This window comes from Natrix helvetica (genome assembly GCF_964273705.1).
Source record: "Natrix helvetica genome assembly, chromosome: 2".
In the NCBI taxonomy this organism is placed as follows: domain Eukaryota; kingdom Metazoa; phylum Chordata; class Lepidosauria; order Squamata; family Natricidae; genus Natrix; species Natrix helvetica.
In genome coordinates, this window is record NC_138552.1 from 241,977,738 (window position 1) to 242,121,916 (window position 144,179).

A 144,179-nucleotide genomic window follows, 5' to 3' on the forward strand; every position below is an offset into this window, starting at 1 on the left:
AGAATTAAGTCCAGTATGGCTGATCCCCTTGTTTCCTTCTCTACTTTTTGGAAAACAAAGTTGTCTGCTAGGTTTGTTAGGAACCTGTTGGATCTTCCACTTGGTGCAGAGTTTGTTTCCCAGTTGATGTCAGGGTAGTTAAAATCTCCCATTACTATTGTGGTGTGCTTCCTACATACCTTAGTTAGCTGACTAGCAAAAAGTTCATCTTCTTCCTCTGCTTGGTTGGGTGGCCTGTAGTATAGACCTATGGCAATGTCATTTCCCCCACAACCTTTAATATTGACCCAAATGCATTCAAGATAGTTCTCATTATTGTTGTGCTGTATTTCTGTAGAGACATAGTTATTTCTTATATATAGTGCAACTCCACCTCCTCTTTTATTTGGTCTATTTCTTTTAAATAATTTAAATCCTTCTAGCTGTATGTTCCATTTGTCAGTTTCATCCCACCAAGTTTCTGTAATGGCAATAATATCATATCTGCCCTCTTTTACTTGAATTTCTAATTCTCCCTGTTTATTCCTCATACTCTGTGCATTGGTATATAGACATTTGAGTCCATTTTGATTGACCTTGTGTTTACTGTCTACATAACCTGTATTATGCCTGACTGCCCCTATTTTCTTGCCACTTGTGTGATTCATGCACATGGTATGACAATCACTATTACATGCTTGGTTTTGCTTGACAGCAGGAGTGATAATCTTACCCACACACACATCTATGTTACATGCATTTATAACCCTATGAATTTTAGTTTGCTGGGGACAGAGATGTTCTGTATCTATTAATTCTCTGTCCCCGCTCTTCAGTTTAAATGTTTATCAAGAAAATCTGTGAATTTAATGCCAAGTAACTCAGTTCCTTTCTTGGATGGGTGCAACCCATCTCTTTTGTACAGTTTTTCATTGGACCAGCTACAGGCTTCATGACTAATAAAACCAAAGCCTTCCCTTTTACACCACTCCTTTAGCCAAACATTAAACTCTGCTACACGCTGGCTCTTCCCTTTTTGTTCCTTATATACAGGTAAAACCTCTGAAAAGATAAGCCTACAACCTATACTATTAAGTTCATACCCCAAGTTCTGGAAATCATTCTGCACAGAAAGTACATCTTTCTGGGATAGATCATTAGTGCCAAGATGTATAATAGCATCAACGTCACAGTCCTTACTTGCATTCTTGACTATCTTAAGAATACGCCTCTTGTCTCTGCTGGCAGTAGCACCTGGCAGACACCTGACCTCTTTTAAAACCTCCTTATCCTCTCCTAAATTAACATCTCTTACGATTGAATCACCAACCAGAAGGTGACTTCTCTTTTTACATACCTTGATCTTCTTCTGCGACTGATGTGTGATACCTGGTTCCCCTTTTCGCCTTTCCGAAGAAAGTTCTTCGTTTTGGACCATGATCCCCTGCTTATTTGAGTCATCATTATCACAACTGCCTTGACCTATCTCTTTAGTGTCCCCATTAAGGTCAGCAAGGGCACTATATCTGTTTTGCTGGGTCACAGCAAAAGCTTTGGGTTTTGCACCTAAAGGCAAGGCAAGAAACCACAGATGGAAACTAATCAAAGAGAGTTTGATTAGTTGAACCTACTACTAATAAAAAATATGCTGAAATGAGAACAATGAACTAGAGGAGCAGTTTGCCTTCAAATGTTGAGGGTATTCCATCACTGGAGGTTTTAAAGAAGAGATTGGACAGCCACCTGTCTGAAATGGTATAGGGTCTCCTGCTTGAGCAGGGCGTTGGACTAGAAAACCTCCAAGGTCCCTTCAACTCTGATATTCTATGTTCTATTCAGCAGTCTTCTATTAGTTAAAGAGATGTTTTTGTGCTTGTACCTGGCTGGAGAGAGTCATTTTAGTGAAACTGCCCATAATTTTATAAATGTTTCCATGTATCTTGCAGGAAAGGCAGAATACAAAAGAATTAAGTTGGTATGCATTCTTCTTATGTAGATGATACTTTCACCATAATAAAAAAGGACCAACCCTTGTTGCTGTTTATTTAAATGATTCAAACAGCTGTATTACTTATGTTTAAACTCATATGCTAGAGAGATTTTAATCAGAAGCATCAGATGTTTACTTTAGAAAGTAATAACCACCACTCTCTATGGAACATTTCCATCTGAAATAACTAAAAAAAAGGAGGCATTTTTGAGGTTGGACCTTGTAACTTCAAAAAGCTTTGCAATTTAATTGTATACATTTGAAGATTGTTTGCAACACTTTTCTGAGCTGCATGGCACAGTCACTGATTTTACTGATTAAATAACTGCTGCCTCACATTATGTAAACAGATCATAACTAGTTTTATGACTGGGGGAGATTCCATCCAAGGAAGAGCATCTTCGCTCAAACTCAGATTATTTAAAAGAGATTTTTAAAACATATCTGTATTCTTTTTTTATTGATAAAGATTTTATGATATTTGCCATTGCTAAGTATATGGAATTTTACTTTTTATACTACAATGTCACTGTTGAAAATTGAGTAAGATATATAATAAATAACAATTACTGTAATCAATAAAAGACATCTAAGAAAACATCTAGGATATTATTTGTTAGGAGTAGCTCTAAAGGTGTCAAAAGAGCTCCCTGTGTATGGAGGTGGCAGCCTTTTAATAAGAAAGAGAACTATGATTTATTTCAGAGTAACAGAATAGCAGAGTTGGAAGATACCTTGGAGGTCTTTTAGTTCAACCCCCTGGAAACCCTATAATATTTCAGACAATTGGTTGTTTAATCTCTTCTTTAAAACCTCCAGTGTTGGAGCACTCACAACTTCTGGAGGCAAGTTGTTCCACTGATTATTTTATCAGGAAATTTCTCTTTTTTTCTTGGTTGGTTCTCTCCTTGATTAGTTTCCATCCATTGCTTCTTGTCCTGCTTTCGGGTGCTTTGGAGAATAGGTTTACCCCCCTCTTCTTTGTGGCAGTCCCTTAGATATTGAATACTGCTATTATACCATCTTTAATTCTTCTTTTCATTAAACTAGACATACCCAATTTCTGTAACCATTCTTCATGTTTTAGCCTCCAGTCCCCTAAAATCATCTTTGTTATTCTTTTCTGCACTCTATTTCTTTTATTCCTGGTCCTTGGTTATAATTAAGTATGATGGTGGTGGAATTTGTTTGCAGATGTTTTAGGGTATGCTTATAAATATGGATCTAGAAGTATGTTACAGTGAACTCAATAGTCCTTGAAAACACATATGGCATACAGATCTGATCTTGGGACATCCTGTGGAATAAGGTCTTGCAGCTGAAACATATACCCAAGGTTTTGACATTCTTGAGTCTATTATTTTCCCTATTTTGTAACACCTTGCCTGATTAAATGTTGAAGGAATTTCAAATGGTCCATATAAACCTTTAAGTTTTATGGCTTATTCCCAATGAAGGTGTTGCTCAGTTATAAATTTAAAGATAAATAATGTACAGAAAGAAAACTATCTGCCAATTAGAAGAGACTGTTGTTAGACAACAAGTAGTTTAATGTAAGGGAGTTTCAATTTGCTTGGTGCGTTCTCCTTATCAGAATTATCTGTGCTATGAAAACCTATTTTGTACCAAAACATATATTATGTTATTTGTTGTTTTAAAATGTCTGGCCTCTATCACTGATGATATTACCTAGTTAGGATGATGAAAACAATCAAGCACAGAGAGCCCCAAGGACCCCTCACTTCAACTGAGCTACAAATATTTTCCTTTGCCTGGTATTTCAATGGGGAAAAATGGAAATAAGGACCTAATCTTAAATGTGTTCCCAATCTTAATTGGGTCCATGTACTAATTTTCATCAAAATCCCTTTGCTACCATCCTGAAGCAGATCCCCAAGAAAATTAGGGAAAAAGGGAAAAATTATTCGCAATTGGCGAATAAATTATACCAGAAGGGGGTGTGGTTTAGATGGTTGATGCCTGAAGGTATGCTGATATTCTGGGAGGAGACAAGAATTAGAATTAATACACCCATAGAGGCACAGGCCTTTATGGAAAAAAATAAAACAAACCTAGAAAAAAACAGAAGATTCTACAACGGATATGCAGGACATGGGAGGGGCCGGAGCTCTGCCAGCGGGGGGAGAAGGGGCAATACCAAGAAAGCTCAGATCACAAAATTGAATAAGAAAATCACATTGTTATAAACAGACCGAAAGTAGTAATGGAATTATATGTAGATCATATACTACAATGTATAAACTGATTGAAAATATTATTAGAATTAATATGCTGATTATATATGATTATGTATTAATGTTTTATACTCAGATGTATTCTATGAGTTTGGAGGGAGGGGGTGCCTGCCACACTTTGCAACTGCCAAAATTTGTATACCTTTCCATTTACCTTTTCCCCTATAAATGTTAAAAAAACCAATAAAATTCTTTATTTAAAAAAAAATCCCTTTGCTAGACTCCCTTGAAAGTTCTCTTTACTATTAATAGCAGTGTGAGACAGAAATAGCTAGATGGCAATTTTAACCCCAAATCACTGTATTCCTGCTCCCCACTTCCAAATAAAATATACACCAAAATCGTGCTTCCTCCTATATTTTGTAATGTTTATTTTCATTTAATTAACATGCTTGATACATACTAAAGCAGAATAAATTAAAATAAGACTAATTAACCTTTTTTTATACAAGGAACATCTAAAAATGTATGACAGCTGATGTTCATGTGGATGCTTATGATTTCTTTTAATAAAAAAAGCAAAAACAGAACAATACAGATAAAATGCCTGATCTTTAAGATCAATTGTGAAGCTGGTGGATTGAGAAAGACAATTAATTCGTTAACTGATTCCATGTAAGATTATTTGCAATGATTTGAATCCATCAAATATCATTACAAATACCCTTCTTTCTGAATGTGAATTCTAATTAAATCAATTCCATTCAGACTAGATTTAATCAGGGGTAGGATTAAGCCAATTTAGGCTACGTCCGGATATTTTGTTTAGGAATAAGATTCAGCTGAACAAAGCTTAAATGACTGTCTAATGGTGAGATTTATGGGAGTTAAAGCCACCAGTTTGGGGGGAAACTAATTTAAATAAATTAAATATCATTCATGTAACAATTATTTGTATCCAATGTAGATAGGATTTCAAACAATATTACTTTGGTAGCATTAAGTTACAATATTCAAGAAAAGTAACTAGGGACTGTTTACCTTAGTGTAAAAATCAATATACCTGATACCTTGTGTTCCTTTTCCAGTCTTAATAGTTCTGGGGAAAAACAAACCATTAATCACAAAAAGGTAATATTGCTTGACTGAATCAGTATAAAACATTATTTTCTTCACCATACTATGACTTCCAGAATGCTCAAATCCAACAGTGGGGAGCATATGTTGAGAAACAACTTTTTTCATTGTATATCTGTATATATAAATAAGCAGTGCACGTACAGCTTTAAAAGTTTGGTCCGGCTTAGAAAGATCACTCGTAAGCTTTAATAAATCCCTATATGCACAAATCCTGGGTTTGTTGAGAAGAAAGATAAGACTGCTTCCTGTCTGTCCCACTGCACCAAGAAGCTGCTACCATTTTCTTAGTGTCTACTATGTTGGAATAGAGACAGTGTATTGGCCCTTCCTTTCTTTAATTTGGAATTTAACTGACCTTATTACAGTACCCTTTTAAGTAATTAATGAAGGAGTGTGGTGGTTCACGAGGTTAGGACCTTGGGCTGACAGTCGGAAGGCTCGTGTTCAAAACCCAGTTGCTGCTGCTGCAGGAAAAGGTGAGTTCCTGTCACACGCTCCAGCCAACCCAGCAATTCACAAATGGGCAACTGCAAGTAGATAAATAGGTATGACTTGGGTAGGCAACTTAATGGGAAAATGAAAGGAATCCTCAACTGGGTGTCGCCCAGCAACAGTGATGTCACTGTTCAACCCAGAAGTGCTTTGGTGCTTCCAACACGACAGTAGTAGTAGTAGAAGTAGTAATTATTAATGGATTTTTTTAAAAAATAGGGGCAAGTGTCAAAAATACTTCTGTATTCAATCTGCTGTTCCCCAAAAAAGGGGTGAAATTGCACATGCAACCAGCTTTTACAGATTTCTCTGGTGATGCAGAGGCCCTTCACAATTGCCAAGTTCACTTTTGCCTTTTGATCTGGAAGATCTTGCCTTTGGACTAACTGCCTGCGAGGAGAACAAGGCAATCAGGGGCAGACTCCAATCTCATCCCATCACCCATCTTCAGAAGTGTGTGTGTGTGTGTGTGTGGAGTTTAAAATTTTAAGATGTTTGAAGATACATACATTTTATACAAAGCAATATTTAAATCTATCTCTCTGTCTAAATACAGACTGAAAGGGGGGGAAAGAGTAGCTTGCATCATAGAGATGAAAAACAACATACAAAACGCATGTATAGCAAATATTATAAAACATGTATTTGTAGTGCAAGTTAAAAGTACAGGGGACTCTACTTATACTGGCCAGCTCGAGGGACGCACATGATTCCGAGTAATCAACAAGAGCCCCCAAATTCAAATTCTTCAGAGTTGACAGTATTAACAGAATACAAAAATATGGTGAAAATTTACACATTACACATAAAGTACTTATTTTTTTTAATAGTTTACAATAGAGATCTACAGATATGTTTCCAATTTAGCTGGCTTCTTACTATCCACCCTATTTTAATATCATAGGTGTGGTTACATATATCAAAAAACAATCTCAAAGCATAGCTATACAGCAACATATTAGGGTCTGAAGATGAGACCAGTACATGTTAAATATTTCACTGGCTTACTAAATTGACAGTTTATTCATTTACAATTGTTGTTTTAATCTTAATAGATTTGTCTTTGAGACGAAAACAAAATGTCCTTTATTAATAACCTGCTCAGTATTACAACAATGGTATAAGGCTTTACATAGAAGCCCGCTTAGGCGTTCTGCAAGAAAACAAAGGTGTGTGTGTGTGCGTGTGTCTTTTCTTTTATAGTAGGCTTTCTTAATGATGTAATAATAGAGTTCTGTTTTAATTGGGTTAAACTAATTATTGTTTTTCAGGCTATTTCTGAGTTCATGATCCCCATGTATTAAACACGTTAAGTTGTTTGTTTGGTTTGGTCTGAACATTTGTGTCTTTCTACTCTGTCCCCCAAACCTCTAGGGCAATACATATTCTTGTTTGTTCGCATTACACAAAAATAAATAATGCACTGTTAATTCTAAAAACTACAAGGAACAGATAGGGCATCTATGGCATAACAATATAAAAATCAAGTAAGCCACGGGATAGATACAGCAACTCCACTTAATGGGTTTTTCCTGTTTTTTTCCTTTCACATAAGAACTCTTTAACAAATTCTTCCAGTGTTTGTTTATTTTTTTTAAAAAAAAGGTTTTCTTTCTTTTCTTTCTTTCTTGTTAGTATTTCTGCTTTTCTAAAAATGCTTCATGTCTATCTCACTAACCAAGTAGATGAAATGTAGGATAAGGCTTCACGGTGTTGCATCAGGTGACTTGTTTAAAAACAAGACACGAAACAATGAAACCAAGTTTCAATCCATTCAGACTAGTACCGTTTCGTTTTTCTTCTTCTTTTTAAAAATCATGGATGATGGGGTGTTTTTTTTGTTTCCTTCTTTTTGAATGTTTCTTTTTCTTCCTTTCTTTCCAGAGGGGGAGGGAGGAAATGCATATTCCAAAACGCTCCAATACATCCCTTAGCTGCATTTGCAAGACTTTACAATCATGTTTGAAAGCTGTTCAATTTTGGGTGTTTTGCCAATGTAATACAAGATAGTGAGAGGTTCCAGATCCTGGGATACACAACACGGAGAAGCAGAGGCTTCTGGGTTGATTGAGTTGTACAAGCTAAGCACCTAGGAGGAAAAAGACAAAAAGAAGATACTCCTTCACATTTTGCAGTTATTACAGTAGCAAATAACTTTGGGTAACAAGGAGCCTAGGGCTCTGATGGCATCATTGACATGGTGAGAATTTATTCATTTAAAGTAATTATACTCAAATTCTTTTTCCTCTGTATAAGCCTAGACAGCTGGAATCAATAAAAACACAGATATGTAAAACATCCAAACAGTAGAGAATTTTCACAGCAGTGAATTACTTTTTTTAATGTAACAGCTGTTGATTTAAAAAAAAGAGACACCAGTGAATAACTTCAAAAATGTTCTCTCAAGATTCTAGGCTTCACAAGAAAGGATAGAGTTGAAAATTACATATTATTCTTTGGCTTATTTTGAGGGAGCAGTTGATAAAATTATGTAAAATAACTGTTAAAAACAGCAAGGGAGAGAAATAAAATGCCCCATTAACATTTTGCTTTTTGCCATCTCCCTCCCCCCGTCTCTCTCACACACACCAGAGGTGGTATTCAGCAGGTTCTGACCGGTTCTGGAGAACTGGTAGTGGAAATTTTGACTAGTTCGGAGAACCGGTAAATACTACCTCTGACTGGCCCTGCCTCCATCTATTCTCTTTCTCCCGAGTCCCAGTTGATTGGGTGGAAATGGGGATTTTGCAGTAACCTTCCACTGGAGTGGGGAGGGAATGGAGATTTTACAGTATCCTTCCCCTGCCACACCCACCAAGCCATACCACGCCCACCAAGCCACGCCCACAGAACCAGTAGTAACAAAATTTTGAATCCCACCACTGACACTCACCCTCCCGAGTGTCAGGGTAGGCCTCACCTGACCTATTGCTGATAGTTTCTTAGTTCCACATATTTTAACTTGCTCCTAAGAACAAACGAAATCCTGTGGGATGGGACCTATTCAGTCCAAAATCATTTGTTTGGTCATTCCAGAATGACCAAACAAATGCTTACAGGAAACCCATAATCAGAACATTGCAACTCTAGCCCTTTCTCACTACCGGTAGTCTTTGACTTACAGTAATTCATTTAGTGACTGTTCAAAGTTACAATGGCACGGAAAAAAGTAACTTATGACTTGTCGCAGTTATGACCTTTGCAGCATCCCAATGCTCATGTGATCAAATTTCAGATGCTTGGCAACTGCTTTATACTCATGACAGTGGAAGGGTTACCTTTTGCAACCTTCTGACAAGCAAAGTCAATGGGGAAATCAGATTCACTTAACAACCAGGTTACTAACTTATCAACTGCAGTGATTCACTTAACAACTGTGGCAGGAAATGTTGCAAAATGGAGAAAAACTCACTGAACAAATGTCTCACTTAACAACAGAAATGTTGTGGCTCAATTGTGGCTGAGGACTACCTGTGTTGCTTTAGCACCACTGATCTCTAAAAGCATATCTTCTCCAGATAAATGGGTTGTTTCTATTTATTTATGATCAAGGATGTAAGGTTTAAAATTGTTTAGAAAACAAATAAACTAAACTAAAAATGAATGTTCCATCTAGTCCCCACCTTTATAAACAATGCAAGTTATAATCCTTTCAGTTATAATCTGAACATATATTTCTACTGTCAGGCATCAGCACCATTCCTACTCAATGAAGGTGTTTGAGTTATCAACTTCTGTGCTTACCATTGATTTATATTTCTTTACACTGTTTTGGCAGCAGGATGTTGCATGGAGTTGATTGGCTTTTTTAAAGCACCAGATAAGAAAGCTGTGCTGTGGGTTCTAGCCAGACTTACTGTCAGTTCGCTCATTCGTGCGCTGCACGTGCAAATTGTTCTGTGCATGCACAGAACTCCCAAAAAAGATGGTGGCAGTGATGGCAGCAACCAGGGAACTGGTGCGTAGCCAGCTTGGGTCGCTGCCAGTTCTGTGACCCAGGCTGGCATACCACTACGGGTTCAGCAAAACTGGTCCAAACCGGTAGGAGCCCACCTCTGCTTTGTACCAAAGGAATGGAGCATGTACCCAATTTTGAGTTTTTTTGTGGATTTTCTTTAAATTTGAGAGCCAGAGTCAGCTTTGTCATTAGGATATGCATCATGTGTTAGAATGGAAAGGACATGGTTTATGGCAGTGTTGGCAAACCTTTTCGACACAGAGTGCCAAAACAGGAGAGCGCTTGTGGGTGCTTGCCGGAAACAGAAAGAGCATGTGGATGGCACACATGCATGTGCCAGAAACCAGAAGATCATCTTCCCAGCACATGCATGTGCCCTGGGTGGCGACTCTTCCAGTTTCCATTTCTCCCACACACGTGAAGACCAGCTGGTCAGTGCGCCAGAACCACAAGAACAACGGGCAATGGGTTGCGTGCCGGGAGAGATGGCGCTGCATGCCATTTCTAGCACACGTGCCATAGGTTCACCATCACGGGTTTATAGTTTTAAACCATGGTTGCCATATTTATACATCCTTCACCATTGAACCCATAATTGTGATTTTTGTACTGACAGATGATTGTTCTTTTTGTAAGCCACACTGGAATGAATCAGAACTGCTAAAAGACCAAGTATTCATTCAAATGATGCAACAACAAGAAACAGCACATTGCAACAGGCTGTGCAGATTCTTTATCAATGTAAAAGGTAACCAGTGGTGGGTTGCAGGCGGTAGACCCTGGTACGGGTGTACTGGAGCCTGCCCGGAGCACCGGGTACCGTTCCAGTACGGTGCTCCGGAGGGCCCACCTGCCCGCCCGAGTTTCTTACCATGTTTTAAAGCTTTCGGTGCTACCGCGCACGGCGCATACAACACCTGCACGATGCTCCGCTGAGCAGCTGGAGCATTGCGGAAGCATCTTTTGCAGCTACAACACATGTGCAGGCTGCGCGCGTGCACACCATGCACATCCATGTGGGCAACGCTGGGCCAGTTCCAACCGTACCACTTGGAATGGGATCCGGACCCCTCCACTGAAGGTAACCTACATGCCAGGGTCTTTTAAAAGCAGGACTTGATGAACTTTTTGTTTTGAAGAATAAAAGATAGGAATGGGAGGGTAAGTGGATGCATTGGAAGTGCCTTGAAAGAAGAATGTAGGGCGAATAGAGACTGACGTTACAAATATAGGATATTCCATAGAAAAGGAATAAAAGAAAATGAAATCACAAGAAATCACAGAGTGGACAAAACTGGTCTAGATGACTTAATAGGCTCATTCAGTCAGTGGCAACTTCAGATATACATATTAAAAATACTTTTCCCACAGTGAAAGGATAAGTGCTTATTGTACCAAGATAATACTGCAAATAAGGTGGGGAAAAAAGAAGAAATGTCTCTGCTACTACAGTACAGTAACCAGAGGCTAAGATCAAGAGTAAGCCTTTTGCTATTCAATAGGATAGTCTGAAGGAAGAAAAACTAAACATGAAGCTGAACAGAGTGACAATCTCCCATCTGTTCTGAAATACTGTTCACACTGAATTCTGCACATTCAGCAGGAAGATTTATCAGTATTTTTCAACAAAGTTGGTAGCTCACATGATCACTGAGGCATAACTGGTAGGCATAGCATAGCTTTTCCTTCAATACATCCTGAGAAAATATGATGGTAATGCTGAACAAGAGTGTGACCCCAACATCATTGAGCATGAAAAATTAAAGTGGAAATTAAAATACAATGTTCCAATGTTTCCGTCAATACAAGGATTTCTTTTGCTGCATCATCCTTTGATTTCTCTTGTAGTTCTCGATATGAAATATGGTTCTTCTGCTTTTAAAATGCTCTTTTCCTTTCTTTCAATTTCTGTCAATGGTGTATGCCATAATAATCAGATTTTTAAAAAATAAAAGTTGGGGTAAATGAAGTGTTACCATGATATGATCTATCAATTAAATTAATTAAAAACACATTTTAAACTAACAAAATAGATCTTGTTCTGCTTTATAGCCCTAATACTAGTTTTCTAAAATACTTACTCTACTGTGCTGAGTATCTGAGCTCCATAAATAAGGGCAAGCTCCTGCACAGAAATTTGCATTATATCCTTTAGGTTCATGTATCCATTTCCATCCAAGATGTTTCTTGAAATCAATATAAAATTGACGTAGACAGCAGTTATCTTGCACGTTCCTGTAAATGCAATTATAGACATGATATTTAATAAGCTTCTATGCAGTGCAGATTCCGTAATGCAATAAATCATTCAGAAATACAACGAACAGCCTCTTCTGTGGGTGAATTTTATGAAATCCACAGTTTACTGATATTTTTAGAGCACGCTTTCAAAACTCTCTTATTAATAAGATCTGGTTTCCAACTTGTCAGAAATAAACCTGAGCCTAGGCATAGGACTGCCTCTTAAGAATTTTCCATCATAAAACTGGATGGACAGAAGAATAGTAGTACAAATTTCAGCTTTAATGAATGGAGTGAGTGGATGGTCAAGGCCAAGGCACAGGAAAAAAAACAATTCTTTAATCAGGCTCCCCCACCTCCAGAATGGCCACTTTATTAAAAAAAAAAAGGCACATTAAAGTACTCTTTTGCTTTAGTTCTCAGTGTGTCATAGATTGTAGAAGAGAGAAATCCTTAAGTTTACATACAGAAACACAAATACACACATTGTAAAGTTTAATACTATATTTTTATACTTTGTGCCACTCTGGTTTCACAATATACAAATATTCATGCATAAAAAGGAATTAATAAATGAAATGTTAAGCAATATATCGTAATTACATAATTATGTAATTAAATTCTGGTTTGTTTTTTTTAAAGGATGCATTAAAATAGCATATGAGTGACACTTCATGGGCAAATATATTTAGGAAACATTATTTCTTCACTTCTCATGTGTATCTGTTTATGTTTTACTTTGTTTTGTTTTTATTGTTTGGGAATCAGATAGCCTAAAAATATAATATAATATGAAATAATGAAAACAATAACATAAAATAAAATTTTAAAACTGTAATCTGCTTCTTTCTAGCTAGGACTTTGGAAGGAAAAGGAGACTGATAGCTGTTGTTTCACTTCAACTAATAAAGGCTTTGTGTATTTCATTGTCAGGATTTCTTGCTGACATTTCAAGTTTCTGTTTATATCTTATAATTTTGTATATGTCATCAGTCATGACTAGACATTATTCTCACATTCATCTCTTATACTAGCTACAGATTTTTATTTGTATCCTTAAGTTAATTATATTTTAGCTTTCTCTGTATCCATTTAGCAGAATGGATATCAAATATGTATTGTCCAAAGCCAGAGGAAAACAGAAAAAATTGATCCTGGTGACTACTAGGGTCTTTGAAGAGATGGATCTTGTTCTGGTTAGTGTAATTGGAAGAATACTTGCAACCTATCTTCAGGTACAAAATTGAGAAGCTGCCCTAGACAATCATGGGAAAAAATATGGGTCTTCTGTTGTCAGGCAATCAGGACATATTTCTGTTTTTCAAGGAACAATTTCTTTGGAGAATGGGCTACACCAGATCTAGCTGAAAGTGAAGCAATTATAGGAGCAGGGACTTTGAAACTGTTCCTTAGCAATCAGCAACAAATGGCAGATTGAGCAAATGTACAACTTGTACTAATATGTGTCATTTGTTTGACTTCTGTAGTTACCCAGCTGAACAAGCATATAGAACAACATTAAAACAATACTCTTTCTGTCTGTTTGTCTCTATAGTCATTGAATAAAACTACTGTCATTGATGATAATATAGTCAAGAAAAGGGATCCTTAACACACTGGAGAGGGGAGGGGGGTAAGGTACATTATCAGGTCTTCATGGCCTTAACAAAATGCCAACAGGCTTGGGGTCATCCTAATCTCTGAGGAGAAAATGTTCCAGAGAGTATCGGCTACCATAGAGAAGCCACATCTCCTGGTCCTGCCCAGTCAACATTTCTTGACAGATGGCACCCAAAATGTGCACAATTTGCTAGACCCAATATATATTATCATTTGAGATGAGTGTGATTTTTGCATGAACATATCCATGCAATTTTCTTGGGAACCGAAGACGTTTATCATACCATACCATAGCTTCCCAATCTGACCTATTGTCCTGGTATTCTCCAGAAGGCTCTATTCAGAAAGGAGCCTATTCCAAACCCAGACAAGATCAGCCTAATGCTGTCACCTGTTAAATTTTATTTTTACAACTGCATCCATACAAATGAATTAGCAAATGCAAAATTTATCTCTAGACGGGTGCTCTTAATTATGCTATGTGCGTAGGTGAGGAGGGATAGGGGAATCTTTCTTTAACCCATAACAAAAGACTGTTGAGCAGTTTACAGTCGTCTTATTTGATTGCCATGAGGGTGGGGCTTCATTTGGGGCTTTAATTTTCTAAGCTGCCTAGAGTTATCATGAATGAGTCAGACAGTCATATATATTTTCTTAATGATTAGGAAATTCTTTCTTAAATTTATAATGTAAGTAATAGGATCAAAACAAAATACAGCCATAAAATATAATCACTTGCTTCCTGCCAAAGAAATAAGTGATGACCCAAAAACATATCCACGACAAGAATAAAATAATGCAACCCCAACAAACCTGAAGGGCTTGTCAAAAAGCCAATTTTTCTTGATTTTAAAAGAGCCCAAAGAATTGGGGCAAACTTCATCTCAGGGGGAATGGTGTTCCATAGAAGGGGGGCAAAGGGGGCAACGATCCAGAAAGGGCAACTCGATGGTTCCTCCAAGTGCTACTTCCTATGGATAGGGATCTAGAGCAGAGTTCCCTAACCTTTTCAGCTTTGTGGACTATCAGGGGGATGGTTCCACGCCAGTGGTGGGTTTCAAAAGTTTTTAGAAACACTTCTGTAGGTGTGGCCTGATTTGTGGGAGTGGCTTGCTGGCCATGTGACTGAGTGGGAGTGGCTTGCCAGCCATGTGACTGGGTGGGAGTGGCCAACTTGTAAAATGTGGTAAAACTCACTTAACTTGGTTGCTCTTGCTTAGCAACCAAAATGTTGGCTCAGGAACTCTGGCATTTGAAGCACGCAAGTCTTAAGGCTGTCAAGTTACAAGACCCTTGCGCCCTAACCTTTTAGAAAAAAAAACCAGGGGTGTTCAAACTTGACAGCTTTAAGACTTGCGGACTTCAAACTCCCAGAATTCCTTCTTTTTCTTCATCTTGATGATGTGCAGATGGACGGGGGCAGGGAGCTGGAACCGGTTCTAAACGGCACTGTAGATTTGTGGAACCTCTTCTATAGAAGAGGTTAGAACTGGCAGGAACCCACCCCTGTTCCATGCACATGCCTGTCGCAAATGGAGCGTGCGCACATGAACTTGCCCGCTGCTTGTGCAAGTGGGGAGGCACATAGGTGCATGCTCGCTCACCATGGCCCAGTTTGGAACAGCTCAAGGTCCAGGGGTCAGGGACCCCGGATTTAGAAGAAGTCTTCCCTTCTAATACAGGCAGCAGCTACCCAAATTGTTCTGGTCCTCCAGATATCTAGGACTGAGTCACATATGCCTTTAAAGAAGAAGAATAGTACCATAAATTATAGCTGGAAGCCAATTGGTAGCCTTGAAGTACTTAAGATATGGGGGCAAATTAACTGGTTTCCACGAGCCTCTGTTGCTAGGTCTTCAAATATTCCAATGCAATAATCAAAATGAGCGGCCACCAAAGCATAAGTGGTAGTCAGTAGCACTTCCTGAACCAGGAAATGTCACAATTAATGCCCACAATGGGGTGATAGAAAGCCTTCCTAGCCACTGTTGCCACATATTCTTTTCCTGGAGTTGTGAGTCCAGGAGAATCTCCCTATTACAAGCCAGTTTTGCACAGGAACTGCAAACCATTCCAGTATCCAAAATGGAATATCCTGCTATCAGAAAGCTTTGAAAAGCCACTGTGTCTCTTGCAACTGAGCCTCAATTCCTCCCTATTCAGACCTTAACTGGTTCCAAGCCACATTTTATGATTTCTGGCACCAGATTAGCAGCTGCTCAATTACTACATGATTCTGAGCATATGCTCTTGTTTTATACATTTGAGACATATTGCTAGAGCATAACAATTCTATTTGTTTAATTTTTTCAGATTGGAGATAGCCAACCTTTTAAACAGCCAAAATGTCACAGGGATTTTAACAAAGGTGCAAATAAAAGCAAGTGTTATTCTTCAGTAAAATGCAGTTAACACAGATTGCCAGAAAAATCAACAAATGAGATTTAGGTTTGAATATACTGTACAATCTGATGTGCATCAAGTTCCTCCTCCCCCCTCCCCCAATTCTTGATCTGCTTGTTGAAGTTATGAAGCAGCTGCTCAATGGCCCCTTTGCCAACTATCCTGAAGAAAGTGTCTTCTTCAAAGCAGCCACCCAAGTCCTTCAGCAGCTGTAGCCCTTCAAGACTTTGAGGAACAAATCCAGAGAAATACAAACTTTTTATCCAAAGTTATGTGGGCGGGGTAGGAGTGAGAAGTGACAGATATCCCTTTCAACAGCATGATGTCAAAAATTACAAATAAAAAGCAGATTTCTTTTTTTTTAAAAAATGGACTGCATTAATATCTTTACACATAAAGGCATAAAAGTCTATAAAATCTTATAATGCAATTACCTAAAACAATAGGCAGCATCTAAAGCACGCTTCTTCCGCCGACTGGATTGCTGAGACTCAAGTCTGTAGGAGGGTAATAGCATTAGCAGAAGATGTGGGCTCTTCCCACTGTATTTTTTCCTACTGGACTTTAAAGCTTTCTCACCACTGGAATAAGGGTGGTCATCAATACCTTTAAAAAATACATTTTGGTAATAAATATTGTGTTGCTTTTTTTGGAACAAATTACATAAAGTATCTCTTAACAAGAAATTTAAATCATAGAATAATAATCAGGTGTGCTGGCATCAGCTGGGCTGATTTAAGACATGCTGATGCATGCATGAACGTGGGAAGCAGGGACCTGCATTGAATTAAATATCCTGCATTCTTATTACCTCTGCATCATTTCAGATCAGGAACACTTGCTTCGTTCATATCAATTATTAAGTCATATGATCTGTTACATGTTTCCTTATCCCACAATTATTATAAATATCCACATAGTATTTATTTAACACCAAGCAAATATTAATCCTTTTCAATGCAGGGCCATAGACAATAGTGTGTCACTTTGGATCCATGGAAATGAAGATAAAAGAAGCAGCTAGAGAATCAACCCCAGTGAAGCAGGGACCATAACACAAGTAGCTAACACAGATAACATGTGAATCTAGTGACCTGCATTGCCATATAGACTCTATTAACATTGGCTGTACCTTTTGGATACATCTAAGGTTAGATAATGGCAAGGATTGAAATTAATCATTTACATTCTGAACATATGTTTCTCTGAGCACCAGTGCGGATATCTATTGGCACATAAAGAGCTTATGGCTGAATGCTCAAAATCAAGAATCTCTAAGCAAATTGGAAGATGAGCACACAAAGATCACACAGGCAGAAACATTTGCATGAGTACTAATGAAGCTAGCAAGAAAATTATGCTAAGAAGTAACTTATTAAACATGTTCTAATCCATTATCAAATAACTACTTTAAACAAAGATACGTTCAGCAGTTTTTACAGAATGCTATACCAGATTTTGAAAACAATTGTTTAAGGATTTTTTCTCCCACACCGTTGACACTCCATATTTTCCTTCACTAGTTGAGTTTAGCAATACTGGACATAGTATAAGATCTGCTGAAACATTTCACGTTCATTACAGAATTATTTTATTTTTAAATTTTTAGTTATTACCTGCAAATCTTGCCTCTAATTCTTCACTTTTATTTGGAATAATATAATTATTTGAAGGCACAAATGTACAGCATGGGCAATGTAAACTGATCTTAAGTCCCAAATTCCTGTCTGCAAAATGTAAGAGAAAGAAAATTTGCTTTATATCAGGTCAGGCAAGACTTCAATCTGTTCAAATTTAATACAGGTTAACACCAAAGCAATTAATTATTATCACCTTTGTGATGGAGCCATTCATGTACAGCCTCGGTTACATCAAAAGATAACCATTCCCCCTCAGCTCTTGTTTTCACAACCTTGCTATCAATATAGCGTTGTGTAGGGGATGTGGGATCTTTATTTTTGATCATCTGCAAAACAAGAGCATTTATATTCAGTGATATGGAGTCCTTACAATTTAATTTGAAAATATAGCTAAGGGGGACTCAAAACAGAATACAAAAAATAACTACAAACCTCAAGAGGTTGTGCCATCAGTTGATCTACCTATCTATCAATGTCATGAAAACATGTTTGACCAACTCTTACACAACACAATTACAAGAAAAAAAATATGGAAATAATTTGTAGAGATCAGCTCAACTGCACAAGTGAGATTCTTTTCTTCAAATGGAGATTGGTACACAAACCTCCATTGCTTTACCATAACTTGAAATACATATAAGCAAATTTCCTGATGTCATTCTTTTTTTCACCTAATTGTTTATAATTCAGCTCTTTTTCTTTATGTCAAAGTAACCTTAACTATTGCAGGATAGATAGAAATCAATTTCAAGACTTTTATTCCTGAGTATACCTTTTGTATACAAATGCAATGTTTTTGTAGTGCTTCTTTACTAAAGAAAAATGGATACATCTGTTCCTCAGATTTTTTTTTACATTCCTACAGTTTTGCATATTTGAAACATGGATCATTTCAATATCAGACAATTTCTAGTATTCATGACTGCACTAGGAAGACAACACTTCTTAAAGTCTGAAATATAGAGATCACGGAGAAAAATGGCTTTCAAGATGATAATGTGATACAAATGAACGCGATAATTCAGGTGCAGATTTTAATATATTACTGCTTAATCTACTGACAATGAAAATATAATAAACAAAATGTGAAAGATGCAGCTATGAAAATCTTGCAAGAAATCTTAACTGCATGAGTGAGTGAAATCCAGTATTATGGGTACTTAAAGAGTTTGGTCCAGACTTCAGTAGGCATTGTTTCATATTCATAGCATTATGGGAGAGCAAATTGTGTCCAAATAAACATTTAAAAACTGAGTTTAACATAGATTTAACCCACCCTATATCTACTTTAAAATGCTCTGGGACCAAGATCTTTCCTCCCTTAGAAAATAAAAATAGTTGCTAGGAGTCATAAACAACTTGATGGCACATAATCAATTGGAAATCCAACACTGATGGGACAGGACAAATATCCCATTCCATATATTGCCAGAATGGATTAAGGCAGACATACTCCTAGAGGCGCTAAGCAAGTTTTCCCTGCACTAAGTGTACTCCAGACAATACACATAAATTGCAACTGAGATACTAACAATACCAAGAACTCCGTTCACCTATCAAGCATAAGTCTTTAACTTTTCATGAAACTTCTTTCACAATAAACATCCAAGTATTTTGTTTTCATCAAAGTATAATTATGGCTTCCTACATTTAGGCTGTTTCTAGGCATATACTTTACCCAAATCCTTTTTGTGTATCTTGGCTGGATGCCTTTCTTTGTACATCATCTCAAATGCCTACCCAATGAAAGTTAAATTGTGGCTTGTGAACACACGATCTGCTTTTTTACCACTGAGAATTACCATTTCTCCATTTGTCTCAGAAGATAATGATAGACAATACTTCTCCTTACTCTCTCTCTTCCTCCTTCTGTCAATTCACTGTCTTTCTCATTCTTAATCCTTCTGGGATAGCTTTCAAGCCTTTGCTAATGGACCTTTCATAATTTGATACGTCTGTTTCTTTTCTCTTGGTATACTTTTTTTTTCAATTAAGTCTTTTAAATCTCATTTTTTCTCTTCTTTCTTGAAAACCTTATAGAGAAATTCCATTATCTAGATGAGAGGCTAGTCCTCAGTACAATTCCAATGTCTAGATAACTGATTATTTATTAATTCTTGTATATCAGTCGATTTGTAGATTTCTGAACTACTGGGCAATGGCATCTTCAGAAAAAAAAATGCCACAGATCATATAGGGAAGCAATTTTGTAGTGCCAGATGGATTCCACAAATATTCAGTTTCCCTAAAAGATGCATTTTTACAACATAGATACAGATTTGAACATACCCTAAATAGATCAGTTGATCCGTTATCACATTTCAAGCAGTGAGTGGTCTTGAAGCCTGCTCTCCAAATAAGATCTTAAAGAAAACCACAGTCATATAGGATGAGGGAGTTCTTTTGTATACCTGGCTCTAGTCCATTGAGAGCTTTAAAGTTCAAAATAGTTTTATGTACGGGCTCCAAAGCAGCTTGTTCTCTGGGAACATTGCTCATGCCATAAATGCTTAGGGCCGTGTCTTCCCAGGCAAAGCAAAAGAATTAAATTAAAATCCAGATGCTAAAAGAGGGATGTCGCTACAGTCAAGTGAGTTAGAGATTCACACTCTGTAATATGTTAGAAAAAAAAAACTGAAATCTCTCTCAAACACAAGCTACTTCCAGGACAGCATCTACTGCAATCTGCTTTCTCCAAACTTTCCTAGAATATTTTATCTTTGAAACATATATGGATTTATCTCTTCTCACCCAGTAAAATTTATTTATTTAAAAGTTTTATATGGCCACTCATCTTGAGCAAATCTGGATGGCTTACAACAATCATAAAACAAATCAAGCCAATAAAAAATGAACAAAAATGGTCCATTGGGATGCTCAGTTACCCTCCTTCCATGTAGACATAGAAAAGTCATGCTATTAAGGTCCTGCTAGATGACCATATTTCAAGGACGACTTGGAAAATGCCCAACCCATCTGATCTAGGATGGGCAGATATTCTTGGGAAAGATGGTACCACAAATAGTCTGATTCCTTACCGTGTGGGGTTTTAAATGTGATAACTAGTACTTTGAATGGCATCTGAAACAAAACTGAAGCCAGTGCAGCTCTGTCAATAAAGATGTTACATGGGCAGCTGTTGTCTTCCAGACCAATTGTAACTTTCAAATAATCTTCAAGGCAGTCCCATGTAAAGCATATTGGAATACTCCAGGTGGGATGTCTATGGAGATTCATCCAGGTCACAGTTGTACCAAAGGTGCTTTTCCAAGAGGCAACTAGATTTTCTGGTTTTTCTTTGGGAAGTGAAACATCTTCAAAGAAAAACCAGGAGGTCCAATTTCCTCTTGAAAAAGCACCTTTGGGACCTTTCAGGTAACTAAAGTGTGAGTGACTGAGCAAGATCTCCAGGTCCAGGAAAGAGTGTAAATGGTTTACAACCCAAATCTATACAGATTCCCACCCTTAGATATGGCTGCCACTTGCTCATCAAGCCATGCATCCAGGAGGACTCTCAAATTGTGCACCCACTCAGTATGGAGACGTGCAACCCCATCCAGAATCATGATGATAAATCACCAGGCCCCGCTGACCCAAACAGTATGACTTGCTTGGCCCAGAGTAGAAAATAATAATTGCATATCATCAACATACTGATGATACTGTACTCCACGTTGTTGGATAATCTCGTCCAGCAATCGTGTAGTTATTAAAGAGGAGAGGTGAAAGACTCAAGTCCTGAGGAACCGCACATTGCAAGGCCCAAGGTTTGAACTTTCCTCCCTTATCAACATCAACTGGAACTGGCATAGAGAAAGAAGTAGAACCAGTGCAAAATATTGCCTCCCACTCCCAACCTCTGGAGCCAGTTCAGAAGGATAACATGGTATCAAAGTATCAAAAGTCACTGAGAGTTAAAAAGCTCCTGAGAGATCCAGGAGAGCCAGGACAGTTGTACCATCCCCATTGGGAGCCCTCCAAAGGTCATCAGCCAGCATTACCAATGCCATCTCAGAGCTAAACGCTGGCCTGAAAAGAATCCAGGAAATATGAGTCAGCCATTTCATTATTCAAGATTTAGTTTGATCATACTCAAAATGTTATTTCAACACATTCAAAATCTTTGGGTTTACAGGATTTTTCTTATCCCCATCTCATATCACACATCTTATTTTAGTTGTTAGTTGTGAAGTCGCAACCCCATGGACAACATTCCCCAAGGCCTCCCTGTCCTCTAACATCTTCTGGAGTCCATTTAAGCTGACTGCTTCAGTGGCTCCATCCAGCCACCTCATTCTCTGTCATCCCCTTCTTCTTTTGCCCTCAATCTTTCCCAGCATTCAGCTCTTCTCCAGTGACTCCTTCCTTCTCATTAGTTGGCCAAAGTATTTGAGTTTCATCTTCAGAATCTGACCTTCTAAAGAGCAGTCTGGGTTAATCTCCTCTAGATCTGACCGGTTTGATCGCCTTACAGTCCAAGGGACTCGCAGGAGTCTTCTTCAGCACCATTGTTCAAAGGCCACAATTCTTTGGCACTCAGCCTTTCTTATGGTTCAACTTTCACAGACATACATTTCAACTGGGAAAACCATAACCTTCACTATACACACTTTTGTTGGCAGGGTGATGTCTCTGCTTTTTAGTATGCTGTCTAGATTTGTCATAGCTTTCCTCCCCTAGAGCAAGCATCTTTTAATTTCTTGCCTGCAGTCCACATCTGCGGTGATCATGGAGCCCAGGAAAATAAAACCTGTCACTACTTCAATTCTTCCCCATCTATTTGCCAGGAATTGAGAGGGACGAATGCCATGATCTTAGTTTTCTTAATGTTGAGTTTCAAGCCAACTTTTGCACTCTTCTTCTTAACTTCTTATTTCTTTCCAGCTATCTCTCTGTGTCTCTTGAAATCAATTATGAAAAACAAAATCTTGGAAATACTTTTTTAAAAAAAATCATTATGGTGAAGTCAGTGTGAAAAAATGGGAGTGTCACCATCCTCTGGGAAGATAAAATAAAGAAGAGTGCCATACAGGGTTTCTTTAACTTCCCAGAGGGAAGACGACATGACAGTTTAATAAACCTACTAAATATTACCACAGTAGTTATATAACATAGTAAATATAATAAACAGACCATTCTGCCTCTTACTATGCTTGAATTTTAAGCAGTGGCCTTAGCACAGATGCCTGCGCTTGCTTGAAAGTGATTAATGTTGTTGGCTGTTTGCTGAAAAGTGTTTCCAGGATATTTCCCATGAATAACTTTTGACAGCAGGATTTTGGCAACCTCAGCCACCTGCTAAATTCTGCAGGTCATGTTATTCCGTCAGCTGGACTTCCTTAAAGCTATGTAGCTGCAAAGGGAAATAGTTCTGCCGAAGCGGAAGGCAGTCGGGGTCTCTCTTTTGGCTTCCATCAGCTTTCTATCTGGCAGGCACTGAGAACAGAGTGCGGACCTTAACAAGCTATTGTACGAGGTACAGCACACTTGCCAAAATACAAAAGGTACATATGACTTGCCAAATGTTTTAAAGCCGATCGTTCTGTGATCCGCTTCCTGTGATCTTGCCAAGCACGTTCATCATGCAAGATTGCAAATAACAAGGACATGTGGCACACTACATAAACCCCGCTTATAGCTTGTATGGGGGGTAACACCACTATAGTGGATATTGATTGTTTGTAGTATCATAACAGTCTCTTAATAGCGGCTTCAATTTCCTGTTTGTACTTAGCATGGTAAAAACTACCATAGTTTAAAAATGGAAAAAACTCTAGCCTTCGTGTCTGTGAGGAAAAAAAAAACATATGTTAGGGCTCTAAGGAAAAGCTACCATGGGTCCTGCACCTCTATCATTTCTCTGATGCTTTCATCTTTATTTCAATGCCAGTTCTTTATCTTGGCTGCTATAAGCACCACACCTCAGTGCCTGTAATCTCTACAGCTTACATAAGGATAAAACAGTGCTCTAAGTTTGTCTTTCTTCCTGGGCCAAATATATTTTATCAAAAAGTCATCCTTGCCAAGATTTTTTTTCCCCGCTAGAGGTTAAAATGTATTAAGCTGTGAAAATACTGAAAATGTAATTTATTTTTGTCTTGTTTGAGAAATGATTACTGTGAATTCTGTGTATTTCGATGTGCCCATCCACAGTCATGCAAAGAACTGAAGACAAGTTTACAGTTAAGTGTGCAATGAGGCTTTTATTAGGGAAAAAATGGGATGAGCTAAAATACAATAGCTGTCACTATTTGCATAAGCCGGTTTTGTTCTTTGACAGAAGCATTGATACTTCCCACAATAAAGCTGCCATATTACACCAGACTTCCTCCAGTGTACCCACTTGCACTAGCATATTCCCCTAGCGGAGATCAATTGATAGTTGTTTTTTTCATCATCATATTCTAAAATAATTTATGGGTATCAAATGAGTTGAAGAAACTGAAACTGGGACAGAAGAATTTCATTATTAAAGTATCATTCTCCATCTTACCAGTTAGCCAAAACATATATTCAGATCTAGATGATCTTTTAATATGTTACATCATTAATGATTTGTACACTATATATTGAGGGCTGTCCAAAGAATGCACAAATAGCATGGTCACAACTCAGAAAAAGGCTGGGACAACATGAATAGTTTAGCATTGTTCAGAAATAACAATACAATACAATACAATAGCAGAGTTGGAAGGGACCTTGGAGGTCTTCTAGTCCAACCCCCTGCCTAGGCAGGAAACCCTATACCATTTCAGACAAATGGCTATCCAACATCTTCTTAAAGACTTCCAGTGTTGGGGCATTCACAACTTCTGGAAGCAAACTGTTCCACTGATTAATTGCTCTAACTGTCAGGAAATTTCTCCTCAGTTCTAAGTTGCTTCTTTCCTTGATTACTTTCCACCCATTGCTTCTTGTTCTACCCTCAGGTGCCTTGGAAAATAGTTTGACTCCCTCCTCTTTGTGGCAACCCCTGAGATATATTGGAACACTGCTATCATGTCTCCCCTAGTCCTTCTTTCTATTAAACTAGACATACCCAGTTCCTGCAACCGTTCTTCATGTTTTAGTCTCCAGTCCCCTAATCATCTTTGTTGCTCTTCTCTGCACTCTTTCTAGAGTCTCCACATCTTTTCTACATCGTGGTGACCAAAACTGAATGCAGTTTTCCAAGTGTGGCCTTACCAAGGCCTTATAAAGTGGTATTAACACTTCACGTGATCTTGATTCTATCCCTCTGTTGATGCAGCCTAGAACTGTTTGGCAGCTGCTGCACACTGCTGGCTCATATTTAAATGGTTGTCCACTAGGACTCCAAGATCCCTTTCACAGTTACTACTGTTGAGCAAGGTACCACCTATACTGTACCTGTGCATTTCGTTTTTGTTGCCTAAATGTAGAACCTTACTCTTTTCACCATTGAATTTCATTTTATTAGATAGTGCCCAATGTTCAAGTTTGTCAAGATCCTTCTGTATCTTAAGCCTATCTTCTGGAGTGTTGGCTATTCCTGCCAGCTTGGTGTCATCTGCAAATTTGATGAGTTCCCCAGTTATTCCCTCATCCAAATCATTGATGAAGATGTTGAAGAGTACTGGGCCCAAAACAGAGCCTTGGGGTACTCCACTGCATACCTCCCTCCATTTAGATGCAGTTCCATTGAGAACTACATGTTGTTTTTATTTATTAAGAATTATTTTAATTATTAAGAATAAATTATTAAGAATAAATTTTAATTTCTGATTAATTAAAACTCTTCTTGGCTACCACTGGCTAGACTAAAAATCAGAACCATGAAACTAGATCAAGATACTACCATGGATGCTGATTTATGCCATCTTTCAGTTCATAAATTTTAAAAAAGTGACTTTTGGATTCTTCAAAATCCTATATAGGTGGTCTGCAATTCATTACTGCAATTTAGCCGGCAATTATGGCCATAGGTTGTGGTAGTCATTAAACAGGTCATCACATAACCCCATCTGATTTTACAAACACTGTGGTTGTTAAGTGGACTTATTGTTCACTGTAGGGCATTTTTTATTGGAAACTGGAAGTAAACACCGGTTTCTGACAAAAAATCTTACAAATCACTTACATGACTGTGGGGCATTGCAAATGTCTGTAAATACCAGCTGGCTGTTGAGTGCTCAAAATGTGGTCACGTGACTGTGTGAGGGATGACTTGGACATTGTAGTTTCTAATTTGGGTTGTAAATATTTCTTTTGGCGGGGGGGGGGGGGTCTGTTGCAACTTCAAATGATAAATAAGTGACCGGCTGTAAGTTGTGGACTACCAGTAGTCTTCCTTGAAGTCACATATATTGTCTACTATCATTCAGAGTGAATTGCAGTTTTGGGGAGATTCTGGGTTTGGCCTATTTCCATCTTCAGTTTTGGATGGGGTTGCACTCCCCCATTCCAGAGTGGGGATTATCTTAAACTCACGGCTCCTAGTCAATGAGCAGATGGCAGCGGCGACCAAGAAGGCCCTCACACAACTTTGCCTAGTGGGCCAGTTGTGTCTATTCCTGAATAAGATGGCCATCTAGACTATCATTCATGCTTTAGCCATCCAAGGGTTGGATTGTATATAGTGCTGTTCTTGTTCTATATGGAAGCTGCAGTTGATACAGAAGGTAACAGCACAAGCAATGGTTGCAATGCCATAATACGTTTATATAAGACTATCGTCTCTCGAGTTGCACTATTTGCCATTAGGCTTCCAGGTGCAATTCAAGGTGTTGACCATCATCTGTAAAGCTTTTCATGGCATTGGATTAGGTTTTTCTCCTATCTCCCATGGTTTCTACCCATCTGGTAAGATCATGCAGAATCAGTATGCCTCTGTCCCCTTCAATTACTTAACAATAGCATCTATTGGGATCCAATAGACTGTTGCAGCACCTGCCATCTAGGATGTTTTCCTTCTCCTTTCCTGTGTGGTATATAGTACATTCCATTCCTTCCAGAAGCTTATCAAATATCTAGGTATGCTAAAGCTTCTGATAAGAACAGCAGTAAAACCCAGAATTTTGGCTCTATTTTTCATGATGCTTGATGTGCTATCAAAACATGACATTGTTTCCATGGGAAATCACTTGAATCCCTGCTTGTTTTATAGTCTGTATAGACTACAGCATAAGTCTACTATTTATAGTAGCCAACGTACCATAAAAACAAAGCTGGTACAACCATTCAAAATAAGGGAGAGGATGTTCCACCCTACTTCCGCTCTTTGCTTGCCTTCCATGCCACAATGTCTATTTCTTTTTCAAATGCCTATTTGTAAACTAGAAATGTGTCAAGGTTTGTTTCCCTATTTTTCTTTCTAGGCAAGAAGTTTCTTAATAAAGTAAAGATGTCATGAAATCAACAAAAATGCTACTGAGGATGTGTGTTCAAAGACATTCCCATAACATTCAACCTTTTATCTGATTAAATTCCAGTAAATCCTGGATTTGGCAACCATTTTTATAAGCAAAGGAAGAGACGCTGGATGCTTAAGATTGTTTAATCGTTTTATTTCTTCCCCTCCCCAGATTTTAAAGTAGTTTTATGTGTTAATTGGATTTGCTGGCGACCTGGAGAAAAAAGCTGACAAGTTATGGACTAACAGGCAGAGAAACAAAAGCAAAACTTCATTGGTAATTTAGGCAAAGAATGTGCTGAGCCAGAAATTATTTAAAATACTCTTTTTAAAATATAGGTAGTTCTCAACTTATAAGTTTGTTTAGTGACCATTCAAAGTTACAACGGCACTGAAAATGTGACTTATGACCATTTTTCACACTTATGATCCCTGTAGAATCCCCATGATCATGTGATTTCCATTTGGATGCTTGAAAGCTGGCTCACATTTATGGGAGTTGCAACATCCTGGGGTCATATGGTCACCTATCTCAACTTTCTGACAAGCAAAATCAGAATCTGGTTAAATCAAACCATATTTATAATAACAACCATATTGATAATTTAACAATTGCAGTGATTCACTTAACAAATTTCTCACTTAGTAAAATGTGGCAAAACTCCGTTAACAAATTTCTCACTTAGAAACATAAATTTTGGGCTCAATTGTGGTTGTAAGTTGAGGACTTCCTGTAATAACTCAAGACAGCTAACATACCTAGTATTCCTCCTCCTCCTTCCTCCACAATAACCCTCTGAGGTGAATTGGGCTGAGGGAGAATGACTGATCCAAAGTCACTCAGCTGACTTTTGTGCCTAAGACTTGACCAGAACTCAGCCTCCTGGTTTGTAATCTGCACCAGTGACGTGCGGTGAGGTTTATGACTGGTGAGGCACTGACACAGTGCTGAGTTTCAAATATTTTTAGACTTGTGGACTTCAACTCCCAGAATTCCACAGCCAGGCATGCTCAGTTCCAATTTAAAGCGACAGCATTTGTTTTTCTCCTTTGCTCCTTCTTTCTTTTTCTTTTTCTTCTCCTTCCCCTCCTTCCTCCCTCTCTCCCTTCCTCCCCCTCTCTCAAACACACACACACACACACAGAAGTTGGATTGGACTATCTCTCCTACCCCTTCCCTCTCTCACTCACTCTCAAACAAACCCCCACACACACAAAAGTTGGATTGGATATCTTTTCCAGTGGCTTGAAAGCAGCTCCTCTGCCACCCCCGCCACCCCATTCCCCTGCTGCCTTTCCCAAACACCTCCACCATTGCAAATGCAGCCTGCTGTCTGGGTGGGAAATGCCTGGAACACAATAAAGCCCACCCACCACCTCCTGCTGGCAGGCTGGGGTGAGAGGAGAGGCAGAGAAGCCGGAGGGGAGCCGATCCGAGCCTTCCAAAAGAAAGAGGCTGGGGGGAAGTGTGTGTACTACAGCATGGCTCTTTGTCTGGCTTCCTGCCTCCTCCTATGGTCTCCTCAGTGCTCGCTTGTGCTCTCCCTCCCCAAGTGTAGTTTGATTGCAAGTGGAACCACGTTGCCTTTTCAAACTTGTAATCAGTGAAGCTGGGCTAGATTTTTATATAGTTTTATCCAGCTGTGTGTGTGAGAGAGAGAAATGAATGGGGGCCTGGAGAGGAAGTCACTACACTTGGGGAGGGAGAGCAGAGTCACCCACGGTGAGGCAGCAACTAGCTCAGCTTTTTCCTTTTACTTTTTTTTTTCATGATGAGAGTGGGGAGGCTGTGCCTCACTTGCCTCACCTGACTGCACGTCACTGATCTGCACATATATCTATCTCACTTGCCATCTTCAAGCTTGGGCTTAAAATGAGAACGGAGCTGCCGTCTTTCGTTGAAAATCTACGAATATATATATATATATATATATATATATATATATATATATATATATATGTGTGTGTGTGTGTGTGTGTGTGTGTGTGTGTGTGTGTGTGTGTGTGTGTGTGTGTGTGTGTGTGTGTGTGTGTGTGTGTGTGTGTGTGTGTGTGTTGTATTTGTACTGATAAATAAATAAAGGGAGACTAGTATAGATCTATTTCGAGCTAATTAGCTCTCATCAGCTAGCCATACCCTTACTGGGATTTGAACCTGGGCTGTATTATATATTAGGCAGGAGTCTTAGCCACTAAGCCACAGGCTCTCCACCTTATGTATGTGTGTGTGTGTGTGTGTGTGTGTACACACACAAACAAACAAACAAACAAACAAACAAACAAACAAACAAACTGGAGTCCAAAGTGGAGTCCAAACTGGAACAGCAAATTACTAAACTGGGGAAACAAATTAAACAGAAGAGATCCATCAAAAGTATGAAAGGAAATTGGGACAACCATAACAGGAAATTGCAGAGACAATCCAAGCTATGACATTGGGAAATGCCCTTGTTCTTGATGGTTTTCCAACTGAGTGGTGCAGTACAAAAGTTTTATAGTCTTATTAGTATCTAAGCATAGTTTATCAGTGTAGTTTCTCATTGTATTTTAATGCTGTTTTAACTTTGCAACCCTCGCCTATATTAGTGTTTGGATTCTGCAATCTATAAATCTAACTCAGTAGCAAAAATAAGTTAAGAGTGAACACCTATTCAGGCTGGATCTTAATGTTAAGAATTCATCTCAAGGCCTAACTTTACCAGATGACTTTTAAAAAAAAAGAATAAGAGGTGTTTTTTTTAAAACCTAGATGACTTGAAAATGCAAAGATGTATATCAGATTGGTGGCCCTGGCTTCAGTGGAACTAATCGGCCTTAAATCGGAGCAAGTTGATTTAACTGGATTACATATGAAGTTGCAAGTGAATTAAAAAGAGCATAAAAAGACTTGCTGGCACTGAACAGTTAGAAACAAAATAAAACAAGCTCCTGGCTTTAACTCCATGGAACACAAAACATCATCAATTGAACTAAGACAAAATGAGGTCAGGTGGGGTCACTGAGGATGACAAGGACTCCACCCAGGACTCTGTTCTATTTTTTTTTTTTTTTTTGCAAAGTAAAGCTTCAATCTTGGGCTTGATTTATTTGAGAATAAATTGCACTGTGCTGAACTGGATTTGCTTCTAAGAAAGCATGCAGAGGACAAAGCTGGAACACTGTAATGATAAACATGTTTATATATGTTAGAATCAGTATGACACACTGAGTAAAGTGTATCTAGCCAGCACTTGTGAATGTCAATAAATGTCATATTCCATGTTTATTTATTACTTTTTTTTAGCCCTAAATCTCATTGTGGCAACAGGAGCAACAGAAAAAGGAGCATATATTGCTTGGATCATTCCAGAAAGTTACAAATTATGTTCTCCTCACGCTGGTAAAATAAGCAAACTGACAGTTTGTCTGTTGTAGCTTCAGGATTTTGATTTCTCCCCTTAGCAGAACCACAATTTAATTTAAACAGGAACCACTAGTTATTAAAGTCTGAGGTATTACTCCCAGAGAGTTGCAAAAGGTATACACACTAGTCACAGATTAGTAATTTTTAATATAGCAAAAGAGAATGATCAAACAGATGTATTAATCAGGTTATCTATGTGTAATTTTAATTAAATGCAAATGAAATGAAATCGGTTTTATTTTTTATCCTTGTCTCATTTATGTTTTCTTGGAATGAGGTCTGCAACATGGCTTTTGGCCTGGAAAATTTACTTTTCCCTGACTCACATAGCAAATCTAAAAAAGAGAGACCAGAAGCAAGAGATGCAATTACAGTAATTCAGTACAGTAAACTTTTATTTGTATATATAGTTTAAAGTGGTTTTCAATCAGCTGCTAATAAATATATAAAACTACCGTAAATTCATACATGCCTTTAAAAAGCAAACATTTAAATATATTTAAGTATAATGTACATTTTTAAGTTAACTTTATATTGTTTTCTTTCTTTCTGCAATCCTGATAAATGGTAAATTTAAAGAATGAGATTTCTCTGCTACAGTGCGTGAGATTTCTTTTCATAAACTGCATTTCCCAAAGTATCCAAAGAAAAGAGAATGAATATTACTATCTATTTAATTCTATAGTGTCTAAATGTGTTACAGAAAAATGTTCCACATTAAAAAAACATATAAGGACAGCAACAATTAAAGCTTTACCTGATATAGTTCTATCCGTTGTTCTGATACACGAGCTTTCGGATTCTGTAAGCGGAACACTCTAAATTCTGCTTTCACTAGGTTGGAAGCATTTTTTTCCATCGCTGAGACGTCAAACCTCACTCTTCTAAAGTATGGGTTTTGATTGCTTGTTGAGATGAAATCTGCAAGAAATTAAAATTATAAAGACATTACTTTTTTTTTTACAGGCTGCTACATAAGACAGATCCCAGAAACAGTGACGGAAATGTCTGTAGGATGATAAAACTTCCAGCAATCAATTTTTATATCATTACTGTTTAAGCGGATAAACAAACATATGTGTTTGGTTACAGAAACAGCAGATTAATAGTGATCAGAAAAAAACATGCCCAAGTTTATTTCAGGGCATGCATTTAACCCTATTCTTTGAAAGTGACCGAGTATTATAAATTGGGACCTACTTATGATAATTATATTTTTAGAAATTATCCAAATAGTTCCATAGGTAAAGGTAAAGGTTCCCCGTGCATATATGTGCTAGTTCTTCCCGACTCTAGGGGGCAGTGCTAATCTCTGTTTCAAAGCCGAAGAGCCAGCGCTGTCCGAAGACATCTCTGTGGTGATGTAGCCAGCATGACTAAATGCCGAAGGTACATGGAATGACCATTGGCTTATCTGAAGGGTAGTTTTCAGTACGCTGCGAGGAGAGTCCAAGCAATGGGTTAAACTCAGCCAATCTGCCAGGACTGAATTGAAACTTTAGCCTCTGGTGTTGCCTTGACTTGTCAAATTTTCATGAAGGCGTGAAACTGTACGCGTTGATAAGAAGTCCAAACTAGTCCAAAAAAACCAACAGGTCCAATAAACTGTGATAGCAGATAAAGACCCCAGGGTGGGGTTGGACTCTCCTCGCAGCATACTGAAAACGACCCTTCAGGTAAGCCAATGCTCATTTTCCAGTATGCTGCTTGGAGAGTTCAAGCAATGGGACATACCCAAGCTAAATGTCACTGGGGCAAGCAGCAGAAGAGTCCAGGGTCTCTCCGCTGATATGGATCCCCTGTAGGACTCGCCTCCCAAAAGTCCCCTCCGCAGAAGCAAATCGGTCCAATTTATAGTTCTGAACGAACGGAGACAAGGAAGTCCAAGTAGCAGCCCTGCAAATCTCTTCTATTGGCGCCTGGGAGGCCCAGGCTGTGGTGGTGGCTGCGCTGTGTGTAGAATGTGTGGTGATATGGCATGGCACCAGTCTTGATTGCAAGACATACACGAGTAAAATGCATTCCCGCAGCCATCAACCAATGGTGGATGAAGAGATTTTACGACCTTGGGAAGCAGGTTGAAAAGAGATGAAAAGTGACTCAGAATGCTGAAAAGCAGCCGTGCACTTGATGTACTTGTGTAGAGTGCTGCGTACATCAAGCATGTGCCCCCTCTTCTCCCTTGGGTGTCTGGGATGTGGACAGAAGTCCAGGAGAATAAGCTCCTGTGCACGGTGAAACCAGGAGTTGACCTTGGGGATAAAGGAAGGATCCAGATGGAGCATTACTCTGTCAGGGCGAATCATGCACAAGTCCTCCCTAACCCACAGAGCGGCCAACTCTGAGATCTGTCATGCAGATGTGATGGCAATTAAGAAGGCAGTCTTAAAGGTCAGATGTTTCAAGCTGGCAGAACGCAAAGGTTTGAAGGGCGCAGAGACAAGAGACCGTAGCACCACCTCGAGTTCCCATGATGGGAACCTATGGACAACCGGTGGTCATAGGTTTGTGGCACCCCAAAGGAAGCTGCGTATGAAGGAGTGCTGTCCAAGTGATGAATGACTGTCAGGCGCTAGAATAGTCTACAAGGCAGCCACCTGGTGTCTGAGGGTATTTGGTGCCAGGCCCTGGTCAAGACCTTCCTGCAAAAAGTCTAGCACCTGGGGAACTGTCGCTGTGGTAGGCGTTAACTCATGCGCGGTGCATCATCTTTCAAAGGACCTCCAGGTGGAGTCGTAAATTCTAGTTGTAGCAGGTCTTCTGGATGCCTGTATGGTGTGTATAGCTTTGATGGAGAGACTGCCTCTGCTTAGGAGATCCCTCTCAAGTGCCATGTGGCTAGTTGTAGCTACTGGGGCTCTGGGTGTTGTAGAGCACCCTGGCTGAGAGAGATCTCCTGTGGGGGAATTTGCCAAGGTGGATTGACGGACAGACTCACCAGATTGGTGAACCAGGTCCTCCTGGGCCAGAAGGGAGCCATGAAGAGAACTTCTACTCTCTCCCCCAGGATCTTTCAGACCACTCTGGGCAGGAGGAGCAGTGGAGGGAAGGCATATAGGAGTCCCGGTGGCTAGGGGCAATGTAAGGAGTTGACACTCTCCGCCTGAGGGTTGTAAAACCTTGTGAAGAACCTGGGTAGGTGCGAGTTCTCCGGGGAGGCGAACATATTGACTACTGGTTGGCCGAACCTCTGTGACAGCTGATGGAACTCTGAATGGTTGATCGTGGCCCTGCTTAACCAATCCGCCTGGATGTTGTTCACTCTGGAGATGTGTTCTGCCTGAAGTGAGCCCAGGTAATTTTCTGTCTACCTTCCCAGGGATTCGGCTTCCGCCATCAAAGATCTGGATCAGGTGCGCCCCTGGCGATTTATCTGTGCCTTGGTCACCACATTGTCTGTGAGGATTATCACGTGATGACCCTGGATGCTGCTCTGAAAATGGCGCAGAGCCAACCTTGCTGCCCTCAGCTCCAGCCAGTTGATGCTGTGTGTCAGCTCGGTCGTGGACCACCTGCCTTGAGCTATCTGGTTGTGGAAGTGAGCCCCCAGCCAAACAGTCTGGTGTCCATCGTGAGATGGTCTGGCTCCCTGAAGAAGGAGCCCCTCGCTAGGGCAGAAGTCATTCACCAAACGAAGGATCGATGTACCTGAAGGGGGACTGGAATCGGTGCTGGTGAGTTGCTCCGTTTGGCCCTCTGGTGCAGCAGGAGATGCTACTGCAGGCGATGAGAGTGAAGCCTGGCCCAAGGTACTATTGACAGACAGGAGATCATTTTGCCCAACAGTTGGGACAGCTGTACAATCAGGACATCATGTGACTGATGAACTTGTTGTACGAGAGATCTGAGGGTCGTCATTCGGTCAGGAGACAGGGAGACCTGACATGCAACTGTGTCTATGATGGCGCGGAGATGCTGTAACCTGGTGGTTGGTATCAGATGACTCTTTTCTAGGTTGACAGAGAACCCATGGTCTTGAAGGACTGCCATCGTGTATTGCAGATCTAATGCCACTTGGTGGCGGGACGCTGACTGGATGAGAATGTCATCCAGGTAGCATTGGAGATGCACTGGACACGATCTGAGGAAGGCGGCTACTGCTACAAGGATCTTCGTGAACGTTCTTGGGGCTGATGACAGGCCGAATGGCAGGGCTCTATATTGGAAGTATTGGCCTGTGTAAAAGAACCTTAGTAACCTGTGGTGTGCCTTGTGGATGGGAACGTGTAGGTAGGCCTCCTTCAGGTCTATTGATATTAACAGGTCCCCTGGTCTGATGCAGCCCAGGATGGATTGGAGGGACTGCATCTTGGATCTTTTATACTCTATATGGCGGTTCAGTATTTTTAGATCCAATATGCCCCTCCAACTCCCTCCCTGGAATTATTTGGGACAAGGAATAGAATGGAATAAAACCCTGTCCCCTCGTGACCTGGTGGAACTGGTTCTATGGCCCTGATCTCCCTGAGGTGGAGGATCTCCTGTTCCATGAGAGTGGAGTCTGATGAGGAGTCCCTGGAAGGAGACCGATTAGAGGCTTGGGCCTGCTGTTGGGCCCTATGGAATTGTTTCTCCAAGGCCTTTTGGCGCCGAAGGGCATCCTTATATAGGCCTGGCCCCAGCTGCCTATCATGCCTGACTGATGGCCTTTAGAGCCTCCTTGACTGCCTTGCTAGCCTGCCTGGGGGACACCCTGCTGGTAGAGGGGTTAGTCTGGCTACTTTCCCCAGGGCCCTTTTCCACCATTCCAGCTATCTGGGTGACTGTAAGGGGCTAAGAGATCTTGACTCACCACCCTAGTGACCCTGGAACCAAGTCCTAGCGCTCTCAAGGTGAAGACACTGAAGGTGGCAGCCAGACAAATGTGATGGTTGTTGGAGTAAGACTGTGCGAGTCACTCATTCCCAGCACCACCACAGATCCAAAGACCATGAGTCTGACCACTGAGGCCAAGGAAGAACTCGAGCCACAGGGAAGCTACCCCAAACAAAGAGTCAGCCGGGGTTCCAGATAAGTAGTCTGATGCGGCGATCTGCTGACAGCAAGGCAGACAGAATGGCACCGGCAGGCAAAAAAACCATGGGGAAAAATGTGAAAACAAAATGGCGGCCGTGCCAAAAAAGGCACTCCAAAATGGCCACTGGAAGCAAATAAACAGCCTGCTAAGGCTCCATGCTAGCAGCCAGCTTCTACCAGCAAGCACAGACAGCAGCAGCAAAAACCCCTGCTGGGAAACGATCATGCAGGTGGAAAAAAACAGCACGATTGTGTGGGCATCGGAACTCCGAGCCCCTGCTAAAACCAGCAGTTGCCGCGACCTCCACAATGCTCGAACAAGCCCAGGACACTGTGGGAGTTGAGAATGGTGAGATAGGAGGGAAAAAATCAAGAAAGAGTACCTCTCCTCGCTCCTGCTCTTCCAGAGGAATAGATAACTGCAAAAAATGGAATTGGAGAGTCCAAGCAATCTGCCAAGAACTGAAGAGAAACTAAAACACGTCCACTGGGCTTTGACTGAATTGAAAATCTGGCAAGTCAAGGCAACACCAGAGGTGTGGCTAAAGTTTCAATTCAGTCTTGGGCAGATTGGCTGAGTTTAACCCATTGCTTGGACTCTCCAAGCAGCGTACTGGAAAACATTGTTATCTTCCCATCAAAGGTAGATCCTATTTTTCTGCTTGCATTTTTACCTGCTTTCGAACTGCTAGGTTGGCAGAAGCTGGGACAAGTAACGGGAGCTCACTCCATTATGCGGCACTAGGGATTTGAACTGCCGAACTACCTGATTGACAACCTCAGCATCTTTGCCACTGAGTCACCGCATCCCAAGATAGTTCTATAGTGGAGCTACAAACCAGTAGCTATTAGTTTGCAATGGCAATTTCAAACAGAAAAACTCAACCTGCCTCAGTTAGGCATCCCGGAAATGTACTGGGATTACAAATATCAGAATTTCCAGCCAAACTCAGTATGAATGATTTCATTTGCATTCGAACTAACCATAAAGAACCTATGTACGGTATCCCCCTAGAGAGCTGTTTGTTTCCTAACCTACAATAGTTGCACAAATCTTTTCAGAACCTGCTTTTGTTCCCAAGCCTGCGGTTAGGGGAATTGTCAAGCCTCTGTAAGTTTCTTTTCTAACTATTGATCTGTTTTTCCAGAGAGAATTTTTCTTCATTTTGTTTCTTATTTTTTGTGATGTAAGCTATCCAGTGTTGTTTGGAAGTTGAGTAGCTCTAAATCTAATGCAATAAATGCATCCGCAAACAAAGAAGTAAAAAAATATATATGATTGTCTGTACTTCACCAAGGGTAGTTGTGTGGCAACTGAGAGCAAGCGATTTGGTCGGGGTGAGTGAAGCAACAGAAGTACACAATCATATCCAGTTTATTTTTGTAATTAGCCATAAATATATGGTATTCACTACGGGTTGGAGAAATACTAATCATTCCCCTTTTTTTGCTTTGCTTTTAAAAATTTATCCCATGTGCCTCTCATACAAGTAAGGAGAGCAGGAGTTGCAAGGATAGTTTTAATACAATACAATAGCAGAGTTGGAAGGGACCTTGGAGGTCTTCTAGTCCAACCCCCTGCTTAGGCAGGAAACCCTATACCGTTTCAGACAAATTGCTATTCAACATCTTCTTAAAGACTTCCAGTGTTGGGGCATTCACAGCTTCTGGAGGCAAGCTGTTCCACTGATTAATTGTTCCAACTGTCAGGACATTTCTCCTCAGTTCTAAGTTGCTTCTCTCCTTGATTACTTTCCACCCATTGCTTCTTGTTCTACCCTCAGGTTCCTTGGAGAATAGTTTGACTCCCTCTTCTTTGTGGCAGTCCTTGAGATATATTGGAACACTGCTATCATGTGTCTCATAGTCCTTCTTTTCATTAAACTAGACATTCCCAGTTCCTGCAACCGTTCTTCATATGTTTTAGTCTCCAGTCCCCTAATCATCTTTGTTGCTCTTCTCTGTACGCTTTCTAGAGTCTCCACATCTTTTCTACATTGTGGCGACCAAAACTGAATGCAGTATTCCAAGCGTCGCCTTACCAAGGCATTATGAGGTGGTATTAACACTTTACATGATCTTGATTCTATCCCTCTGTTTATGTAGCCTAGAACTGTGTTGGCTTTTTTGGCAGCTGCTGCACACTGCTGGCTCATATTTAAATGGTTGTCCACTAGGATTCCAAGATCCCTCTCACAGTTATTACTATTGAGCAAAGTACCTATACTGTACCTGTGCATTTTGTTTTTCTTGCCTAAAGGTAGAACCTTACTCTTTTAACCATTGAATTTCATTTTATTAGATAGTGCCCAATGTTCAAGTTGTCAAGATCCTTCTGTATCTTTAGCCTATCTTCTGGAGTGTTGGCTATTCCTGCCAGCTTGGTGTCATCTGCAAATTTGATGAGTTCCCCATTTATTCCCTCATCCAAATCATTGATGAAGATGTTGAAGAGTACTGGGCCTAAAACAGAGCCTTGGGGTACTCCACTGCATACTTCCCTCCATGTAGATGCAGTTCCATTGAGGACTACAAGTTGAGTGCGGTTGGTCGGCCAGTTACGAATCCATCTGGTGGTGATGCTGTCTAACCCACATTCTTCTACTTTATCTAGTAGTAGGTTCTGTTTTTTTCCCCTTTTTTTGAAGATGGGAACCACATCAGCTCTTTTCCAGTCCTCTGGCAGTACCCTGGTGCTCCAAGATCTCTGAAGGATATAGTTCAGTGGTTCTGAGATCTCATCTGCCAGTTCCTTCAGAACCCTGGTATTTAATCCATCCGGTCCTGGTAATTTGATCTCATCTAGGGTAGACAGGTGCTCACTTATCATTTTCTTCCATATTTCAACTTGTGTTCCTAATCTGATTTTTGTGGTGCTGTTTTTGATAGGTTGGACTGTTTTACCCTTTTGTGTAAAGACAGATGCAAAAAATGAGTTAAATAGTTCTGCTTTCTCTCTGTTGCTTTTCACCTTCTTGCCACTTTCTCCCAGCAATGCATCAATTATCTCCTTAACTTTTTTTCTTGTATCTAACATGTTGGAAGAAGCTTTTTTATTATTTTTTACTTTTGTGGCAAGACTTTCTTCATTGTGATTTCCTCACTTCATCTTTGCAGGCTCGGGATATTTGTTAATATTCTCCCTCTCTTTCCACTTTTTATACTTATTTTTTTGTCTTTCAAATTGTCAGAGAGTTCTTTATGCAGCCATGCTGGTTTCTTTTGGGAGCTGTTATTTTTCTTCTTCATTGGTATTGTGCTAGACTGGGCTTTTGTAATCTCATTTTTCAAAATTTCCCAAGCTTCTTGAGTTTTACTTTTTGACTACCCTATTTCCTCTTTGTGCAGCCCCTTGAAATACTAACCAAAGCATTGGGGTAATATGCCACAACAGCTGATGAGTTGTAAGCTCATAAAAAACCCTGGCCACACATTTGGCAATTAACTGTCCACAGAATAACTATTTCTAAACCATGAATGCATGTTCATGCACAGCCTAGCTCAGCAAACCCTGCTGTGGTTATTGTGTAGTGAGAAAGTGCCAACTGAGGCAACAATGTAGACTTCAAAATCTTCATAGCTTACACTGACCACAGCTTTCACCACTTGGAAAGTGGTGAACCATCCCTGAATAACTCTTTCAGCTTTGAAAACACTCAAGAAAAGGAAGCATTTCAGCCACAGTCATACATTAGAAATCCTGGGGCTTAAACAGAGCAATGCCACTTTTCAACATCACATTCTTTGATGCTGTTTGTAGCATTTATTTGCACATCTTATTTTATACCTCTGTTTACTATATAACAAATTTAGGGTTATCCAATAAAGTATTCCTTAACAGAACATCACAAAGTTCCCACATTTGAGGTTGAACTTTCAAGATAAACTCAGAAGTTACCAGCAATGAGTATTTAACAGTACATATACTTGGGGTTTGCAATCAGTAAAATAAAAAACCTCTGCCACGTAAATAATATATTGATACAAATACTGAAAAGTATAAATTATTATGAACCACATAATTAGCAGTATTATCACTGCATGTCAGTTTATAATGATACATGAAATTTCATTGGACTGACAAATTTCCGTGGTTGAAATGCAAAATCTTAGATTGAATATCAGAAAATTGCATCCCCATGTATTTTCAATTACTGTTTAAGGGCAGAAAATATAAATCATTTAAAGAAAAGACATTTATTGAAATCAATCAATCACTTTATCCATAGCCAGGTACTATTCAAGTTATTTCTGTACTGCTTTTGATTGATGAGCTTAGTCATTAAAGTGTCAAAAAGATATTTGTAAAGTAAAGAACCTTACTGTTAAGAATCTATTAAAAAGATTAAACTCTGCTTGTTCTGAGAGATCTCTTAGGCAATACTGGCTGGGGACAATGGCAATTTAATTTCATATGTCTGGAGAGCTATTGAGTGGGGAATCTGATAAAACAACCCTTTTATCTTTATTAAATGTGAACTCATAATACTTACAGAAATGGATTTCTAAGGTATATTTCACCATTTTCTAAAAATTTCCAAAAACTGAGGATTAGTATTATTAGATTAGTATACACCAGGAGTGAAATCCTCCCGGTTCGGCCAAACCAGCAGGGACGATTGTCCCTGGTTCTGCAAACTGGTAGTAAAAAAAAGCTTCCAAGGATCGCGCGGCTCAGCTGTTAGCCACGTGATCATCGGAAGCTCCCTCACTGCTTTTTTTCCTGCCTATTCGTGTGAACCAGCAGGAAAAAAATGCTTTAAAAAGTGAACTTGGCCACGCCCACAGAATTGGTGGGGAAAACAATAGATTTCACCACTGGTATACACCAGTGCTTTTCACTCATTAACGTTTTTTTTCCCCTGACAGTACGGACTTCCAGAATTCTCCATACTGGCTGGGGGATTTTGTCATCTGAAATCCACACACTTTAAAGTTGCCAAAGTAGGGATGATTATATTGGTTGAGTTTTCAAATTCCATTGAGAATTTGAGTTTTTCCTTTTACCTACTCAGGCATTCTTTAATAGGTCATTACTGAATTGATTACCATCAGTTGGTGATGTCACCCAGGATGTCATCATTATCCAAAGAAAACAGAAATCCTATTGGATTTTCTTAGACCTTGTCAAGGTCAAACTGAAATGCCAAGTGGTTAGTACCACATCCACAAGATCAACAAGCGATTAACCAAAAGCTCAGCTAATCATTTCAACTCATTGAGACAAAGCTGAAAAACAGATTTCTATAAAATAAATTGTGCAACTGAAGAGAGAATTCTCAGGTAAACATCCAATCCCAGATTATATTTCTGGGTACTTCATTGAAATTATACTTAAATCATAGAAAGCTGTTTTTTAGCTTTGTTTCAATGAGTTGAAATGATTAGCTGAGTTTTTGGATAAAGTTCTCCTTCCCAATGTAAATTATCCTCTCTGAACTATAATAGTTCAGATCAGAAAGGCCCAAGAGTCAGCCAAACTATTGAAGCAAGGGGCAGGATTGAAGATTGAGGACCAGGGACTGTGGGCCACCTGGGCAGTGATAGTCTATCAGCAGCCTGCTTGCTGATGGAGTAGCATGCTTATAATGGCTCCTGCACTCCTTGGCCTGCTGACCCCTTGGAGTCAAAGGGGGGGGTTCTTTTCAAACTAAGTTTGCCGATCCTCATTCTATATCCCAGAAGTAGATTTATCTGTCACTTCCTTTTCATTTGCAATACTCTGTAAAGTGTTATGTTCACAGAAGTTTGGAAAACCTTTAGAAATTTGCCCATTTCACAGGAATAACTGTAGTTGAAAATCTGCTTCATTTCAATTTTAAATGCAGTTTCCCCCCTTTCTTCTCTAGAGACCCAGACGCATCAAACTTTCTCTGATATGCTGTCCTAAATGAGTGGAACTAATTCAATATGTTTCCCGTTGCAGGGAGACATAAACAACTTTTCTTTGGAAGAAAAGACAGACTATTCAGGACTGCCTTTATTGATTTGCTCAGTCTCTCTCATTCGCATGTGCTAACAGGAACCAAGAGCAATCAAATCATTCCCATTAAGGTGGGTAATAAACTTCCTTCCTTCCTTCCTTCCTTCCTTCCTTCCTTCCTTCCTTCCTTCCTTCCTTCCTTCCTCTTTGCAGAACCTTATTTACAACAGCCACAGGCTGGGCTTTGATGCTCTGTGTGAAAATGTGTGACTGAAAATATTTATAGGAGTCACTTGATTGTGATTACAAGTTTTTGTAATGCTCTGGCTCCCTTCCCTAAACCTCTGTCTACCAGGTCTGTGTTAAGTTATTTAAGTTTCATCTGATAACATAAATTAATTAAAGCAAATGAGCACAAGTCAGTCCCTTCTGCTGAGGGAAAAGTCATTCTTCCTGGCCTGTTTACAGTTCCCTCCCTGAACCACATACGGGCTTCTGTCCAGAAGTGTCTCCTCCCTGTTATGAAATGTGGTAACTGACAGATTTGCATGGAAAGCAAATCCAAACAAAGCAGTTATTAGTTGGCCACTGAATGACTTTCTGGCATGATCCCATGGTCCCTTGCTGCCCAGGGAGAAAATATGTCAGGCTTCCTCTAAAAACGAAACAAAACAAAACAGAACAAAACAAAACAAAACAAAAACATGGCCTCCAATTGGAATCCCAATCCATGCCGAAGTACTGCCTTCCCTCACTCCTATCCCTTTTGATATTCTGATGCACATGTATCATAGAAGGGCAGTTGTTTAAGTCTATGGCAGTGTCTCTCAATATGGGCAACTTTACTTCAGGCTTCCGGTCTTTGTCTCCGTGCTACCTGGATATCTCTCTTGTTGATTGTTTGCCTTTGAACTCCTTGGAGTGAAAAACTTTTGCTCATCTGCCAGGGTGATTAGAAAATTCCCCTCTGCCTGGACTCTCTGTCTCCTGGACTCTCTTGGCTGTTCTACTCTTCTGACTGATCCTTCTTTATACTGACTGGACTCTTTATTTCATAAACAATGGCATCTAAAAGACCACCTCCTGGAAAGTCAGGATTTGCTGCCTCTGCCCCAACATCTGCAACCTCCAGTCCTAGCACACAATCAACGTTAACAGCCTTCAAGCAACCTAAATCTACGGACTTGGAGTTTCATCAAATGTTTCAACAAATTCTACAGGGACAAGAGGAAATAAAGAGACAACTGAAGGAGATGAAAGAAGAAATTAAAGAGAACCAGGATAAAATTAATAAGAACTCACAGAGACTGGATCTTTTGGAGGCTGAGATGAGGGGGGGGGGATAGAGGGTGTGCAGAAGGGAAACAAAGAACTTGACACCCAACAAATGAAAATAGAGTTTGAGAGAATGTCTTTTTATTTTAGATTCCAAAACGTGATGGAGACAGATGATGAAAACATAAGGGACATCATGACAACCATTTTGGCTGAGTATATTCAGAAGGAAAAACAACAGATGGGGTGGGAAATAGACCTGGCCTATAGAGTGAACTCAGCGTATGCTAGAACACACAATGTCCCCAGGGAGGTACACATTAAATTTCTTAGGAAAAGTACAAGAGATGAAATCCTGAATGCACAAAGGGGGCAAGCCTTGACATATAAAGATAAGGAGATAACCATCCTGAAATAGATCCCCAAGAAAGTGAGGGAAAAAAGAAAACAATATTCGCAATTGGCGAATAAATTATACCAGAAGGGGGTGTGGTTTAGATGGTTGATGCCTGAAGGTATGTTAATATTCTGGGAGGAGACAAGAGTTAGGATTAATACACCCATAGAGGCGCAGGCCTTTATGGAGAAAAATAAACTGCTCCTAGAAAAACCAGATGATTCTTCAACAGACATACAAGACACGGGAGGGGCCGGAGCTCTGCCAGCGGGGGGAGATGGGGCGACAACAAGAAAGCTCAGATCACACAAATGAGTAAGAAAAGTCATCTGATATAAACTGATCGAAATTACCAATTGAATTTACCACACTGACTACATGTTATTACTTAATATTGAATTTTATGCAAATGTATACTATGAGTTTGGAGGGGGGTGCATCTACCGTATTTCGCAGCTGCCAAAATTTGTAACTTTTCCCTTACCTTTCCCCTTTGTAAAAATTAAAAAAACCAATAAAACTTTGTTTAAAAAAAATGGGCAACTTTAAGGTGTGTGAACTCGGACTTCTGGGTGGTGACATCGGGATGAGTGTGGGGAAGAAATCAGGGCTCTGACTTCTTATCTCAATCTACATGTTTGGAGGACCCCTGCAGGGGTAGCTGATCTTAGAGAGAGACACGGAGGAGTAGGGAAACCCTAGGACTAATGAGGCGGAGGACGACCGCCTGCTAGAAGGTGGGGATACCCTTTTAATCCGGCGTGCAAGTGTCTGCCTTGTTTCAATGGCAGACTTGAAGTCTCGACAAACTATCTAAAAGGGGAAGGAAGAATTTAATCAACCTGTTCTGTCATCGAGTGGATTAGTGGATTGGCTTGCGAATGGAAACAGCGGTGAGTGTTGGCAGAAAAGGAAGATCGCAAAGAAGAACGGGCAAAGCAGTGAGTCTCTAGAGATTGGGTGAGAGCCCTATCACCAGGTGGCCACCTGTAGGAATGAGAGCGGCAGATTTTGAGAGGCAAAGACCGGCCCCAAAGAACTAATTGGCGTAAGTGAGCGAATGCAGGGGAGACAGCAAGAAAGAGCACAAACTGACTCTAAGACATACAGACTCAAGTGGTGGAAAAGAAACCGAGAAAGAAGAAAGACTTGGAGAATGGGGGGAAGGGCTGACAGATAGCAGTTAGGAAAAAGAAGAGGACAATGAAACAGAAGGGGAAGGCTGATGCAACAGCTATGCTGAAATTATCTAGAATTATTTAGAACAGAAAAGCATGGACAATTTTGCAAAGACTGAAAAGAAAAGTAATTCAACCCAGAACTTTAAAAAAAAGTAAAAGAAAAGGTGTTGAACGAATTCACTGCATTAATAGTTTAGTGAAATAAGTTACAATTATATATAATATTTATATATAATATTTATAATATCTATAAACAAGTACTCAAATCTATATTTATATTTATAAACAAGTAAGTGGAAAGCTTGTGGATTTCCTTGTATATATGTCTATGGTTATAAATATCTATTTGAATTAATTGCAGTAATTGCACTAAGGATATAATGAAATAATTGCATTCTTAAGATATAGCACTGTTGGTATAAATGAGTACTGAATACTGAGGCTTCCTCTCACTGTTCTTCTCTCTTTCTGTTTCCTTTTTCCTTCTTATTATTACTGGTTGTTATTGAACAACCATGTGTGTGTGTTGTATTTGTATGCCCAAATATGGGAGGAAGCTCACTATCCCACTTTCTGTCCTTCGGCTCATTACAGAAAACCATCCAGGCAGAAAACCATATTTTTATTTTTAATGTTGCCTTTTTATATTTGTGTTGTATTTGTGCTGATAAATAAATAAAGGGAAACTAGTATAGATCTATTTCAAGTTATTTAGCTCTCATCAGGGATTTGAACCTGGGCATGGGTATGGCTAGCTGATGAGAGCTAAATAGCTTGAAATAGATCTATACTAGTCTCCCTTTATTTATTTATCAGCACAAATACAACACAAATATAAAAAGGAAACATTAAAAATAAAAATATGGTTTTCTGCCTGGATGGTTTTCTGTAATGAGCCGAAGGACAGAAAGAGGGAGTAGTGAGCTTCCTCCCATATTTGGGCATACCAGGGGTTGTAACACAAATACACACAGACACAGACACACAGACACACACACACACACACACACACATATACATTATTTAAGTTGCTTATACTGCTTTATACTACTGTTTGTGGATTATTATAGATAGAACAAGCTAAGTTAAGGAAATATTTAAAAAAAACTTAACAGCAAAGCATATATATTATATTATCAGTAATAACTAATATAACAGTGTATAGCCTATTAGTAGCAAATTTAAGATTGTGATTAAAAGAGGGGGGGGAGAATATTGACAGGGAAAAAAAGGATAAGTTGAAATAAAAATAACAGTCAAGATATTGGATGCTAATTTGGGACAACATATTTAATATACTAAAAGAACAAGATAAAATTTTAAAAGAGATGGCGAGTATCACAGCAACATCATTGAAAGCCGGGAAAAAGACAACTGTAAATCCAGTGACAAAGGTATTGACTGCTTCTCCAGCATCCCAAAGGTCAACAGAAGTAATGGCTACAATGGAAAAACCAGATTCTGGATCGAATATCGAAAATGTGCAGGCAGCATTGCTAACCATCCAAGAAACTATGACCAAGCTTCAAGAGGTAGTAGCTGAAAACCACAGTGAATTGAAAATGGATATGAATGAAATGAAAATAGAGATGAGTGAAATGAAAAATGAAGTTAAAAATGACATACAGAAATTAGATGATAAAACGGGAATAATACAACAAACACTGCAAAAAAGTGAACAGTCAATAAAAGCGGTAGAAAAAAGAACAGAACAAATAGAGAAGAAACTAGACTTAGTTGAACAGAAGATTGAAACATCAACCAAAAACTTAGAAGACTCCCTCATCCACCTGGAAATGGATCGTGCAGCATTTTATCTCCGATTCCAGAATGTAACAGAGGCAAAAGAGGAAGATTTACAAATGACAATGTCAGAATTAATAGCAGAGATGTTACAAAGAGACAAGCATGAGATCCTAAGTGTATTGGACGATATATACAGGGTAAGCACTAATTTTGCCAGAAGACACAGATTGCCTAGAGAAGTACACATTAGATTCGTAAGAAAAAAAGTGAGATATATAATTTATAGAATAACAAGAGATGAGTCGATGGTGTACAAAGGGAAAGAGATACAACCCCTGAAACAAATCCTGCAAAGAGTGAGGAAGCAACGGAGAGACTATTGATTTCTGGTGTCACAACTGATTATACGAGATATACTATTTAGGTGGTTGGTACCTGAAGGGATGCTGGAAAAGGATTAAAGCTGACAATCTGGAGAAGGCACAAGATTTATATGAGCAACTAGTAGGCCCGGAAGAGGAACAGAGCAGTAAGGGTGAATTGAAATATAGAAGCCAGGAAGAACAACAACAGAGAACAACGGAAGGAGAACAAGGAGAAAGTAGTAGGGAGAATTAGATTTTTTTTTTATTGAATTGAACAAGATTATATTAAAATTTATATGGCAAGGGAAGAAAGCTCCACAGGATGGCAAAGGATAAAGTTGAAAGCTCCACAGGATGACAGAAGCAGAGGTGGTATGGGCTCCCTGACTGGGAGCTTTATTACAAAGCAGCAGCATTAACATGGATTAGGAATTGGATAAATTTAAAAAATAAAAAGACTACTAACATTAGAGGGCCACGGTTTGCAAACGGGATGGCAAACTTTTTCCTATTGGAAGAGGGTAAAAAGATACAAAAATACTTTCATAGACACTATATTAGAGATACACTGATACAGGTCTGGAATAAAATTAGAGAAAAATACTTCATGAAAATATCGACATGGCTTTCCACTATGGAAGCCATGACACATCCCAATACACTAGATCTATCGAAAATGGTTAGATATAGTGAAATTTTAGACATCCAAAGAAATTTGAAAACAAATCAGGAATTAAAGGAACAAAATATAAATATAGACTGGTGGCCATACCTTCAACTACAATCAAGATACAAAAAAGATGTAAAAGAATATGGAATATACACAGAATTACAACAAATAGATAACATTTTAATTGGCCGGAAAATAAATTCAAAATGAAAATTTGCAAATATTTATTAGAAGTAACATTAGAAGAAGAAAAAGTTAAAGGTTGCATGATAGCGTGGGCCAAAAACTTTGGACACAATATAGATCTAGTGGTTTGGAAAAGAATTTGGAACACAAATTATAAACTAACACGATCAGTAGCACTCCAAGAAAATATGTATAAAATGTTTTATCATTGGCATTTACCATCAACGAGATTGGCTAAAATGTACCCAAACATGAATATGACCTGCTGGAAGTGTAAAAAAATACAAGGGACTTTCTATCAGATATGGTGGAGCTGCCCAGAAACTCAAAAATATTGGTCAAAAATTTGGAAATGGGTGCAAGAAATTACAGGAGAACAAATAAAATACAAACCCAAACACTTTCTGCTGGGAATAATCAAAGGGAAATATACAAAGCCTCTGGAATGATTGAGATTAGGTATCATGGCCTCATCTGCGGAAAACTCCCGAGAGGAACAAGACAGGTCAAATGATCCCACTGAACCATCTGCACCAGATGAACAAGTCTTCAACATAATACGTGAGTTAGCATCATTCCCCATTAGTCTGATATCAGGTTAAAAATGCAGCCATGCATCCTAATTCCACTGGGTTGAATACTGGAAGTATCTCAATATACTCTTGTAAGGGAGAACATTTTGGGAATGAAGTTCTATTCAACAGATGACATAGTGCCTGGCGGTGAGCTACTGAAAAGCAAATCAATAACTAAGTAACCATATGACAGACCAGGATTAATGAATTCTATTGACTAAGACAAGGGTAACTTCAGCCTCTAGTACAGGACTGTCAAACTCGCAGCTGCAGGCTGGATGCATCATGTCCCCGCCCAGTTTAGCGAAGGGAAAAAAGTCCCAATACGTCATGTGATGCTGCCGTGATGACACAAGTTTGATACCCTTCCTGTAGTATAAAGTCTGTGAACTACAGCATCTTGTAAAGTTATTGTGGAGTTCTATATTACCTGGATGTTGACTTTCATTCTCCTCCTCATTCCTTGCAACTGACTTTTACTCTCTATACTCTTTGGTATAGCTCTCTATGAACATCCCTTTTCAGAATTAAATCTGGGATATCACAACTACAGCTTGCCATTCCTATCTGCACCTAGGAAAGGAGAATGCAGTTTATAGAGAGTGCAACCACTAGTAATTTCTGGTAATTCTGATAATTGGCAAAACTATGTGACGCAATGTAATGGAGAAGCAAAGATCTTTATTGCTGTCACAAACATTTTAAACCTTGTGCCTTTTAAAAACCCATTTCACTAGAGGAGAAAATAGAACAGAACTAATAATAATTTATGAATACAGTGGTACCCTGATACTCAACTGCTTTGAAACTCATCAAAGTTGATACTCAATGCAATTTGACATGGAAATTTGTCCCGGTTCTACTCATTTGTTTGCTACTCAGTGCACAAGCTACAACTGGTCAGTGTTGGCTATCTTGTGACTCACTACATTATTCCTTATGGGAAAAATGTGTTTAGTATTCATTGTTTTTGATACTCATTGTGTCTCCCAGAACCAATTAATGGTAAGTACTGACGTAGCACTGTAGTATAACAACCTATTAGTTTCAACAATCTTCAAATTTATTGTCATACTCTAGCTACTTCTTCAACTCCCAGAATTCCTCCTCCAGTCAGGTTGGCTCAGGAACTCTGGCATTGAAGTGTGCAAGTCTTAAAGCTGTCAAGTTACAAGAGCCTTGCACCCCTAACTCTTTAGGGAAAAAAAGTCCAGGGGTCTTCAAATCTGGCAGCTTTAAGACTTATGGACTTCAACTCCCAGAATTCGTCCTCCAGTCATGTTGCGGTGACATCATCTGCGTGGATCTGCTCCATCTTCGGTTTTTTTCACTGGGGGCAGTGTTGCCGCTGAAGATGCCGATGAGCCCCCGCCGTCACCAGAATAACTGCTGCCTCCTCCTCCTCCTCCTCCTCCTCCTCCTCCTCCTCCAACAGCATCACCACATTTGCTGCCCGGCGTTGCGGCTGAGGTGAAGCTGCCAAAGCTCCCGTTTTTTCCTGCTCCCGCCCTCTCCGCCGCCTTCCTACTGTCTCCTGGGGCCTCATGGTTCCTCAAAAGCACGGTGGAGGAGGAGGGGGCAGGGGTAACGCGGGGCCCAGCTCAGGTGCTCTGAGCGGAGGGGGAGGTGCCGCTGCCATGGGCAGGGGCGCCAGCTGGAGCTTTGGCGGCTTCACCTCAGTCGCAGCGCTGGGCAGCAAATGTGGTGGTGCTGTTGGAGGAGGAGGAGGAAGAGGCAGCAGCAGCAGTTATTCTAGTGGCGGCGGGGGCTTTGGGGGTTCACTTCAGCCGCAGCGCCAGGTGCAAGCGGCTAGGACTGGCTGCCCACAAAGGACCTCCCCAGGCTTGCTTTCTGAACACGGGGCAATTGACAATAGTTTGAGCAGGCGCGGCCAGAGCCTGTGACAGTAGAAATCACTGCGCGGCAGTTGCAAACTGCTACACGGTGTTTTCTTGCCATGTGTGCAGCTGCGCACCTTACCAAAAATCTGGACTTTTTAAAAATGCTGCGGGACGCGGGACAAATTATTAAAAATCGGGACTGTCCCGCCAAAAGCGGAACGTCTGGTCACCTTATACATTGAACATATCTATGGGTATTTTAAAGAGCGTTGTAAAAAAATAATGGAGTTGTCATGCACTATTGTAAAGTGGTGCTTTAAGTAGACATTTGAAGAACAACCAAATCATACAACAACAAGGGGTGAATTATCTGAGCAGGAACTGAAAGACACTACTGGGACTGGTAATAGTACTTAAAAATTTGAAAATTGAAGGAAAAAAGGACATAGTTTTGAAATGATGGACTGCAATTGGCTATTATATGCAGTAATGAATGAAGCTTAAATTCTTTCACATGTGTCTGCATGTGAAAGTTGTCCCAGAACTACTGATGTAATTTCCATCACATTTCAAAGTAGCTTCTCTGTCAATGGACATTAAGCAGATAATCAGTTTTTCCACAATGTTCCTAGCAATGTCTATATCAACAATCTGAAAAATACTGATTCCTAGTAAATGGCTTGAAATACAAGGACTTTACTCATTAAGAAATTGGCTGCTGTATGGGCAACATGTGTTCATTCCCCACAAGTTTCAAGTAGCTATTTTCTAGTTTATTGCTACTCCACAATCGAAACTGACTTGATCAGGGGAAAAGTGTTGCAATGAAGACACATAAGGCTGGTAGCCTTAGGAATGGACCATACGGTTGATATACATGCCAAGCTAAAATGCAATAAAACAATCTTGAGCTTCAGACATTCTCACAAGGAGGAAAGACTATTCTTCCTATTGACTTTCTACAGAGCAGAACACACCCAGGAGTGTTAAATCACTTGTTGCCTTTGTTAAAACAAGACTTGCCCAAGCATAATGGGAGCACTGTCAAAACTCACTCTGACTTTGCTTCTCATTTTGTCTGAGCAATCCCATAGCAGGTAATTGCTTGACAACAAAAAACTAAGAATCTCTCTAATTTACAGTACTTTTTGTTAAGTCCTAAAACCGCACAATAAAAATATAAACTATGATTAAAAGATGGGAAGGTAGAGAGCAGAATGCACAGGGGGGAGGTGGGATCTACTATTGGTTCATCAACCAGCTCCAGCGTGATACTCCCCTATTGGGGGCCAAGGCCAATTAAGTTAGGTCTTCAGGCCTTACAGAAGGTCAGGAAGATCTCACCGCAACGGACAATATGTTCCTAAGAGCCAGTGCCACAGCAGAGTCTCTTTTCCTGGATCCCACCACCGGAATTGCTTGACCAATGGAATCTATCAGCATGGGTAGGGCTGTTCCATAGGGATGAAACAGTTTTGCAAGTAACCAGGATCCACTGCATACAGGGTTTTAAAGGTAATAACCAACACCTTGAATTGCCCCAGAAGCAAACCAACACCCAGTGCAGCTCGTGGAAGAGAAATTAACATAGGCCAGTCTAAAGGCCTGAGCTGCTACACTCTGCACCAGTTGTAGTTTCTGAATGCTCTTCAAAATTAGCTCCACATAAAGAATATTGCAGTAGTACAGGTATGAGATGACCAGGGCTTGAATGACTGAGCATGGTGACTCCTGATCTAGGAAAGATTACAACTGGTGTATGCAACCCAATTGTGCAAAGGCTCTCCTAGCTGCAGTGGCCACCTGCTCTTCAAAAAGGAGTTGCAAGTCCAGAAGAATCCCCAAGTTGTGAATTGGGTCTGTCTGGGGTAGTGCCACCCATCCAGAACTAAAGGTGTCTAAGTCCCAGATCCTGAAGCTCCATGCACCCAAAGCCATTTGATCTCACCAGGATTCAGCTGAAGACTGCTATCTACCATCCAGGCCCTTAGCCTGCAGGCACTGCAAGAGGGCAGCAACAGCATCACCTGGGTCACCAGGGGTGGAGGATATAGACTTGAGTATCATCACCATACTGATGATATCCCAAAGGTGCTTTTTCAAGAGACAACTGGACTTTCTTGTTTTTATTTGAAGATGTTTTGCTTCTCATCCAAGAAGCTTCTTCAGCTTCAGGTGCTTCTTCAAGATAAGTGAAATGATTTTGGGACAACTATGACTTTGCGAGATTGTGCCAGGTGATCCCTGGATCAACTCATAAAAGTGGCCATATCCTGAATTCAGTTTTTATCATGGAGCTTATGATCGGATGATGAAGGAATTCCTGCTTCCCATTGCTCTCTACCCATTACCACTCCTCTCAACACAACTGACACCTGCAGGGATGGAAGATTAGTTGCATGGCCTGCCCTAAGAGGCAGGTGTTTTGTTGCAGGTACTAGCAATTTTCCCAGCAATCTGGTCATGAGCATGGTTGATCTCTGGAACCTTGAAACAATAAGTACGAAGGACATAACCTCTCTCCAGTTGTCATACCTATTAACTGTCAAATAACGAAAGCTAAAATATGAATATAATGAAAGAGGAATATAAATTCTTCAAAATTTCATTGAGAAGCAATATTTAAAATGACCTACACTTTCCCTAATAGGTACAGGAAAGAAAATCTATGACCACTTTACAAAATGTTTTCAGATAAATCAGTAATCTGAGATTCCTTGCAGCATACATGTTGCTGCAGTAACATTTGAGTACCAAAACGTTGTACTTCCAATGCATTTTGGAATGAACCTTCCTTTTACTGTCTCATTTCTTAATTGTAAAGCCAATTAGAACAATTTGCATATGTTGGCTGCAGATAATATTTGCATTACTTTAATGTAGCTTGAAAACAAAATAAACCATCTTTTATTGTCTTCGATCTGTTTTTGTACCTATGTTTGGTTATACCAAGTGCAGTGAGGGATTGGGATCCCAGCATGATTTGCTTGATGTAGAATTTAAAATGGATCATCCCTGGTAGAAAACAAGTGTTTTACTTTTTGATTAAAAGAAAGCAAGTCTGTCTCTCCCTGACCTGAAAAGTCTGCTTTTCTGGTGGCATTAAACATGGGCTTCAACTGACATATCCTGCAACCACTGGGACAAGCAGATGGGCATGTCGGATATCCAATATTACACATGTAAGACCTAAGAGGAGCTCAGTTGGGATGTCCAGAGAACCAAGTTGAGTTCATGGCAATTAAAATAGGAGAGTTTATTCCTAGCCCAAACTGTGTCCTCCATATTATCCTCTGATGTTTCAGATAAGCAACAAAAGTCCTTTGGCTTTTGCTGAAACATCTGAGAAAGCCAACGTCCCTTCCAAAGCACTATCAAAATTGCATCTTTGGCCTGAAGATAATGTCTCCTGTATCACCAGTGAAATAAAATACTCCACTAAATGTGTGTTGTTTTTGGAAAATGTTCAGGCATGCACTTCAGTATTCTGCTTACACTGAGTATTTTTTTAAAGGAAATATATCCATAACACTTTCATCTCCTTCCATGAAGAACAGCTTCTCTTCTGGCTTATATTAATGTTTGTGAATTGCAAACTTTTCTATCTTCTAGCAAACAGAAGACAGAAACTCAAGACGGACACGGTCATCCAGTTTGGCTGCATAAAGTTAACTATATTGATAAGATAATATTGGTTAAAAACTGAATTATGGATTAGAAAATCCCCAAAGCAAATCTTTCTTCCATGAATTGTTAATGGATCTTGCAGAAGTCACAGTTTTTTTGGCATCAGCAATCTGAAACACCTGAAATTTGGAAGACCAATACTTCTAATAAACTTTGCAGGACTGTTATTCCATTTCTCAAAACCATATATTGCAAAGAATCTATTACAAGGATTACAGCTAGGTCACAGGCAGGACTTTGTAAATGCTTAGAACCACTGTACAAACATTAAGTCTTAAATTAAATTCATACATTGCCTTAACTCTAAAAAGGAAACTAGAATTGCCTTACTGCTTCCTCTGACTGGCAAAGCATATCTGGGAGTTCAGAGGGAAGCCCTTCACATGTCCATCAGATCCCTAGTTATGGGATGTACCTTCCCATTCCTTCCTTAAACATTTCTTCTCAAATTAATTACAAAACTTCAAATACTAAAATGACTAGAATAGATTCAAGGTGTAAACATTAATTTAAACCATCTTTCACTGCTGATTCCAATCTTAAATATATTAATGTGTGTTTACTTAATTCCAAACACTTCTGACTATCTCTCTGTTGATAGCTTGGAATTATCTGGTGCTACCAAGCCTCTTAATAGACGATTAGAGTAGTGATCTCTGGCTACTGTCAAAGCTTCATCCAGGGCTTGGCAATAAATTTTGAAACTCAGATTCACCCCTAGGAGCTAGCGGAAGAGTCAAGGACATGGTATATCTGTTACTGCAGATATAAGAAGCCCTAATAATGAAGATGGTTGGCTACTGTGGAATCAAGCAATTCAGCCTTTTATTTGTAACCACTTCAGTATTTAAATCTTATGTCTCTCTGTCATGGACATACAAACATATTATTATTTGTTTTTTAAACCTTGGAAGAGAGCATCTGCACCAAACCTTGATAATTGTTCTCTCTCGTCTCAGGTTTTAAAAATATATACAAATTACTCTTTACCAAAAAATTAAGTAGACATATACTATTCTATAGAACATTATGTTACTCCTCATCATTATTTCCCTATTTCTGGAGGTCATCAAGATGGGGAAAAATATTTAGAAATCCAACTTGCGCGAACGTTGAATGTAAATGGGGACAGGCCAAAGCTAACTTAAGCTTTTTAAAATAATTATTTGTATGATTATTTCCTAGATGTTAAGTCATCTTCAGTTTTTGATACATTATAAATTAATTTTTGGAGGTGAACTGGAGACTTTACCCAAGATTTTTGATGGCTGTACAAACAGTACTTGTGAAGTCACAGATGTTCCACCCCTGGTTTAGATTGTCAGTCACACTCTATTACTGGTATGGCATAGGAGCTAATCACCAAGGCATAACTACAGCAGTCACATAGATTCTTCCTAGCTAAGTTATCTAGTTTTTCCTGGTCCATAGATTGGGAAGTAATCTTAGTAAATTGATTTGACTATATGAACTTTCATTTCAATACATTAACTTTATCATTTACTGTATGAACTTTTCTTTGTACGTAATTCCCACTCCAGGGGAAGGTTAGTGCAAAATCCCCAATCCCCTCCCAATCAGCTGGACTCAGGAGACAGAGAATAGATGGGGGCGGGACCAGTCAGAGGTGAAATTTACCAGTTCTCTGAACTACTCAAAATATCCGCTACAGGTTCTCCAGAACTGGTCAGAACCTGCTGAATACCATCTCTGATCCAGACCTAGGTAATTTAAAAGCAAAGTGTAGTTTTTGGAATTTATAATTGACTGTCACAAAGTTTTTGTGTGTTAAATTAAAATGCATAAGGAACTCTCTCATACAATACAAATTAGAGAACAGGCAGTGTTATGTCAATTATAACTAAAGTTTTATATAAGTATAAAGTATACATTCCTAGTGTTTAGAAAGGTCAATGCATTCAGAATATTAACTAAGAGCGGTTATGACCATTTTTTTTTTTTTTGATATCTAGTAGCAGGGTAGAGATTTATAGATTTATAGTGCAGGAAGCTGGATTAACATGAGAGGATAAATTTGGCTGTGCTAGATCAGAACAAAAGTTCATCAGGTCCAATAATCAAAAGCCTCTGAAAAAAAACTTTCTTTTTCTCCCTTCCTTAATAGGGAATTATAGGGAATATACTACTGTGCATCTAGAACTTTAAGGTAACCACCATACTGGTTTTTATTTTCTCTGTAACTTTCTCCACATCCTGCTATTTAAGCCATGTAAGTCAGCAGCCAACCTCCGGCAGTAGAATCCATAAGCTAATTATGTATTGTGTGAAGAGGCCCTTTCTTTTGTCTTAAATCTTTTGCCAAATACTATTATAGAAAGACTCCAGGTTCCAGTGGTAACAGAATGGGAACATCTCTGACTTCATACAGTGCATCATATATTCTTTGATCATCTCTTTTATGATCATGTCAGAAATTAATTTTGAAGGACAACTGCATTTAAGTTTTCAGAATCTGACCATCATAGGAACCAGATTACATAGCAAATTCCACTATTGGAAATGTAGACTGTAGCTGATTTATGATTAAGCCATTTGATGATTATAGCCCCTGCTCAGCTCTTGGTTTGCTACCCATTAACTACATCAGTAGGAGTGGTGTAGCAAATATAAATTGGTGTGCCAAGGTTAAACAAGCATTTGCTTATTTTCTTACATGCTGTGCTTTGCACAAGCCAGTTTCAAATACAATTTAAGAACGCACTACAATCTTGCTTCTAATGTGTAAATACCTGGCCGCCAAAAATGCAAAATATTCAACTCCAAGAATAATGGATTCTTGTGTTTTTGCCACCAAGCTCTCATCAAACAACCACAAAGAAATCAAAATGAATTGGATGTTCTCCCTGCCCCAAATTTGGCCTTGTTTCTCCTAGCCTCAAAACACTTCCACAATTACCCTATTACTGTCCAAGCGTTTTTCTACTATTACCGAAATAAAACTTGGATCATAATTATAGTGGTATATATCCTTCTCATAACTTGGTGCCTTCCAGATGTGCTGGGACATAACTCCTGGAATTCCTAGTCAGACTCAATATATTTGGAGGACATCATATTGGGGAAGGCTGCACTATATAATGAAGACAGAGGCTCCAGTGAATTAGGTTGGAGCAGTCATGGAAAACCTGGACTTTTGTTCCAACAGTCTAGCAATCATGGAAAGGTTCCAGCAGTCATGGAAAGCATGGAACATTTGTAATAACATGAAGATGGGTTTGGTAGGTGAGCCATCATTCCCCGTTTCCCATAGTCATACTCTGAGTACTATAACATATAGCTGAAATGGAACTACCCATGCATAACCCATATTTTCCCATATATGGAAGTGTATGAAAAAGTATAAAGTTTGTAAAAAAAAGTTTTAAAAACAGAATGAAAAAGGACCCAATTCAGCTTAGTTAGAATGCTCTGTCCTGGTGGATTTCTAACTACTGTACATAGGCGGAGCAGAATACAATAGAATGTTCAGAATAAAGAAAGTTGCATGATTGTTGCTTAAATACATAGGTGAAAGATAATATTGAAAGTCCAGGAATGATAGAGTAAAGAAGTAGGCTTTGCATTCCTTTCCCAATTTTTGAAAAATACCAATCTTATTTGCTTATATACATTAGATCATGACTTTACTTTCTATTCTTTTCTCAAAGATCATTTTCTTTTGTGTTCTAAAGATAGGAATTCATCTTAAAACTTAACTATAATATTTGAGGAGTCTGATCGAAATCTGGGACATTAGGAGTGAACATTCTAAAGTTTTTTTCTCATCTGTAAAATATATGACTTGAATGACTAAAATTATTTTTATGGCTGAAAAATTCTGCTTCTAGGGTAGATAGAAATTATTTCATTTTTAACATATTATAATATCTATGAATTAGCAAGCCTCATTGTGGTTTCCTCCCAGGCATGAAAATTTAGTAACAGACATTAGCAGTGATGCTGGACATATTAGTCTTACAGGGCTTTGTGGTATAAGTACATTTTTTCATGTTTATTCTAAAGCAAATCCCATGTTTTAAATATATTTTTAATTTATTACCTGGCATGGATTTTAGGCAGCATAAAGCTGGTTAATGGGAGATATTTAGTATTGTCACTGAAGTTACGCTGAGCTTGTTGATCAGAAAGGTCGGCAGTTCAGTGGTTCAAATCCCTAGGGCCGTGTAACGGGGTGAGCTCTTGTTACTTGTCCCAGCTTCTGCCAACCTAGCAGTTTGAAAGCATGTAAAAATGCAAGTAGAAAAATAGGGACCACCTTTAGTAGGAAGGTAACAGCGTTCCGTGCGCCTTCGGCATTTAGTCATGCCGGCCACATGACCACAGTGACGTCTTTGGACAGTGCTTGCTCTTCAGCTTTGAAATGGAGATGAGGACCACCCCCTAGAGTCAGGAACAACTAGCACATATGTGCGAGGGGAACCTTTACCTTTACCTTATATCACTAGGTTATGGATGTGTAGAAATCTGAGGAGCTGGATATATACGTTAGTTCAGATACATTGCTATGAGCAACTAAGAGTAGATTATTGGCCAACAAAGAGAGCTTAAACTTCAAAACAATTTGTTAGTAGAGAAGATATGGTAATTCGTCAACCCAAATGATCTGTAGGAATAGGAAGGGTCTGTCTGTTTCTACAAAAATCTTACTCCCAGATGATTTCCTGCATCTGAAATTGTCACTCCTGCTAATTTTAAACTACTCTAACCACTTCTAAGTCTCTGAGAGCCGGATAAGAAATTGACTGTTAGTTTATCCAGGGCAGGATCCACCTCTCCTAAATAACTCTATCTCGTATTCTTATGTATTCTCAAGACACCACATTAACCTATTTAACCAAGTATCTACATTTATGTTAACACTGTCCATGTGAAAGAGGTTCTAATTACATGTGTAGGGCCACAAACAGAATACGCTCTGAACAATCCTCTGTTCTACATCAATCTGAGAAAACCAAACTCAACCAAATCCTGAGGTTATAAGAAGAGGATAAACACTTACTATTCTTGCTGTATGATTTAGAAGGCAGTATGAAGCATGTTGTGCTAAGGGAAAGTTAAATTGAAAACATTTTGAATTATTTAGAGAGCTAAATAAACTTTCCTTAAATCCAATTTTCTCCAACAGTGTCCCATGAACCACAAAGCTGTCATCCATGACAAGTTTAGCAGTGTTGAAATCAAGAAAATGGCAGTAAAAAGACATTCTCAAGCTATTTCACAATTCCGTTTGGGCACTGTTGATGGCTAAGTTTATGTGTCTCCACCTTAGTGTTAAAAAAAAATCCAACCAAGTCTGGTTATTCCAACCTTCTGGCAGTTCCTGCTTAAAAGTTGAAGAAAATCATTGAACTGATTCTTGATTAATTTTTGGGGAGTGACAGATAACTGGAAATGAATGTGTATGAGACAGATGCATCATAAAGTTATGGTGAATAAAATTGTTGATAATACTGAAACACATCTGCAGAAAAAGATTTATGCAAGAATGGTAACACTAAGCATTGGCGTTGGTATGTATTTTAATACTAAATTCTTTTTGTGGACACTCTCTCAAAAACATCCCAGTAAGATTGAAATAAGTACGGTCTGAGCTTTTTAAACTCAGGCTTGTGGCTGGGAAACTGTGTGTGAGAGAGTTTAGCTTAAGTGATACAAGATTATTGGATTGGCTCTAACTGACTGCAATGCAAGACCGTTTGTAATACAATCCTGCCAATATACTTCAACAGTGTGTTGGAGTTCTGTTGCAGAAGAGAAAAGAAAACAAAATAATCATCCAACATGTCTATTGTAATTATTGACTCACTATTCCTTTTCCATACCTTTATTTCTAATCTCCTTTCTTTTAATCCATTAACATTTGTCTCTGTCTGACCTATTCTATTCACACCAAGGAAGAATCATTGCCCTTCCCTGAGGATATAGACCCAAATGCCTATTTTTTTCACTCTAGTCATAGTGTTGGAAATTACTTATACTGATCTTTCCTGATATCATGCTGTATTATTCAGCAAATCACGGGGAAAGGATTAAACATTTTGTAGAAATATCACACATTTCTTGGCTTCATATCAGTGGTGAAATTCATTTTTTTACTACCAATTCTATGGGCGTGGAGGGGAAAGATATTGCAAAATCTCCATTCCCACCCTACTCTGGGGCCAGCCAGAGGTGGTATTTGCCGATTCTCAGAACTACTCAAAATTTCCACTACCGGTTGTCCAGAACCTGTCAGAACCTGCTGAATTTCTCCCCTGGTTCATTTTTAATACTAAGTGATAAAATGGTTTATTGGTTTGTAAATCATCATAGCTTATGGGTTATGAAGTGGTTTATTCAACAAAAAATTATTTACAGAAATCATGACTTAGCATAGGGAACGGATCCAGGAGCTGGCTATTAAATGAGAATAAAAAAAGCAAAATGAGTCCGTTACTCTCATCTTGCCCAACCCCCTGCCAGATCCAGAATAGTAAACAGAAATCAAAGTTTTCTCTTCTGGTAGCAGAGTCCCCTATTAAGAAACAAGTGGTGCTAACATGTGATGCAAACCTCACATCATTCAGAACAGTGCTTTCTACATCTCCTGAGTATAATCCCACTGCCAATATCCTCTTGCCCTTTTTCTTAACTGGAGAGATCAGCAGCTAGTCATGAATGAAGGACCACTGATGTATAACTAAAGAAAACAGCGCTAGGTCCAAGAAAAACACTAACCACACAGAAATCAGATCTAGGCTTTTGTTCTTCTCCCATTCTTCTTTCTATTTTCAGTTGAAGCAAAAACTGATAAATATTATAGTTACAAGGAAAAAGGTTTTGGAATTTAAGACATCCAGGCTGAGACTTTTCTTGGCATCTAGCTCCATAGATGCAATTGCTTCGTGCCAAATTAAATTCAATTAGTTCTACATACATAGATACATAATTCAGGTAAAGACTTTGATCATCAATAAAAAAAGGCTCTTCCCGAGACTGAGAAATGGTTTTCACATGGTGATTTAGGCATGAACCATTCTTGGTTTGATCCTGGATTATAGGACATTTAAATCATGGTTTCAACACCTCCCCCATGAGAAACCTTCACTGCAATAGAGTTAACCTGATGGGAGATAATGAACATATAAAAAGTCCTCCAAAGGGTACTCTGCAACAGCCCCTCAAATAAGCGAGTTCTATCTAGAGTACATTGATAATCACAAATATATTTCCATATTTGTAATTTATAGCATCATCCAGGTAGGTGGATGACTGGGTCGTACTGTCAATCATTAAAATGGAAACTCTCAGTCATTAAATAAATTGCTCTTCCCATAGTGCAACCATATAGTGCCACATCCCTCTCTGACTACATCAAATAAGGTATTGGAAATACAAGAAATAGGGAAAGATACATATTCCAAAATAAACTTATGTTTATTTTAAAAAATACATGATATCCTTAAAAACTACAGTTTCTCAAGAAAAGATTTATCCAAGGAGGGGAGGGGTAGATTAAGACTAAATATTTTTTGTTGAGAATAGTCATTTATTCTAGATTTACCAGATACCCAGACATCTGGGTCCCCAGAATTACCCTTTTTCTCTCTCTGTGTATATCTGGGTTGAATCCAGGCTGGACAAGTTTAATTTAATTCCTCAGTCTGGAAATATCTAATGCTGTAGTTAACATTTATTCAGCCTGACTATATCTAGGAATCACTTAAAACATTGTGATTTGAAGCATTCTTCTTTCCAATTTATGATGGACAGTAACCCTGAATATGTGCAAAACTGGCTTTAGATAAACATTTTATTTCAGTTTAGTAAACACAGAAACCAAATTGCCATGCAGGTATTCTGGGTCTTCCTCCAGATGGGAACACATATGGTAGACTTTCAAAACCCAAACAGCTAAGACTATCCAGAAAGAAGTAGTCTGAGATGGGAGGAATACTTCCTTTTTGGATGGTTTAATAAAATAAAATATAAAATAAAAAAAATGTGTGCTGGCATAAACATTTGGTCATGAGATTTGGCAGCTGTTCAAGTCTGCTATCTGGGCACTACTCATGAGCAAGTCAAAAGACTAAGCAATTCATCCTCCTTCTTTTGCTAGTTTTCTTTAGACCAATAATGGATTGTTAGTCCTTCAGAGTGATAATTTTTGGAAAAGAGGGCTCCAGCACATCTCTCTCTCTCTCTCTCTCTCTCTCTCTCTCTCTCTCTCTCTCTTTTTTTTTTTGCAGAAATATAATGATTGTATTATCGCTGACCAGCCTTGATTCAGTAGATAGTCAGTATGCTTTGCACCACAATTTTAATCAATTTTAAGGCTTCCTAAGAAATTATTCCCACTAAAATTTTGTGGACTTTATCCCTGTTAAATATATGAATAATTGTATTGTTTGACATATAGTAAGACATTATAGCACATTAGTAGAATGTAACTAATTTTTAGAAGAAGTTTCATGTATGTAAGCACTTAGAAGTTTTAATTCATCTCTTCCCTTTTCTAAACACAGATTTTTATTCACTCTATTAAATAACCATTTGAAGGCTATTGAGAGCCCTAAATAAGAGGTTTAAATGTTACAAAAATCTGACTTCACCATGAATTAAAAAAACTCCAACTTTTGTAACTTGTGTAACGTTTAACAAACTTTGTGGGAAAGGAGTTGCATTGCTCTAGCTTAGAAAAAATGTCATCTGAGAAAGATTCTCTAATGTACTGAAACTCTAGTCACAGACCTTGTGTCACATACCTGCTACCTCCACAAACATTGGTCATGAATTTTGAAACATATGCTGGTTTAGCAATTAAAATATACCAGTATGTTACTCAAGCTGGGAGAGTTTGAACAGATAATACAAATATGAGTATGTGTTTACAGCCAGCTTTATTTTTTTTAAAGATTGTGAAATAGATTTGTTAAAGATGAAGAAGTGTGGTGATGATAACCTCTCTTCAGTTTACTCATAATCGTGCTAAATCCTAATGTGATTTGCTTAGCTTGGCTTGTCTGTCAGAAAAGCTAACCATGATTCTATATGAACCCCCCAAAGGAGTAAGTTATTTTTTTAAGGGGAAGGAGCTTGTTAGAAAAACATAAATAAGGAAAAGATTTCTAAACTTACCACTGCAACTGTCTTGTCAGTGGGTTAGAGTTGATATATTATTTTCCTGACCCATTTGGACTTTACATTTTTTTGTGTCCTAGACAGTCCAAAAACTGACCTATTTAAAATACTGTAAAACTGGAGAGGTGCCCTGGCTGGAATAAATTGGTAAGTCATAATGAAAAAGATGAAGAATTTGATATATCCTGAAACTATTTTAACCCAGTAGTATGAGGATGAAAGAAAAGCAAATACTTTCAAAGTAAAACTTCAAACTTTTAAACTAAATCTTTACAGTGTTCTCCTCCTCCTTCCTATGGCTTTTCAGAATTCATTCACAGACATAAACAGACCCAAAGGGATTGGGGTTGTCAAGTCAAGATGGCAGCTGTGACCATGTGTTTGAACCTTTGTTCCTCCAACCACACAGTTGTGCAGATTTGATTACCCTGTTCTAGCTCCCATTTCCCCTTTTTAAAAATTTCTATACTGTAGATAGAATCCTAGGTACCATCCTGTTGCTAACAAAGGCAAATGGTGCCCCCATTTGCTAATCAACACTACAGACTAATAAATAGCTGAAAAATATTCGTTCTTTTCTCAAAGCTTGCAATTCCCAGCAAAAGAGGATTCATATAAGGAAAAAAAAACCATTATTTATCCCTAATGCCCCAAAGGCAACAATTTATTTATATTTTATATTCTTCAATTATATGTTGAAATACAAATTGGGAAAGCAGTAATTTGATGTTTAATGATATCCAACAACTAACCAAAAATTAGGAAAAATCTAATAGCAAAAGAAAATCAATAATGGAACCCGTTACTAAGAAAGAATGTCAGCCCTCAGGCTGCCATCCAGGGGGACCCTGTCCATCACCATGCCCACCATGCAATGCTGCCACGTTAATGTTGCCTCTCTGATATCAATTGAGCCTGTAGCTGCATGTGGCTCTTCTACTCGGGTGCAACTGCCTCCTCTGATGTAACTCTTTGCTCGGATGCGGCTAACCAGGAAAGAGGCTATGATAACACTGAGCGGAAGTGTGGCGGGAGGTGTGGGTCATGGCGATTGGTGATGGTGGGTGGGTGTCATCTGGGTGGAGTTGTGGGTGGAGCTGGGTGGGGTAATGGTATATATATATATGGGTGATGGTGTTAACTTGGTCAGAACTGACCTTTCTGTCATTTTCCGGCGTTCACGTTGCATACAAACAGAGATTCAGTTTGTTTGGTGAAAAACTTTTATCTCTATCTAACAAACAACATGATAACCAGCATAAAATGACAATTATACAAAGGCAATCAAATCCAAGTCGTTCTAACCGAGTTAACACCATCACCCATGTGCCAAAGATGAAGCGGGATATTGAGGAATATGTTCAGGGTTGTAACGTTTGTGCAACTATGAAAAGCTGGCCAGGAAAGCCACCTGGCTTGTTACAACAAGTAGCAGAGCCCACTCGGCCCTGGGAAGACATAGCAATAGATTTCATTGTGGAGCTGCCAGAGAGTGGGGGAAATATCGTTATCTGGACAGTCGTTGATTTGTTCTCAAAACAGGCTCATTTCATTGCCTGTCCAGGGCTTCCGTCAGCTAAAAATTGGCCAAACTGTTCCTAGTACATATTTACTGTTTACATGGTGTACCTAAACGTATAATTTCAGATCATGGGGTACAGTTTACTGCTCAATTTTGGCGCAGTTTCCTGAAGAGGGTGCGGTCATCTCAGGGTTTGATTTTTGCGTTCCATCCGGCTACCAATGGCACATCAGAGAGAACTAATGCTGCAGTGGAATGGTATCTCCGTTGTTATGTGCAGTACCAGCAAACTAACTGGGTGTGTCTACTGCCATTTGCTGAGGTTGCACATAACAATGCAGTACATAGTAGTACTGGGTATACCCCCTACCGTATTGTGAATGGGTTTGATTTCATGGCTATACCTGAATGTCCACAAGCCACTGCTGATCACGGAACTATAAAGGAATGGATAGACTACATGTATCCAGTGTGGGAAAATGTCCAAAAAGCATTGCAGGTTGCAGCAGACACATACAAAAGACACGCTGACAAGAAACGCAGTCCACAACCAACGTTACGGGTCGGGTATAATGTATTTTCATTTACCAAGTATATACGCCTTAAAGTGCCCTGTCATAAGCTGGTCCCAAGTTCATAGGTCCATTCCCAATAGTCAGAGTAATTAATCCGGTCACGGTAGAATTAAAGCTGCCTCCCATGTTGGGGAAAACCCACCCGGTGTTTCACAGCAGTTTACTCAAATCAGTGACCGCCACTGGGTTGCATAATCTTCCAACACCACTGTCTCCAGTGCAGGTTGATGGTGAACACCATTATGAAATCGAACAGATAGTAGATTCCCGTCGTCGTCATGGCACTTTACAGTATTTAGTAGTTTGGAAGGGATACCTGTTGACAGACGCATCATGGGTGAGGTCATCTGAGGTGTGCGCACCATGCCTTATCGCCGAGTTTCATCGTCAATACCCTGATAAACCTATAGAGGACACTGCTAATAGCGCTTTTTGTCTTCCAGAATCCTCTCCACTGGTAGGGGGGCGGCATGTCAGCCCTCAGGCTGCCATCCAGGGGGACACTGTCCATCACCATGCCCACCATGCAATGCTGCCATGTTGATGTTGCCTCTCTGATGTCGATTGACCCTGTAGTTGCATGTGGCTGTTCTACCAGGATGCAACTGCCTCCTCTGATGTAACTCTTCTACTCGGATGCAACTGCCTACACTGATGTAACTCTTTTGCTCAGATACGGCTAACCTGGAAAGAGGCTATGATGACACTGAGTGAGGATGTGGCTGGAGGTGTGGGTCATGGTGATTGGTGATGGTGGGTGGGTGTCATCTGGGTGGAGTTGTGGGTGGAGCTGGGTGGGGTAATGGTATATATATGAGTGATGGTGTTAACTTGGTTAGAACTGACTTGGATTTGATTACCTTTGTATCATTGTCATTTAGTGCTGGTTATCACGTTGTTTGTTAGATAGAGATAAAGGTTTTTCACCAAACAAATTGAATCTCTGTTTGTATGCAACGTGAATGCCGGAACGTGACAAAGAAAGGGTGTCTCCTCTATTGAGTGCTTTCAAGCAGGTACTATACAAAATATAATTGCGATCTCAACTTTTTGCTTTACATTTCTAAGAGATACGAGCCAGTTCTATAACAACAAAGTTAATCTAATTATCAAAATCTAAAATGAACATTTCATCTTTTCTGTTTCAAACATGAAGTCCAGAACAGTTTCCAAGTGGAAACAAAACTGGATTAGTTTGTCTCTTTAATTAAAACAGTTAGCTTTGCCATCTCCGCCAACTCCATCACTTTTTCCATCCATTCTTCCATTGTGGGAATTGAAGTTTCTTTCCATTTTTGCATATACTGTAGGATTCTCACCGCTGTCAATTTATATAATAACAAAGTTCCAAATTTTATTTCAAGTTTTTTATCCAACAGCCCTAAAAAGAAAACTTCTGGTTTCAATTTTATATTTGAAGCTAGGGAGGGTCCTTTCTGCGCCTTTTTCTCTGGTCATTATACATCTGCGAGCTATGATGTCTCTTATCTGATTGTTCTTTGGGCAGCATTTCTTCACCACATCTCTCACATACCATTACAATTGAAGACAAGCACCTTGGAATTCATCTGAAAGCCAAGGAGCAATGACTGCTCCTTGTTGAACAAAGGCAAATGAAAGTACACCCATAATTCTTTTGCCCACTATATTCATTCAGATGTGTGTTCCAAATACTCTATTTGGCTCTGCCCTTGAAGACTGTGTTGTCATAGTCCAACAACAAAGAGACCAAGGCATGAATATAACTTTCTAATCCAAAGAAAGGTGTAATTATTACATAAAAAGGATTTGTCCAAAGCCACAGCCACTCAAGCTTCCATTGCCCCATGAACAAGAGTAGTGACTCCAGGACGACTTCAGTTCCAGTTGGGGAAATGCAACTCTATTACAACTAAAATAACAAAATTCCAGAAACAGGAGGCTCATCAATCCATAGCCATTCAGCCCTTCTAGAACTATGTGACGGCCAACTCAGACTGAGAAGAATATGAGATTAAGCTGTTCAGGATGCCTGGAAAAATAGCAACCTCAAAGGGAGCCCAGAAATCAGTTGCCAGAGGCTAACATGCCTGAGGAACATTACAGTTACTGGGAGGCAACAGAAGATGAGGGGCTGGATCTAGCACCCTTCTTATAGCATGTAAGAGTGGACACAGAGCAGAACAGAGATCTGCAAGGCTTCTTGCATGTTAAGGATGTTTCTGTCCTTCATGCAACTCCACTTAAGAGCCATTGCTGTCCAGACGTTTTCTGTTGGGACCAACTGCTCTGCTTGCTAAACCTTCTGTTGTTTGTCTTGTGTACCTGTTGCCTGTGGAAACTTCTTGGAACCCAAAATGACTGACAAGCCCTGTTTGAACTCTTGGACTGTGACCCGGCTATGCTTTTGTTCCCCCACTTTGGATTCTGGCTGTACAAATTCTTTGCAGGAAGCTCTCCAGGGATTTGTTGCTCTGCTGCTTTGTGCTTCTCTTTGCATATATGTCCTGCCTGCTGCTGCTTGTATCTACTAAATCCTAAGTAAAGCTCCTTGCAATTACTTCTTGGTATGCGTGTGTCTAGCCTGGGACAGGACTGGTTAAGTATGAATCTTCTCTTTCCCATTCGGATCTTAGATTCTCCAGACATTAAGATAGAATTTTGATAACAACAATTGGGTATTATATGCATACTGAAGAGATCTAACCCAGTGAAAGCAGATGATCTGCCTAGATGTTCATATAGATATTAAACAGGAGTGTTGAAATCCACCCATCTTAATGTTGCCAAGGTTGAAAAACACCAGTGCAGGCTATGTTTGACCCAGAATTGTTCTTATGCTAGTGTGGCTTAAGAATGCTTTAAGGCCTGCCTTCAGTCTTAGTCCAGCCACATTGGACTCCTACCAAATTGCTCAATAATAGGGTAGAATTCTCAGTAAGAAGTTTCCTTACCATAACTACCATGTTTCCCCGAAAATACAAACTGTCCTGAAACTATGATATAAGCCTACCCCCGAAAATAAACTCCCTGGACACACACCCCTGGCCAGGCAGAGCACCGCTCACTGACATAGCGGTATCCTGAAGGCGCCAAGCCACAGGAGCTGGGGGGGAGAAAGGCACTTACATTGCTTGGTGCCTTCGGGATACCGCTAGGTTGGGAGTGGCATCTGCCTGGCCAGAGGGGGGAGTTGCCAGGTGGCTGCTCCCTTGCCTCAACATGTCCGGGCTCAGCTCTCCCTGCAGCAGCAGCCACTGCCACCGCGCTCCGTGCATAATGTCTTCTCTGGTTCCAAACTCGGCTGCCAAGTCTTCCAGCAGCGGCCGCTCTAGGAGTGTGCTCTATGGTTGTAGGCTGGCTGCTGGAACTCTCTGTAAGAGAGTCTTCCAGACAGAGAGACTTCCAGCAGCCAGCCCACAACCACAGAGTGCACTCCTAGAGCGGCCACTGCTGGAAGACTCGGCAGCCGAGTTTGGGAGTTTGGAACCGGAGAAGACGTTATGCTCAGAGCCCCGCGGTGGCAGCGGCGGCAGGGAGAGCTGGGCCCAGACATGTTGAGGCAAGGAGGCATGCCTACTGGGGGCGGAGCAGGTGCTCGCGCAACTCCCTTCTCCAGCGGGCAGAGCTCCTTGCACTGACCTAGATGGTATCCCGAATGTGCCAAGCCGTGGGAGCTGGGGAGCGGGCAGAGCACCACGTGGCTTGGCACCTTAGGGATACCCCCTAGGTCAGTGAATGGCGCTCTGCCCAGCTGGAAAGGGGGTTTGCTGGGTGGTTGCTCATGAGTTTGGTCACCTCATGGCTGCTTCGCCCCTGAGGCTGTGCCCGGCTCTTCTGGAGCCAGTTTGCAAAGGAGCAGCCGCCCGGCAACCCCAAAACAATAAGCCCCCCCCTATAATAAGCCCAAGGCCATATTTTGTAAGTAAAAAGAAAATAAGACCCTGTCGTATTTTCGGAGAAACACGGTAACAGCAAGGTAAGCATAAAATAGTTCAGCAAGAACTCAGCAAGGCTTTCTGATTTCTGATTTAACTTTAGAAGTTAATAACCAAAAGTCATTCCTCTACCAATTAAGAAAGCTTAGAAAAAAAGAGGAATAGATTTGTGGATGAAAGGCTATCCATGCAAGCTTAGGTCTGGTGATGAAAATAAACTTATACGCAGAATAAAAATTGAGAGGTTCCTTCTTCCATCTGTTTCTGGCTGCCTGACCTATGCCACACAGTTTGAACAGGCTAGGACCATGATGGCGAACCTAGGCACACGTGCCAGAGGTGGCACACAGAGCCCTCTCTCTGGGCATGTGCACTGGCCACCTGGTCTTCTGATCTTTATGCACGCCGGAGCACCGGAAACCCGAAGACCAGCTGGCCAGTGCTCCGGCATGGGCGAAGACCAGCTGGCTGGCACACATGCATGTGCTGGAAAGCCAAAGAGCAGGTGGCCGGCACAGGAATGCATACCAACCAGATTGTCTTCAGGTTGCCGGCACTTTGGCATACACACATTCCGATTTGGGCACTCAATGCCAAAAAGGCTTCCCATCACTGGGCTAGGAGTATAAAGAACTAAAATGGTCACCTTTCAGTAAGCTAGGCTAACCTATAGAGTATAGAGTTGTTTAGCACTTAGAAAACTGAACAGTTATGCTGATTGTTGAGCATTCACAAAGGTTATTGCTCTGAAAATCTATGCAATTTTTGTTATGATGACATTCATGTTTTGCTTGAATCTTGAATACCCACAATGAAGTAAGTGTAGAAGTCTGTAGTGGTTAAAGGGATTTTTTCTGTATTAGGTATCAAATAGAGTCAGTCAAAATAGAGCTGGAAGGGATGTTGGAGTTCTTCTTTTCCAACCCGCTTCTCAAGCAGGAGACCCTATACCATTTCAGATAGGTGGCTGTGGAGTCTGTTCTTAAAAACCTCCAGTGAAGAAGTACCTACAACATCTGAAGGCAAGGTGTTCCACTATCATTAATTGTCCTCACTGTTAGGAAATTTCTCCTTAATTCCAGGTAGCTTCTTGATTAGCTTCCATCCATTATTTCTTGTCTTGCCTTCTGGTGTTTTGCAAAATAAGTTGACCCCGTCTTCTTTGTGGTAGCCCCTCAAATACCAGAATACTGCTATCATGTCACTCCTAGTCCTTTTGTTCTCTAGACTAGCCATATCCAATTCCCAGTAGTGAAATTCAATTATTTTACTACCGGTTCTGTGGGCGTGGCTTCACTTGGTGGATGTGGCAGGGGAAGAATACTGCAAAATCTCCATTCCTACCCTACTCTGGGGCCAGCCAGAGAAGGCATTTGGCGGTTCTCCAAACTACTCAAAATTTCCGCTACCGGTTCTCCAGAACCTGTCAAAACCTGCTGGGTTTCACCCCTGCCAATTCCTGCAACTGTTCTTCATATGTTTTAGTCTCCAGACCTTTAATCATCTTAGTTGCTCTTCTCTGCACTTTTTCCAAAATGCATCTTTTTCATAATGTGGTAACCAAAACTGGATGCAATATTCCAGATGTGGTCTTACTAAGGCTATATAAAGCTGTACTAATACTTCACGTGATTTTGATTCTATGCTTCTGTTTATACAACAAAGGATTGTATTTGCTTTTTGGCTGCTGCCACACACTTCTAACTCATATTTAAGTGATTTTCCACTAGGACTCCACTTAGTCCCTGTCACAGTTCCACTTAGTCCCTGTCACAGTTACTGTTTTTGAGCCAGGTTTCACCTTGTCTGTACTTATACCTTGGGTTTTCTCTGCCTGTATATAAAACCTTCTTTTCTACACATTAATACAATACAATAGCAGAGTTGGAGGGGACCTTGGGGTCTTCTAGTCCAACCCTCTGCCTAGACAGGAAACCCTATACCGTTTCAGACAAATGGCTATCCAACATCTTCTTAAAGACTTCCAGTGTTGGGGCATTCACAACTTCTGGAGGCAAGCTGTTCCACTGATTAATTGTTCTAACTATCAGGAAATTTCTCCTCCGTTCTAAGTTGCTTTTCTCCTTGATTAGTTTCTACCCATTGCTTCTTGTTCTACCCTCAGTTGCCTTGGAGAATAGTTTGACTCCCTCTTCTTTGTGGCAACCCCTGAGATATTGGAATACTGCTATCATGTTGTTGGATAGAGCCCATTGTTCAAGTCTGTCAAGATCATTTTCAATCCTGAGATTATCTTCTGGGATTTTGGCTATTCCTGTTAGTTTAGTCTCATCTGCAGATTTGATGAGTTCCCCTTCTATTGCCTCATCTAAGGCATTTATGAAAATATTGAAGAGTACTGGGCCCAAGACAGAATCTTGTGGCTTCCTTCCTTCCATGTAGATGTAGTATCATTAAGAACTACTCATTGAATAGGTTTTGTCAGCTAGTTACAAATCCATCTGATTGCAATGCTGACTATCCCACATTTTTCTAATTTACCAAGAAGTAGACAGTGGTCTACTTTGTCAAATGCCTTGCTAAAGTTAAAATAAAATAAGATTGGTCTGGCATGATCTGTTTTTAAGAAACCAGTGCTGGCTACTAGTTACGGTATAAGTTTATTTGTTTCTAGAAGTTTACATATCTATTTTTTTATTTTTTTCCCCCCAGTAATTTTCCAGTTATTAATGTTAGGCTGATTAGTCTGCAGTTTCCTGAGTCTGTCTTTTCTTTTTTTTTTGAAGATAAGAATCACATTAGCTCTTTTCTAATCCTCTGGTGGTTCCCTGATGCTCTAGGATTTTTTAATTTTTATTTCTAGTCTGCCATGTACAGTTATGCTTTTGGTAGGTTGGGTTATAGGAGGGTGTTTTTTTTTTTGCATGAAGGCTGATGCAAAGAATGAGTTAAGCAGCTCTGCTTTCTCTCTACTACCATCTTCTCTCTTTAATGCACCAACTGTTTCCTGAGTCCTGTGTTTGAGTCCTGAGTATGTATTTTATATAGTGAAGCTAGAAAAATGCCAACTAATTCAGTATATCTGCAGAGAATTAATCTCCAAACCAGGCACTCAGAGAATCAGAAAACCCAGAATTTCTAAGGAAGCAAGGGAAGACCTGATGCCCCCTCTGTGAAAAAATATCCTACCATTAAAGAAAGGTGGAGATAGGATTAACCACTATTAAATACAAGAGGGTAGAACAAAGCAGAGTAAGGTAGCAAGCTGTGTTAGCTGACTGGTCCAAATGTGATATAGAAGACAGTGGTTGTCATGCTTCATTCAATAATTTGAGAAATGAATTCCAGGATCCTGTGGAAAGACATGGTGGCAAAACATAGCCATGTTTCAAAGGTAGGACTTTATAAAGAGCTACAGAAAACCTGGGCTTGAAGAAAGGAGTTGAGGGACCTCCTGAAGCTGGAACACTTGAACTGTATAGCACCTTAGGAAATTTCTGCTAGGGAAATGTTTATCCTGGTAGTTAAAACATTCCAATGTATAAAGAAGGCAGATTCTATGAAATTGGTCAATCAAACTATGCATTTATTTTACCAGTGTGTCTGCAATATTGGTGAACATGAGCTACAGGCATGCCATTATAAGACCATAGAGAAAATTGGTCAGACATATATATTCATGAGGCCATCTCAGCTGATCCATGATACTATTGGAATTATGTGTCTTGTTTGAAAATGCAACCACTTATTTTGAGAATTCTACCTTAAGTGCTTTCTCAGAGAAAAGGCAAGCCCCCAAAGAAAAGCAATTTTGAACTGAGCATTTTCAAATATCCAATCTTCACATAAATGAGGTGGTAACTGTCTTGTGAACAGCAATACAGCTTCATCAACTGAATGTTTGGATTGATCTTCATTCCAAAAAAGAATAAGCATCACTGAATAGAATTACAATGCATCAAGGAAGAAGCACGAGATTCCAATTGCACAAATGTAAAAATATTTTTGAAACATCTCAAACTCTTATACTGAGTAATCATGGCCACAGGAGTAACTTGCATTTAAAAGAGGCAATGAACAAGGCATCATGTGTGTTTTGCATATTGCTAAAATATGCATGGTGATAGTGTAAGGATACATTTAATCAATTACAATAAGTTGGATTCATACAACACATTATGGTTTGACTATACAAACTCAGCCTTTCACTAATTTTGAAGAAGTAAAAAAAAAACCTGCAATCTTTATGACTCCCTCCTTCCCATCATACACTGCCTCACTTTCTATATATTTTACATCTCTTGCACAATATTCAGACATTCAAGAATATTCCTCATTCAAGAGGAATCTGCTTTCATCCAAGCTATTGACTTAGACAAAAGATACCTGCTTAAACAAAGAGGCAATTCTAATTCTTGAAACAATTGTAAGGTAATAACAAATAACATACAGTGATGCAATGTGATGTACCTTCATTTCAGTTCACCACCCAGTTATGTTGTTTTCTTCTATTTCCTGGCTGAGCCTACATATATTTGATGATTTCTTAAATAAGCTGCTGTAACCAGATTCATAAAACCTTAAGCTATAAATCGTATCTTATATGGGTTCATAATACATTTGCTAAAGTAAAGTCCACAAATGCTTTATGACTGACTCATGGGCCCCAATAAAGGATGGGCAAGGAAAAGAAATTATCTCATACACATGATGTTTTCATGTAGAAGTTGCAAATTATATAATTTGTACTCTGATATAAACTCCATTACTCATCTCATTCACAGTAAGATACCATGATGTACATGAGCTTAACATGGGTTCCAATAGAATCCAATGGACTCACCGCAATATGTAATCTAGTTTATACATACAGCAGATTTCTTTATGTCCCTCCTAATCTCATTTCTTCCATTAAATATCTTAAAGGAACCTTATTCCTTTAAACCTCATATATACACATGAAGATAAAAAATGCTTGCGGGGAAAAAAACTTAAGTTGCTTTCCAATGCAAATACATTTAATACTACCATAATATTTAACTGATCCTGCTTCCTCTCTACAATGAAGTTTAGGAATGGGATGTAAATGGCTTTCTTCATGCCCAATTACAATACAAGAACAAGTTTGGGAGTTACGCACTTTCCTCACACACACACACACACACACACACACACACACACACACACACACACACACCTTCTAGAACAGGCATGAGAAGATGTAAGAGGGAGGGAGATAAAACACAGTCAGGCTTGCAAGGTTCTGGTATTATGGAATCTCACACAAAGTACAGGCCTAGTTTTCCCGTGAATTCTGCTTTGATTTGATCTCCCAAATGTCTTCCAAATACTACCGGGACTTAAGGAAGGTTTCAACTCTCTTTGTTTATATAAAGGTTTGTGTCTGTTTCCCTCAAGGTCCTCTCTCTGATTCTCTACAAGAAGACAGAAGAAAACTACAGCTTTCATTTTCAACTAACCATTGAATTCAAACCGAGTTACATTCGTTTTAATAACAGATGGTCCAAACAAAGCAATTTCAGATCTATGTTTTGAAATCTAAAAGTAACTGAAGCAGAGGTGGATTGCCAATTTTTTATTACTAGTTTGGGCAACTTCTACGCATGCACAGAAGCGTCCGGGTGAGATGGTTGAGCCTCCTGCTGCTGCTGCTGCTACCGGTTTGGCTGATTCAGGCCGAACCAGCAGCAACCCACCTCTGAACTGAAGGTTGTGCATTGTACTAATCCAAGAGATTTCATGAGATGCACCAACAAAGATTTATTAGACAAACCACTCTTGAAACAAATCGTGATTTTGCAGAGTATGTAATGTATATTAATGAATAAGAGCAAAAATGGGTGCTGATTGATATCTATTATTGCTATTGGTCTACTGCAGATTAGCGGATTAGATGAGTTTTCTTACTGGAATTGTTCAATAAAGATGTAAGTGTAGGCTTCTTTTTCTATTTTAATGTCTACAATTTGGAAATAAACCTCCAATGAGAGATCATTGACTGAATGCCAGTCAACCCTCTAAAAAGTGTCAAAGCCAAGAGAGAGAGGAAAAGAGAAAGATAGAAGCCACCATCCTAAAAGGGCTGTTTTCATGAGTTATCTGAAAATCTCAGTAGCCACTTTATATTTAGCCCTGCCCAGACCAATCAGCTCAATGTACGTTTTATCAAAGCCACCCAAAGGCCTTCCCCCCTCTTATTCCTTCGCAGTATGAGAATTACGAACACAGCTTTTCAGCTCTGACAAGAACTATGTGCTTTTGTAGAGAAAGATGGTGAATGTACCACCAGAGACAGAAAAAGAAAATATACACTGAATGAAAGGCTAAAGGCACCATGGGGCAGGCCCCAAAGAAGGGGAGAGGAATATGTCCACGAAAAGGGAATGCCTCTCCCTGAACATGCTATATATTCCCCTTACTCCGGAAATGGACAAAAAATTAAGACTTCAAGGACAGGCTCCAGGGATCCTGGTTAGCTCAAGGTCAGGCATGATATTCTGGGACTACTGGGTCAGCAGCTGGAAACTTAAACAGCTGCTGAATTCATTCTCTCTGCAACTAATAAAAGAGCACCATGTATGTTTCGATCAGAATAGATTTATCTCTGGATTTCTCTCCACATACACCCCCCCCCCACTCTGAAACTCCGAAAATACACAAGCCCTAGAGATCTGCTTCAGAAATGGAATTTCCATGCTCAAGGAAGCTTTGGAATGCCAAAGGTTGTTTCATTCTTAATGGGGACAGAATGTCAGAAATTTTCCATTTTAAAAATAAGATTAAATAAATATATAAATCATAGGCCAAGCACAAAAGAAAACGGAGAGTTTCTCTTCCCTCCCCATGTGCCTAAAAGCTTTCTGAAGGTCCTGACTGCTGCTTCTGATCTAGCGTGCTAATAAAAACATCCAATGTTGGGTAAACATTTGAAAAAAAATCCGTGTGTTCTTGTTCCAAATTCTCCTGTATTTGGCTGTCATGCATCCCTCTGTTAGTTGTGTGCAAAGTCTTTGTTGAACTTTGAAGGACCCCACATTCAGGTATTACACAATGATCTGTAATAATAGATGCATTTCATTTGTATTTATTTTCCATCACAAGTTGTTTACCTGAAATATCCTGATGTATTTTATCAAGGTCTTATTGTAGGGTGACCAATGAAACATCATGAAATATATGGTGGGAAGAGGAAGAAGGAGAAAGAACGTTGGTCTTACCTGAACGTTTTTTTCTGGAGATGTGGAGGGAGGGGTCACAGCAGGGTTATCGCAGCCTGATTGGTCCATTTGACTGAGAGAAAGCTTCTTAACCTTCGGCTTCTCCCGTTGGTTCCCAGTTTCCGCAATGTCACGGTCAGCACCTGTAAATTAAACACAAACAAGGGCAAGCCCCCCCGGGGCCTCCCGATTCTACACCTCCCGGACCCTGTCTAACTAACTAGGGCGGGAATGTGACCCCTCCCTCCACATCTCCAGAAAAAAACGTTCAGGTAAGACCAACGTTCTTTTTCCAGTAGTGTGGAGGGAGGGGTCACAGCAGGGACATACCCACGCTACGTCCCTGGGCGGGCAGACTGGGTCCCAGGTGAAGAATCGGCCACCACCCTCTGAAGGACCCTCCGGCCAAACGATGCCTCAGCCGAGGCATAAACATCCAAACGATAATGCCTAATAAAAGGCGTGGGGGAAGCCCAGGCAGCCGCCCTACAAATATCCTCTAAGGGCGCCCTGGTGGCCCAGGCCGCAGAAGTAGCAGCACTGCGGGTGGAGTGAGCAGTGATCCCTGATGGGGGGGGCTTCCCGGAAGCCCCATAAGCCTCAACTATGGCCAACCTTATCCACCGTCCTATGGTGGAAGAAGACACCTTGCGTCCTAACGAGCCTGGGTGAAAAGAAACAAACAACGCCTCGGTCCTCCTAATGCTCTCCGTTCGCTTTAAGTATATGCGAACCGCCCGGCGGACATCTAGCTTATGCCACACTAACTCCTGCTCCCTCGAAGGGTTAGGACAGAAATTCGGGAGCACGACTTCCTGTGCCCTGTGAAACTGTGAATTCACTTTCGGAATGAACGAAGGATCTAAACGAAGGACCACCCTGTCCTGGTGAATTACACACAGGTCACTGCGGAAGAAAGGGCCCCCAACTCTGAGATGCGCCTGGCCGATGTAATGGCCACCAAAAACACCACCTTAAGGGTAAGCAGACGCATATGTATTGTCCTAAGTGGCTCGAACGGGGAGCCCGTCAGAGCCTGGAGAACCAAGGTCAGATCCCAGGTCGGAAATCTATGAACCGGAGGTGGACGGATATTAGCCGCCCCTTTCAGAAAACGCTTAATCAGGGGGGAACGGGAAAGAGTCGGAGAACCTTCCCCCCCCAAAATGGTGGCCAAGGCCGCCACCTGTCGCCGGAGAGTATTATGCGACAAGCCGTCCTCCAAACCCTTCTGGAGGAATTCCAACACATCGGGGACGGTAGCCCTAGAGGGATCCAACCCCAGGGGAACACACCATTTTGCAAACGCCTTCCACGTGGCGTTGTAAATCCTAACCGTGGAAGGCCTCCTAGACGCCTCCAAGGTGGCTATGACTCCCGATGATAGCCTCCGCCCCCTCAAAATCCCCCGTTCAAGAGCCAAGCGGTCAGATGAAGCCACTGTGGCTCTGGGTGATCCACGGTACCTTGACGCAGAACGACCTCCCCTGGGGGAATCCTCCATGGATCTACGACCGACAGCTGGACCAGGTCCGCGAACCATGGTCTCCTCGGCCAATACGGGGCTAGCAGGATAACGAGAGCCCTCTCTGTGACTACCTTCCTTATCGTTCGGGGAATGAGGGGAAGGGGAGGAAATGCATAAAGAAGGCCCGGAGGCCACCGGCTCCTGAGGGCGTCCGCTCCTTCCGCCGAGGGAGTCTGGAATCGGGTGAAGAAACGCGGCAGCTGGGCGTTCTCGGGTGAGGCAAACAGGTCCACCAGCGGCCAGCCGAATCTGATGCAGATCTTCCGGAACAGCTCCGTGCCCAGTTGCCACTCGCCCTCGTCCAGAGTTGTGCGGCTCAGCCAATCTGCCTGGAGATTCGACACTCCCGAGATGTGTTCCGCTACGATCGAGGCCAAATGCCTCTCCGCCCATAGGCCCAACAACTGTGCCTCCCGCCAGAGAGCGCGGGAGTGGGTGCCCCCTTGGCGATTGACATGGGCCTTCGCCGCCACATTGTCCGTGAGCAGGAGAACATGGCGCCCCCGCAAGTGATGACGAAAAGTCCTGAGGGCAAGTCTGGCGGCTTTCAGCTCCAGCCAATTGATGTTGTGGCGGAGATCCGAGGCAGACCAACGTCCCTGGGTCATGTCGGAGTCCATCACGGCCCCCCAGCCGAAGAGGCTGGCATCCGTCGTCACTGTGACTCTCTCGGGCTCCCAAAAACAGGCCCCCTGATGCAGCGCTGGGGACAACCACCACCGAAACGAGAGCCTCACCTCCACCGGTAGAGGAACTGGCCGCAAGGAGTTGCTCATCATCCTTCTCTGGACTGGGATTAAGGCCCACTGGAGAGGTCGCAGGTGGAGCCGGGCCCAGGGCACTATCCCTATGCAAGAGACCATCTTCCCCAGGAGTTGAGACAAGGTCAGGATGGAAACAGACCGTCTTTTTTGTACGGAGGAGACCAGCTGGCGTAGGCTGGACAAGCGTTCTGGAGACAGGCGGACCCTCCCTGACTCTGAGTCTATCACTGTCCCTAGGTGTAGGATCTGCCTGGATGGGGACAGGTGGCTCTTGGGAAAGTTCACGGAAAACCCCAACGCCTGAAGCCAACGGATCGTCAGCCGAAGATCCGACTTGGCTCTGGATAGGGACCCTGCCTGAACCAGGACGTCGTCCAAGTAGCACTGAAGTCTCACCGGAACAGAACGCAGGTAAGCCGCCAGTGCTGCCAGGACTTTGGTGAACGTCCGCGGAGCTGAGGCCAGACCAAACGGGAGAGCCCGGTACTGGTAATGCCTGCCCCGGTGAGAGAACCTGAGATAACGCCGGTGAGACTGAAGGATGGGGACGTGGAGATAGGCCTCCGTCAAATCTACCGAGGCCAAATAATCCCCCTTCCGAATGCCCTGCAGAATGGATTTCAGGGACGCCATCTTGAACCGCCTGTATACTAGGTAGCGGTTCAGGCGTTTCAGGTTGAGGATCGCCCTCCAACCCCCCGAGGATTTTGGAACTACGAACAGGTGGGAGTAGAAACCCAGACCCCTCTCCGGCTCCGGAACGACCTCCACTGCCCTGATTTCTAGAAGATGGGCGACCGCGAGGTCCATGAGGCGACGTCGCTTCGGATCCCGAGCCGGGGGAAAAACTTTGAAAAAACTTGGGGGTTTGGAGAGGAATTCTAACCTTAGGCCGTGGCGAACGGTCGCCCTGACCCAACCATCTGACGTGATCTGATCCCACTCGTCCGCATACAGTGCCAGGCGGCCTCCGATGGGATGACTCGGGTTCGAGTCATTTCCCTCTGCGGAAGGGGCGGCCGCCCCCCCCACGAAAAGGCCGCTTGGACTGCGGCTGATACCTAGAACGGTCCTGAAAACTCTGCCTATTGAATGACCTGTCCTGCCTGTACGGTTGGTATCGCTGGTCCTGATCCCTGTCATAAGACTTGAACTGGGGCCTGCGATAGGGATGACTACGGGACTCCGCCTTCTTGGTGGATGTAGGCATAACCTTCTTTTTATCTTTGTTTTCCACCAAAATCGGGTCTAAGGAAGCCCCGAACAAATTTGGACCCTCAAAGGGGGCAGCTACTAGATCCCACTTGGCCTTATAGTCCATCTGCCAGTTCCTGAGCCACAGGAGTCTACGAGAGGCCACAGAGGTGGCCAAAGCACTTGAACCAAATCTAACAGCGTCTAGGGTCGCATCAGCCGAATACTGACACGCTGCCATTATTTTAGCCAAATCCTGGTGTACCCGCTCATCTTGGATCGGAATACGATCCTGAAGCTGGCGAAGCCACATAACCGTTGTACGGTTGAAGTACGAGGCGGCAGCCGCCGCCCGCACCGCCCATGCTGAGGCCTTGAAATTTTTACGTAAAGTGAGCTCCGCCCTCTTATCCTCTGGTTTAAGCTTGTCTGCCGCGTCCCCCGAAACCACCGGGGAAGATGAGACTAAAGCTGCTATGGGCTGATCTATACTCGGAAGCTGAATAGCCTGCACAAACGACTTTTCCATGTTATAGGCGCGACGGTCGTTGCTGCCAGGCGGGGAAAAGTTAGAAGGACGGGCCCACTGACTAGTAGCTACCTCCAAAAACAGGGGAGGAGCAGGGATCTCCTCCTTATTGGTGGCTGTCGCTGAGAACATGACCATGTCCGGATCAGTGGGCGGCGGGACTGTGGGGTCCCCAGTGCCCACTTTGGTGGTCCTCCTAGCCTTCTTAAGCAAAGGTTTGAACATGGCCTGGAGGAACAGGTTTGAGGAACGAGGCGGCTCGGGGGCCGCATCCTCCTCCTCCGAAAACCCCCAATCATCCCTCCTTGCCTCCCCCCTTGAGGAGACTTCACTCATGAGGGAGGGGGAGGAAGCCCTAGACCTAGATCTACCAAAAGGAGTAAGCCTACTATGATGATACGGCCTGTCCCTTTGGGCAATGCCCCTAGAGATGGCCGCGGAAATAAGCCTTTTGAGGTTCTCAGGGAGGTGTTCCAGATCCTCCTCATCGCCCTCTGAATCATAATCTGGTGCCACATGGGCCCTGCTACGTTTACTGCCCCTACTCGGGCCTGCAGAGGTACCCTCCAGTGGGTCCTCCCTATCTGCCCCTCTAGTCCCCCGGGAAGGAGAAGGAGAACGAGGATCCCCCCGCCCCTGACTCCTATCAGATCTACATGAGGAGGCAGATGAAGATGAAGGGCTAAACCCCCTTGCCACAGGAGGAGAAGGGCAGGAAGCCAAAGGGCGTGGAGATCTGGACCTAGGCCCAGGATCCCGGGCCTGCCTTTTCTCAGCCCTTTCAATAACTTTTTCAATGGCCCTGGATCGCCTGAGCTCATCTCTCTGCAGAGCCCTTGAAGGCCTTTCCTCTGCGCAAGGCCGAGGAGCTCGAGGCCTAACTGTGGGGGTGGGATCCGCCCTATCTTCGCCCGCCTGAGAAGGCGCGGCCTGCTGGGACTCTGATCTCTCCGCCATCGCCCCACTCACGTGCTCCAGGTGAATCAGACCGAAAAACCAGGGAATTAAGCAGCCACAGCCCTTTAGCTGGTGAGAAACGCCTGCTCCGGGCTCCCTGCGACGCTGCCACTTGCCCCAACACGTTCCTCCGGCCTCTACGTGCTGCAGGCCCAGCCACGTGTGTCAAAATGGCCGCCGGCTTCTTTGGGCGGTCCTCCGACAAAGCGCGCCCAAAAAAATGGCCGCCGACCTCCACTGACGCTTCCTGAGCCTCTGGGCGGCCGCTCGCAAGCTCGCCGCCCCGATCCTAGCCAGCACTCACAGAGGGAGCCTAAAAACCCCCGTAGGCAATAAACACTCTCCCGCGCCTCTGCCGCGAGCTGCAACCGGCCCCGGTAGTAAGGAGACTTGAAAAGAAGCCGATCTGCCGCTTTCGCGCCGAAAAACCCCAGCGCGCTGCGGCTCCAGTCAATTTAAACGTGTTGCTGCAAACTAGGCAGCAAAAGAAAGTAACAGGATCGCCCAGCACGCCCGAGACTCCAGGCATCAGTCCGGGCGATCCCCTTGGGAGAGGAAGGCATGGAACGCCCCCCCCCTGTCTCTCAGCCTTCCGAGGGCAGTAACAACAGCCCTGCAAGGCAGACCAACTATAAAAAAATCTGTAAATTTAGAATGTTCAATTTTTACTAAATCCAATACTAAAATAGCTATAAAACTCTCTAACTAGGAACCAAACCTGAGTCTTGGACCTTGACTGAGAGGAAACTGGGAACCAACGGGAGAAGCCGAAGGTTAAGAAGCTTTCTCTCAGTCAAATGGACCAATCAGGCTGCGATAACCCTGCTGTGACCCCTCCCTCCACACTACTGGAAAAGAAAGAAGGTCTTTTTTTGGGGGGGGGGGAATCTATCATCCCAGCAATGGAAACTCAAGAAACTGCTTCAAAATTAAGGTAACATTACAAGAGGGACCTTCTTCCTTGGAAAACTCACCTAACCTCAGCAGGCTGGTGGCCCAGAAAATGAAATCACCAGGGAGAATTGTTTCATAGGATAGGCAATTCCCAAAAGGTTTTGAATGTAGCTTGAATAGTATCAGAAACATGTAAAATATTTGTTGTAAGCTGGACATACCAGGGGTGAAATGCTACCAATTCGTACCAGTTCACCTGAACCAGTAATAAAAAAAATGCTACCGGTAGTCCCGATGATCAGCTGTGTGACTATCAGCTGTGCTGCATGATTTAGAAATCACATGGCACAGCTGATTGTTGCACAGCTGATTGTCAGAACTACCAGTTCGCTCGAACCGATAGCATTTTTTACTACTGGTTTGGTTCCAATGATCAGCTGTGCCGTGCGAGCTAGAAATCGTGTGGCACAGCTGATCTTCGGAACTACTGCTTCACCCGAACTAGTAGCATTTTTTAACTACCGGTTTGGGTGAACTGGTAGTTCTGACAATCAGCTGTTTGACAATCAGCTGTGGCACACAATTTGTATTCTAGAAAGCAGGAAATCCTGCTTTCTAGCAAATCCAACTCATGCAGCACAGCTGTTCCCCTCCCCCCTGTTCTACTTACCTTTGCAGACTCAGAAAAGGCTTCTTAATCCTTTTTCAGCGTTGCGTGGTAGAGGCTGTGGTGTACCTGCACGCAAAGCACATGTTTGGCGCGCATGCATGTGCGAAACAAACCAGTAGCATACTTTAGAGCATTTCATCCCTGGGACATACTGTATATTATCTTGTACAATAAAAATTTCCAAAAAAGAGCTTCAAAACCATGATTGCAGTTGTCAAGTTGGAACAGAATGAACAGATAACCATGGTCAGGTTACCTGTTTCCAGAATGTAGTTGAAACACCACTGAGCTAGTTTAAAACTGTAGAATTCAATTGATCTAACAACACTCCTAAACCTGATCCTTAATAGGAAACACAATATGAGATCAATCAGACTTGGAGTTTGTCTCAACTTAGTTTTGTTTCATGAGCCCTTACTGCTAACTTAAGATATGTATTCTGTATAACAATTTCTGGAGTTCATCATGAAACCAATGCATTACTACCTCTGGAATTCTGAGAAATTGTCCAGCCACTTATACAGGATAATAGAGCATGAGAATAGTCAAAATGTTATTTTCCTATGCTACCATTAGCCAGACCTAATGCTCGCATGGCTGGCAACAATGGGAATGACCCTAATACATATGAAACTAGATGTGATGGTTTCTCTTGTACTTCTCTATGAGAATCTATGCATAATGTTTTGATAACAGCAAAATTATTAACCTGCTAACAATAATCACCATTTGTCACTAACCATTAATGAGCCTGGAGAGTAAAAAAAATAACAACTAGTTGTTCCGTCAAGAAACTAAGATATCCCCCCCCCTTTGGAAAACAGTTCTGCTAAAGGATTCCAATGTTTAGTAACATTTACATTCTAGCTCTTAAGCTGATTTATCAAAGGTATCTGGCAATGTATGACTGTCCTATGGTAAATAAAGCCTTCCAAAAATAAGGACACCAAAACAAGTTTGTTAAAACAATCTAACACTCTTCCCACTCTTCTGTTTCTGACTGGAAACAGCCAAATACCAAAGAAATAAAATGTTAGGTAGCCTTTTCCAGGCTTAAGCCATGCCAAAGAAAGACTTAACTCCCTAACACTACAACATGGAGGTGATTCTAATCAGAACTTCAATAAGATTAGTTTATTCAGGAAGTACAAAATATAGATGAAAGACTCTTATTTCGCAGGTCTGTGGAATGTGAGCTTCTCAGCCTGCATTTCTGAGCAATATGCGTATTCTCCAATCACCATGCATATTTCCAGGTCAATACATACAGTATGCCATTACCAATAGATCTCTGCAGTTGAGTAGTTCATTAAATTTGCATAATAGCCAGTTGTACTAGAATTTAGCTCAGTAAGAGAGAATCTTTTTTTCATACAAAGAGCCCCTGATTTAATCCCTGGCTTCTCCTGAAAAGGCTAAAAATGACTTTAGTGAGAAATCTTTCAGAGCTGTCCTTGCCCACATAGTCAATACTGGATTTAATTATTTAGTTAAAATATTATCTGGTTGGTTATTTTCCAATGGTACACACATTAGCTGTACAAGTTCATCACATAATTTTAATGATTAGCACCTCTTGGTAAAAAAATTGTTAGTTTCTCTTTCATGAATCTCTCTAGTTATTGCACTATCCATAAATTTACTGTATATGCTATGTAGTCTTAACTGCTCCTCTGCACCTCCCCAGTTTTTCCTGCTGTTGTCAGTCTGACCTCCATTTTTCTATAAATTAATGTCATGAGAAGTGTGGACTGTCCTCTCTACTCATTTTCTCTATATTTTACCTCATCTTATGAAAATTTGGCATAGTTTCCTCTTGGCCATATTTTTTTCCAAATGGAAAAACACTGGCAAAAGCTGGAATCCCCCCAAAGGCAATCCATCCAGCCCAGAAGTATATCCTGCTTGAGTACAATAGGAATTTACATCTGGGAAAATAGGAAAGGCTGGATTTCAGCCTCATTCCCATTTAGAATCCATTAAGTACAAAGATCAAAAAATAAGGGTTATATTCTGACAGTAGTTTATAACAAGAACGTTCCACAGTTTTCAAGACTGAATTGTGTGCAATGTGAACAAAGACCTGCTTGAATGGAGACAGTCTTGCAAATTTATATCCAGGTTACAAGGGGTTAATACTTTTAGAAGAAGGAATAGGTTAACAAGAATGATTGAAAACAATCACTATTTGAGATACAAATGTGTCAAAACGACTGAAGTTCAAATTTGCAAAAGTCCTCTTAACATCAGTTGCCACAATTCAAGGAAACCATCCCAGATCCTCCAGTGAGATTGTAGCAACAGATGAGGACAGACACTCTTATCCAGATAAAGATCTGAGTGAAGAACAATCTGCAGTAGGAGCTGTTCTGTTCATTGGATCATATATAATGCTACAGTAAGCTTAAGAACAGTTAGTGCTGTATCTAGTTATATGGGCTAGAGGGAATGACACTGCTCACTGTATTTTCAAGGATTTAACCAGGACAAAGATAAAAAATAAAGCGATACAGAACTATCAGAAGCTGGGCTTGAGGAGCAGTAGGTCTTATCTACTATTCCCAATGCAGCTTTGCTTTACCTGGCCATTTTCCTATGCTTCCCCTTAGTAAGGGCACTAACTTTGTTGGCCTTATTCTGGATTCACAGCAAGAACAACACAAGGGGTCTGAAGAAGCAGTGAACCAAAGACTGGAGGAAAGAACACTGAAAGATGGAATAGTTCTTGGAACAGAGGCCTTTTCAATGGTGTCTCCGGATCTGATGCTTTAGTGAATCTTGCAGTATGTTTTTAACACCTACTTATGAGGCTTTTAATACAGTAGTGGGATTTACAGACAAGGGCACACAACTGGGAAAATCCTGGTAAGATTGAGATAAATGGTAGGCCATGAGTATGGATAAGAAAAATCAAGTTTCATCTCATTTATGGACTCAACTGAATAACTCATGCTGCTTTTACCAAATCATTAGAAAAGAAAAAAAATAAGCAAGCAAACAAAAATCTGCAGTATTAGGATGACAACTCCAGGCTTAAACTGGAACTCATTGGTTGATTGTTTTGCTGGATTGGATTAGATTTCTATAGCCACACACCTCAACAAATGAACTAGTATCCATCCACAAGTCCTGGTGAATTTTGAAAGTCTTCCCAGTTTTCAAAGCAGAAACAATGCCAGTTACATTCAGCAAATTAAACCCATAAGCATAGTACCTTAGGTTTGCATTTAGGATGGTGTAAACCCAGAAGAGATGGAGTGTGTGATGACTCAGTGGTTAAAGATGCTGAGCTTGTCACTGGGAACCTGACAGCCCGTGTTCAAGACCCTAATCCTGCACAATGGGATGAGCTCCTGTTCTTGCCCCAGAACCTGCCTACCTAGCAATTTGAAAGCATGAAAATGCAAGTGGATTAATAGGTACCATTTCAATGGGAAGGTAACAGTGTTCCATGCACTTTTGGCATATAGCCATGCTGGCCACGTAACTATGTAAATTGTCTTTGGACAATGTTGGTTCCCTCGGCCAAGAAATAGAGATGAGCACGGTGTCCTGGAGTCAAATACAACTGGACAGGGGAAGCTTTACCTTTAAGTGCAAAGGAATTATCACATAAAGCATTACTTCCCTAAAATCTGCAACTATCCAGGACATACCATTTCTGGGTTTCCCTTGCCCCAGGGATCTTCTGAAGAAAATTTTGCTCCTCATTCTGACAGAATAAAATCATTTCAGTCATCACTGAAATGCCATCACAATCATTTTAGGGTCTTTAAACTTCAAGCACAAACCTCACTGTGCTCCCTCCAATGTAGTTATGACAACTGGCACTGTGGTAAGAAAATCTGATTCTGAATTTTGGGACCTTTGCCTGTCTGGAAGGTGCTTATTGATGAACATGACATTTTCATAGAGTTTTAGGATGATATTATTCCCCATTACCAGAGAAACATTTTGAGCACAGCTGAGAAGATGCGATTTAGGGAAGATAATACTGATGGTACTCTAGCTACTTGGCAAAGTATATTTTCCCTTTCCCTTGAGTCCTCAAAATCACACTCAGGATGGAGAAATCCACTCTTTCTCTGGACGCTTGCCTCCTGGCACTGGCTAACTTAACATTTTTATTCAATTACTATTTATAAAAGAAAGGGAGAGAGAACAGGGTAGTTTCCTTTACTCAACCTTTCAAAACCAGGCCCAAATTGGCCAGTAACACCAAACAGAAGATTTTAAAGTATCAGCAAAGCACAGCATCCTAAAGAAGATACAGGGAACAATGTGACTGCACAGAGAAAATCTGATCATCCAACCATCCCTGCTAAACCTGATTCTGCCCTGGAAGAGCTCTTGTTCTCTTTGGCATACTCCACCATGGGCTGCTTTTGGAGATATGGAAGGTTACAAAGAAAAGAAAATGTTCAAACCATTCCTTGGCTGCAGAAGGAAAATCGGTCATTAAAAAAAAAAGCACGGTAATTTGTCTGAGATTACAGCTCTTGATTAACAAAAACTGCCATTATTGAACATCACTAATGATGTCTATAGGTACATGCTTGAACAAGGAAGAGGGGGTGGGAGGAAAAAGAAAGAGAGAGAGAGAAAGAACAGGAAAGATTAAAAAACAAACTTTCAGAAGAATTTAGAATCTCCACCAAAAAAAACCATAGATGAAAGATTCTAGGATGCGTAGCAAGAAACCTGGATGATGGCTAACTAAATATTGAATAAACCCAGGCCAAGTAAGACATAACATTACAAATATTTAACAGCGGCAAACTCCAATGTCTTTCCTTTGCTTTCCAAAGCTCACTATAAAAATAAATGCAATTATAAATAAACCTTGATTAAACCCTTTAAAAAGTGAGGAACGTTTCATGTTAATTTTATAGTTTTCCAAATGCATTAGATCACAGTTGTTTCTGACACTCTTTAAGACTTAAATGCTTACAGAGGACAAATTATTAGCCACACAAATACAAGTAAAAAAGAAATCTAGTGAGTAAGTCTGTGCAAATGCAAAGTGATGCTTAGGTTTCAGCTGTTGTGGAGCTATTCCAAAGCAATGTCTTTGTTGGACTTCACCATACTTGTACATTTGTGTGGAAAGCACTTTTCTTGAAGCTAAATAGACAGGTAAAGTGAACCTTGCTTTCCTATGCCAAGTACTGCTTTAGCAACTGAGCTCAAGGTAGCCCCAGAAAGCAACATGTTACGATATGACACATTCCTGCTATTTTTTTTTCTGTTAGCAAAATACTTACCCAGTTTATGATTCCGCATGCAATGGGTTAAAGTCAATGGGTCATAGCTAGCAGCCCTCCAGTAGAGTGTACTATGTTGATTTGTTCAAGGTAAAAAATTCACTCTCTACACATTCTGTGATACCCAATAGGTTTAGTGGATGCTCCCAAATAATATGAATTATGGCAACAAGGATTGCAAAAAGCCTGGGAAAATCAAAGAGAACTCGGTGTTCTGCTTTGCAGAAGTGATTTGCAATTCAATGGTTTTATGGGTTTTCCAATTCGATGGTTATATGGGACTAACAGATGTTCAAATGAAGTGAATTGGATGACCTAATCTTGAACATTAGTATTATTTTCAGTGGGATAAAACAGAGCCAGCCTTTATTGGATCTGTCCGTGATAAATTTATGTAAAGCTGTACTTATGTGCAATGGTTTATATTTCCCAGTGTCATTTGTGTTTGCAAGGAAGCTGGCCAGATCAAATGCTTTAAAAAGCCAGAATTTTGGAAACCGTTAACAGTGGTACATTTAGCTGCTAATCAATTAGTTGCATTTTAAGACATACTGCATTAATATCCATTTCAGCAGATAAGTGAAGTGGTTACCCTAAAGGAGTTCAGCACTCATTTAAAACATGCTCATAGCTGCGAAAGCAGTAATGCTACAGAGGAAATGGGGTAAGATGAAATACAAACGGATGAAACCAAATAAGGGTTAAGAACCAGTAACTGACTTGCACATTCTCATAGTGGCCAATGCTGATCAGTAGCACAAATGTAAACCTCGGAAAAAATAATTCCCAAGTCATGGAGAGGAAACATGCCTTCATAATGTTTTTGTTGAAGAAAAACAGTGTTCAGCCTTCTGTATGACGTCCAGAAATCAAAAGGCACCCATGTAGTTCTTGGGCATTACCAAGTCTTTATCCAAGGTTAATAATTGTCCTGTTTGACCTATCTAACAGAAAGAAGGATGCTGTTGACAGATGGTGGCAATTATCACTTTAAGTTCTATCTAGATCAGGGGTGTCAAACTCATGTCATCATAGTGGCGTCCCAGGACACATCGGGACTTTTCCCCCGTTCGCTAAACTGGTCGTGGAGGTGACCAGTGCATGATGCATCCGGCCCACGGGCCAGGAGTTTGACACCCCGATCTAGATCATACCAAAATTACAATATTTATTGCAATATTTATTATTATGGTAAATGACCTTTTAGACTAATCTCAGCTTGTTCCACTACCTAATACACACCGTTACAAACATTAAGGCTCTCTTTTGAATGTAAAAGAAAAAAAAGCTAAGGAAACTGGAAGCTTTGGCCATGAATCTTAAGCAAAGACTGTACACATAATCACCCAGTTAACAGATTAGTGACCTGCCAGCTTGCCAATTAGGATCCCATTAGAGCAGGAAAGGGTAGGCATCATCCCCATGTACTGTAAGCATCCTTAATGCCATTCCAGCTATGTGGGAGGGAGGGTATATTTATACTTTAGTTTCTCTGCCTTGCCAAAACAGTGGCAATGAATGTTTCATATATATATATATATTCCCAATATGTCTCTGTCAGCTTGTAATGCCAAATCATGATGATCTGCCTTCTGCGTAATTCTGTTAAGAAATGCTGGTGCTAGTGACTGAAAATGCCTTCCTTTGGAAGATATGACATCCTGCCTAGACTTCGTATGCAACTGCCATACACGCAAAGCATATCTTTAAGGAAGGAACCCTACGATTGACCTTATTCAAAGGGTACCCTAAGTTATTTCCTTGTCTCGTATTAGACCCACACAGAGTCCTACATTAATACATCCAACCATTCTACTGTTGAATAACTGTCATTATGCCTATTGCCAAGATGAAAAAGGACTTGGTCTTATTCATTGAAACTCACAACAAGAATCTTGGTGGTCATCTACCCTAACCCGTTGACTGAAGTACAGGTAGTCCTCGATCTACATTTAGTCCTTTGCAGCATCCCCATCATCATGTGATCAAATTTCAAATGCTTGGCAAAGGTCATGCAATCACATTTGCTTCTGAGAAGCAAAGTCAATGAAGAAGCCAGATTCACTTAACAATCAGATAACTAACTTATCAACTGCAGTGATTCACTTAACAACTGTGGCAAAATAGGTCATGAGGCAAAACGCACTTAACAAATGTCTCACTTAACAACATAAATTTTGGACTCAAGTGTGGTCATAAATTGAGGACTACTTGTATTAGGGTTGGGTGGAGAACTATAGTATTGCTTAGACAGGACTGTTCCACCTCAGCTTTAACACCTTCAAAAATTCTCATATTCATTGTAAAAAAAACTCCCAGTTTCAATCCAATCTAATGCTGCAATCCTGCAATTGTTACCCCACTGTTATACTTCTGCATGATTCAAAGTCTGCTCTGTCTTCTGTGTGATAGCTAGGTAATGGTAGCAAGCACAATTCCCTTTCATTTTTCTCTTCTCCAGATAAAACTGTTATTTCATCTCTCCCTCGTGGTCTGGAGATTTCAGAGTATTCACTTTTCCTGAACAGGCTTGAATTTCTTTTCTTAAAACGATGGCACTCACAAATGAATACAGTATTTCAGATAGTTTGACCAATGCAGAATAGATTTTTTTTTGCAATCCAGTACCAGAAAACATAAATGCTGTCATGTCTGCAAGCTTTTTCAATCTCAAAACTATGACCAACTCACCAGGGCTGAAGTCTCAAATGATTGAGCAGGATTCTCATTTTTACAAGACAATAATTGATTAGCAATAGAATCCTTGTCCTCTACATTTCAAATCTTATAATTTTTGTTGAATCCAGGAACCAGCACCTTTCTGCCTAAACATCCATATTTGTTGACTTTTACCTGACTGGAGGATCAATATTCTCTAAAATCTTTCATCATAATCATAAACCTCACATTAATCCTATTTTGGTGTCTGCCTTTTCATAAATAATATTATTATTAGTTAAAAATCTGTAGAGGTTCTGAGTTATGCAGTCTTATTAGTTCATTTGCAGAGGTGGGTTGCTTCCAGTTTTACTACCGGTTTGCTGCGTGCGCATGCACAGAACAATTTACAGTGAACTGCGCACACGCATGCACTACTAAACAACATGGCGGTGGCGGCAGCGGCAACTGGGGAACTGGTTCGGGGGCATGGCCAGCCTGGGTTGTGACTCAGGTCAAAATACTACTACTGGTTCGGCCGAACCAGGAGCAACTCACCTCTGTTCATTTGCCACAGAGATGCTTTTACCTTGCACACCCAGAAATAAAGCTTTATCGGCTCCTGTTAAGCATCTATTAGAATCCAAAGCCTGGCATCTCTACTTATATTTCTGATATTTTGCAATGAGACATATCTTAGGATCAAGTTACTAGTTTTGAGTCAACAGTTGTAGTGGTCCAGTGGAAAATTTGGAACATCTTAAGAAGTTTACGGTAAAGATGTACAGCCAAGCATATCCAAGTTAGTTATTTTTAGGTCTCTCTATATTTATATACGTCTTATACCCCACCTGTTCCCCAAGAGCCCAGATGGTTTACACAGCATTCCTTTCTCTATTGTTTTCTTAACAATAACCCTATGAGGTAGATTGGGTTGAAAAAGACTCAATTGAATTTCTAACTGAAAGAGTCCTGAAGGAACCAAGAATGACAAGAGGAATTACTCCAGGTAAGTTTCCTTATTGTTGTTCACCTATAGGCATGAATCTTTCCAGACCAAAGCACAAATCTGCATGACTATTAGATATATTCTGGTTTGGGAAGGTCCACCCTGCCTTCTCTTCCTACATACCAAAGATTCCACACTGAGCTGCCTCTTTGCTCTTTGGGAAAGTCTGTACCACACTTCACTTGGATTGCCCAGATCCTTCTCCGACACCTCCATCACTATATCACACTAATACAAATTGTGGTGATTCTGGAATATTTAATAATAGCTAAACAACTCTTCAGCTTCCTCACTGTGGCTGTGAACATTCATGTTCCAGAACTATATTCAGACATTCACTGGCTGCTATATAATTGCAGTGTTTCCTAGGAAGCTCAAGGCTTCTTCCAATAATTCCATAATCAAACTCTCGGAGATTACAGAATTATCTGTTCCAAATATATCTAATTGTCCATCATCAATCAAAATGAGGTTGTCTGTGTTTCCATTGTTCTGAAGCAAGTCATTACCATGTTTCCCTGAAAATAAGACAGGGTCTTATTTTCTTTTGACCCCCTCCCAAAATATGGCCTTGGCCTTATTATTGGGGGGGGGATATTGTTTTGGGAGTGCAGGATGCGGCGAGCGTGGGCACCTCATGGCTGCTGTGCTGCACTGCTGCTACAGCACAACACAACCATTTGCCCCTGAGGCTGTGCACATGTCCTCCCATCCCCGTGCCAGGCTCTTCGGAAGCCCACTTGCAAGAGAGCAGCCACCTGGCAACCCCCCTCCCCAACTGGGCAGAGCACCACTCACCAAACTAGTGGTATCTCAAAGGCACCAAGCCGCCGGAGACAGCGGGGGAAAACAAGCACTTGTGTGGCTTGGCACCTTCGGGATACCGCTGGATCAGTGAGTGGCGCTCTGCCTGGCTGGAGAGGGGGGTTGGATGAGTGCCTGTTCCTACCCCCCCACCACTCACGCGCCTCCCAGTCTCACCACGACCTGGGCCAGTTCTCCCTGTAGGGCCAAGGTGCTGCCCCCATCCCAGCACTGAGGATGATTTCTTCTGCGGCTTCCAAAACACCAGAAGTCTGCTATCGAGTCTTCCAGGAGCTGGGCCAGAGAGTCTTCTGGCAGTGGCTGCTCTGGGAGTGTGCATCCCACTCTATGGTTGTGGCCCAGCTCCCAGAAGACTCTCCACCCTGGCTGCTGGAAGACTCTCTGCCTTGGCTCACAGAAGACTCAGCAGCAGATTTATGAGGTTTGGAAGCTGCAGAAGCAGCCATCCTCAGTGCTGGAATGGCAGCGGCACTCTGGCCCTGCAGGGAGAGACGTCCCAGGTTGTGGTGAGGCTGGGAAGTGCACGAGCAGGGGGCAGAACAGGCACTCATGCAACCCCCCCTCTCCAGCCAGGCAGAGCACCACTCACCAACCCACCGGTATCTCAAAGGCGCCAAGCTGTGTGAGAGCCTGTTTCCCCCTTGGCTCACACGGCTTGGCACCTTCAGGATACTGCTAGGTCGGTGAGTGGTGCTCTGTCTGGCTGGAGAGGGGGTGTGGTCCAATAGGCTTATTTTCAGGGGAGGGCATATATTTTTGCCCACCCCAAAAATCTGGCATGGCCTTATTTTCAGGACATGTCATATTTTCGGGGAAACAAGTTATAATTTATGGGTTCTGTTCCTTTCCTTCTTTCTCTTTCCAAAGGTAATAAACCCATAGAAAACAGAAATTTGACCCTCCTGATGTTGTTTGATGCTGGCTTCTATTGATCAGCAAATTTAGCCAATGGCCAAGGATGATGAGTATTATATAAATATGGTAATTGAATAAGGGAAGATTCCTCATCCTGTCCTTGACTATCTTTTGGTATACAGCTTCCTTGCAATCATCTGTCATATTTTGTTGCTGTTCAGTCACAAGTAGTGTCTAATTCTCTGTGACCCCGTGGACCATAGCATGCCAGACCTCCTGTCCTCCACTGTCTCCTGGAGTTTGCCCAAATTCATGTTCATTATGTCAATGACACTATCCTAACCACCTCATCCTCTGCTGTCCCCAAGTAGAGCTATACAAAATGCTGCAAATATTGTGCCATCAGCCTTGCAGCAAAATACTGCCATCCACTATTTTAATGGCTTTCCTAATGATATATGCACTATTTTAAGATGATACTGCAAAATGCTGCGCTGTTCATTAATTCTTGTTCCCCATCCAAAGCAGATTCTGCCAACAAAACTTGGATTGTGTTTGACGGCTTCATTGATGTATTTCACCTTTGCTTTTTCCTTCTGATCACAGTGACTATTTATAGTTATTAGAAAGTTTGGTGTTTACATTCAAATGCCTTAAAATGTGAGCTGGCATTTGTCCTTGGGGACTCTTTTTTTTTTTTTTTAGTGTAAAGCCTAGTTTGGCTCTTTGATGAGTAACAGCTTTGAGGGAAGGCATGAAGGAAAGACATTATAACATGTTTATTTGAAAGGTCAGATCATCATTTATTATGGGAAGGGGTGTGCATTTTGAATACCAGGAAGGTAGAGTGCATAAATTCAAGCTTATTTTCTTGCATTCTGAAATACTAGGGCCATATTGCTGCCATATGTTGCTACCGAATGACAACCGCTATCAAATGCAGCTACCAATAACCTGCCACTCTGTTTATTTCTACATTCTTTTTTGTTTTAGGGGAAAAAAAACTAGCTTGTGTAGACAGTAATTCAAAAGAAAAGGGCTGCATTTTTAAAAGGCATTCCAAAATATCTTGCATCCATGACTCTTGTAATGATGCCCAGAAGCATAATCTTTACCCATCTAAAAGTAAAATCACATCCTCACCAGTGGTAAAATTCAACTGGTTCCAACCGATTCGGGGGAACCGTAGTGCTGGCAGAGGGAGGCTCCACCCACCCACCCGGACGTCATCACGCATGCGCAATCACATTTGCGAACCGGTAGTTGACACTCGCAATCTCACATGCGCAATCACATTTGCGAACCGGTAGTGAAGGTAAGTTGATTTCACCCCGAGCTTCACTCTTTGGGCTGGGCTGGTATTTTATTCTCCTCCCTAAATTAAACTACAAACTAAAGGGACTTATTTACACTTCCAGGAATTCTGTTATTAGCATTTCATTCACAGCTACTAGAAAGGTTTCATACATAATGCATGAATCAGGGAGCCCCAGTGATCCTGCAGAAGATATTCATTTAAAAGAAAGCTATCTATAGTTCAACAGCAACAACAACAAAAAAACCTAAATGAGATTTACTGAAAATTCTGGCTACTGGCAATCACTTTTAGAAATAGTTCCCACTGGACTCCTTCTATGTGATTACTGAATCCTGCCTGATTGAATAAACTAAAATGCACCATTGTTCTTGCCACAATTGACATCACCTCCCCTCCCCCTCCCCACAATTTATAACTCAGCAGAGCTACTGTTGTGCTTGTGTTTTTCAAAATCCAGATCAAAAACATTTGATGAAAAATATAATTCTATCCTACAAGCACACCTAGCTGTCAATTAGTACATAGTGCTATAAAAGATTTCATTGTTTATGTGGCTTATATATAAAACTTTTAAAAGCTCATAATTATAGACAAATCGTATCATGTTACAGATAGAAGAGCTTGGAAAGATACCAATCAGATGTATTCTGCTATGCAGTCGCAAATTTAGACTGAATTTGATCTTAGTATTAGTTTCCCTCCTCAGTATCTTTTTTCTTTGTTTCCAACCCTACCTCCACATATGCACACATTTGCATTTCTTTTATGTATACATTTGTGTATTATTATTTCTTACAAAGAAAAAAATAATCCATTGATTTTCTAAATTGTTCAAAACATTATTGGGAAAGTTAATATACATAACTGGATGCCAATGATACTCTACTGGTAGCAGTAATATCCTTAGCTTGCTACATCCCTGATATCTATATATCAGAATCTTTTTATTTAATATCCTACCACTTTATTCTGTAACTATTTGCTGTTTTCACTGAAGCAGCTTATCAGTAAATGGAAAATATTTCCCTTTTTTGGATCATCTATCTTACAGTGATTATATTGTTTGTTCTTCTTTAGTATAATCTATTGTTTATTTTACATTAGTCATCTATTCGCTCTCCCATTTCAGAAATGTGTCTCTCCTTCACTGTATGATCATCTTCTGTATGCCGATTGTGAAAATTAAAGATTAAAGATTAAAATAACAGTATAAAGGATTGCACACAGCATGGTGGTCTCAGCCTTTACTGTAAGCTGTGACAACATTCCCATGCCATCCTTGCAGACTGGAATTTACCATTTATTCGGGCTTCATTCCTAATTACATTTACTCCTACACAGCTGGCAGGAGCCTTGCTTCTGGATTGCTTCATATATTTTGTATACCACATTTCTTCAGTCTAGAATCCTCCAAAAGGTTTCAGACTACAGTACCCAGCATTGCCAGGAAGCACTACTGAGTAGAAGTTGGAAGAAAGTTTGGGTGAGAGTTGGATTTTCCATTTATTGTTCCATGTATGTTTGGAAAAAACAAATCTGGGGGAAAACATTACTGGATAAGGTAGGAACAAGATGATCCTGCAAGATCTTCAGTTTGTAATACTATATGGCAAATCTTGTTGTACGGATATAAATAGGCATAACTCCTGGGCCACTTTGCTTCTTTCCCCCTTGCAATTTATAAACAAAAGGTTCTCTTTTCTTTATAAGCCTGTTTTGGCATCCAATACATCCACATACTGAATATAGGGCCTTTTTAAGGGGAGAAATGGGAAGGGAACTACCTAAAGCATAGCTCCATATTAGAAATGTTCGGGTTGGCATTTTTTATTCAAGACGGGAAAATCAAACAGTTGAAATATAATACCAAAGACTATTTCAGGATTTATAATGTTCTACATATGCTACCATTTACATGGCTGTTGACTACAACAGATAGAAAGCAATGGATTTAGGGTTCAGTGAGAAGAAAATGGTGGACATTCAGATAACAGATCAACAGAGTTGGAAGAGACCTTATAGGTCATCTCGTCCAAGCCCCCCCCCCCACTAAGCAGGAGACCATTTCTGACAAGTGGCAGTCCAATCTCTTCTTGAAAGTCTCAAGTGATAAAGCTCCCACAACTTCCAAAGGCAAGCTGTTCCAATGGTTGATTTTCTCACTGTCAGAAAGTTCCTCCTTATTTATAGGTTGAGTCTCTCCTTGGTCAGTTTCGATCCATTATTCCTTGTCTGGCCTTCAGGTGCTTTAGAAAATAACTTGACACCCCCCTCCTCCCTGTGGCAGCCCCTCAAATATTGGAATACTGCTATCATGTCTTCCCTGGTCTAGTGGATGTTCTTCCCTCAGGCATCTAAAACTAAAAGAAGAGCCCAAGCTGAATCTCTACTCTGCTGATAGGAAGGAGAAGTACCAGATTCCTTTGCAAGCTCAAAAATTTACTTGATTTTGAGCCATAGTAATCACATTCTCTATTTTTCATCAATTAAATTCTCTCATATTGTGGATAAGGAAAAACACAGTGCTGTGATCAGCTGCTTCCCAGCCAAAACAGTATGAAATAGACCAATGATCTATTTCACTCCTAAGCTCCATTTGAGATGTGCCAGCTGCTGACTTGCAAATGCTTAAAGGAAAAACAAAACCACAGGGCCCAGTTGTTGGGCTGTCTTTAAATTCAAGGCAGGATTCTGAACAAAAGGATACTTCGGTAAACACTCCTTTGACACTGGCCAAATGAGTAAAATACCACAAATTTCTTTGGGAAATAAAAAAGAATTGGAAAGGATGAAATGTTTACTGCTCATTTTGCTTTGCCTGTGCCATCATTGCAGATAGCCTCTTCCCCAGGAAATGTTGAAATTTCCACTACTGATACTGACCCAATCACTGAAATTAAATTATCTTTCCCCAAACATTCCGATTTGGGCTTTTGGCAAAAAGAAAAGACCTAAAAGCTTGAACTAAACTGAAACATACCTTTTTAAAAAAGAAAAAAGAGGGGGAGTTATAAAAGATAGGACCCTCTGATAGGTAAGACTTCCCTTGGGCTTTTGCAGCCATTTTTTTTAAAAAAACAGCAACTTTAAAAAGCAACTTTTACCCTTTATAGAAATTGCTGAAAACAAACTGCATTAAATGTGTATTTGTCTCTCTGTGTGTGTGTGCATGCATGCGTGCTCCTTCAAGTCATTCCTAACTTCTAGAGATTGCCTGGACAAGTCCCTGCAATTTTCTTGGCAGAAGTTTCAAAAGTGGTTTGCTATGGCCTTTTTCCTAGAACTGAGCGACTGACTGGCCCAAAGTCACTCAGTTGGCTTCATGCCTAAAGTGGGACTAAAAGTCCTTGTCTCTTTGTTTCTAGTCTGGTGCTTTGAACCATTACAGCAAACTGTTCCTCATGAAACCTTTCAGTTCATTTGATTACAGGACTAGAATCTCTTAAGAATAAAGTAGAACCTGCTAAAACATTCCTTGGATATGGACTTCTTTTAATATCTGATCAATTTTATCACTTTGAATGCTCAGCCACATGGATTAAAATGCTTCCCGCTTATCGCATGTAGTTTGACACACCTGCTTAAACTACTGGAACTGTTTTTTTCTACAATCAAATTTTAGATATTGGAGGTATAAAGGAAAATTGAATTGTGACAGAGCTGAATTCTCATGGGCAGAAATCCAGCTGGTTGACCTCGTCACTCCTCTTAGCCCTAGGAAGGAAATAGTGGCAAACAATTTCTGAAAAATCTTGCAAAAAAAAAAAACACCTGAAGTGGTCTGCCTAGGTAGGTAGTGGCCTGGAGTCAACATTGACTCAAACAAACACACACAAAAACATACACACACACAAACATAAACACACACACACACAAAAAAAATCTTGAGAGTGGAAATCTTTTCCAGGGAATACACAGAGATAGGTAAAATTGTTAGGAGGAGAGAGAACAAACATATCTGTTGTGTGCTTGGTTGTGCTTGGGGACAAAGGTGGAGAGAAATGAGTAATCTCTTAGGCAAAGAGCAAGTAAAGGGACAGATAGAAAAAGAGCACAGTATAATCCTTGATACTCATTCTACACTGTACTGCTCTCTTGGATTCAGTAGCTGCTGAAGAGCTGTTGGCTTTGGACCTCGCATACTGCTTTATTACAGTGGCTATGTTTATGCTTCCTCCTGCCTGGGAAGAGATAATCCCACAATTAAACTCCTTGAAAATCTATCTACCAAACAAACTAGCCAGTCTTAAACAAATAAATGATTTCCTGAGATATTATGGCCTGATTTACCTTTGGTTCTTCATCTGTGGGTGAAACGAGAATGGCAAAAGCCGACACTCTCACCAAAGAGTGAAGCCCTCATCATAACTTTAAAAAGAAAAAAAGAAACATTTTGTGCATACTTTTTTTCTTTCTCTTTTACACCCACATAGAGAGTTGGAGATACATCAACAGCAAGAGGGGATCTGAAACATCTAGAGAGCCAAAGGAAGTAAAATTCACACAAACATAGTTAAATGGCAAGAGATTCTTGGCACAATATTAGTACTAGCAGCTAATACTGTTTAAAAAAGAAAACCACCTGACTACTTGAACAATATAATGCTGAAAATGAACATGATTGGTAATCAAAAGTTCATAATATATATTTACGTTAATAAAATTTAAGGAAATATTACTATGCTTTGGATAATGCAGTGGCTATGCATAGGGAAGAAACTGGGACTACACTATGCTCCTGTCCTTGTTGGTATATTTTTTTTGCAAATGATGCACTTCTCCTTTTCTCTGTTCATTTCAAAACAAAGTCAACATCCCCATATCCAGGTTATTTGAGGAACTGTCTCATCCCAGTTTCATTGACCCGTAGAGCAAGAAGGGAAGACATATTTCTGACCCCATGGTTTAAAGATTTTCGATTAGTGAGGTCTTCTAGGAAGTGCCTTCTTTGACATTGTGCCTGTGCTATGAAACAGCTTGCCTCCACTCCTGGCCTTCCAGAAGTGCATTAAGATCTGGCTCTACCAAATGGCCTGGGGTTCTAAGAATGACATGTAAACCTGGGATGATTGATAGTTGAAAGTGCTCCCTCTGCCTTTTAAGTTTGCAATTGTTCCTTTTTGTTTTAATCTGATCTTTAACTTGTAATTAATGAAAGCTTTTGAATCATTTTAATGTGTGCTCTGTAAAGCAGACAGAGGCATGAAAGTGTGTTGGATGGTGTAAAACTTCGATAATTAAAATAAAAATAAATAAGCACTCCATTCCTTTCACTCAAAAGGCATATCTTTTCAGCCAACATATCAAGAAAAGATTATGGATGGAGGAGGAATATTTTTTCCTCATATTTTTTTTTTAAGCAGAAATGCTAATACCTTCACAAAATCATGCAAACATAACTCTATTATCTATTAATCTGCCTGTGATCATTCATTGATCACTAACATGAATAAAACTTAGGCAATTGATCATAAAATGCAGGGAATCCCCTGGGTCTATGGGCTTATACTCATGACTGTATTCAAGTGGTATCACCAACCACCAAGCTAAAGATCCAAAATCAGAGCACTAGAATGTATTTATTTTTATTAATTAATTAATTATCAAACTTATTTGCCATCCATCTCATGGTCCAGATGACTTTGAATGGCTTACATCAAGATAAAGCAAATATTCAATACGTATACAAACCGATTAAAAATTACAGAAATTAAAACAAACCAAAATAAGGTTTGGGGTTCTCTTTTAGTGCACCAGCCACCTCCAGCCAATAGCTTTTCCTTCATGGGCACCTCCAGTCCACATAGTCAGGTTTTAAGGCCTTTCCTGAAGGTTAACAGAGAGGGAGCAGATCTCACCTCCTGTTGCAAATGTTCCAAAGGGCAGGATCCATGGCCAAAAAAGGCTCTTCTCCTGGATCCCACCAGGTAAAATTCCTTGGTTGATGGGGTCCACAGTAGACCCCTTCTGCCAGCACAAATGAGTCAGGCAAATCACATTGGGAAAAGACAGTTCCACAGATAGAGTAGGAAAAGATTTTCTGAGATTGCTAGAAAGTGGGACTGTCTAAATGCATCTTTTAAAATGTTAGCCTAAAGATAAAAACAATATTGCAGATTATCATGATTTTAGGAAACATTATCATAGCTCAGATTAACATGAAAGGCAAGAATACTTCCCAGCCTACCTACATCTTCCCTTTAGGGCCTAAAGAAAGAAGGTTGGATACAATCCTTAGGCTTGTTGCCATAACACCAAGAGCTACAGCTTTGAATTATACTGAAACTGGATGGAGATATTTCTTTGGATTCTGATTTAATGTGAACAAATCCACACTTCCTAAACTGAAGCATGAATTGTAATGCAATTTTCCATTTATATGTATCCTTTTCCAAATTTGGTCATGCTGTTTTCCATTTTTTTTTAAAAGCATATAAAATGTATACCAAATGTATATAATAAAAAAACCTATGTACACATTAGAAAAAGCATGCATAAAATGCATGCTACGTTTTACATGGTGGGATTTTTTTGGTAAGAAAGAAACTGCTGCAGAAACAGGAAAGAACAAACTAAAGTTTGGAAAAATAAGAAATGAATGAAATTGAATTTGACAGATTATTTCATCTCTACTAATGGCACTTCCCTCCCTTCCCTATTATGCATCTTTAGCAAATTACTCAAAGCAGACAACTCCTCCTATTTTTTGCATTTGGCACTGCAATTGATGTAGTCATAAGTATTAGATCAAAATAATGATGGCCTGGTTATAGTTTGGTCAGAAAAGGGAAGCCATATCCTCACAGCAAATTATTCTCAGCCATAAGGTGAACACCCATTTTTTAAGAAAAGCCATTTCCAAAGAACCAAATGAAAAGAAAACTAATCCACAATGACAACTGGGATGCCAACACATTTTATTTTGGGCTTCCTCAGCCTGGTGTCTTCTTAATGTATTGGGACTGGGAGACCCAGAATCCCCAGCCAGCATACCATCTAGGAAATCTGAAATCTGCAGCCCCAATACATCAGAAGGACACATGGGTAGGGAAAGCTAACCTAAACAAAAGCAACAGTCTTTTTCACCCTGAAAAGCCTGTTGATGAAGCATTCCTAGTTTATTAAGAATTTAAATTAATACCTGGAGAAGCACCACAATTCCAGGCTGAAAAGGGGAAGGGGGTTAAAAAAACTAAACAAAAAAATTGTAAGGTATGATTTGTAATGGGAATGAAAACATTTGTGTATTCTCATGAAGACTTGTTTTGTCAAAATGCATTGGAAATTTGGTTGAATCAGTAATGCAGAAAGGCTGAGATGAGAGACACTGTGCAGGCAAAGAGAGCCAGAGGCCAGCTGGAAAAGGTTCTTTAAGATCACACTGTCACTGGAAAGAGAAAGCTTCTCACACACCAATGCCTCATATTTCATTTCCTGGGAATGTTGACAGTTAGAAGTACATATTTAGGAAAAGAAGTTCCATAACCCTGAAATCCTCAGAGCTGATTCTGAAGAGGAGAGCTGTAAAAATCCTGGACAGAAAAGGTGGGAGAAAAATAAGAAGCTTTCATGCAAAGGGTTGCTACAGTGTTCTGTCGCCTAATCATAATCTAGAAATAACAGCTAAGAAATACCGTAGCATTCAACTTCCGTGTAGATTAGAATATTTATTATTTATTTATTTATTTATTTGGATTTCTAAACCGCCCCCTCTCCCAAAAAGGGACTCGGGGCGGTGTACAGTCAGATAAAATGCAGATAAAATACATGAATAACAATATAAATAATGTAAAAACAATTAAATACTAAACATTTAGATGGAGGAGATAAGACTGTACAAGAAATAAATATGCTATGGAAACCCTAAAAAACATCCCCAATTAAAATACCCAAACCCAATTAAAATATATCCCCGGGAGGCAAAACTAAGAGAGTGCCAGGCCAGCTGATTGAAACAGGTGAATAAATGCAAGTCACCAAATGTCTGTGGTTTCCATGAAGTTGAGTGGGGAAATGCAAGGAATTTCAACAATAAAGATTATGGGGATCTGCTATGTTCCAGAGCTGGACTCTCCAAAATTCTAGTAAACCTGAATACAAGCATCCCCTTTTTCTCCCCAAAAAGTCAATGGCTGCCATCCATGTCTATGGAAAAAAGAATCCCAGCATTCAATTCCAATTGAAGCCAAATATGCTAAGGCAGTGCTGTTAAACTTGCGGCCCACGGGCCAGATGTGTCACACACTGGCCATGCCCACGTTCTGCTTTATCAAAGGGGGGAAAAGTCCCGATACGTCACTTGAAGACATGCATTTGACACCCCTTAGCATAGGCTAAGGGTTGTGGGAAGCAATAATCACATATAGAACAGAAGAGCAACCCACATTGTCAATGCATGGAAAAGAATATGAATACTTACATAGTCACTCCCTGAATGAAATCCTTTCTTATGCTTATACATGTGAAAATGATGCATACTAACACTGATCTATCATCCATCTATCCATGATCTACAAACTTCTTCTAGGTATTAATCCATTGGTCTAAGTTGGCAGTGCTAGAAAAAGGATCCTGGAGTCATGATGGGCAGCTTGGAGGAAAAGGTCAACCAGGGAGCAGCTGCTATAAAAAGAGAAATTCTATTCCTAGAAACATTAGGAAAGAAACTGAAAATAGAACTGCCCATATAATAATGCCCTCATACAAACCTAATTCTGCCACTCTCAAGGCGTTGTGTACAGTTCTAGTACCTCCACATTAAGAAAGATGTGAGAAGCCAAAAAAAGGTGGAGAAAGAAAAGTAGGGGCAACCCATTCAGGAAAATATATTTGAAGACTTTTCAGTTTCAAACAAAGGAGAATAAAAAAGGTCAGGGATCTCCACAGGTATGGTCAAAAACTCAAGATGATGGCTGCAACAGTAGGACCAATACCCTACCTGTTTTAGGTGCCACACATTTTAAAAAATGGGAAAACCTTTAATCACACCGTTGTGGCCACTCTTTTGACTTTTTTCATCATGCCCTGCAACACATGGTAGAGATATATAAAATTTAAAGATAACGCAGAAAAAGGACGAAAACCCAATGCAGGAGATTGATGGAAGGAAGTACTTCTTCACAAAGCATATAATTAAACTGTGGAATTTGCCATTTTAATCATAGTAGCCATTCTGATATATCTTTGCCATGAAAACCCCATGGACAGTACCAAAAGGTATGACACTAGAAGATGAGCCCCTCAGGTCGGAAGGTGTCCAATATGCTACCGGGGAAGAACAGAGGGCTAATACTAGTAGCACCAGAAAGAATGAAGTGACTGGGTCAAAGCTGAAAGGATACTCAGCTGTGGATGTATCTGATGGTGAAAGGAAAGTCCGATGCTGTAAAGATCTATACTCCATAGGAATGTGGAATGTAAGATCCATGAATCAAGGCAAGCTGGACATGGTCAAACAAGAGATGACAAGACTGAACATTAACATCTTAGGAATCAGAGAACTAAAATCAACAGGAATGGTTGAATTGAATTCAGATGACCATCTGTGGGCAAGAATCCCTCAGAAGAAATGGAGGAGCTTTCATAGTCAATGAAAGACTAGGAAAAGCAATACTGGGATACAATCCACAAAATGACAGGATTATCTCAGTTTGAATCCAAGGCAAACCATTCAACATCACAGTAGTCCAAGTCTATGCTGGTGCTGAAGAGGATGAAGTTGACCAAAATCACCGCAGATGGCAACTACAGCCAAGAAATTAAAAGACGCTTGTTCCTGGGGAGGAAAGCTATTGCAAATCTAGACAGCATACTAAAAAGAAGAGACATCACCCTCCCAACAAAAGTGTGTATAGTCAAGGCTATGGTTTTCCCAGTTGCAATGTATGACTGTGAAATTTGGACTATAAGGCAGGCTGAGTACCAAAGAATTAAGGCCTTTGAACTGTGGTGCTGGAGAAGACTCCTGCGAGTGTCTCGGACTGCAAGATGATCAAACTGGTTTGTCCTAGATTGATCATCCTTTACTGATCTTTAGAGGGCCAGATGCTGAAAATGAAACTCAAATACTTTGGCCACCTAATGAGAAGGAAGGACTCACTGGAGAAGAGCCTAATGCTGGGAAAGATTGAGAGCAAAAGAAGAAGGGGACGACAGAGAATGAGGTGGCTGAATGGAGTCACTGAAGCACTCTACGTGAGCTTAAATGGACTCTGGGAGATGGTAGAGGATAGGAAGGCCTGAAGGAACATTGTCCATGGGGTCGCAATGGATTGGACATGACTTTGCAACTAACAACAGCCATTCTGAATTGTTTCGAAAGGGGACTGGCAGAGTAACGGAGAACAGGCTATAAAAGGCAACTAACACTGATGGCATCTTCAGTCATAAGTAGCATACCTTAAATATTGGCTTCTAGAAACAACTGGTATGTGTGAGATAATGTGGGAGCTACTATCTTACATTCCTGGTTTCCCAAAATGATTGTAGCTGGCCATTGCATGATTCAAAATGCTGGACTAAGAGAACTTATGGTCTAATTAAGCAGAGATCTTATATTCTTATGACCAACAAAATGTTATTTATACTTCAAGTCTGCAAACTTTTATTCGCTTTCTTTTGGTTATCAGGAAAGCTAGAACCCACCTTAATTCATTTACTTATTCCATACAGCTCAATAACTGGAGCTTTTCTAAGCAGTGTTTGAGAATTAAAATTTATTAGAAGAGAAAAGCATCATAAAAAGCTATATAAGCACCCTAATGGCAGTATAGAGGTATCAGAAGCAGCTATAATAACAACAATAAATACAACAATTATAAGAAAGTAACAAAAAAGCATACTTCTAAAATACCAAAGTGACATTACAAACATTAAAAAACACACCTTATAAGTTAAATCACAAATGTGACAAGTGGCACAAGAACGCACAACTTCTTCAATTCACGAAAAACTACAAAGCCTCTGCAGTATATTTTCAAGGCTGGCACATTTATTTTGGCATGAATTGCCTTTTCTTTTCTAAAAGAACTTCTGTGTCAGAGTTCACTTCTCTCAATTCATAGTTTTCATTATAAAAAGAAAAGGTAGAGAAAGAAAGCTGATCTTCTTTCTTTAAACTATAGCCAACTGAAAATGGAATACTTTTTTCCATTCAGCAGCTCATTGTCTCATGATATTAACACTGTAGGAAGTTGGGTGCAAATTTATTTAAAACTTATCAGTTTTGCCCAAATATGATCCCCTCTGGAAGGTCAGAATTTAATCTCCTTTCCAAAAAGAGAGAACCTCGTCTGAAGTCAGTTTTCCCAAGGGCACATTATTAGGATTCTAGAAACGGCTTCCAGGTATAGTGGGACTTCAATTCCTGACATTTCCAGAGATAATTTCCTAAAGGTGTTGTTTCCCAGTTCAGCTGAATATGCAATAATTCCATAATGCACGTTACAAGAATTGTGACACTATAGGATAGTTGAAGCTGGGGTGGGCATCTGGGTGTTTGCAGGGGTTCGGGAGAACCTCTAGTTAGGATTCTGTCCAGTTCTGAGAACCCCCAAATCCCACTCCTGGCTGGTCCCACCCACCCCACCCCTCCCAGGAATCCCCATGCAGCCTGTTTTGGATGCAGGTAAGTGTAGGGCACACGCAGAGGTCGGGGAGGGCAAAAAACAGTCCTACAGAAGTTCGGGAAAGCTGAAACTGGCCCATTTCCGACCTCCAGAGGGCTTCCGGAGGCCATTTTTGCCCTCCCGGAGGCTTAAGTGAAGCCTCAGGAGCCTAAGAGGGCAAAAGCACTCCCACGCCATGGTGCAGGAGGCTGACTAGGCCACGCCTACCATGGCTACGCCCACCCCGAAACCAGGCCGAGAACCCCTTGCTAAAACTTTTGAAACCCACCCCTGGTTGAAGCATGCAGTTTATTTGAAACAATTTGTTACACCAGTCTGTCAGGTAATTATATCACACAAAATGCAGATTAACTTAAAATGCAAGTATCTCATATAAATTATTAATAAAGATCCACACAATGAATCGATTCAGCTCTTCCATTTATTCTAGATAAATTTGTCTACTAATTGAAAGAGGTTAGATTTCATAGTCTTGAATCAAAATAAAAGCTGGAGAAAGGTATGATTTCAGAAACTCCAGCCTTTCATGGATAAAGTTTATCCTGTAGCAGAATACTGAAGACTCTGCAGGCCACGTGTTAATATTTGCTCAAAAATTTCACTGTAATTTGCATACCAGTTAATTGCCCATCTTCTTCTCACCTTAAAATATGTTGTCAAAAATTCAGTACAATCCTTCATGTTTCAGCAGATTCCCCAATAATGCCTCTATTTCCTTTCTTTCTTCCAGAAACACATCAGGTCACCCCAAGAGAGATGGAAGACCGTTGCCATTCATGGGAGTCCATGGGAAAGGATTCAGGTAACATTGTCTGTATCGCAATGCCATGCAAATGACATAAACTGTGTTATTTGCGTCAGTCATATCCTTTTTGCAAGTTGGAGTTTAGCAATTATTCAACACATGTTTCTTGACCTCTGACATGCCAAAAGGCAACATCTTTCACAGCTGTGAAACAACATATTTTTTTACACTCTTGCTGAAGCTCCTCCCATTCTTTTTCTCAACTCTCAATCCCTTGAGTGAAATTTTTTGGAGGCCAAGCCAATGCACTGGAAGTGAGTCTCACAGAGTTAGTGGCTTTCTAATAAATTCTGGCTTAGTTCCTCGCTCATCCATGACTGTCTTACAACCATCTACACTCTCAGAAAACAAAACCAATAGCCTTGCCTTCACTAGGCTGGTAACCCAACAACTCCTTTGAAGGCAAAGAACTGGTACCCTTTATAAAGGTAAAGGTTCCCCTCGCACATATTTGCTAGTCATTCGCGACTCTAGGGAATGGTGCTCATCTCCCTTTCAAAGCCGAAGAGCCAGCGCTGTCCTAAGACGTCTCTGTGGTCATGTGGCCGGCATGACTAAATCCCGAAGGCACACGGAACTATCCCTATTTTTCTACTTGCATTTTTAATGCTTTCGAACTGCTAGGTAGGAAGAAGCTGGGACAAGTAACGGAAGCTCACTCCATTATGCGGCGCTAGGGATTTGAACTGCGGACCTTTCTGATCGACAAGCTCAGCGTCTCAGCCACTGAGCCAGCACATCCTACCCTTATAAACACTGGTAAATCAATTCATCATTGATGAAATAGAACTAAACCATTCTATGCTGTTAGTTTAGAATGTTTTCTTTCATTAGATAAAATGCTGAGCAACGGGGGAAGGGAGGGTAAAAGCCATGAGTGAATATTCGAACTAACAGAAGGATAAATCACACCAGCAGCATTTGTAAAGCTGAGGTACAAACCAGAGATTCAAAGACTGCAGGGGCGGAGGTGGTGGTGAACTGTTCTGCATTAAATTATTTTAACTTTCATGTGGAACTGCTACAAAAAGTATAAACAGTTGCAGTTTTTTGGGACTCTGTAAATTTATATCCCAACCTCTGAACATCAAAGTGATAAATTACTCTCTAAACTTAAGCCCAGTTCTTACTCAAGCAAAACTCTCATTATAGCTAAAGAAAAAAAAAGTTTTTCCCCTGAAAAAAAAAAAGCACAGAAAAAGACATAATTGGCTCTTTTATATGTATTAAAGACCAGTTATGCAATTTTAGTTTCTAGAAAGGTACACTAATTATCTGTAGAATAAACTACTTTCTCATGTGATTCTATTTTTACTTCCAAGCTCTGAATGGACCAAAAATTCAGTTGCAGAACAATAACAATGGCAATTGAAATAAGAAGGCCAATTCATCAGCAATCTAATCACAAACACTCCTTCTTAACATTACTACTGTATCCAATTGTATGCATTTGATTCTGGGTGCCTGAGAATGCAAGTTATAGCAGGTGGCAATCCTCCCAACTTTGTCTACCTTGGGAAAAGCTAAACTAGTCCAGATTTTTGGATGGGAGACCACCAGACGATCCAATGGCTCTAACTAGACTGGAAGGTAAAATAACAACTTGTATAAGGCAATGAGAAACCTTCCCTTCAATGCTAACAAGGAAACAACAGGGACATGTCTATGAAATCACCAGACATTGGGCTTAATTTGAATATTTCATTTCCATTACCTGAATATAAAGTCAAATTGACAGTTAATTCCTACATGCATGTTTATCAGGCTATGACTACATATTGATAATCCACCCATATTGGCTATCATGGATCGAATTAAGTGTTAGGATTAGGCAAATTCTAACAAGAGGGTGCTCTGTAACATGTGGGAATGCACTGCCAGGAAGCAGCAGTTTCCAAAGCAGTTGTGTGAACATGGAAAACTACATGGTGGCTTTAACGGGTCAAGGAAAGGCGTTATGTGTGCAATCTCAAGCACTGAAGTATCGGTTTCCAATGATTTCCGCAACCTATTTCAGACTACACAGACCACAACACTTTCAACTGATAGTGAAGGATGGGTCTCGCAGCTCTCCTAATACAGGTAGTCCTCGAATTACAACTACAGCTGAGGCCAAAATGCTTGTTGTTAAGCGATACATTTGTTAAAAGTGAATGTATCCCCATTTTACAACCTTTTGTGCCTCAGTTGTTAAGTGAATCACTGCAGTTGATAAGTTAGTAACCCGGTTGTTAAGTGAATCTGCCTTCTCCATTGACGTTGCTTGTCAGAAGGCTACAAAAGGTGATCGCATGATCTTGGGACACAACATCGGTCATAAATATGAACCAGTTGCTAAACATCTGACTGCTAATCACCTGATCATGGGGATGCTGGAAATGTCATAACTGCGAAAAACAGCCATAAGTAACTTTTTCAGTGCTGTTGTAACTTTGAACGGTCACTAAGCAAGTTGTTGTAAGTCGAGAACTACCTGTATTGTTATATCTCTCATATGGTGAGAAATGTTGGGAGCTGTACTTCAGCAACACCTAGAAGGCCACTGATTCTGCATCCCTTAATGAATGATTTCTGCTTGATATGCTCAAACTAGGTACTACACATAGAAGCTCCTGCAACTCACAAATCAACCCTGAACTAAAAAGATGTGTAAGCAGAATACCCAAAATGGTCCAGCATCAGGCTTTACCTTCCAGCACAGTTATACTGTGGACATATAATTTTATATGTGATCGTGAAAAGCTTTAAGAGTGACTAATATCTGTGTGTGCATAGCAGAAAATGAATTTGATAGTGTGAAGCAGCTCAACTGGTTCCTGCCCAGCCTTTACCAGCCCCCACACAACCTGTTTCCCAGCTAGGAGTTGTAATCCCAGCACATCCAAAAAAATATTGGGTTTGAGAAATCTGATTTTGCTCAACTATAGGTGCCTTAATATGAGTGGAGGTTCCACTGAGTTTAATAGGATCAACCTGCTAAAAAGGGGACTGGAGGCTAAAACATATGAAGAACGGTTGCAGAAACTGGGTATGTCTAGTTTCATGAAAAGAAGGACTAGGGGAGACATGATAGCAGTGTTCCAATATCTCAGGGGTTGCCACAAAGAAGAGGGAGTCAAACTATTCTCCAAGGCACCTGAGGGTAGAACAAGAAGCAATGGGTGGAAACTAATCAAGGAGAGAAGCAACTTAGAACTAAGGAGAAATTTCCTGACAGAACAATTCATCAATGGAACAACTTGCCTCCAGAAGTTGTGAATGTTCCAACACTGGACGTTTTTAAGAAGATTGGATATCCATTTGTCTGAAGTGGTGAAGGGTTTCCTGTCTAAGCAGGGGGTTGGACTAGAAGACTTTCAAGGTGCCTTCCAACTCTGTTATTCTATTCTATTCCATTCCATTCCATTCTATTTATATTAAGAATGAATAACTGATTTAAGCAGGGAAAGTGCTTTACTAATGTATTCCTTCTTACTCTGACCTTATTATTTATGAGTGCAATTGGCATCAGACAGACAAACAGACAAATATTTGCTAACTCAATAGAACTAGTGGATGTAGCATCATTATCAGCTGTCTTTTATTTTAAATGTTATGTTATGCTCCTAGGAAACCTAGGAAAGAAAATAACTGATAACATGTTGTGATAAATATTTTATCTACAGCCTTTAGATCAGGGGTGTTAAACTCACGGCCCGTGGACCAGACGTGTCACACGCTGGCCACGCTCATGCCTGGTTTAGCGAAGGGGGGGAAAGTTGCAATACGTCACGTGACGACGCTGTGACGATATGAGTTTGACACCCCTGCTTTAGATGGAAGTCGGATCCATTGCAATCAGAAGAGAATTTTCTAGCAGGATAGGAAGTGGAGACAGAAGGCTAACACAAACTGATGATTCAGAAATATATATATATTGATTCTAAATTAATACACATCTATCGACTCAGAAACTTCACTGGGAATGCTTATACAGAAGCTAGGTTAAGAAAAGTAATCAGACTGGCATGTCTTGCCTATTTCACAGAAAATCCAGTGAAGTGGTTTTGGGGGTCACATTAAGCAACCTCTCCTAATATCTCTTACAGCTCCTTCAGCCCATCCAGAAGCCAAATGCCCTTTTATTGCCTATGTGTAAATGAACTGGCAAAATTTTAGCACAATACCACTTCAAATCTTAACCCAGCAGCACACGAACAGATTAACGTGAATAAATTCTGAGCTAATCAGGTTCCGTCTTTAAATGTTGACACAGTATTATGCATATCCCATAAATACCTTCTGACTAAAATTCATCCCAGGAGATTGGCATCATGCCAGGGCTATTCATATTTACTGTATTTATATAGAACAGTTGGCCAAAGATAATATTGAAGACAAAATATGCCTTGAGATATATACAATATCTCTGGGTTTTCCTTTTAAATCTCTTCATTGCTAAAAATATTTACAAAATGTCTCTCAAAGACCTATCAGGGATCTGCACAGTGATATATAGCCAACTATGAGTATAATTAGAGCATATTTGTAATATTTGAGCTGTAGTCTGTTACCAAATGCTAATGTCTCTGTGGTTTAAAAAAAGTTTCTTTTTAAAAAAAACCTGAATGATTACTCTTTCCCAGGCCTTTTACTCTATGACCTCAGTGTTGTTTGCGGAGATCTCCTCCCCTCCCACCACTATCACATTGTCTGCTTGACTGGTACTAGAGACTTAAACCTTTTAAGGCTGAAGGGAAACGGTGCAGAGCAGCCTAGCCTGGTGTTTTCTCATTTATATTGTAGCCGTTTCTTCTTGGTTGTACGTTTTTTTTCCCCTTTAGAATGGCTCACCCAGCCTAACGTATAACTAGACAGCAGTGGAAAAATGGTTAATGCTTTTACTCTGATCTTCTCCACCAAGTATTTGCACAGGAAGCCTGGCTGCAGTAAGCAAGCAAGTAAGCTGTGGGCTCTTGAATATCTGATGCTCCCTATTGGCCAAGGCCTGCAACCTCCACTTGTCCTTTTCTGCTGTTCTATTTCAAGTCCAGGCAAAGGGATCCAAAAGTGTCAGGGGTACTTTTGCATTCGTGCCAAGATAACCCTTCATTTTCCACGGACAGTAAAATTTCCCAGAAAACAAAACAAAGCACAATGCATAGCTGTACATCATTCACTCTGGATAACCCGACCTCTTTCTATGGCTCAGCCACATCAGAAACGTGATCAAAGGGATTGGGAGGTTATTTAAGATGGTAAACAGTCTCCAAAAAAATGAATGTTCGCATGTTAGACCCATGGGAGGAAAGGAGGGAGGCAATTGCATGTGTGGATGTGTGTACACATACATATGCACGCATGCATTCTAATGTCTCAAAGTTCCCTTCTGCATTTCAGCATTATTGCCACAAATTATACCAGAGAGCTTGCACATCCCCTGCTTGGCTCCAGCACGTTCTGCAAAATGTTTTCCCCCTCAGGGCAGCAAGGGTGGAGTGTGTTTATCATAGACTTCTGGATGGTGCCTTAATTACAATAATAAAGCCCTTTGATTCCCAGGGTGTCCTCTTCCTTGGATTGTCATTTGACAATAAAAAGAAGGGGGAAAAGAGAAAGCAGCTCACTGAGAAGTGGGTGCATAAATTGCTGGCTGGCACTCTCGCTCCCGGACTCTCACTGGCGTGCCCCAGCAAGCCTCAAAGTTACACCTCTGCAACAGTCAAAATAAATAGAATATTGAGATAGAAAATCTAGCATGGTGTTACCCAGATGGCTGTAATGCTTTCCCCATTACCTACTTCTCAGAGATGGTCAGGTATGGGTATATAGGCTCCATATAACAGATATAGAAGAGAACAAATTAGAACATTAATCAGTGAGCAATTTAGTGAATACTTTGAGATCCAATACTTTTCCTCCTCCTAGAAAATTTCTCATGCTGACCTACATTTGACTATTGTTCTAAGACAGTATTTCTCTTAAACTTTGGCAACTTTAAGAAGGGTGGACTTCAACTCCCAGAATTCCCCAGCCAGCGCAGTTGAGAAACCTTGTTCTAAGGTATTCCAATTCTGCTCCAGACCACAATAATAAGTTATTCGACTTCCACAGATTTCATAGTCTGATTTTCTAAAGAGCAAAAAAGTCCACAATTTCAGAGCGTTAAAGCAACAATACTGTCTAAAATTAATGCAACACACACACAGGATAGCAGTATAACCCTGCAGCCTTATGTAAAGATAACTCCATTGGGTTGGAGTTGTTTGTAGTTACGATGCAGAGCATTGTTATTTTTATATTTATATCTCGCCTTTTGGGGTATTTAAGCACTCTAATTGACTAGACCTTTTTGGCCACAGCCCAACAGCAAGTCCAAACTTGGAGCTGCAATTTGAATTCTCCCACTGCCAACCCTGAACGCTCAGCAGATTCAGATTTTTGGGAAGCCAATTTCTGCAAGCTCGCCCTGATCTTCAGAAAAGAGTCCATCTAATCAGTTCCAGCTGACACATTCCCAGGCTGTGTCCAGGAAGCTGGCCTTAAAAAAACGTTGGAGGGAGATTTATTTTGTACCTGGAGAGAAGATGACCACAAATATGATGGGCTATTAAACTGAAAACGGAAACCTAGAGTGGAACTTCCAGGTTTGGACAATTTTTTTTTTTGGGGTAGGCAAGGAAAATTTGAATTTTAGATCACAGATAATTCTTGTTTTTCTCCATTCTCCCCCACTTCTTGCCCCCTCCGCACTGAAACTCCTTCCCAATTCCAACATAATCCAGCAGTGGCTAGAGAAAAGGAGGCCACAGGATGGGAACAAGAGATAGGAAACTGATAAGGCAACAGGAAGGGATGTCAGGGGGGCAGGGGGCCCCAGGGGTGGGGGGGAGCTTAACAAGTAAGCTAATCCATTTGTGAGGTTTGTTGACCCAGGTGTTCACCAAGAAAGATCAGGGACTTGGAAGCAGCGGTCTGATGAAGTGCTGAGGTGGACGGTATCTACGGAGACAACGCTGGGGAGCTAGAGTTCATAACTGAAGGAATATGAAAAAAATATTACACAGGAGAAGAATGACAGGAGAGAACCAGGAAAAGGAGCCTTGCAGATATATCTGCTCCTCAAAGACACCAGCTGGTCAAATTGGGGTGGGATAAGATGGGATGTACTCTCTACCAAAAGCTTTATGGGGACATTTATGGGGAGGCAAAGCCTAATTTGCATTTGTTCTTTTCTGCTATGAAGACTTTGCAAGTGCTTTAGTTTGACTGTGTAGGGTTTAGTTCTCACAGAAGAGCAAATGACAGGCACTCTGCAGATGTTCAGAGGCACAAGCATCTCTCCTTACTTTGTGTATCCCAGGTTTACATCTCTCGGCACTCAAAACATTCCCAGGGTTCAGATCCAAATAAGAGTCCGATTACCAAGTAAACCTCATTGATGAAACCTAGCTCACTTCCTTGGATTTTCATCCTGAGGAATAACACTGATAGCTGTGCTGTACCGTCCAAGTATTACAGAAATAAAACTGGTAGGTGGCTATGTCAACATCCTCTCTTTTTGCAGAGGATGTTGTTACATTTATCAGATGTGGGGGAGGGGGCCTGTCACACCGCTGTGTGACATGTGGGGGAATGTCACACCGCTGGATCACACTCTGGACTGCCCCCTTGCTATCTGTGTGGGACCTGAACCGACAGGCACCCTACCTGAGAGGTGTCAAGGTAACAGAGAAGACACCTCTCCACGCCTCCTCACACATCAAGCACATTATGCAATCCCTCAGCAACAAAGCTCTAGTTGGCACAGGCACACAACAATTATTCAGAGTAGACTTACTTGCGGACGGGTGGTAACTCCCCATGTCAATTTTGTAAACTTCTTTGGCGTAATATTCCTCATCGCTCCTTTCCTTTTCACAAGAAGCTGCCCTGTGGTTGGCTTTCTCCTGCAGCAAGTCCCTGGTGCTATTGTAGATTGAGATGACCTCCGGAGGAACCTCCTCGGGCTCGGGGTACTCTTCCGGAGGGCTGGTGAGTTTCAGTTTGCTCAGGATCTGGCCTCGGATGGCTTCGATCCGCTTGCGCATGAACTGGTCCGTGTCTAGGGTGCTGCACGTAGACAGAGCAAAGGCCACGGTGGCCAGATCCAGGGTGAGAAACACACTCAGGAGATAGCAGTGCATTTTAGAAAAAAGAAAAAAAGGATTAAAAGTGAAAAATAAAATAAAAACCCAAAACACACTTCTTTTCCTTCGCTTCTCCCACAAAGAAAGGACCCAAATGTTTCCTGGAATTTTCTCCGTGGCAGTCTAAGATGTGCAAACAAGATTCGGATCTTTAAAACAACAACAACAACCCCGAGGGATCGAAAGAATAAATGCAACGCCGATCGTGAGTCCAGATAGCGTATGCCAAGCTGCCGGTCCGCCAAGCTGCTTGAGTTGGTTGCAAGTCCAAGAGTGAGTTTGAGAGCAGATGCGATGCTCCAGCAAAAGTGGCGGGTTCAAGCCAGCAATCGCTTTCTATTAAAAGCAAAAACAAACAAACAAAAACCCCGCAACAGATAGCGCCTAATAAAAAAGAAAGAAATGTAACAGGTTGCAAACGTTGCTTAAAAGCAGGAAAGCAGGTTGCTTTTTCTCTTCCCGGCTACTAAAGGAGAGAATAAAACCCCCCAAAACGTTGCCGGGGGGGAATAACGTCTGGTACATACAAAAAGAAATTAAAAAAAAATCTTAAGGGTTGAAGGAGTACGTGGAAGGAGGGGAAAAAAAGAAGGGAAACTGGCCGCCACTTAAAGCGAGGGCTCCGGAGACTCGGCGCCCTGCTGCCCACAAGCTCCCACGCTCCAAATTGAGATGGCACCGACTGGCAGGCGTAGGAAAGTAGGTCCGGGGTGGGGGGATGCCCCCCTTCGGGGAATCAGTGCGTCGCTCCCCCCTCCTTTTGCTCAGGGGGTTGGTGTCCAGCTGCGAGCGGAGGCTAAAAGCGCCCACGTGTGTAGAGATGCGTGTGTGTATGTATGTGTGTGTGTGTGTATATATATGTATATACACGTGCGTGCCGGCGCCAGGACAGATCCCGAGACGCGCCTGGGACAGCTGGACGCCTTCAAGGTGGTTCTGCCAGCTTCTCTCCCTTCTCTTCCCACGACTGTGGCTCTTCGACAGCCCACCACCAGCAACCCCCTTCGCGGCGTGGGCAGGATTCTGAACGGTCCTGCTTTCCTGGGGACGGCGGACTGCCGCGACTGTTTGCATTAACCGACCAGCTCACCTCCCTCCCTACCACCCTCTTCTCTCTCTCTCTTTCTCTCGCTGGCGACTGCTGGCTGCACAACTTTTCCAGGAGCTCCCTCTCCTCCTCCTCCTCCTCCGTTTTTAAAAAGCCAAACCGAACCAAGAAGGCTGAGCTACCGCTGCTTCTCCAAGGCTTTCGTGATTCCGCCCCCTCCGCCGGCGACTTTTCTCCCAAGACTGGAGATTGCAAAGTTCGTTTTCCGCCCTCGCCTTGGCACTTTTCCACGCGGAGTAATAGGTGGCGTGCCTCCCCCCCTTTTTTTGGCCCCCGTCTCCTCACCCCCCCTTGCTTCCCCACGGAGCTTGAAGAGATGGGGCTGGCAGGCACGCCGCCCTTCGTCCCCAGGTCTTCTAGCCTCTCCCCTCACTCGGAGCCCCCGCGCTCAACTCACGCCTTTCGCCCGCAGAGAACCTCGCGCTCTGCCGGAGAGGGAGAGTTGATAAGGTCCTCTCGGACCGCGGGTGGGGAGGGTGTGTGAGTGTGTCTCCGCTGCCTCCGCAAAATGACAAGGGGAGGGAGCCGACAGACTTTAAGTGACCGAACGGATAAGGACCCTGCCGCTCTCTTGGACCTGGGCTATATCTTGCTTTGTTCCAGCGGGGGGGAAGCCCTGCCCTGCAGGTCCGCATCAAAATGACGGTGATAGAAAGTGTATTTGGCCAGGAGAGTTGTCGGGTGTTGTTACCGCGAGGACGTGGAGGTGCTACAGCCGAGTCATTTTTTTAGGGCGTGATTCAGGGGTGGGTTCCTGCCAGTTCTCCTGCCAGAACCTCTTCCACAAATCTACAGTGCCGTTTAGAACCGGTTCCAGCTCCCTCCCCACCCCCTAGTCGCACATCATCAAGATGAAGAGCAAGAGGAGGAATTCTGGGAGTTGAAGTCCACAAGTCTTAAAGCTGTCAAGTTTGAACAACCCTGGGGTTTTTTTTTCTAAAGGGTTAGGGGTGCAAGGGTCTTGTAACTTGACAGCTTTAAGACTTGCATGCTTCAAATACCAGAATTTCTGAGCCAACATTTTCGTTGCTAAGCAAGAGCGTTGTTAAGTGAGTTTCACCACATTTTACAAGTTGGCCATGCCCACCCAGTCACATGGCCGGCAAGCCACTCCCACAAAGCAGGCCACACCTACAGAAGAGGTCCAAAAAATTTTTGGAAACCCACCACTGGTGTGATTCTGATTTATGAGGTGCGAACTAGAATGGGCTACCTACCCAGTGCCTTCCAGAGGTTTTAGACTTCAATTCCCAGAATTCCATTGGTGATGGTATCCAGGGCTGTAGGGAGTTAAAACTAACATATCTAGAAGTCCAGGCGGTCAACCCATTATGGGAACTAAGAAATAATAAAACAATAAAACGTTACGATTTTAATTAGCCTGGACAGAGCAGGCAGACTCGTTCTCACTTGCTCCGACCTGGTTCCCAAATTTGCACTGTCTGTGATTCATATATTCCGTTCCAAATGTCCTCTTTCTTGCCTCCATTTGTAGAATCTTGCCCAGTTACAAAACTAAGTTTCTACATACTTTTTGGCATGATTTGTGCATGCTTTTTTAAAAAAAAAACTTTGCCAAATGTTTCAGTGGCTGCAAGCTCCCAGTTGTTGAATGGCTTCAACATTACAGGGAAATGATTCTGTTCATGATCTGGTCATCTAAAATTTTTACATGCCAGGGCTGGAGATCCACTCCAACTACAGGATTCACGATAAATATAAGAAATGCAGTGAGGGCCAAACATGTGCATTTTCAGCCTCCCCACTTTATGGTTGGCTGAACCACAAAGAGTCCAAGTACATCTTGTTGCACTTTCACTGGCAAACTGCTTGCACACCTGTTACACTGTTGAAGATGATGCAAAAAAAAAAGATGCTCCTCTGTACAGGTAATCCTCTATGACCACAATTGAATCCAAAATTTCCATTAAGTAAGAAATTTGTTAAGTGAGTTTCCCCTCATTTTACGACTTTTCTTGCCACAGTTGTTAAGTGAATCACTGCAGCTGATGACTTAGTAACCCGATTGTTAAGGGAATCTGACTTCCTCAATGACTGCTTGTTAGAAGGTAGGTAATCACATGACCGTGGGACTCTACAACCATCATAAATATGAGCCACTTGCTAAACATCTGAATTTTGATCATATGATCATGGGAATGCTGCAAAGGTCATAACTGTGAAAAACGCCCGTAAGTCACAATACTATATGAAACTGAATCTGGATGTTCTGCTTTCCCAGTTGCTAACTCCTGCTAGATTGCAGGAGAGAGCAGTTCTCGTGACAGGCACTTAGATCCCCTTAGTTCAGGGGTGTCAAACTGGCGGCCTGCAGGCGGGATGTGTCACATGCTCGCCACCCCATCCCCATTTTAGCAAAGGGGGAAAGAGTCATGATACATCACATGATGACGTGACAATGCGAGTTTGACACCCCTGCCTTAATTGAGGGAAACTGTCTACATGGAATCGGTTCCCAGATGTGTATCCTCTTCTCCCACTGAATTTTATGACTGGGAATTCTAAACCTCATTTGTGTACCTTGAGTTTTTCTTCTCAAATAATTTAGGAATGTCTGAGATTTGATGAGAATCAATCTTTCCCTTGAAGGAGGCATTTTAAATTCAGGGTTATCATCTTGAAGCAGAGGTGGGTTGCCGCCGGTTTGGCTGGATCAGCTGAACCAGTAGTAGCGGCGGTGGGAGGCTCCACCTGCCCTCCCGGATGCTTCTGCGCATGCACAGAAGCATTGCGCGCACGCAGGAGCTCACCCGAACCAGTAGTAAAAAAATTAGCAATCCACCTCTGTCTTGAAGGCTGTATCACATAATCCATACAGTTTAATGGCAGACACATATGAACATAAGGCATTATTTTAATGCTTCCTGTATTGTTTTTTCTGCTTAACCAAGCAGGGGCCCTAGCAAAGCAAGTGAAAAGTAACTGTAATGTTTAAAGAGGTTTTTCAAAGTTTTTATGTTTATAATGGGTAGACTTTTTGCACTGGTTCAATACAATTTAGGCTCTTTGCTAGACAAAGAAGTTGTTAAACTGGCTTTTCCACAAAAAAGCTGCTTGGGGGATGAGAAAGATTCCCAAAGGACCACTTCTTCAAGTGATGTAGGACCTTCTCTTCAGCTATAAAATCTGTTTTTGGAAATTCAGTCCATCATAGCAATTATTAATTTAATAGAAGAAATGACTCAACATGAAGGATGTGTGCTTGGCCAATTGCTTGAAACAGATTACCCAATGTCTCTTTCTGACCACATTCATGTTAAGCATGTTGGATTAATTTCAGTTTAATGTGTTTACAAATTAAGATACTGTTGACTTCTAAACCATGGTTTGTGGCACAGTAGGTTGTGTTCATTTTAGAAACAAACACTATAAACCAGCGATGGCAAACCTTTTTTGGCTCACGTGCCACAAGCGGGGGACTGCAGGGGGTCGTGTGCGGGCATGCCGCACCCATAATGCAATGTGCGACCCCCCCCAGTGCGCACGGGCGCACAACAGGCGCAACCTCCCCCATTTTTACATGCTTTTTACGCCCTCCCCAGGCTCCAGAGGCTTTATAGGAGCCTGGGGAGGGTGAAAAGAGCCCCCCCGCACTCCCCGGAGGCCCTCCGGAGGCTTCAGGGACCAACCGGAGGCTTCCCTGACGCCTTCGGAATGCTTAAAACCATCCTCCGAGCAAACCGGAAGTGACTTCCGGTTTGCTCGGTGGGTCATTTTAAGCCCTCCGAAGGTGTCAGGGAAGCCTCCGGACGGTCCCTGAAGCCTCCGGGGAGGTGGGGGGCTCTTTTCGCACCCCCCCAGGCTCCTATAAAGCCTCTGGAGCCTGGGGAGGGCGAAAAATGGCTTTTAAAAAGGTGAACTCAGCTGGCCAGCTGACAGGGCAGCGCCTCGCGTGCCCTGACAAATGGCTCCGCGTGCCACCTGTGGCACGTGTGCCATAGGTTCGCCATCACTGCTATAAACCAACAGTTAAAATGTTATATCTTCCTTTACTGTTGGCTTTCTTCTTTAATTAAAAGACATTTTTTTCAAGTCACTTAGGAGTCAGAATATGTGTTTGCAGAGACCATACAAGTGCAAACTAATATGAAGATAAGATCTGTAGTGATGCTTAATCATCAGATTATCTGTTCCATGTTTCTTGCTGAACAGTTGGTCCTTTTCATAACAGTTGGTCCATATTTTAAAAATAAAAGTTTACTGCAAAAATGGGGATAACTCGAAGATTGCTAACTAAGCAAAAGGATCTTGTATTTCCCTTTTTAGGAAAAATATATGATCTTTAACAAACTTGAAGTTTCTTTTTACCTTGATTTTGATTGTTAGAAATAATAAGGTATAAGATAGAAAAAGTCACTTTATGCAACTGATGACTAAACGGTTATGTAACATAGCCATATTTTATTAGCTGAAGGTAATTCATGAAGAAATATAAAATATATATTATAATTTCCAAAATATAACTTGTGGTACAATGACAATTCCCCATCCTTAAAGCAATACTCTGAAAAGTAACATGGATTTGAAATGCTCAGTCTAATTGAAGAAAATGTTCATTTACACTTTCTTGTTACATGCTACAGCTAGGCTTGAAAAAAGAATATTATTATGGTTGGTCACATACTCAGTAGATGTTTAGACTGTTTGGCTTTTTTGTTAATCTGTTGAGTCCTTCCCAAGGATCTGGGATAGGCAGATGTTGTTTGATGGTATTAAAGGATATATTATTATAGGATGTGGACTGTTTCAACTAAAGGTGCCTAAGGCAATCAACCGATAGTGATTTTGACGGTGTTCAAGTGGTGCTGCAGATATTTTGGGATTGTACCCAAGGCATCTATTACTATTTGTATTATCTTTGCTGTCGTTTGTCACAGTTGTTCCACTTCTATTTACATGTCTTTCTATTTTGTGACTTTCTGCAGTTGTATATTTATCATCTTCTATATTAGTTGTTATAGTTGTTATAATTGCAACTATGCTGTGATTAAACAGGCTAGGCCAGATTAATGTCCTGGTGAAAAAGTTCTTAGAAATTCTACCTTGGTACCTTTGGGTTTTTTAAAAAACAAACCATGATTGCTTGATGATCTTGTCTCCTAATTTAGGATCTAAAAGGTAAATATAAATTTGGAAACCCAATTTAAACCTGGAAACATCTGGATGATCTTGGACCAGTCATTCTCATCCAAAAAAGACAATGTCAAATCACTTCCAAATTGCCAAGAAAACATTAGGATTTGTCCAGGTAGTCACCAGGAGTCAAGATAAATTTAACATAAGAGGTATACACACACATACACACACACACACAGAGTTAATGTTAGCACTTTGGTAAAGGGCTGCCAGAACTTTGAGCATCTGACTGAATGAGTCACAGTAGTCTATTTCACAGATAATATAAAGCCACAATAGATGGGTTTGCAAACTCTAAAACCAAATATCCACATTAAGTCTTAGTTTTAAGTGGCACCCAGGTCATTATGTCAACAAAATGACTGTACTGTGATTGATGACACTTTGTGTAGAAGTACTTCCAAAGAAGTGCTTCCAAAGAAGTACCAATGCTGTAGCCTACAGAAAATAAAATCAGCCCAGATTTTTCTCCAAGTTAAGATCCAGAATTAGCTTTCCGTCACTAAAATCTTAGCAAGAAAAAGGTGATATTATCAGAAGCTTAATTCTCATCAAAATCTGAACAGCCACTCATTTCTTAATCCCACAAATTCCAGTCTTAATACCATCAGACCAAAGACCTACACAGCTCATTAACTTATTTACTTGGTAAATAAGCTAGATATCCATGGGAGGAGGGTAGGATAATAAACAATTTTCACCTGCTACATTTCTTCCATCCAACTGGTTCTTAGAAGCATCTAGAAATTATTGGATTAATCTGCCATTCATTTACTTCACTGTCTTTTCAAATTATGCCAGTTCGTAATGCCTATCATATCCACCTATCCCGCTAAGTATCTATTTAAAGAAAATTTCCAGTCTTAGTCATTGCATTCACATCTTGGTCTCTCCAGCATTGTTATTTTGCTTTTTCTATTCCTTTGCTTCATATGGTTGGTACAAAATTATTTTGCTGTCCCCAACCACATATCCATTTGAAAAATAAGTACTTAAATAATATGCCTCGAAGGGAAAAATAAATTAATTTAAATTATACATTACTACTTGGATAACTTTATGATGATGATGATGAAAGCAGATTAATTAGAAGAAGACATTCAGATGATTGCACACGTTGTAACATTTAGGCATTTTTTAAAAAATAATAGCTGAATGTAGAAAAATAATTAAGATTTATTCACAGAACTTCATGAGCATAATGGCAATCCAAGGTATCTATCACTCATTAGAAAATTGGTCTTAAACTAGTTTGAGAAATTAATATCCAAGATTAATTTCAGAACATATTAGTAAAGAAATACAATACAATAGCAGAGTTGGAAGGGACCTTGGAGGTCTTCTAGTCCAACCCCCTGCCTAGGGAGGAAACCCTATACCGTTTCAGACAAATGGCTATCCAACATCTTCTTAAAGACTTCCAGTGTTGGGGCATTCACAACTTCTGGAGGAAATCTACTGATTAATTGTTCTAACTGTCAGGAAGTTTCTCCTCAGTTCTAAATTGCTTCTCTCCTTGATTAGTTAATAAAAAGAGCTTTCCTGTTGTGCCTCCAGTACACATTTAACATATGAAAGGCCTTGGTACAAATCTTCAGTCTACTACAATTGTGTGCAATTGAATTAACATTTTTTCACTTTCTTCATGCCAGGCATAATTTGATGTCATGACCCTTCTTACTGACTTTTTTACCTCAATCTAAAAAACCAGAATGAATATATGGATATAGATAAAAATAATATACATACATCTACTTTTTTCTGACATTAGATTTAAAATCACAAATCCATATCTTTTAAGTATTTAAGATGCTGAAAATATGAACTAATTTTCTTTCAGCAATCCTTAAATCACTACAGTAAAATCCTGACGATTGTATATACTTTGCCAAACTAATGTTTCCTCCTCTACTTATTGAACTGTCCCCAACTGTATTTGAAAAATACAAACCTGTTATTCAAACTGGCATTGTGTATTGAATTCAACAGCTTATATGACTTGAAACTTAAATGTGCTATATTTTTGGATATTAAGAAAAATATCAAGCACAATTTCTGGACATGTTCATGTCACTTCTTGGCTATAACACAGAAGTTGTTTGCCATTGCTGTCTTTAGATTTTTCTTCTTCTTTTTTTTGGCCTTCCCAGGTTATTCTACAGCCCTGGAATTTCCTGGTACTCTTCTGTCCAAGTAAAAACTGGTAGATTTTTTTAAGAACAACCAAATTCTGCTGACTTCTTCTGTGACATTTTATAAATATGGGTTCATATAAACAGAAATTTTAGTTTAGTTTCAAATCCATAGCTTCAAATTGAGAATTTCACATGTTTTCAAATCAAAAACACGTGAAATTCTCACATGTGATGGGAACACATCAGAAAAATATTTTATTTGGTCCAATCAAATAATAGATAGATGATGGATGGATAGACAGACAGACAGATAGAAAGACAGACAGGCAGAGAGATAGAGACAGAGATAGAGATAGATGGAACGGGGCTAGCTGCCAGGGTGAATGGCTGCTTGAGCGGAGGGCTCCACGAAGAGCCGCTGGTTTTGACATCCAGGAGGTTTCTCGCAAGCCAGAGGTGTCCTGGAGGGACGACCGAAGAAGGGTGGTTTGGCGTGACCATCAGGCCAGTGGTTCGTGGTCTGGGCTTGAAATCTCCTTCATGGCCCCGGATGCGGAAGAGGGAAACATGTCATGGCTGTCCCAGAGTGCTGACAGGTAGCCGGAGCAAGCGGGGAACAAGGGGACGAAGCAGCAGAGTCGTGAGCGGCTTATTTGATTCCTGATCTTGGTGAAAGGTATTTTATTCCAAAATAGCCCAGAAGGTTGAGGGGCTCAAAGCTAGGACTGGGGGATGGAACTTTCCATCTAACCCCCCCCCCCTGTGATGGTGAGAGGAAAGTGTGACACAAAGCTGGTGCCGACAAGCAAGCAAGATGATTTGATAGCTGAAGCGGCATGATGTTAGTAGATATTTTTAAGGTGGTAGAGGAAAATATACCAGTTTATTCTGGTGTTTAATGAGCACAGTTCTACCAAGCAATATGGTCTGCTGATATAAGAACTGAAGTAAATAAATTCCCAATATTTTATATACTTAAAGGATAAATTGAGATCTTCAGCATGCACAACCACAAGTACCGGTATAAAAATGATGTGTATCGTTATAAACTGATGAGAAAGGGAAAAATGTATCCTACTGTCACCCTCACCAGTTTGTTCTAAATAAAAGTTTAATTTAGTAAACTTAATTAGCCCATTGCACTCTATTGATAACTGTTTACATAAAATGAAAATGGGTAACAATTTGCCCAACAGATGATCTCACTGATAGATGAATGCTTTGGGGTTCTCATTAATCTAACTATAGTTTTTAAGGTGGGTATTTTGCATTCTAGCATTAACAGTAATAGAAGGGCCAATTCTGATATTTTATGTTTCAGCTGTTTTGCTTAACTTTTTGCTGTAAATTGGCTGCAACCTGCCCTAAGCCATTCATTAGAAAACATATATCATAAAATAAGAAGAGCTTGAATCTGGTAAAGGAGAGGCTGGTAATGTAAAGTGCCATCCAGATGTTTGAATGCAATTTAAATATTCTATGACAGAAGAAGATCAATTTCAGCTTTGCACAGATTATGCCAAGATGCACAGGAATCTATACATTGGAGAAATGTATCAAAAGGCAGCCAGGAAGCTCCTGGAAACAGGGAATCACATGAGACCTATCCTTATTAATGGGTTTCCCCCAAAATAAGAAAGGTTTTTATTTTCTTTTGACCCCTGAAATAAGTGATTGGCCTTATTTTCGGGGAGGTCTTATTATTTTTAAGGTGCAGGAGGCAGTGAGCATGGTCACCTCATGGGTGCTGCTGTGTTGCAATATTTTGTGGGGAGGTCTTATTTTAGCACATGCACTCAAAAGCCTGATTGGGATTATTATCCGGACAGGTCTTATTTTGGGGGGAAGGGTATTAGAATTTACTTGAGGCTATTTGATTAAAAGGGGATGTACTAGTTGAAAAACATTGATGCCATGAATGTTGGAATCTCTATCCATTATGAAGAAGGAGCTTGTTAGGTAGAAAGGCAGAGGTATAAACAGGGTGCAATGGTCCCTTCAAACTAACTGCTCAGTCCTTAGGTCCATACTATAATAACCATGAATGCAAGTTCACTAAAGTTGAAGTTTCACAACCCCTCCTTTCTCTGCAGTATTCCAAAACAGAAAAATGACTCACCATGGTCTATAACTGGACCTTATTTCCCCTTTTAAAATCTCAAGGGTGTTTATTGAACACTCTTGAGAAGTAACCTATAAAGCCTTTTTAAGCCAATAATCTCTTCAAGAGCAGTGTATTTTGTACAACAAGAATTATTTTACCATGTGGTTTATGATTAAAAAAATAAAGCCAAGTTGCAATCACCAAAATTTCTGGTTTGTTAGACAATGTATTGTTAAGTTGAGTTAAGAGAACTCTTATGGGGTATAAAAAGGCATCTTTGTTTGACTTGAACATCTGTGGATCTGTAAATTCTTTTCAATATTAACACCCCCCCCCCCATCATTCTCTTAATCCCTTTATTTGAAACTTCGATCATGTAGCCTTCTCACTGTGTTCTCCATGCCTGTCCTTTAAATTTCAGGACATTGCCAACAGCTGAGAGAAGAGTAGATGAAAATTAAGTGGCAACCAAAAAAGTCAATAAATTTATAAATTTATTATAATCAATAATGTAATTTGCAAGTAGGTTGAAAATAATACAAAATCTAATTCAAATGTCTATTGTATCATCAAATAGGTGATACCTAAATACGTAGAAAGCATACAGGACCTTCAAAAAGTAGCAATTTATGAAAGGTTATTTGAGAAAATTCTGAAAATGTTGCCATTTTAAATGAGTTTGCTGATAAATGTGTATGCGCCACAATAAGTAAATAAATGGTTTACAGGGGAAATCCAAGGGGTTGCTGGTATTTTCTTCTTCTTGTTCTACACCAGGGTTTCTTCTGACTTTGTGAGCTTTTTTGTCTGTTGCAAAAAAGTGAAAGGGCCAATAGCTGAACCTGACTAGGAACAAATATGAGGAGGGAGAACTAGGAATTAAAATAAAAAATCCCTGAAGTTCCACTCTTCGTCTTCCATCATAGTTAGAAGTCATTAACTTAAGTATAATCAATTTAGAAATTCCTTTCTGATTCACAAATACTGGAATTACATGAACAACCATTTGTTCCAGCTTTATGTATGTATGTATAAGGAGTGAAATGCTACCGGTTCCGACTGGTCCCGAACCAGTAGTAAAAAAATGCTACCAGTTCGGGCAAACCAGTATTTCCAAAAATCAGCTGTGATGTATGATTTATATTAGCTAGAATTGTCGGATTTCCTGCTTTCTAGCTAATCTAAATCGCGTGGCACAGCAGATTTCCCCCCCTTGCTGTTCTACTTACCTTTGCAGGTGCACTCAGTAGCAGGCTCCACCCACCCATCCAGACATCATCACGTCCCATTTTTGATGCTTTGCGCATGCGCACGAGGTTCTGTGCATGCATGGAGGTGGCACATGTAAGTGAAGCGAGCACATGTTCACATTTGCGAACCGGTAGCGAAGGTAAGTTGATTTTATCTCATGTATGTATGTATGTATGTATGTATGTATGTATGTATGTATGTATTGACTGACTGACTGACTGACTGACTGACTGACTTATTTCTTATGGCAAAACAGAATTACAGCATTAACTGTTGTTTTTATTTTTGATACTTGCACCGCTGCTTCTTGCTGAGAGATCCTTGTCTGGTCAAGCAGCCAGAATGTGTAGACCATTTAGCTGTGACAAAGTCATGTTGCCTGGATGCATGCACACCACAAGGAAGGCTAGTCTACATTGTTCCCCAGCTACTCCCATAACAATGTTTAATATGGAAATGCCTTCAATAAACACACTCCATTATAGATAACTTGTTTCAAATATGTTATAACTTATGTTGATTTTTGTACATTTTAGATGGACATTTGGTTCAGCTGTGTTACATAATCTCAGTACCCAATCATACAAGTTCAACGCTCCAAATTTTATTAGCCAATTGGATATAATTATCTTTGTGATAAATGTCCTGCAAAATCCTATCTAGCTGGTTCAGCAAGTTTCAGATGAGAACTATGGTACATTGGGAGCTGCACTACTCCCTACAATTTTTTTCTTGTTGAATCAAAGTAAAAAATGAATAGATCAGAATTGCACTTTCCAACTCCACCTTATTAGAAGGATTACTAAAATGATACATGCAAACTAAAGGCCAACTTCAGTTTCTCTTTTACACAAGCTGACATATGAATCTGGGATCAGATGCTTCAGTAAAAAGCAAGTTAGTAGCCAGTAGTAGAAATGAGATAATATCACACCTCTCTCTTGGGCTTAATTTACAGTTATCCCTGGAAAAGACTTCTTTATAGCACTCCAAATGACCTTATGACCTCCTGTATTATTTTCACGAGAAAAGTTCCTTTGCAAAAGTTCACATTTAAGTACTTTGAACTCATATTCAACTGTTTCATAGCCAAACTTATGATACTGCCTAGGTACACAGCAACCTCAGCCAGGGGGAAAAAATCACTGCCAGTATTTATGGATAGCAATCAGATGGGGATGCTAATCCAGGTTTTTCTTTTCTGCCTAGAATCTAGCAGTATGCAGAAATGGTGGTAAGATTTATAGCTTCTCGAGTTGCCGGATCTTTAAGGTTCAAGAAGCAGTAAAATATTTTATACAGTGCAACAGCTCCACTCTGTGGCTTCAGTTCAAGCAAGAACATATAGTGCTGGGGCAGTGTGTTGCAAGTGTCCTAAGATAAGAACAGTTCATCCAATGTACTGAGCCACAACTGGGTCTTCGAGAGTTTCTTACAAAATATACTTGTTACTGAGAATTAGAAGACATCTCTACCAATTAATCTGGGTTCTGATCCTTCTCTTCCTTCTGTTTATTTTCTTATTCATTCACTATGGTGTTTTAGTTCTTTGAAATGTCTTTTTAAATATTCCCAAAACCTTGATATGTCTTTAAGGTTCTGCATTCACTGATTCATGAATTTTAACATTTTTATCTATAATCAATTTGAACAAATTCAACTTACTTGCACAATCCAGATTCAACAAGAAGTGTAAAGATTATTTTATATAATACATCCTAAAACTGTATCATGTTCTCATTAAACTCTTTCACAAAAATTAAAAAAAAACCTTTCAAAATTTGATTTAGGACAATCACCTTTTAAATCTTCTTTTTAGAATGATTATTTTTAATACACTGGCTGAAACCAACTCTTAATTTTAAAAGCAACTCAGTAGCTATGAAAACAAAACTATTTTAAATTTAAAACATCAACATTTCAAAGAATACTTTAAAAATAGTTAGTTACTCTACTTTGGGGTAAACAACTAATTTTCCCAAGGGGAAACAGGAGAAATTGGTACTGATATGGAGTCCCACCACTGCTGCTCCCCACTCCCACTGCCACTTCTTCAGAGCTGAAGAAGCTTCTTGTATGAGAAGTGAAACATCTTCAAAGAAAAACCAGAAAGTCCAGTTGCCTCTTGAAAAAGCACCTTTGGGACAACCATGACCCGGATGGCTGAGAATCTCCATAGACATAGGATATGCAAGGTAAAATTAACAATATTAAAGTATACATAATATATACCATGACATCCATTTTTTTCCATTAATGAGTTCAACGTTTTAAAAACCCAGAGCTTATTATGTTTTCTGTTTTAGAGGCTATGAAGTACAGTTAGAAGATGTTCTGGCAGAAGTATAATTTTAACCCTTACCTACGTATATGATAAACTTGTTCTCTGGGATTATCCTATTATAAAGAAAATAACAGCATTTAGGGGGGGAAGGGAGACTCTCCAAAAGAGGCATTTTTCCCCTCAGTTCTTCATTAGGGGGCATCTTTCTTCTAATCTCTCCCTTTATTCATTCTTCCTCCTCTCTCTTAGAGTGAACCAGTGGAATCCAGGAAAAGGACCCAAATTAATGCGTAAGATCCCAGTTGCAACATAAGAGAATGTCACACTAAGTATGATTGTCTATAAACACTGTAATTAAAAAAAAAGGACTTGAAATTAACATAAAATTGACATTGGTTTTGTATTATGGCTGCAAAAAACTAGGTAATCATTATATATGACAATGGACAGGTAGAGAAACATAAACATAGTCCAGATGCTATGCAATAGCTATCCAGATTGTTGCAGCCTAATTCTGGTGCTTCATTATTTATGCCACCCACGCAGTGACTTGCTCCCCTGAATGATGATTTAAAAGTAGTGAAGAAGAGTTATTCCAGGTTGAATTTTGAATTAGCAAGTATTCCACATATTAGAAACAAATACCTCTTCCACTCTCTCTAACAATAAATAACTAAAGTAAGGAGTAGTTAGTTGGAATCAATGTTTTTTTAATGTTTTACAGTACCGATGGGATTTGGCTTGCTTCAATTAAGCCACCGTGACTTGGTGTAATTAGTATGGGTTATATCCAATCAATCCCTTGAATAGAACAGGCCACAGGGATGGATCACTGATCTTCTGGAGCTGATTTAGGGAAGGCCAGAAAAATACAGGAAGCAAGGGAAAGTCTATTGGCAATAGAATTCATTCTAATGGTACCCTATAAACAGGCAACGTTGTATACTGCATATCAATGATGGCTAACCTTTTTGTTGTTGCGGGCCAAAAGCATGCATATGACAGGGCGTGCCCGTGCGCCCACACCCATAATGCAATGCATGCATGACACACACACCAGTTGTGCCCCGGGCCCCTGGGCATGCGTGCATGACACCCCCCGCTATTCCCCCCCCACTCCCCGTGCATGCATGCACGACATCCTGTACCCCATTTTGGGCTTAGTAGACCTCTCTGCAGCCTCCTGGGACCAAAAACGGGCCACAGGGGTACCCCCCATGCTTCCACCCACTCCCATGCATGTGTCGCATCTCAAGCATGCACCCCGCCCCTCACGCATGCATGGCAGAGACCCAAAAATCAAGCGCGCACACATGTGGTGGAGCTGAAGCTGGGGTGACGGCTTGCATGCCCATAGAGAAGACTCTGCATGCCACCATGGTTCGCCATCACGGTTCTATATAAAACTAAGCAAATGGAGAATATTAATAACAAATTCTTTTCTATGGTAACCTTTATCTATTAAAACATGTACTTTCTCCATAGAAGAAACAACATACCAAAGCTTTGTGAATAATACAATATGATGAATTAAAATTTAGACTAAAGGATATGTTTGTTTAAAAAAAAATATCTCCTATTAAACACCAATCCCTTGTTTAAATAAAGCAAACTAACCTCAATACTTTCAAGGAAGAAGGCTAAGAAACTCTTTTACTTTATATAGAACTCAGTCTTAAACACCAACTCAGAGTGTGCATGCTGGGCTTCAAAACCCAAATATGAAAAATGATGCACACAAGGGATCATTCACAACCTCATTTACAGCTCTTAATCAGAAGACTCAGTCGCAGCTGCTGGAAAACATCCACAATAAGCAAACATTACAAAACATTGTTTACATTACCTGGTCTCCACTCTACCCTGGATAACTTCATTTTCAGCCCACAGCAAATGCTGTAACTCCACCACTGTGCCCTTGATTAAGGCAGGACAGATGTTTTCATGTGGAGTCATGATGGGGACCACCCAAGAAATTTCCCCCACCTCAATATTTCAAAGTCATATTTTCCTCGGCTTAAATAAGTGGGGTGCCCATGAAGCCATACTTCAGGTTACCATCTACTAAGAATTAAACTGCAAATAGTCTACCATCAAATTATAAAAATTAAGCATCAAGGAAATATGCAATATTAAAGGCCACATCATTATGCCTTTGGTGGCAATTCTACATATACTTTACCTGGGAGTAAATCTAATGATCAGACTAGAGCTGGAAGGGATCTTGAAGGTCTTCTAGTCCAGCCACCTGGACTAAATACCATTTCAGACAAGAGATTGTCTAGGCTCTTCTTAAAGGCCTCCAGTGATGAAGCTCCCACAACTTCTGAAAGCAAGCTGTTCCAGTGCTTAACTGTCCTCACCGTTAGGAGGTTTCTCCTTAATTCCAGGTTGAGGCTCTCCTTGATTAGTTTCCATCCATTGTTTCTTGCCCCGCCCTCTGGTGCTTTGGAAAATAAATTGACCCCCTCATCTTTGTGGCATTATCTCAAATACTGGAATACTGCTATCATGTCTCCCTTGTCCGTTTCTCTAGACTAGCCAAACCCAAATCCTGCAACCATTTTTCATATGTTTTAGTCTCCAGGTCTTTAATCATTTTAATTGATCTTCTTTGTAATTTTTCCAAAGTCTCAATATCTCTTTTTGTAATTTGGTGGCCAAAACCAGATACAGTATTCCAGGTGTGTCTTACTAAGGCTTTATAAAATGGTACTAATACTTCTTGTGATTTTGATTCTACGCCTCTATTTATGCAACCAAGGATTGTATTAGATTTTGGGGTGCTGCATACTGCTGACTCGTGTTTAAGTGATTGTCCATTAGAATTCCAAGATCCCTCATGAGCTTTTAGTCTAGTAATCAATATCCCACTTCCAAAAAGCTGTTACCAAAACTGTATGCCTATTGAGAGACACCTGTCATTTCTAAAAGCAGCCTAACATGAAAAGCAAATACCATATAAAACTCTGCTACATGGGAAAAGTGATCATATTTTAAAATAATTTAGATATGGATAGAGTAACTTGTTTCGTTCCTACGAATGCATGCACTTTCTTCTAGTGTAGTATGAGAATGTACATGTGCACTGATGCACTTTACTTCTGAAAGCATATGCAAAAGAAATTTTCCTACCTGGAAATTCTTCTGAAGTATATCAAGAAAGCAAGTATTGTATTTGCTAAAAACTGGAAAAATGAGAAATTACCAACAGAGGAAGAAATTGTTCGGAAAATAATGGACTGTGCTCAAATGAGTAAACTTACATTTGAAATGAGAGAACTAGAGGATGAGCAATTCTATAAAGTATGGGATTTGTTTTATCAATGGCTGGATAAAAAAACCTGGAAATGATTTTTTCCCCCTTTATCTTATCTTATATGTAATAATAATAGAAAGCTTTACTTAATGTTTTGAAAAAATCTTTTTTTCTTTTCTCTCTTTTTATATATGTTAAGTTTTTACTATGAAACAGACTACTTACTTATACGATATAAGAATAATAATGTACTTAATGAATAAGAGTGAGATGATTTAAATTGTTAGGTATGATTGTAGCTGGTGACTATTTTATAATATAAAATGAAATAACGATGATGTAATGAATAATGGATATAAATATAGATTGAAATACTTAATGACCACATGGATTGACAATTAATAATGGAAAATTATATTTGGAGTTGTGGATGACTGGAAACTCTATGGTTAACGGAAAGTAGAAATGTGTAATATGAATTAATGGGAATTTTTTGACTTAATCTTTATTCTTATTTCTTAGAGATTGGTGATATAATTTTATAAAGATTTATTGTTACCAAGTAGATAATTATGGATGTAAAGAAACAAGGGTTGTCACAAATGAAAGAATATTAATGGTAACTTGAACACACAATGCTCAATGAAATATTTAACTATGTTTAATGGATAATCAGTGACTTTATTCTTAATTGTAAAAACCGTTGCACAAAAACTTGTAACCAAACGACATGCTTGATGAAATTGTGTTTTTTTTCTTCTCCTTGCTCTTGTTCTGTATGTGTTGTTTTGTCTTTTTTAAAGAAAAATAAAATTTATAAAAAAAAAGAAAAGAAAGCAGAGTATGCACAGCTGATACTTACAGTGGTATTTAGAAAAATGGTAAACCTGTATGGGTGCCACAGATATCCCTCATAATGCCCCCCCTTAATTTGGAAACAGAGGCATTTGGTTCAACCTTCCTGAAGACAGAATGTTATACAAATTCAGTATGAGAATTATTGTGCTCTTTTATCTACCCCAAATACAAATAAAAGAAAAAAATGTGTGTGAAACAGAGAAAGGGAGCAGTGGTGGGATTCAATTTTGTTTTTACCACCGGTTCTGTAGACATGGCTTTGTGGGCATCACATGGCTTTGTGGGTGTGGCAGGGGATGGATACTACAAAATCCCAATTCCCTCCCCACCCCACTAACCTGCTATCTAGCTCCCTTCTCCTGTTCATGGCAACAAAAGAAGATCAGCTGGGAGGCAGTGGGGGCGGGGCCAGCCTATTTGCTGGTACTCCAAACTACTCAAAATTTCCGCTACCGGTTCTCCAGAACCGGTCAGAACTGGCTGAATACCACCTCTGGAAGGGAGAGAAAAAAGTACATACTCCCCTGGAGTTAGCTATCCGTATTACATGGTCATTCAATTTCTATAAGCCACCTAGAGTTGCCTTTGGTGGGATAGGCAGCATAGAAGTTTGATAAATAAATAATAATATAATAAGACTAACTATAGTAAACAGTCAACATTTATAGCATACCTGACAGTGTATCTCCCTATTCTCATCTCATTCTTAATTGGAGAACCAAGGTTGATCACTAGCTCATAAATCCCTAGGAATCCAGAGAGAATTAGTGACAATGCTTCCCCCAACCCCAATATCAGAAAGTAGTTTGAAATTAGTAGATATATTCAGAGAATGATGTATCTGCATTGCAGCTGCATTTGTAATCCTCTTGTACAAACTCCTATTGAACCATTTTACTCATTTAAATTATGTCCAAATAAAGGTAACTTTAAAAAAAAGATTGCAGAATAATCTACATGCAACTAGGATGTTCTCTCTTATCAGTCCACTTTTTGTAGACCTACAATCTTAGGCCTCCATTTAAGAATCACTCCCTATTAAATAAAAAAAATGTGTCCTCAAATAGACAGACAGTCAAAAATGTCTTTAGGCAAGTTCACTTAATTTCTCATTAAGAGCAGAACATGAAAGCAGAATTATACTTGACAAAAAGAAGCAAATTATATGCCTAGGGCCGTGATGGCGAACCTATGGCACGCGTGCCACAGGCGGCACGCGGAGCCATTTCTGAGGGCACGCGAGGCATTGCCCTGTCAGCTCCAGTGCGCATGCACCCGCTGGCCAGCTGATTTTTGATAGTTTTTTTTAATCTCCGGAGGATTTCCTGAAGCCTCCAAAGGGCGAAAAACAGCCCAATGCAAAGAGAGCTGCCGGAACGGGGAAAGACAAGCGGCAAGAAAAGAGGCTTCTTTCACTCCTGCTGGCTGTTCTGTTTCCCCCTCCCCCCTGCTACTAAAAAGGATCCTGCCCGATCGCTGAGAGAGCTGCCAGCACGGGGGAGACAAGCGGCAAGGAAAGAGGCTTCTTTCCCCTGTGCTGCCTGCTGTGTTCCCCCCTCCCCCCTGCTACTAAAAAGGATCCTGCCCGATCGTTTGAATCCACAGGGAGAGAGCTGCCAGCACGAGTGAAAGAAGCCTCTTTTCTTGCCACTTGTCTTTCCCCCGTGCTGCCTGCTGTGTTCCCCCCTCCCCCCTGCTACTAAAAAGGATCCTGCCTGATCGCTGAGAGAGCTGCCAGCACGGGGGAGACAAGTGGCAAGGAAAGAGGCTTCTTTCCCCTGTGCTGCCTGCTGTGTTCCCCCCTCCCCCCTGCTACTAAAAAGGATCCTGCCCGATCGTTTGAATCCACAGGGAGAGAGCTGCCAGCACGAGTGAAAGAAGCCTCTTTTCTTGCCGCTTGTCTTTCCCCCGTGCTGCCTGCTGTGTTCCCCCCTCCCCCCTGCTACTAAAAAGGATCCTGCCCGATCGCTGAGAGAGCTGCCAGCACGGGGGAGACAAGCGGCAAGGAAAGAAGCTTCTTTCATTCGTGCTGCCTGCTGTGTTCCCCCCTCCCCCCTACTACAAAAAGGATCCTGCCCGATCGCTGAGAGAGCTGCCAGCACGGGGGAGACAAGTGGCAAGGGAAGAGGCTTCTTTCCCCCCCCCCCCCCCGTGCTGCCTGCTGTGTTCCCCCCTCCCCCCTGCTAGTAAGGAAAGAAGAAAAGAGGCTTCTTTCATTCAATGTGGCTGCTGTTGCCCTTTTCTCCATTTCAGTGCTAGGGCATCGAGGTTGCCCCACCCACCATCGCCCAGGTCCTCGCTTCTCCCAAACATTTCTTTGCCTACCTGATTTCCAGCTCCATCGCGTTTCTTGCCATCGTGTGCAGAGAAACAAAGTTTGTGGGACTAAAAAAAACTTCAATCAATTACAACTTGGGGAGGGGGAAGAGATCTCGCAAAGTTGGAATTGATTGATTGAAAGGAGTTTTTTTTAGTCCCACAAACTTTGTTTTCCTGTCCAAAACGGCAAGAAACATGATGGAAAAATGCTACAGAGGGGAAATTAAATAGGCAAAGAAATGCTTGGGAGAAGCGAGGACCTGGGCGATGGGGGGTGGGGCAGGCTCCATGGAGTGGTGCTGAAATGGAGAAAAGGGCAACAGAGGAGCCACCTTGAGGGGGGAAAAGCTGCTTTTCCTTATTTCCTTGCTACTTGTCTTTCCCTCATGCAGATTGGTCTCTTCCTCATTTCCCTTTGGATTGCAGGGACCAGGCAGGATCCTCTGTGCTAGCACGGGGGAGGGGGGAGAACAGAGCAGCCACCTTGAGGGGAAAAAGCTGCTTTTTCTTCTTTTCTTGCTGCTTTTCTTTTCCCTGTGCCAGCCGCTCCCTTCCTCATTTGTCTATTGACTGTAGTGCCCAGGATCCTCTTTAATAGAAGGGGAGAATTTAGCAACTGGACTCACACCTGCCATTGTAAAAAGGGCCCAATCTTTACACAGGAGAATGATAAGGGAAGGTTTTTTGACACAGGAGCACACTTGAGCATCCCCCCACCCCCACCCCAATCTCTGCCCATTAGTGGCAGAGCAACTTCTCCCCTCACTGGGTGTTAGCCAAGGGGAAGCAGCCAGAGCAGGGAGTGGCGAGGAAGCCTTGTGCAATAATGCACGGTCCACACAGGTGAGCGGGGACATTACGTTATGTGGGTCGGCACTCGAGTTCGTGTGATAGCGCGCACGTATGTGCTTTTGGCACCCGAGGCGAAAAAGGTTCGCCATCACTGGCCTAGGGGATTAGAATGAGGGACACAAAAGTCTTAACACTTCTTCAATCATACCTTACAGGAATATTGGAATTTCACATTTTTGGCCATGCTGGCCAGGAATTATAGAACTGAAATTCAATAATCTGGAAGATTGGTCTGATTTAATCTAAAATACTATTAATATATTTGCCTATAGAAAATTGCTGTTCATCTACAAATACTTTTGGCATACTTTAAACAGGGCTAACAGATCTAGGGTATCAGGGATACTTTTCAGCTCTAGTCTCAATGAAAACCATAGGTAAAGGGAAAAGTTCCCCTCGCACATATGTGCTAGTCGTTCCCGACTCTAGGGGGCAGGGCTCATCTCTGTTTCTCCATTATGAAAACCATAACACTGCAAAATGTTTTTGATGGACCCATTCACAGCCAGTCCCAAATGACATTGAAATTTTGCATTCTACTACATAAGGTTAGTACTAGGTACAAAGGTATTTATTATTTTTAAAAAATGAGGAAGAAAATATCTTCTATCTAAAATTTTAAGCTTCAGATTTTTTGGTAGAGTGAAATTCTATGAATGATACCTTTAACAAAAATTAGACTGTATTCATTATGAGAGGAATGTTTGCACAGGCAGCTGAGAGACTGGCAGTGCTAGGATCTAAATTCTTTGTCCATAAACCAGATAAGGTTAATGTAGCAATCATGTTTTGTTGAACATTTTAATTCCAACCTGAGAGATCACACCATCAGAAAGAATCCATTTTTATACTACGTTAACTATTAGCCTTGCTGGAGAAGAGTCTGCCAAATTATAGCTGTAAAGAACCAGTTTCAAAATGTAATATGGACCATATACAAGTCTTAGTGGGACTATAATTTGCTAATAAATTCCAACGCTTGCTTGATCTTTCTAGGTTGGGATTATGATATTAACCTCACAAAGCATTCTCCTGAACAAAAAAAAAAAAAAGGAATTGTTTTCAATCTGGATAAAGTACTGGAGATTGTGATAAATATACTGTATTTTATTTCTATGACTCTAAACTACTTGGGGACCTTTTTGATTATCGAAGATGGTGTATACAGTATTTTTGGGGATATATAATTACACTGAATAAAGTAAAAACGATAGCATTTTGGAAAAGGGAACAACAGGGATTCGCTTCACTGAATGAACATCACAGTCAAATATGCTTTTCTTGATAAATTTGCTGATTTATATATATATCAGTCTCTTCAAGGTCGGGTTAGGTTTAACTTCATCTACAGATTGGCATTAGTGGTCTCCTGATAATTCTTTGATAATGCTCCAAAATACATGATAAGCCTAATTCAATTTTCCTCTTATCATTGAACATTAGTTTCCATCTTCCACCAGCTTCTCTGGAATGAAGTACAGGTATTCCTCGACCTATGACCACAATTGAGCCCAAATTTTATGTTGCTAAGTGAGAAAGTTTGTTAAGTTAGTTTTGCCCCATTTTGCAACTTATCTTGCTGTATTGGTTAAGTGAATCACTGCAGTTGTTAAGTTAATCTGGCTTCCCATTGACTTTGCTTGTCAGAAGGTGGCCAAAGGGGAGTCACATGACCACAGAACAGTACAACCATCATAAATGTGAACTGGTTGTCAAGCATCCGAATGTAAATCACATGACCATGGGATTGATGCAATGTTCATAAGTGTGAAAAATGGTCAAAAGTCAATAATTCTGCTAATTATTTGATTCTTTCTTTGCTAAACTTTACTGGCTTCTAACACTTCAGAAGCTGATATGTTCATATATTAAATTGCATTTACATGTAGAACAGGTGTATAGGAGTGGTATTCACTTACCTTCCCTACCGGTTTGCAAATGTGAGCTCAGCTATCTGCACAGGCATTTTTGCTTTAAAAAGGGCCTAAATGGGATGCCATAGAGCTGGGGCAGGTGGGCGGGGCCACCTGCAATTTCCACTACTGGTTCGGGCAAACCCGTCTGAACCGGCAGAAAACCACCTCTGCAGGTCCAGTATTATTGCAATTGGCATAGGATATTTTATATTTTATTATACAGTTCATACCTGATATAGAAAAGAAATAAGAATTCTAGCTTCATTTACCTATGTAAGTCTTTATCCCTAGCTGTATTCAGTATGCTCAGGATATAAACGTTTAAACATTTATATGCATTTAGAACATTTATATAATTGTTTAAAACAATATCTATGAGCCCACACTAAACAATGTTGCTGAAATAAGTTGAATCTGCCCATCCAAAGAAGCTTTTCGGATAAGATAAGAAAGAAGGAAAACAAGAAGATCCTTTCCAGAAACAAGCATTTTTTTTTAATCTTGGAGAAAGAAAAAAGTCTTCTACAGAAGTCATAAGGTTTGGCAAGGATGACTAAATATTTTGATAAACCATTAATTATATGAAAAGCAAAACCTTTGTATGTGGTTCAAAAAAAAAAACAATTACTCCCATCTTATCTCACTAAATCTGCAGAAAATGCTACAGATTTTAAAGTAGCATGAAGTATTTCACAGGCTAAAGAACTTCTTTGGAAGCTATGCAGGACAGCAGATAACAGAAACACCCAATCTGCTGAATAGAAATAGATAACCAGAGATGGGATTTATGAAAGAACAAGATGATACGATGAACTTCAAACTTTAGGATATGGCAATAAATAATAATATTTATTGTGACCCACTTTTGGATTAATTTACTATAGAAAGAAAGTGCACAAAGTCTTCAAATGCCAATGATAAATAGTTGGGTTCAATAATCAAGTCCTTGCCTCTTGTTGAATAATATGAAACCTGCATTAAATTTATTTCTTAACCAACTGAAAGTAAAAGGAGAACTAAGACAACGTCATGAAGAGCCATATAGCAGAAGCTTCTCCAGAATTGGATTAATTCCCACAATGGATGGAATTGAGAAGCTGCAGTAAATAGAGGCTAGAAAAGGAAGTGGAAAAATATTCATTAAAATTATCACAGAGTAAAGCTTCCTTGGGATATATATGTGATGTAAAATATTGAAATTTCTATGCCCATCCAATTGTATAATCATATTCAACTGAAGCAAAAAGGAAATCATGAATTAGCTAAATTACAGTTTCTGGCACCCAAATTTGCAGAGAAAAGAATAATCAAAAGATCCAACTGATTTTTGTCATACAAAAAGACAAATTTAACTCATGTCATAAGTATTAAATTTCACAGACATAGAAAGCTCAATATAATTTCCTTTTTATTTGAAACATTTTTTTTTGTTTATAAGTACATCCATATTCATGTGATAGATGGATGCGCTAAGTCATAACTTTTCCACCTGGGAAGTTTGATCAAGTCCTATTATATTTTATCCATCTCTACCTTCTCCATGAACTCACAGTTTATCAACATAGTAACAGAAAACTTGTCAGAAAGGTATTTTGTTCTCTTTTTATACTGTGATGCCCCATGGTACAAAACAAATCCTTTTTGATCAGTTCTCTATTCTGCTGTGATGGTGGTTGTCCATTGTGTTCGAAGAGGACCTTGACATCTAACGGGTTGTGGGCTGTCCACGTTGTGTCCACAGGTGGCTGGTAAGGCCTATATGGGCACTGATGTTCTGCCACATGTTGGACAGCCATGCATGGGCACCATTGTTGCAGCATTTGCAGCTCTGGCTTTGCGGAGTATTTCTTCTCTTCTGCTGTTATTGTTCTTCTGTCCTCAGATGTCTGGCAGCCATGGTAGATCAACGTGCGCCATGATGATCATCTTGTACCAGGGGTTTGATATCCAGAGACTTAAAGGAGGCTTTATGTGTCTTTCTATCACTTCCTTTATCCCCCATGCGATCACTTTCCTTGAGACAGCTCACCATAGAGGAGCTGTTTATGGATGCGATGGTCTGGCATCCTTGCAACATGGCCTGCCCAGCATATCTTGGCTTTCATCAGCAGGGTTTGAACTAATGGCAGGCCTGCTCTGGAGAGGACTTCTGTGTCTGGCATCTTGTCCTGCGACCAGATTCTCAGAAATATGCAGAGGCAAGTCATGTGGAAGTGGTTCAATTGCCTAGCGTGTCTCTTGTATACTCATTGGCATACATCAGAGTGATTATCACTACTCCTTGGTAGACTTTGAACTTTGTAGTAAGGCTTATTCCATGACGATCCCACACGTTGATTAGTAGTTTGCCACATCCAGAGCTTGCCTTGGCTATTCTGCAGTTGACCTCAATATCAATTGTTACTGCATGGGAGAGGGTGCTACCAAGGTATGTAAATTGGTCCACTGCTTGCAGCTTTTGTCCCTTCACTGTGATGGTAGGCTCTTGGTGTTGGGCTTTCAGAGCTGCTGGTGCATCACTTCGGTCGTCTGTATTCTGCTGTAATAAAGGATCAGATATCTCTACATTCTAGTTCTATGATCTAGTTCAATCTACACCCTTGTTTTGCATCCTTGATAGCCCTGATGGCAGGATATGCTTTGATGAAATATGATGAAATCTTTGATGAATACTATGTTAGGCATGCAGTTCGTCTATATATTACTTTCTTTAGAACAGCAGTTGAATCGTGATGTTGTCATTATTCTATTTTTTTAAAAAAAATAAACTGGATTTATTTAAGAATATATAGGTGACACCTAAGGTTCTTATCAATAATGGCATTTTTAAAATATTATAATTATACACTTGGATGTAGTTCATATTGTTGTTTCAATCCATGAGAGTTTCAACATCCTTCTCAAAAGTGTCTTTACAAAGAATACATGACAAAGCCTCTCAACTGACACATGACAAACACATGACAAAGCTTTTCAACTGAAGTCTTTCTTGTTGGTACAAGAAAATGCTTAGTTAACTTCAGTGACCTGAGGCCATGATTTCTTCTATCCACTACTGAGTATAAAGTTCAAGCATGAACTTATGCATGACATATTCATTAAAAACATACATTTTCTGAAATTTTGTCAGACTCCACACTCTGCTCTCTTTTAAAATCTAAATAAGTCAATAGCTTGGTGCTCATGTGACATTTTAATCATTGTTTCTCTTGGAAGTATTTCTGTAACAGCTATCTCTATATTATTATAATTAAGCAAGAATGGGTAACAAAATGGGAACTAGATCTTCAGCATACAGCTTTTAATAAAAACTAATAAAACACTGCCGCTAGAACTACATCTCAATTCAGATAAATGTGATTAATGGTCTCTTTGAATTCAACCCCATATCATTCTACCTGGAATATCAACGGTATTAACAATGGGGCCAATGAAACAAAGTAATTATAGAATTTCATAAGATAAACTATTCCCCCAAATAGTTCTTTCAGGCTTTTAGTATTTCTCAATTTACAATCACAACTGGGATCAGAATTTCAGTCACTAAGCAATGCAGGCGTTAAGTGAGTCATCACATGACCAGTTCTGGCTTCACACAATGTGTAAAACTGATCATTGCGAACAACTTTCCTCCTGATGTCCGGCTGATCCCAACCCTCTCGGCTTTCCAGCGGGCCCTTTAAAGCATAGCTTTGTCAAATAGCTTGGAAATCCCATGATACAGTGGAACCTGATCAATGACCATATGATAGTTAATGGAACAAACTCCCGGTATGTTTTCCTGCCATTTTGTTTTTTATTTTTAATTTAAATTGATATTTTAATGGCTTGTTACATATTTCTATTATTATTATTATTATTATGAATACAACCCAGAGTCACTATATGAGATGGGTGGTATACATATGTGAGTAAAAAAAAGAGAAATAAATGTGTCCAGAGGACAAAAGCTCCATGTGAGAAGCAGAGAAGCAGACCTAGTTATTTGCGAGATCGCATTCTACCCCATACATCCCTACGACCAATCCGCTCACACAGGGAGGGTCTCCTCCGGGTACCCTCCGCTAGACAATGCGGGCGGGCGGTGCCCAGGAGTAGGGCCTTCTCTGTGATGGGCCCAACCCTCTGGAACGAACTCCCCCCTGACATTAGAACTACTGTTGATCTCCGCTCCTTCCGTAAGAAACTCAAGACCCACCTGTTCCGGCTAGCCGGCCTAGCCTAATCATAATCATAAGTACAATCAATTACTGACCTTCCTGGATGGCTTTTTAATATTGTTAATTTTGGGGTTTTAATTTGATTTTAGACTGTTTTTAACTTGAAATGAGTTCGGGTATTTTACAGACCGTATGTTTATGTTGGTTGTCTAATGTTTTGTTGTTCTTGCTTTGTTGTTTTATATGTACTGTCTGTACACCGCCCCGAGTCCCTGTGGGGAGAGGGGGGCGGTATATAAATTTAATAAAACTCAAACTCAAACTCAAGAGAGAGATAATCAGGGGACAAAAATGCTTGCATAGATTTAAAATAAGCTTGTTACGGAATAAATATCTATTTCCCTTCTTTAATCTCAATTGGAGACTCTTCGGGTTATGCAAATATGCAATTGGTATTTAGTGCCAATTCAGTAACATTTTCCCAAATAAATTAAACTGCAAAAATGAAGATCTTAAAGAGAAAAATATTTTTTTAAAAAAAAATAGGTTAAAGAATATATTCAGTTCTTCTTTAAGGCTCATAACAAGCACTCTGTTCTGAAAATGAGAACCAGATGAGAACTTTATTTACAGTAATCAAAGTAAGAGCTAATCAATACAGATTCCAAAACTTTCCTTGACTGTAAAGCAATTGCTGAAAAAAAATCAAACCAGTTATCTTGAACACTTGCTCAATATCTTTTGAACGCATAAGCCAACACCCCCCCCTCTCCCTCTCTCTCCCACACACACACACACCCAAGTTTTCAGATGAAGGGGAATATTACATACACAAAGTCTACAAGAGTTTTTGAATTAATTAATGGCATGATGCCAATTCACATATTTCTGCTGCTTTTGTATATGATTCAGAACACTCCTGGCAAATGTAAAAAGATAATTTTGATTTCTGCAAACCAACCGCCCACTTTTACATTTCTCCACATATGTATTTGCCCAAGGACACTGGAACTGCTCATAGAACCCACATAGACTGTCATGTGACAAAAGCTCTACTCCCATAATTATTTGAGGTCTATGGTGCAAAGGGACCTGGGTGCTTTAATTGTAACAGAAAATTTCCTTTCAAGAATAATGCTTACTTGTTGAGTTTTTCTTTCCTTTGCTTTTAAAAATACTTTTTTAGAGAGATGTATTTTTTTTAAAAAGCATACTTGCTTTCCTTTTCCATTCTTTCCTTCTCTTCTAGCTTGTTCTAGCAGAAATACTAGGATACTTTACCTTTTCAAAAACATTATTCTGATGCTTCCAGTCTATACTGAAAACTGCTAGGAGCTAAAAGACATAGTCAGGCCACTACTTGTTATTATAGAGACAGTATCACTAGCGCACATGGCTGTACATTTACCACATAGTGTCATTTCAGACACAAAGTCCAGATTCACAATAAGGAAAACTTGGGATAACAGAAACAGGCTATTTAAAAAGATTTAGAAAATTAGGTGAAGTTCCCCTATCCCAAGTTCTGCAGGTTTTCCAAAGGAACCCAGAAATTAAAATAAGTACAGATATGTAATATATAGTCATAATCCCCAATTTAACGTTGCAGTTCTCTTAACTGTACTTTATAACATAGAAGACTAAAATGCCATCTGTTTGTGTGAATTATTTTTTATATTTACTGAAGATGTCTCCGGGGTCACGTGTCCAGCATGACTAAATGCTTAGGGCGCACAGAATGCTGTTACCTTCCCACCAAAGATGGTTCCTATTTTTCTACTTGCATTTTTACATGCTTTCGAACTGCTAGGTTGGCAGAAGCTGGGACAAGTAACAGGAGCTCACTCGGTTACGCGACACTAGGGATTCAAACTGCCAAACTGTTGACCTTTCTGATCGACAAGCTCAACCAATAGCATATCCACTTAAGCAAAGCATAAGCTTTTTCAAGTAGTCTCTGTAAGAGTATTAAAATAAGACCAATGCCTTGACCAGCTCTATGCCGCCATGTGAAGGCCAATGCAACATAGCAATCTGATTGCAGAAACATCAAGTTGAGGTGAC

The 144,179-nt window shown here is 40.4% G+C and overlaps 1 protein-coding gene across 1 annotated transcript; it reads right to left on the reverse strand.

Annotated features, from left to right (window-relative positions):
- Positions 1 to 4,575: 4,575 nt before the first annotated feature.
- Positions 4,576 to 116,060, reverse strand: TGFB2 (transforming growth factor beta 2). The gene is made up of 7 exons (XM_081945888.1): positions 114,364 to 116,060; positions 31,189 to 31,352; positions 17,852 to 17,984; positions 17,635 to 17,745; positions 16,453 to 16,624; positions 11,836 to 11,989; positions 4,576 to 7,885 (listed from the first exon to the last, which is right to left on the reverse strand). The coding sequence occupies exons 1-7, from the start codon at positions 114,707 to 114,709 to the stop codon at positions 7,727 to 7,729; spliced, it is 1,239 nt and encodes a 412-aa protein (XP_081802014.1). The 5' UTR covers positions 114,710 to 116,060; the 3' UTR covers positions 4,576 to 7,726.
- Positions 116,061 to 144,179: the final 28,119 nt, after the last annotated feature.

Bases quoted from the DNA above. Each gene is read 5' to 3' on its own strand.
- TGFB2 (XM_081945888.1), bottom strand. From the start codon at position 114,709: ATGCACTGCTATCTCCTGAGTGTGTTTCTCACCCTGGATCTGGCCACC. The intron at 31,353-114,363 runs GTAAGTCTACTC...AATTTCTTGCAG, and splicing joins GAGTTACCACCCGTCCGCAA to ATTTCATCTCAACAAGCAAT. The intron at 17,746-17,851 runs GTGATAATAATT...TACATTTTGCAG, and splicing joins TGAATGGCTCCATCACAAAG to ACAGGAATTTGGGACTTAAG.